Raw genomic sequence first — 144,179 nt, forward strand, 5'->3', positions numbered from 1 at the left:
CCTTCTTTTTTCTGAAATTCAAGGTTAAAGAGGCTCTGAGGTGTTTACAGCATCTTGGAGAAAGCCAAATACAGCCCTTTCGTTTCTCAGGAGCAAACTGAAACTCAGAGTAGTTCACAGGCTTGCCCTAATTCACCTCCAGCTACCTACATCTGGCACACACAGTAGCTGGTAAACTGGGTTGTTGGTAAAGCGGAGACTTAAACTTGAATCAACTGCTCCTTCTCTACATTCCAAATTCCTGGAGGCAAGAACCAGGCCAGAGAGCACCAAGAGCCTACCCCCTCAATTCACAGACATAGCACTGAACCAGAGGTAGAAAAGCAGCAGAGGACTACAGATAAGCAGGGACCCCACTCAGGGATAGAAGCCCCAAGGAAAAAGGCTAAAGAAGGCTGGGCCCGAACCTTGATTCTTCCACTTACAAGATGCCTGACCTTAGGCAAGCCACTCACTCACCAGCTCCGAATTTCAGCTTTTTAATCCCTAAACTGGGAATAAGGCTACCTACATCACTGGGTTATTATGAGGATTAAATGGAAAATATACAAGGTGGCTAATACAATGCCTTGGAACATAGTGGGTGCTTGATTCACAGTGGTGTCCTCCAACTGTTCATCTGATAAGGGGACTAGCCTGAGAGCAGAAGGTTGGCAGAAAAGCTGCACTGGATCTGAGTTCATGGTCACAGTTCCCACATGCTGGCAATGTGTTCTAAAACAACCTGTATACCCAAGAAGACAGGAGGCTACACACTCAGGACCAGTCACCTTAGAATTCATTTTTTATACCACTGACAAGATGATCGCTACAAAACATTAATGCCCACTCTCCAAACACAACCCCCCACCCCAAGCCCTTCCTGTGATGCTGAAGGCTATGTGGATGAGTCACTACTCACCCATTCCTCCTCCCCAGGCCCACCCTAAATCCAAGTTGTGCTCACCTACATGCTGTCCCCTGACCATGCCAGGTTCTGTCCTTTCTGTGCCCCACTTCTCCCCAGACCTTCATCCTTCATTCACCATTCAACATTCACGCAGGCACTGCCTCCCCCAGGCCTCCTTCCCAGGCTCCCCAAATGCCTCAGACCAGAGAGCTCACTTCTATCGCAGCACCTAAGATAGCACCTTGCAATCACACGCTAATTTGTCTGTCTCATCCAGTAAATGTGCCTCCTGGTAGTGCAGACCAGGGCCTTTTATCTCCTTATCGACAGCGCCTAACCCGTAGTGGATATTCAACAAAGGTTAGCTGAATCAATATTAATTTTCAAAAGGCAAGAGAAAAAAGTTCCTATCTATTATGTAGCAGTCACTAAGCCACAAAGCACCGTTCTCAAATGAGTGATTTTAACTGAATAATATGGAAGCCTTTTCATTAAACCAGGTCAATCTAATCTCTGTAGTCTTATCCCAGAAAAAGGGCCAGAGCAACCCATAAACCGGTGCCGGCCACAGGAACACACCACTCAGACCTGCTGCAGAGCACAATGTCCTCAGCTCGGCTGCTGCCCTTGGGAGCCAGTACCTGATTCACACAGAGACTGTGCTCCCCCCTGGGGCTGCTCCCAGCCAACGATGAGCTGCTTTAGCTCGGAACTTCGCTGCCACCAGGGAGCAGCTTTCTCTGAACTGTGCTACAGTCAGGGTCTCCTCCTACCCAGTCTCCTTCCTTCTCCCTCTCTTGCAACATCACTGTCCAAAGACTCCCCACCTCCTTCTGCTCCCTCTCCGCTGAATCTCTCACACTTCTAATCCCACCTTGGTGTCTGCTTCTCGGAGGACCCAAACTAGTACACAGCCATTACAGTGAGGTTCGGTTAGCATCTGAAAGGCACTATGAGAATCCACATCAACTAAAGTTCCAAACTCCCTGGGTGCAACTGATTTACTAGAGGACGCATCATCGGCCTGTCAGCATCTCTGAAAAATTTCCTCACAGAACTCCTGGGTCTGGCAATAATACACAGTGCCAAGTGCTGCCAGACAGAGAGGAGCAGGCTGGAGTCTCTTACCCCCTCATCCCCATGCAAGGAACATCCTATTGCAGCCACTGGCCAGGCAGGCACCCTCCACCTCCCAGAAGCCCTGCAAAGGAGATACCAGCCCAAATGAAAGGAGACCTCTAGAAGGGGCAAGTCTAGCCCCAGGCCACAGGTCCAAAAATCAGTAGAGCCAGGAATTCAATCTGGGTCTTCTTCAAGTAGGTCCCAGTGGTCACTACGGGGTCCTTGGCTCCTCTTCTGCCATAAGATTCCCTATCTTTCGACCTCTGGCTTCTCCCCCATCACTTGCACACATACACACCCGCTCCTGGAACTCACCTCTGGCAAAAGCCAGGGGTCATTCTGAAACAAAAGCTGGCAGAGCTCACTGTAGCTGAGGTGGTCAACACCGTGAGTTCTCAGCACACTCAGGTTGTGATCTGTCGTCAAGCTGTGACTGTTTCTACAGTTCTTCCTGCAAAAAAGCAGAGCTGGTGTCACAGTTCAACTGCGCCTCCCCGAAATTCTTATGCTGAAGTTCTAACCCCCCAGTGACTGTATTCGGAGACAGTTTATAAAAAGGTTGTTGGGCTGGGGGGTGGGGGCCTAGTCCAGTCTAACCGAGGTCTTTCTAAGAAGAGAAAATTAAGACACATATGCACACACATGAGGACACAGGGAGAAGACAGCCATCTGCAAGCCAAGGAGAGAGGGCTCAGAAAGAAATCAACCCTGCCAACACTTTGATCTCAGATTTCCTGCCTTGAGAATTGTAAGAATTTTCCATTTAAGCCCCCGGCCTGTGGCACTTTGTTATGGCAGCCCCAGGAAACAGCTAGTAAAATCAGTCTTGAAGACAACCTTTCAGGGATAGTACTTAACATTGCTTAGGAGCATCAGAGAAAAACCCCCATGTCTATGCCATCAAAAAACCATAATGTTTATTTACAAAGGAAAAGACAGTACCTTGCAAGGTCTAGGGACTAGCACTGCACCTCTCATCAGTATCTGGTAAGAATGACAGTGCCATTCCTCAAAGAAGACTGCCATATGACAGTCAGTAGGCACTTAGCAGACACTTAAACATTGGCTGAATAAATGAATGTGGACACCTATGGTCATAGGTATGTGTACACACACCCACACTCTGAGGCTCTGCCCTCTGTTCTGCCCTCTTCCATTCTTTCCATTAACAACCCCTGCTGAACATTCACCATGAGCCACCTACTGGCACCACGCCCTGATGATCCAAACACTTCAAATGATTACCCTGCTCACCAGACCCGGAAGAGTCAAGCAAATATCAGCTGCTTTACTCAGACACTGCCAAACCTCACAGGTTTATCACAAGCATCTCAAAAGATAACCCAACCCTTGATTGACTCCCCCAAACCTGCACCTTTCACAAGCTCCCCCATCTCAGTAAAAGACAAACTTCCCTCTTTCACTGCACAGACCAATAACCTTGGGGTTATCCGGACTCTTCCCATTCTCTCCTCTATGGAAGGGACAGGAGAGGATTCCAAAACAGCACGGTCAGCTGTGCTCGGAGTAGGTCTGTGCAGACAGGAGGGGCACCTGAGCCTGACAGAAGTGGAGAAGCACTCAAGGGACAGTGCCTAAAAGGCGTAAAGCCTAGGCCAAATATTTAGGTTGGGGAAGCAGGCAAGAAGAGCAGGGGAAAAAACATTCTAGGCAAACTTGGTGCCACCAGAACCAAATAAATCTAATAATTAGGATGGTGAAGGCAGCAATAGCTACTAAAACTTATTGAGCATTTACCACAAACCAGGGACTTCCTGAACGTTTTACAAGAGAAGCTGTTCGGCCCTCAATAAGTCTATGAGGTGGATGATATTATCATTTTGCAGATGAGGGAACTGAGGCACCGTTACAAAGTCACTCGCCCAAGATTACACAGCCAGCAAGGAGAACAGCCAGCTTGAAACAAAGTAGGCTGGTCCTGGGGCTGTGCTGGTAACCACCATGCTCACTGCCCCTAAGCACAGGATCAGAGCCAGGGACCTGGGACCCTTCCCAGCTGTCACCAATGAACAAAAGCAGGAGTCATGATCTATTTCGGAAACAACCAACCCTGTGGTTCAGGGAGACAAGTAGAGTCCCAAAGAAAGCACAGAAAGTACAGCCAACCACACCCACTCTCCCTTATGTGACCCAAAAGCAGTTCGAGAAGGAAGGTTCAATGAACTGACCTGTGTGAACCTCATGGAAAATCGAACAGGTAAGAATTTAAAAGAAAACTCAGAATCACCTAGGCCAGGAGATACCAAACTTCCAGATTTCCAAGACAAGTAAAATGCAACCCCAAATCTTGGGAACTAGCTGCAGATCTTTATTTCACCAAACACGGACCTTAACAAGATCCACCAGTTAGCCCCAACATTAGATCCACCCATCCACCATTTATTATGTCCACCTTCTTCTCCAGCTGCTGCTGCTCCTTCTCCTTTGGGGTGAACCATCTACACCAGTCCCCAAGAGCCCAGTTTGCCAGAAGCTGCACCGTCAGCCTCCACCAAAGATCTGACCTGCTCCTGGGGCTGCAGGCCTGACCTACACCAACCAGTAACTCCCAAACCGGCACCTGGGACCGTGGCCATGCTCTCCCAGACTGCAGACTTGCTCAGCCAATAAGAACGCAAAGGAAGAATCATCCTTCAGTCAACAAGAGAGGGGGAAAAAAAAAGGTAGCAGTCATCCCTGGTCAACAATAAGAAAACAGCCATCACCTCTCTCCCATCCTTTCACCATATTCTCACCAACTCCTCTCTCTCTCTCTCTCACACACACACACACACCTCCCTCTTAAGGTCTTAGATGGGCCTTGGAATATTCTAATCTAGATATTTCTCAACAGCTGTTTCCCAGGGGCCATTTCCCAAAACCCCTCATTCGCATGGAAGCATGATGGAGGTCATGAAACATGACGGTCCAGGGAACCGGTGGAAAGCTGTCCACCACTTCCAGACCCGAGAAAACCTCCCCCCAACCTTCCCCTGTCCATCTTCTCCCCCTACTCCCCGGAATCCGAGACCCAGAATGGACTAAAGAGCCAAGGGCTGAGGAGGCAGAGTCTAAGTGGTCGGCCTGGGTCCCTGAATGACTGCGTGGATCAAGCCGGCTACCTCATGCTGCCCAGCGGACCCGAGGGGAGCAAGAAAGAACTAAGCCAGAAAAGAAAAAAAAGAAAGAAAAGAAAGGAAAGGAAAAAGGAAAGGAAACAAGGAGGAACGAATTCTTCTACAGAAACGGACTAGCTTCTCAACAGGGGCACGCTTTTCTCCCCCAAGGCCACAGAGGCCACTGCCGGCTTGTAAGGCAAGCGGGCGAGAGCCGAGACCTGCTTTCGAAGATCCCTTCGGCCACTGGGCGGAGAAAGCCCTCAGCTGTGTGGCCCCTCAAAAGTCTCCCTGGGGACCGGGCGCCAGGGGGAAGGGAGGGGATGGTGGCTCCGGCAGCCAGACGCAGCTTTTTCTTGGGGAGAACCCTACCCTCACCCTCCAAGTCACTCTCTGAGACTGCAGGAGGCTTGGGGACACCGCTGGACCCTGAGTCCCTCACACGGCACCCGGTATTCAGCAAGTGCTCAATTAATGTTCGCCGAAGAGAATTAAGGGGGAAAGGGAGGGGAGGAGCGCCCAGGGAACGGCCGCCCACTCGTCTCCCCAGACTTAGGGAGGGGGCCGGGGCGGGCTGGGAGAGCAGGGTCCCCGGCCCCGGCCGTCGGACTCTGAGCGCGGCGCTTACCCGGCCCTCATGAACTTGCAGGCCCCGCAGACCAAGAACTTGCAGAGGTGCAGCTGCGCGCACAGCCCCACGCAGCCCGGCTTGGGGCTCTGATACGCGCGGCACAGGCGCAGCGCCGAGACGGCCACCACGACGCGCTGAGCGACGGCCCCCGCGCCGCCAGCCCGCGCCACCACCGCGAAGCGGCCGCGCTCCCGCAGCAGCCGCTCCAGCGCGTCGCCGCCGACGCCCTCCCGCAAGCGGCGCCGCAGCTCCTCCAGCTCCAAGGCGCCCCCGGCCGCGCACAGCACCTGGGTCACCTCGCCGAGGACGACGGCCTGCGCCATGGCCGCGGCGGGGGCGCGCTGGCCGTCGGGACGCGGCTGGCAGGATGCGGGCGGCGGGCGGCTCCCGCGGGGCGAAGACGCCAGCTGGAAGCGAAAGCGAAAGCGAAAGCTCCCGGGTGCCCGGAAAAACGGAACCTGTGCCGCCTCACCACGCCCACCGGCCCGCAGCTGAGGGGGCTCGCCGCCTTCCGGCCTCAGGGCTCCCAGCTGTGCGCGGCCGCCGGGCTCCGCGGCTCGCCGCCCCGCTCCGTCGGCAGCCGCGGGGCCGCGGAGGGCGGCTCTCCGGCGCTCCAGAGAGAAGCAGCCTCGTCCCTCGGGGCAGCGCCTCGCGGCTCTCGAAGCGCCTCCGCCTGGCGGACGGGGACGGAGACGCCCGGGCCGTGCGCAGCCGCTCCTCGAAGCTCCGAGCATTTGGATCTCGCGCGGCCGTCGGCCCAGGGAGCTCTCCGCTCGCGTGTTGGCCGCGCACGCGGGGACGCCGCCCACCTGGCGGCCGAGCCCCGCCGCCTGCAGCCCCCGACGGCGCCGGGCCGCATTCCACACCACGTGACCGCGATCACGCCGAGCCGCCGCGCGCCGCGGGCGCTACTTTCTTCGGCGGCCGGTGCGGATCCCGCCGTTCTAAGCCCCGAAGTGTCTGTCCTGTGAGAAAGCGAAGCCGTTTTCCGTGACCGAGCGCCTGGAGACCCCTCGGAGCCCGGCACACGCCCGGGCTGGGGGGTGAGGGTGAGGGTGGGGGTGGGGGGATGGTGGAAAGGTGAACTGTTGGAGCCCTTTGGCAAAGTAGTCCCCGAGTAGCTAGTCAAGTTGTGAAGATCCATGACCTTTGACCCCGCAGTTTGTCTTCTGGGAATCTTCTAGAACTAAAAGGAACAAGTTCCACATAGGAGTGGAAACGGAGGCTATCGGTGTTTCTCTGACTGATTTACTTCACTTAGCTAACTTGACAACAAATTCTAGTAAAATAAAAATTAAATTAACCCTCTTTTTTAAAAAAAAAAAGTAAAAGCAACATCAAATAAGTTGTGGCGAGAGTGTTTTGTGCGGGGGGAGGTACGGTCCTGGGAGTAACGTGGGGGATCCTTGTCCAGACTATTTGTTACGGGAAATTAACAAGCATGCGTTAAATCTCTCCCGACCTAGAAGGACTGGTTAGGGGGGAAAGCGGTACAGAACGGCCTAAGTCAATAGCGAAAGGAGGACCTACTTGTGTGGAAATGTGGCTGTTTTTGAATGAGCAAGGAGAAGGCTCACGAAGGACACACACTGTGCCGAAGTCGGCGAGTGTGCAGTAAGGGGTACTAGGAAAGCGGGGTGAAGATTGAGAGGGAAGGAAACTTAGGTATGTTGTTAAAATTCTCTATATTACCACAAAACGGTAAAAATATCTGTGAAGCGTGTGGATGACGAGGATAAAGCAACACGGATAAATGAATTAGGGGATGGGGTGAGGGGCAATTATCGCTTGGCTTTTTAATGTGGATTTAGGGGCGCCCGGGTGACTTCGTCCCGTAAGCCTTTAAAGTGTTGGACTTGAGGGGCACCTGGGTGGCTCAGTCGGTTGAGCCTCCGACTTCGGCTCAGGTCATGATCTCACGGTTCGTGGGTTCGAGCCCGGCGTCCGGTTCTGTGCTGACAGCCAGCCCAGAGCCTGGAGCCTGCTTCTGATTCTGTGTCTCCTTCTCTCTCTGACCCTCCCCTGCTCACGTTGTCTCTCTCTCTCTCTCTCTCAGAAATAAAACATTAAAAAAATAAATAAAGTGTTGGACTTGGGCTCCGTTGGTGAGTTCCAGCCCACATTGAGCTCTCTGCTGTCACCACAGAGCCCGCTTCGGATCCTCTGTCCCCCTCTCTGCCCCTCCCCCAGCTCGTGGCCTCTCCTCTCTCGCTCAAAAATAAACGTTAAAAATAATAATGAAATAAAGTTGGACTTGAACACGTCGTGGGAAATTTTTTAAGTTTAATTCTTAATTTAAAATTTTAGTTTATAATTGTGGTTTTAATATTGATTTGCAATAAATTTAAAAAAAAAAAAAAAAGGAAGGGTGACAGTAGTGAAAATGGTGGAGTAAGGACCTCAGAAAGCTTGCCCTTCCTAGTGAAAATGGTGGAGTAAGGACCTCAGAAAGCTTGCCCTTCCAGGTGAAAAATTGGCCAAAATGGCCAGAATCTGTATTTTCAGAGCTCCGGAAATTAAAGTCTTGCAGCAACTCATTTAAGCATTTAGTCAAGAAAAACAGCTGAGGGCCTCCTGGCTGAAGCTTGATCTCAGGGATGGGGAGTTCAAGCCCCACTGTTGGGTGTAGAGATTATTTAAATAAATTAAACTAAAAAACAACAACAACAACAACAAAAAGCAACAGCTGAATCTAAGTTGAAAACAAGTTTTGTAGCATTTTAACTTCCCCCAGTCCCGTCTCCTCCTCAGCTCCTTGGCAGGCTTGAAAGCTAACAGCCCACACTCCTGGTACCAGAGAGGGCAGAACAGGGTGGGAGCTGTTTCCAAAGTCCTTGTTGGACTTGTCCACTTCCCTAGAAGACCCTCCTGAAAAGGCTGGTACTAATTCGTCCTCACTGGAACTAGCCTAGTCCTAATGGCTTCTCAAGGGCGTTTTGTTCCATGTTTTAACATAATCACTGACTGGGGCAATGGGTAACAGTTGAGGCAAGCAATAAACTAATCAAAAGCTGAACAGGAAAAGCTGAAGGTTGGGATGTCCACTGGGGCTTTGAAAAGCTCCAACATATTTCTAGAAACCTAGAAGGCCATACCCATGCCGCGAGGATTCCTTCCCACAGAAGTCACGATAAAGCCTCTTGCCCACATTTTCCTCAGTCCCTCTGCCCCCTTGCCTGTGTTGTCGGCGCCTCCCTGTGTGGCCCTGCAAGGTGTGCCTGCCTCCTGTTTCTAGGGACTTGTGAGTATAAAAACATCTTCCTTCATAACAGGCATTTCCAAGTGTGTATGTCTTACCATACCTGATTGAAACAAATTCCTTTAAAACACAAGTCACGAAGGGTTTTAAGATAGAAGAGTTTAGAAGATTCCTTACTAAACATCCAAGTGGAAAATTCCCACTCTGCATTTGGATCTGTGCGTCTGGCATTTGTAGAAGAGGTCAGAACACAAGAGCTGTGAATGTATAGATGGCTAAACCCACAGGACCAATTAGATCCCCAGATAAGAGTGTAAAGTGAGAAGAGAATTGCAAGGATTTGTCCCTCTAGAGCTAAGAAGTCTGAGAGAGACCTGCCTCTGAGGTAGTAGGAAAACCAGGAGAATTTAGGGAATCATGAAAGCCAAATATTTAAATATTTCAAGAAAGGATGATCACCTACATTGAGTGCCATCAAGAGACTGAGTGAAAGGGGGTAGAGAAATGCTTTATCTGGTGCTGTGCAACAAACCACTCCAAAACGGTGGCTGAAAACAGTGGCTTCGTTTTCATGATTTTCCATGAGTTGATGGAGCTCAGCAGGGGTAGTTCGGCCTCACTCAGTACAACCAGTCATTCCTGGGGCTGCATTCAGCTGGAAGCTCATCTGGGGCTAGAACATCCAAGATGGCCTCTCACCCTCTGGCGCCTCTCTATGTGACTGCTCATCAATCAGAGCTGTCCTGAGCTTCTTTATAGTGTGGTCGGGGGAAGAATGGGAAGAACAAAGTGGGTTGAATGGGCACTGAGGACATGAAAACAGCAAACGAATATAGTGTCTGCAAGAAATTTTGCTGTAAAGGGACACAGGAGGTGGTGGTTAACAACAACCAGCCTTACTTACTAGACGGGGTGTTCATGGGGTCTAGGAAGCTTTTTGTCCATATTTTGTCCTGAGGTAATCATAGCTAACGGGTAGCTTCATTCTGCATAAATTGCCCAGTGGGAGGATTGTTGGTGTCAGGTGAACCATTGATTTGGATGGGGAGAGAGGCGATTTGAAGACAGCATGCAAGAAACTGGCTGGGGCAACTGAATGTTGGTGAGGCCACTCACAGAGAAGCCTATTTGTGACTGAATGTGGGGATTCGGGATCTGATACCCAAGTGTAAGGTGTCCCCCTCCACCAGCTGGAGTTGATCTGGAGGAACCAAGCCTGGAGCTTGTGTTCTGCTGGTCCTGCCCTTGACCAGGCTCCTTACCAGGAGTCATTAGAGCCCAAAGTCTCTGCTGTGTTCAGCATACTTACACGCTCATCTGTGGCTAGGCCAGCTGCGTTACGATTTGTCTTCCAAGGGGAGCCCTGCCGAACTCCCGAGCAATTCCCTTTCCGAACATCACAATGCCCGGGAATTCAAGCAGAGCGATGGCACCCGTGAAGTGTCCTGCTTCAAACCTCTGAAAACAGAGCTCTGTGGAACCAAGTAATCTTTAGCACGCTCTTTTTCCTTTTAGGTAGAAGAAAAATCCTTTCCTAATTAGATACCACCCAATGAATTTGTTTTGTAGTTTTTTTTTTTTTAATTTTTTTAATGTTTTATTTATTTCTAGGAGAGAGAGAGAGAGAGACAGCATGAGCAGGGGAGGGTCAGAGAGAGAGGGAGTCACAGAATCCAAAGCAGGGTCCAGGTTCTGAGCTGGCAGTCAGCACAGAGCCCGACGCAGGGCTCGAACCCACGAACTGCGAGATCATGACCTAAACGAAAGTCGGACGCTTAACCGACTAAGCCACCCAGGCGCCCCTGTTTTGTAGTTTTATATATTAACCATTACTATATAGCCAGTGCCATAGCTTCAAAGCAAGGCACACCTATATAATATTTACAAAGCAACTACAACAAAATTTTAAGTCTTAGGTTCTACGTGAGCGATATAATCAGTTTATTTCATTAAAATCTATTCCATCTTCTTTTCATTGTCAAGAAACTTCAAACATCCATTGTTCTACTATATTGGTGAGTTTCTACAGGTCTTAATAGTTGACAGAGACAGAATTCTATAATTGTATTAGGTTCTTTTCCCATTGTTCTGCTTTTTTTCTTTTACCCTATCTCTTCCTCCCTCTCCCATCTCATCCCACTGCTCGAGAGACACAGGGAGAGAGAGAGAATATTGGTAAAAAGCACTGTGTTTATGTTTATTTGGTGTATTTTAGTGAAATCTGTGCTACACCCTGGAAGAGAACACATTCAGGCAGGTAGTGCCTGAAACAAACAAAGGAAGGAAACAAACAAAACAAGGAACAAAGACGCTGCAGAGAGAGGAGAGCAGCAGTGGAAGCATATGGACAGAGCAGAGAGTAGAAGACGGAGAGAGAGCTCCCTGGTGACCCGCCCTGTGCCCACTCGGCAGCCCTGACCCATGTGCCACGCCCCGCTAGGCGGCCAGTACAGCACCCCAGGAGCGCGGCTGATTTCTGATGGGTGTGAGCAGGTACCACAGTGTAAGCAGTGTGTTCTTAGGTGGCTAACCCATACCCTGTGGGAGAACACATTTGTCTCCTTTAATTTCAAATTTGACAAGCTATTTGAACTAGAAGAACAAAAAACAACCGAAAACAGAACCCGAAGTGTCTGCAAGTTCCCAGGCTCAGAATCTCCTCACTCCCCAGCTCACCAGGCGCCTCTAACATGATGAGCTTTATTCCAGACACACATAGACCTCAAGTTCCTGATGTAGGGCAGCTGCTAGGGTAAATGATTAGGGGAAGGTCAAACGCTATTCTCACTGTCACTGAGAATCTGTCTCAGGTTTTCTCTGCATACGGAATGTACACGTTACTTTTTAAATTTTAGGGCCTTCATTTTTTTTCTTTTTCCAACTCTGGCATAGAAGGCGCGACTTTCCAATACATCAGAATTAGCGCTTTAAAGAGTGAAGAGGGTATTTCTGGGACCGAGGGTGGAAGAGCCCAGGAAGGGGGGACGGAGAACCTTCCTGGAAGTGAACAAAGATGAGGACCTGGGACTCTGGAAGGCAGAGTTTTCTCTCTCCTTCCTTATCTGGGCTGGCCCACCCACAGGGCTGAGAGGCAGAGAATGGCAGGAGAGGCTTCGTGGGAAAGGCGCCCTCTCACGGGGGCCAGCTGCATCTGCAGCATGGGGAAATATAGCACCTACCTCGCTGGGTTACTCCGATGAAGAAATGAAAATATGCCTTGTACACAGAAAGTACTCATGGAAAACAGATGAGGGCTTCTGTTCAAAACTCTGTGTGCGGCACAGCACCTGATTCTTCTCAATCTAAAATGAGGGCTGGGTCACAAGCCACCTGCCACAGTGATGTGCCTCAGTCTCAGTGCTTGGTGCAAACACAAAAATCAGGCTAGAAGTCCTTTCTCACTTGACCGCATATCCTCCCGCACGGGGCTCCTGGATCGGATCCCGCAGAAGTCTGAAAGGGAGCTCTTCCTTCTCCCTGAGCCAGCGCGCCCACCCCACCCTCCCTGGGGCAGCTGGTCACCCAGGCACCTCTCTCTCCCCCACTTTCACAGGACCGTAAGTTCCCTGGGGACTGGGGCTCTGCTTTGTTCACCCCTGTCGCACCGGCACTGGAACAGCACCTGGTACACTGCAGGTGATCAGTAAGGTGACTGGGTTGGGGACACCGAGTGCTCTTAAATGTCCATCAGAAAACACCCACACCCGTGGCCACAACACAGCAGCATCTTGCCAACTGCCCTTTGGGTTCTTTCCCCTCTTTCAGCAACTGCTTCCCCAGCAATATGCCTAATAAAAGAAGAGGACACGTTACTCTTCACATTTAAATCCTCAGAAACAGTAAGAAGCGGAAGTGTGACACAGCTTTTCCCATTCTCAAATCTGCTACAAGTCAATAAACAGAAAAAGGGAGCGGAAAGTCAGATTTGGATATAGAATTCAGGTTTTTTCTTTCAAAGACACATTTTACACAACTTTCAACATTTATACTTTCAAACAAAATGAGCAAAAAATACACCGAGTGCTAAAAAAATCAAAACAGAAGTAATACAATTTTAATTTCAATATTTTAAAATACAGAAATTGGAAAGTAAGAATACTAAATACAACTTTAAACAAGTCACTTGTCCTCCCCTATAATAACCAATGTAAGCTACTTAAAGACTTACAAATTTAAAACAGAAACAAAATAAATACTGTACACTTTCCCTGCCTGCAGGCAAAAGATGGGAAATACTGTTATGAATCAAAAAAAAAAATGCTCTTAAAGCTTCAGCATCCCATTTCCCAGCCACACCCCATTCTGTTGTCACACCGTGTGCTTCTGTATTCAAAGGACACACATGTGCACACATACTGACTGCCTATACAAACAGACAAGACACTACTCCGCAAACACCCGAAACAAGAAAGGGTAACAGTCACCTTGGACCATGGGCATAAAAATCAGTTAAGGAAAGTCAGTCAGGCTAGCAAAACATTACTACAAAACTAGTAAATACCATAGCCAACAACTGTCCCCTTTTCAAATTTCACAGATTTAAAACCCCTAAAACCAATACTACCCCCCGCATCGCCACCCTCTACACCCCCCCCCCCCCCCCCGCAAAAAAAAAAAAAAAAAAAAAAAAAAAACCTGCTGAAGCACTGGCAAAGTTAGACATTTCACAGTAAATGTGAAAATTCATATTATATAATCTCTTAGAATGAACCTTTTCACCCTCTTTCCACAGCATGAAACTGTTATGGCTTAATTTATATTAAAAGTAGAAAAGTCTTTTCGGAAGGAAATACAGTCTGCAAAGATGCATTGTGTGTTTCCTGATCAGTGCTATTTCATACCTAACAACTGCATGACTTGCTTTTGCAGTCAGAAGCTGTTTATGAGAAAATTGAGGTTATTATAGCTTTTGATTCAGTCTAACCATAAATGTAAGGCCCTTAGTTTGGTTTAGGTTTCTTTTGCAAGATAAAATAACCTTGGGGTTCACTTAGCAAGTTACACCTCAGGTCCCTGACTATAATGTGGAAGTTCTATGCATGCTTTGTAAAAATAAAAGGTTACTTATGAATCTTAGAGGGAAGAAATGATTCTAGGCAAGGAATCAGCTCCTCATTATAGATCACAATGCTGGTAACTGTCACCAACCGAAATCCACCGAGGAAACGTTAAGACCAGTATGTCTGGGTTATTTTATTCCTGCAAAATAGTATATATTCCAGCACTTATGATCATTGTTTTGGTGAAAAATCTTGGGGAAAAAGAGCGGACATTTTGAAAAGGAAATGACCAAAATAAAACTGGGTAGAGGCAAGGTTTATCTTTATGATTAGGTTCCATTTAGGACTGCTTTCTGAAATAAAAGTGGATTCAGAATGTCACAGGTCTTGCATAGGTAAACTACTTGGAGGTCAAGGGCTACGTGGTAGCCAGGGTTTATTAGTGAAATAGTGCAGAGCAGATAAACTCGGAAGATTCAGTGAATGCAGTCTCAAAAAGGGTTTAACAAAAAAATTAATTTTGCACTTGGTAAGACAAAGCTTTAGTTAGGACACTAGAAAGGGCACCAAGGGTGAGCGGGAGAGTCTAAGGGGTAGAACGCAGGCAAATGAGTATTATTTTCTCCTACCCATTATAAAGGGAAATAATACTTTAAAAGAGTAAAACTACAGTCATGATAAGTTAATTGCTTTGGAAACAGGTATTTGCTTCTTAGCGACCTTACTTTTAAAATGTTTCTGTAAGCGGATCAAATATTTGACTTATGGCAGGATGTTCACTGAAGAACAAATGAAAATATGAAAAGGGTTTTTAGTAAGGCTACAGTATTAAAATTCCATTACGTTCATCAGCAATGTAGTAAGTATGTTATTTCTTTCCCCTCCTTTCCACCTGGCTGCTAGTAAGCTTATCGTCATCATCTACCACAGGAGGAGCAGAGGCTGTGCAAGGTCACACAACAGGGGCTGTTTCAGGAAGCGAGGGACCTGAGGTCCAGGGTCCACTGTGACCCCAGGCGAATCACTGCCCTCCTGGGTTTCAGTGGTCTCCTTTATTTACTGGCAACACTCTTTTCCTAAGCTAATGATTTGAAGCTCAGCCTTCTCAAGACTGCTCATGAAGGTCTGGGACATCTGAAAATGACTGCTGATTTTAGCTTCTCTTTGGGGAGGGAGCAATTACCTTAACATTTACCGGGTTGGGGGAGAGGGTCAAGCAGGGGATAGATCATGACAGTGATGCCACAGTCAGGAGTTCAGAGTTTGTTCAAAGAACAACAGGAAGTTAGTGGNGGGAGACGGGGAGGAGTTTCTGAAAAATGTTCAGATTTACATTATTAAGCCCTCATTTGTTAACATGAAATTGTAAAATGTTTACATACTGTAGTAGTTACTTCTGGCAGTAGTAAAATGGGCCATACAATTACTCATCCACTCTTTGGGGACTAGCCCTTCACTACAGAGAGCATCTCTTGAAACGAGCAGAAAGAATCTTCTCCTTTGAAGATGTCCAGTCAAGTCTCCTGTCCCACTACAGTGCGTTCTCTCTCTACCCAACAAGCTGTTGTTTGCCAGCCCCGAGCTGGCTTTGTTGCTTCCCATCTTTTGACCAGTTTATATTTTTTTCCCCTAGCTCCTTGGGTAGCTGCTAAACCATTTTCATTCCATGATTTGTTTTACCTTGATCCAGTACCTGAAGAGTCTGTGGAGCAGTACTGACCTAATTCCTCTTTGAACAAAACCTCAAACCATCTTTGAGTTCCTTTAAATCATTAACAACTACTTGTCGTTATCCATGAACTCTTATCCATAAACCCGTCACTTCTTTTTCTTCCATTTCAAGCACTGATTCTGATTTTACCTCAACGCCTTGTTAGAGATGCTTCTGATTTTTTTAGGTACCATGCTCTGGGCACTGGATATGAAACAAATTTTATGAATAATAGTTTTCCCTACAAAATGCATATAGATGTGCACTGTCAGTTGTAACTTAAATAATGATAAATTCTCTGTAAGTATGACGTGTTAACAATTAAGGAATGCTTTTCTATGTTTTTCCTAACCACATTTTTAGCCAAACTTACAAACGAGAAACCCAAGACTCAGAGTTAAGTGACTTATTTCCACTCACACTGCTGATGTGTAAACGGCAGAGCTTGGGACAAAAACCCAGGTTGGTGCTCCCTTCCACTCTGCATCACACCCCTCTACTACCAACATTACTAACTTGTGAAATGTTTCTTAAATTTTACAACTTAAAAACAAAAACAACTTCCACTTCTACAGTTGTACATTTCAATTGAAACTACTAAAGTTATGCTATTTTTAAAAAATCCATGGGCCCTCTTTTGCATAAATTTGCTTAGAAATGAAAATAATACTGCTTATTTCTTGGAGAAGATACCTTCAAGAGCAGAGACAACTTCAACTTTAAATCCCCCCACAGTACTAAGTAGTGTTGGGCACATAGGTGTTTCATAAATACCTGCTGCTAGTATATGAGTCAATACAGTAGAGTTCATTTAAAAGGCAATAATTAAGATTATTAAAAAAAAAAGGATACGTATTCAAGTTAAGTATTTAAGTTGTGATAAAGATGGGCTTGCTTTCTCTGAGTTTACAAGACGATTTCAGTCAGAACTTTTAACTCTGTATGCTTAAAACTTAACTGATGCTTCTCAAGTTCAGTGTATTTCTAGGATGCCAAACTACTATCAACTGCCAGCTCTGAATTATTTACATCGTTAATCGTGGAAAGCATGGTATGTGACATTATGAGTTACAGTACAGGGGATCCCAGGTTAACAGACGTCGCTTATTTGAATCAATACAGAAAAATCACTGTCTACTACTACCATTAAAATCGCATCTGTTAAGTCATAATTGTGTTACCTATTTATTTGCATATAACTAGCTAAATGCCACCACTGGTGTCTCCTTGTCTACACTGCAGTGTCTGTGTGGTGGTATGGTTTATAAAGGAGACAGAGGAAAACACGAAAGGTTGTCTATTATGGCTGAGTCCAGATCCTGGCTGCAGTCATCTCAAAGTTCAGTCATTTCCATGAGATAAAAGGATCCATCACAGCCAGTAGCTTTAGAAGAGCTTTGATTAGGAGACTCACTGGGCCAGTGGGCTCAATTTTCACCAATTCAGAGAAAGACACATGAATTCTGTTTCAGTAGCTATATTATCCTACTGAAAGTTTTTTTTTTTAAACTTGGCCAGTTAATGGGCTAAATGTGCCAAAAATGAATCCATATTACCTTCACTTAATACTTTTACATACTGGCTACTTAAAATTAGTATTTATTGGCCTAAGTACACAGGGCGGACACTGCTCCCCCACTTTAATTCATAAAAATAAACTGATTTTAATTTTTATAGTTAAAGAAAAGAGGTCAGGTAATTAAAAATACTTAGAACTAAGAGAAATGTACAGAAAACAAAAGATCCCAGATCATGATGTAACTGGAAGAAATTATAATTCTTATTTCTTAAACCAAAACAAAGTCATGTGAACTCTAACACTAAAACGGTGTCTACAGAAAACCAGAACGTCACAATAATATATTGGGAGGCAGAAGAATCAGTCAAACCCCAACTTTTGATGACTTGAGATCCAATGACCAGATGAATGACTGATTATACCCATCTCTTAACTAGTTTTGGCAGAGTGTAGACACAGTTTAAGTAGGCCATTTATAGACATTTAGTATTTCCATACAAATTCTTTTTCCTGACACCCAGTTAAGACCCAGACTTTAGTCCAGTCACTTGGACCAGAAAGGCTAATTAATTCATAAGCTATTTTATATTTATTCCATGAAATACTGGAATAGAGACAGACCAAGAAATATTTCTCTTTGAAAATATACATCTGAATACAACCATGAAAGATGATGGTATAGATTTTTTTTCTTAGCTCTTCAAGTGACACTTAATACAGAAGGGAAAGTCCTGCTACCTTGCTGAGTAAAAAAGAGACAAATCCACAATATGGCCATATTTCTTCTCCATAAAAATAGATTTTATCTTATTTGCCTATATTTTCTTTGTAGAAACTTGTAAAATGTTCTACTGTCAGAATTGGGAGTATCTCCACCCCACCCCCAGAAATCACTTACTTTTATGCCATGAGGGAGAAAAAGGAAAATATAAGCTACTAGAGCAACTGAAAACTGGCATTTAGTAAGAACTGTGCATAAAGGAGATAAAGGATTCCTTAAAGCTCGACCAGATACTTAATCTCAATATGCACTGGTGAAGTTAGGACACATGGAAGAAACTGCAAGAAGCACCATTTTACTCCAGATCCGTATCTTAAATAATTCCTTAGAAAGTTAAGAAATAAGAAACTAAACACACATACACCCAAAAGATCTACTCCAACATGCTTGCTTCTATACAACTTAATATAGTATAGTCCTATTATATTACGGCTTATTATGCAGATTTGAATATACTAAGTCAAACCATATCTCATATTTTCCAACAAGTTAGATACACACAGAATAAAAGCGTCATAAAATAGAACCTCTGCGGCAGGTGCTCGTCCTGCCTTCCAACACCAGCAGTATGAAGAAGGCCCTCTGTAGTTACAAATGTATTTGAAAAACTATAAACATGACAATTTAACCAAACCTATAATCCTTTTCCCAAAGGTAGGAAAAAGATATTAAAGCTGTTCTCTTTGGGACCCAGATATCATCAGCAAAAATGAAAACGCAAGAAGCCCATTTTGATATAATTAGAAGAAAACTGCAATGTCAAATGAAATGCGAAATGTGGGATCTTTTATGTCATTCGTACACGTTGGCTACGAAAGTGTTTCCCTGCAAAGAGAAGAGTCTTGTGTCGTCACAAAATGATGGGGGGGGGGTGCAGAGGGAAGGTGGGGTATAAGGTAATCAACCTGGATAACAGTATGCACCTTGGATGTTAGCAAAAGCGAAGCTAATAGCTTATAAAAAACACATGAAATATATAAAATAAAATGATTTTCATATACATCTTAATTTAAAATAATTAATGCATCAAATCCCTGTTTAAGACTTTAACCTGAATATCAAATTTAAGAGTCCAGACTAGTTACCGTTACTGTGGCTCCTCCCCACATGTAACATACACACTATCAAAAATAATTTAAAAACTTTCACATTCTTAAATCTAAATTAGTGAGATATTTCTCCAGAAATCTTCCAAATAAATAGCTTTAAAAAAGAAAGAATTTAAAAGCTGTTAACTTTAAAAAAAATCTGTTAAATAAATTATTGATAATTCTTTACCCTACTACTGAAAATAAATCAAGACACTACCAACAACAAAATGAAATTCAAGCCCTGACAAGAGACCTTTCCCAGTTCAAGGTCTCTTTTTAAGGTTCTACCCTCCTTCTTCCTCTCCCCCACCAGGTCCAAAACGGTTATTGCTGAGTGGGTGTGGCACAGTGAAAATGCAGCATCGGGTTCATTTTGTTCTTCAGGCAGTGCTCTCTACTGTACATGCAAACTGCGTCAGGCGAGGGCCCGGCTGGAGCTCCAGGCTCCCGCGCCCCCGCAACCAGTCTGTCTCCAAAAGAAGAGTGGCCACGGCAGCAGCTCCGTCACACAAAGAAACGGGCGTGGCCATTTCTGTTCAACTTAAGGATCTTCCCGAGACGTTGTTTGGCTGTTGCCATTCCTTTTTTTGGACGTTTACCTATAAAACACCAACAACAGTGTGAATAATAATAATGAAAATCATTCTTGACCGACAGCACCTGGAAGACCTAAAGGGAGAGCTGTACGGAAAGGAGGCCTTTTAGGTGTTCCAAACGGGCCAAGTCACACTCCAGGAATTCTATTGCTTCAAACTTCCCCCTCATCACATGAGAGATAAAGGCCAACCTCCTTCACAAGACATTCCAGGCCGTTCCCCCAGTCTGATCCCTGCCTATCTCTTGAGCGTGAGCTAGAACCCTCCTTGCATCATCCTGTGCTTCAGCAGCAAAACTGACTGCGGCTCCATCAAGTACCACACGTACTGTTTCTCACCTGTGTACCAGGGGCCATACCATCCATACCATCTCCCTTACCTACAATGCGGTCTACCCGGTCACTTCCCCAACCCGGCTTGGCTAACCCCTTACCGCCCTTTTCCCGATCTACCTCCTCTTCCAGAAAGCTACTCCCAATCCTCACGGTTGACCTAGGTATCCTTCTTCTCTGTTCCCACAACAGCCTATGCATACTGTCATCACGCGCCATCCATCATGCCTCAGGCTGTCAGCAGCTGGAAGGCACAGGCTACTAGTCTATCAAAACTGCCACCATCACCGCACACACGGCCAAAATTACACTCAGCCTACAGAGGTGTGAACGTTACCTTTTGTTGCCTGGTTGCTGATAGGTGGTGGATTTGATGCAGGTCTCTTGGTAGGGTGAAGGGGCACTGAAAAGGAAGTTTCACCAACTGGCCTTTCTGGGCTGATACCGCCATTATTTATCTGGCACGCCCCCGAAATCAAGCTTGAATTCTGTGTATACTTCCCATTTTGAGGGCTTGAGCCACTGCTGTCCACAGAATTCCTACTTTGTACCTTCTGAATGATTTCTGATGAACCTTCCTTTTTGATGCATTTCTGGCCTTTACTAAGATCCTAAAAAAGGAAAGAAATAGGGCTGGATTTTTAGAGTTCCTCTGAGATAAGTGAGATATTTACCTCTCTATTCAGTAGCAAGTCAAGAGAGAGAAGCAGCAGACTACTGAACTGTGGTTTTTATAAAACGCAGCAGCCACAGAAGACCACCTCTTCAGGATGGCAATGTCACTCCAAAACCCAACGGCACAAAGGCTTCAGGTATTGAAGTTTGCACAGTAACTTCAGCCCAGAAAAAAAAACTTTTTATTTACATAGTTTTATATATATACCTATATATAGTTTCACTTACATAATTTGTAATTTATATATGAAGCTTATATTTTTTTAACGTTTACTCATTTTTGAGAGAGAGTGCACATGCACACATGAGCACGCATGAGTAGAGGGGCGGCAGGGAGGACTGAGGATCTGAAGCAGGCTCTGTGCTGACAGCAATGAGCCTGAGGGGTTCAAACCTCCCAACTGTGAGATCATGACTTGAGCTGAAGTAGGACACTCAACCGATTGAGCCACCCAAGCGCCCCATGTATAATTTATATATAAAAATAATTCTCTCCATAAATGTATATATTTGTACATAGAAGTACACATAATATATAAAGTATATCCTACTGCAATACGGCACTGTGTATGTGCCGTGATAGGGCATGGAAGGAACACGGAGATGCGGCGTATGGACCTAGCATTTCCTCAGCACGACACAGCTCCCATGTATGGTGTAATGTACTACCGTTTTTAGAAACTATCCTCTGTTAAGTTTCATCTCCACTGTATTTAAGGTGTGTGCTAAGAAGTGCCCCTAGATGCTGAGCCCCAAGCCTGATTTTTCTCTTCCCAATTCTTCCTTCAACCTCTTCAAGATTACTGAATGAACCATTAGGAAAAAAACAGTGCTACTGATTGGTAGGTCTTGAAACCAATGGAAACAGTCATCACCAGAATTAAAAATGGAACGGAAAACATAAATATGAAAAGAGCATACATCTGAGGTGATGCTTCATGAAACCAGTTGTATACGTGTATATGATAGAAAATAAATTCATAATGGTCAAATAAGTTTTAAAAACAGCATTAAACATAGTCTTGCTTCAAATTAGTCTTACAAATTTGCCTGAGCATGAAAAAACAATTGGTATGATTTGATATGCCTCTCTGTAAAACCTCTCTAGATTACAGGCAAAAGAAATCTAGTATTTTCTAAGGTGATCTTGCTAATTATCTGTCCTCTACTTCTTTATTTTCAAAGACAATTATAAAAACAACAGCTAGATTCAGAAGTGCCTGGGTGGCTCAGGTGGTTGAGGGTCTGACTCTTGATTTTGGCTCAGGTCATGATCCCAGGGTCGTGGAATCAAGCCCAGTACTGGGTCTCTGCGTTGAGTGTGAAGCCTGCTAAGATTCTCTTTCTCTCTCTCTCTCCCCCCCTCCCTGACCCTCTCCTCTGCTCACATGCTCTCTCTAAAATGAAAAAACTATAAAAAACAAAAGATTCAAATAATAGCTTACTTTTAATATTGAATCCTATCATACTAATAAATTATAAACTTTATGACCAGTAAGGCACTAGAAAATCATAACCTGAATGAGTGAATTACTAGTAGCTTAGGGATTCCTTCCTTGACCTTTGATTCCGGAGCATATTCTTTTAAAAGAACTTGTACTTACAAAACTTTGCCTTAAAAAATTAACTTGGCTATTTTTATTATTGTAACATCAATAAGTATTTAGAAAATGTGGATAAGCCAAATGAAGAAAATAAAAACCACACATAAAATCCACTACTTGGAGTATGCCTGGCATTAGGGAAGTTAGGGGACTGTTCTCAGCCACATCAGAATTTTGATTCTTTCTTTGACTGTCATTTTCCAAGCTTTGCAGCAAAAGGTCATATCATGTTCCTTGTATGGTGCTACTGGTAAAGCTGTAGCTTTTCAAAAAGCCATTTCGGGTTCATTTTGTTTGGTCTAAGCAATAATACACTGGGGTCCCAAAACATCAAGTGTCTTCTCTTAGAGCAGGGGCTCCTAATCTGGAGTCAGTGGATGGTCGGGGGTAAGGATGGGACACAAACCATGAGAAAATTCTATGCAAAAATCAGTATTTATGATGTACATTTTTCTGGAAAGAAAATCTATAACTGACATCAAATTTCAAAGAAATTTACTATCTACAAATGTTCAAGAAACACTGTCAGAGATTAAAAGGAGATCTTCATGGTATTTTTTTCCCTTTCATTCTACCCAGATATAACCCAAAAGTGTTGGCTGCAGGAGTTTTTAATAAGTGTCCTTGAAGCAACTATTCTTTTCCAGATCACATTATATCTGTGTGTCTTGCATTAGTTGTTACATCAGAAACCCTTAAAATGGAGAGCTGTTAAATATGCATTTAACTGTACATTATTTTTCAGCTTTCCAGATCAAATGGTTGATTACTGGTTGCAGTAAAAAAAAAAAAAAAAAAAGCAAAAAGAGCAAATAACAATCTTAAATCTCCTTTTAATGTTTCAAGACTGGCACATACCTGAAGATGAAATCTGGAAGTGGTATCAAATTGTTTTCTCCAGGAAGAACTCCTCAAGTCTTGATCTTCAGTTTTGACATGGTACCCTAAAGAGATGTTTAAATTAAATGATCTCCACATACTCTTGATCATAATGAACAAAATTCAAATGCCTAACGTTTAAAACTGAAAGTACATTTAGGCTTTCATTTTATTTAAAAAAAAAAAAAACTATATGTTAACGTTTAGGTACTTATTCATATACTTTCACCACACTTGTTTCCCTCCCAAAAACAAAACAGCCACCAGCTCACAATCTAACACATTAAATAAACCTTTCAATTCTCTCAAAGATTTCTATGACAGGTTTTGTGCCAGATGCTGGAAGATCTAGAGTCAAATTCTATGGCCAGCTGTTGTAGACGAGAAACCAAATGCAATATACTCTAAAACTAGTATATTTTTCCATAAAGAATAAAGGCATATGTTTGCCTGAATTCCACAGTATTTTCATGGAAGTCTTCTTTTCAAGAGACCAAGGAAATTACAGGGAGACAGAATGGTGTGGACAGACAGATAAACCGAGACCTGAATTTGAGTTTTTCCATTACCAATGCATCTTCAGGCAAGTTATTTAACCCCTCTAAACCTCAGTTTCCTCTTATACAATAAGCCAAGATTTGGGGATCAGACAGTCCTGGGTTTAAATTCCAATACCAACAAATAATACTAGCTATGTAAGTACAGGCAATTTCACTCAGTTTTATTAAGTCTTCTTGCCTACTCCTATAAAGTGTTGTTATTACCTACACCAAAATGTTGTTTCAAGAATTAAATGAAATGGATGTCAAGTTCCTGGCAGACAATTCACACAATTAGGTGGGAATGAACACAATTTCTACAACAGGCATTTCATTTTAATGTGGTACCATCTTCTCCCCCATCTTCCTCAGACTTTCGGTAAACAAAATCTTCCCCAAAGGCACAGAGAACAAAAATACTACGTGACATCACCGACACGGTCACTGAGTCCTCCTTTTCCCAGTACTTCTTTTTCAAATAGGAGAATGTTCTCAACCGGAAAGAGATCAAGACTTGTTTTCCCTCCCATGAAAGGAAAGAGGGTTGATGGTTCATGCCCAGCAGACCATGTGAGATGCATCAACATTCCTTCCACTCTGAACAGCTTAGGAAGGGAAACAGTACTAGCTACCTTGCAATAGCACGCATAGGATTATGCCAGTGAATGTGATTCTCCAGCCATTAATTTATGTTTCGAGTTCTTAGACTTGCATCTTGTATATGTCAACATTATGGTTTTTTGGCCAATAAGCGTAACACCATTTCCAACTAAAGATGTGCAATCAACAGTTCTTATTCATAATCTTTAACTACAACTAGGATTAGGGAGCTATTAGTTGGGGGAGACACGTTACATTTTAGAGACTAATTTCTATTGCTTACCACATTCCACTGGTTTATCACAGCGATACACCTGTCTGACCTCATGGTTACTGCTGTGGCAGCCGCTGGCATCCTGGAGAGGATCTCTTTCACCACTGCAGTCTGTGCTTTGTATCTGCCTTTGTAAACATGTGGAATAGTGCAACCCTGCCATAGACAGCATGCCCTGAATCGCTTCTTCCTCTGTGCTCGTCGAGGTAGGACATTCCCTAAAGAGAAGGTAAATAAAAGGACAAGAGTTTATTTATTCTTTTGACATTTTTTGGTAAAACTTAAAAAAATTTTTTCCATATAATTTATATCACAATGTAATAAGACTACTACCATCGATAAGCCTAACTTTTTTTTTTCTTTTTTAGAGCACACACATGTGAGCAGGGGAGGGCCAGAGGAAAAGGGAGAGAGGGAATCTCAAGCAGCCTCAATGCCTAGCACGGAACCTGATGCAGGATTCAATCCATGACTGTGAAACCGTGACCTGAGCTGAAATCAAGAGTCAGACACTGAACTGACTGAGTCACCCAGGGGCCCCACGCCTACCTTTTAATTGGAATTTCATTCCTAGATGGCTTCTGGCCCTTTTGAACAAAGTTCCTCATCACAGTAGAGTCCTCCTTGAAGTTTGATGATATTTCTTGTTTCTTTTCATCACCTGAACTTTCAGACTCTTCAGTGGTAAAATTATTTTTCTGAGATAATAAATAATTAAATAAAAGCAAATAATATAAGGAATCTGAGTAAGTCTGTACTAACCAAAAACACTTCATCAGTCTAGGCAAAGTCAGAATCTTAATTATCATGGAATTATTTCTGTATTTCAAATGACAGCTAAGATCTCTAGCAATTACAGTAGTAACTCCTTACTATGAAAACATACAGTACAGGATTTCTTTAAAGTAAAATGAAATATAACCTATGAGAAATATCAGATCAGTACTTCCATGTGACCTTTCAAAAACCAGACAAAAGCCACATTTATCAAATGTAAACAGTCTATGACTGGGGGTATGTGTGCACATGTGCATGTGTGTAGTTACCATTACAGGGAAGGCCGGGTGCCACAAAGGTCATGGAGACCAGGCTTTGGGAAAAGCTGTCATTTACTTTCCTCGTGGAGGAAGGTAAGTAGGTGTTCATCTTTCCATCAAATACCGCACTAGCCCCAGGGGTTCTGGCATACCAGTGCAGTGCAATCAGGTCCAGAGTCTTCTGAATCAGAAATATCAGAATATTCTGATGATCGATTCCTGAGTTCTGATTTCACACTTGTAAAAAACCCTGCGAGGGGAAGGGAAGAGAGAAAAAGAGAAAGTTAGGGGAAGCTTCTGAGCGAAGTGGTACCTGAAGCCAGTCCAGCCTCCAGGTATATCTCGACTGCCCTTGCTCTCTCCTCTTCCACTGCTTTCATTTTGTCCATTTCTTTCTTCCCCCAAAGACTTTCTCCCTAATTGACCAAGTTACAGACTGAATTGTACTCTTAAAACGCTTGTGGCATTTACTGAACATGATGGTATAGTCCTCATTTGTGTGGAAATTTTATATTTCTTTCCAGAAAAAAACCCTCCAACGCTAAAATTAGCTACAAGATGCTTTTTACTTTCCTGTTTGCATTCTCTCTCAACAGAAAACAAAAGATAACTCTCCTAAACCGAAAAAGCATTCACGTGCATAGTGAATTCAAGAAGCATAAAAAAGAGGCTTTACCACTGCTCTTCTCTCCCACGTGGCCTTGCCACGTAACAACTGTCTCCTAATTCCACAGACGAGCGTGGACACACGCTCCCCCCGCGTGTGGACATACGCAGAGCCACCTACTACAGCAGCACCAAATTTACTGGGAATTAGCAGGAACTGACATATTCAATATGGATTAATGTTAATTTTTCGTGTCATTATCAAAACACTTAACTACTTTTTAAAATAGAAGTGTATACAATGGCTCTGAAAAATGCTAAGGAATGAAGACTGCATTCAAACAAGAACAATCTCAAGAAGGACAAGGTGTTACTATTTGTCACGCTGACGATAACCAAGTAGAGGTCTTCCTGTCAACAGGCAATCAAATAAAACAATATATGGATAACTAACAGCTTCAGACCAGCCAATTGTACAGTCTCCTAATTCTGAAAACCATATACATATTAGCTAAAATTATTAATGAAGCTGTATTAAACTGGTCACTATTTTCTTATTTGGAGTAGAGGCCCATAAAACGCACAAGCTTTCATGTAACTCTTGTTAAAAACTGTCACTAGACAGGGTGTCACTGACCAGCACGTAGCGTTGGCACTAAAAATGCCTCCTCTGTGCACTACACACACCTCCCCAGGCATTCGCATCCACATTTCCCCAATGGACAAACTACTCAGAAACACTTCAGATTTCTCAAGAGTACTGGGGACATGAAAATTTTCAATCCTACCACAAATTTAAGAACTTTAAAACTAGCAAGATACTTTTTTTTTTTTTTTTACAGATAGTTTGTCAAGTTGGTTTCCACATAACACCCAGTGCTCATCCCCACGAGTGCCCTCCTCCATGCCCCTCCCCCCCTCCCCCCCACATCCATCAGTCCTCAGTTTTTGTCAGCATTCAAGAGTCTCTCATGGTTTGCCTCTCTCCCTTTCCCCCACCATTTCCGCCCTTCTTCTCCCCCTTGTTCCTCCGTCAAGTTCCTCCTAATCCTCCTATACGTGCAAACATATGGTATTTGTCCTTCTCTGCCTGACTTATTTCGCTCAGCATAACACCCTCAAGGTCCATCCATGTTGCTACACATGGCCAGATTTCATTGTTTCTCATAAAACTAGCAAGATACTTTATGCCTTATCACGTTGGTAATACGCAGACCTTTAAAGCGACCATTAAAACAAACATACTGTTAAGTGGTTTTTGAGATTCTTCATTCTCCACCCCCTCTGTTCCAGAACTCTCCTCCAACTTCGTCTTTGCCTTTTTTGTCCTTCTCTTGTCCTCCTCATTTTCACTGTCTGCTGTATAAAGATTTGCATCTGCGAAGGGTTGTCTCTCATCTCTGTATGTAGAGGGAAAAGTGATCAAGTCACAAAACAGTGTGACAACGCGGCCAAACAATAAACCCTCCCCCCCCTAATTTACAGTCAAAGCGGAAAACTGAGACGCTTCCCCCGTATGTGAGTCAGATGTGCAACAGTATGGGCTAGGGATTAAATGAACACAGGGAGTCCACCAAAAACTCATCTGTATGACACCGTGATCTACTTCACGCACTTAATTATCCTTCCGTTTGTCAGCAGTAATCGTAGATCATTATCTTTTGCTCTCCATTCAGGTACCGTGGAAGATGGCTGGAGATGTTTGTTAAATTTCCCATTCAGTTTAGAACTCAAGATGTCCTTAAAGTACAAAAACAGAACTGAACTTAGCATCTGCCCTCAAATATGCCTGCCTGACAAAGGAAAGACATTTTTCCACCACCTCCCCACCATGGCCCTGCATCCTAAACTATGCTAGGCGGCCGCCCAGGCCGAGGGATACACCACATGTGGGCACTAAAGCTATGTGGCTCCTAACACCAAAGCATAAATATGGTTCATCTTTCTGTAGGGCCATTAACAATAAAACACACTCCACAAAGCAGAATGCCAAATTTACACACAGCGAATTTAAAGACATTTTGCTCTTGGAGAAAGCTGAAAAGCTGGAAAAGCAGTGCCTTAATGTATTTTAATTCTTGTTTCCTTGCTTCTCCCTGTGAAGTGCTAATCCTTCCCAGTCATCCTAACCTTGACCTAATCTCTAGTCTTCCCAAGAGGCACCAGCAGCAATTCACAGACCACTACCCTGCTATCACGAGGAACAAAGGCCACCATGTGACCTAAAAGAACAATAGTAGCTGGTTTTTAATAAAAAGTATTTCCTTCTCATGGTAATTGTTTTCCTTAGTAATAAATAGAACCTTTCGGAATAAGCTAAATCTTCTCCCAGATGGCTATGGGTTAAAAGTTTACAATAACAAAAGCTTAAAATAATATTAATACAACTATATAAAATACAAAATGTTTAAGTTATAATTCCTACAGAACTTTTAAAATATTTTAATTCCAAAATACTTTTATCTTCTTCATTTTATTTTATCCTTTACTTAAGATGTAAATTGATGCATGATCTGCATCTCATCACAAACTCATTACCATGTTTTACAAGGCCCGCCCTCTCCCCTCTGTCCATTAAGCTAGCATTTCTCCCACTGGAATGGATTTATTCTGACAGTCTTCCTGTCCAACAGTTCCCCATGCTGGCGCTGTTGAGTCAGGGATGGGCTTTCTGCAATTGCTCTTCCCTGTTCCTTCAAATCTTTGTATCCACCTGACTTCTTCTAGTGTTTGTCAGCTCAAATGCCACCACCTGAGAGGCCCTCCAATGGCCCTGGGCCCTTTATTCTCTCACTCTACTATTTTGGCTTCCTTCATAATACTTATTATCTGAAATTATAGCATTAATATATGTCTCATCTTCCATCCTTCCAACCTGAGCTAGGACAGAAGGCACACAATGGCAGACTTAAATTTTACTCACTCCAGTATCTTCTCCAGAGCCTAGAAGAGCATAGGACATTTGGTAAACACTCAATAAACATGTCCGAGGATAAATGAGATCTATTCATCCTACTTCTACACTGATGCCTAGAAAGCTGAATGAAGCACGTTCCCTGTCATGAGCATCAGTACTGTTGACCCCTACAATGCTAAGCAAAGATTAGAAAACAACAAAGGCCAAGACTGTTCTTTGTATTACCCTTCTAAAGGACTTTCAGGAATAACCAAGTCTCTACAACCATGACACATAATACTTGCCTCTTCCCATGGACACATCTCTAACCTTCTGAGCACCTCCCTTGTATGGAGCTCTAGGATGTCTAGGTTAGAAGGAGTTCGGACATTATGATCTCGAAGTTTCCTCATCTTTCGTCGGGAATGGTATGGGGAAGTTGCTTCATTTGAGGATCGTGAAACTGGACACACAGTAGGAATTCCCTGAGATTTAACTGGTTTGCCATTTTCCTCCTTTAAGAATTAAATTCAGAGTGTTTTTATAACAAGGCCACCATATATACCTGACTAAATAATCATTCATAAAAATATTTTACAAAACAAAAACCATTCAGTTCAATCATATTTAAAAAAGACCACATCATAACACTCCTAAGACTCAACAGACTCTTTGCTGAGACCATTATTCCCCCCTCTCCCTCACATCATATACTGTGAACTTATTTCTTTGATTTTAAGTATCACTTTAAAAGCTGGGTAGTGTTCCACTGTATAGATATATCACAATTTATTGACCTAATACTTACTGCTAGTTATTACAGGCTGCTTCCAGATCTTTCCTATGACAAACATTCTTTCACACATACATATTTGCATAAATGAGTAACTGCTTTTTAAACTAAAGTCACCCATCTATGTAGTTTTAACAGTTAACTCTATAAACATAAAAGCAGTGATCTACTCTTCCCCATCCCGGATTTCCATTCTCTTGAGGCAACCACTTGCAAGCTTCTTTTTATTGTAATGACATCTACATAATTTTGCACCACATATATGGTATTATATACGTAACTTACATTTTAACATTTTTTTTTTTAATTTCTGAGAGAGAGAGAGATAGCGTGAGCAGGGGAGGGTCAGAGGGAGAGGGAGACACAGAATCGGAAGCGGACTCCAGGCTCTGAGCTGTCAGAACAGAGCCCGATGCAGGGCTCGAACCCACGAACTGTGAGATCATGACATGAGCCGAAGTCGGACGCTCAACCGACTGAGCCAGCCAGGCGCCCCCCATTTTAACATTTTTTTTTTAATGTTTTATTTATTTCTAGGAGAGAGAGAGACAGCGTGAGCAGGGGAGGGTCAGAGAGAGAGGCAGTCACAGACTGAAACAGGCTCCAGGCTCTGAGCTGGCAGTCAGCACAGAGCCCAAAGCAGGGCTCGAACCCACGAACAGAGAGATCATGACATAAGCAAAAGTAGGACGCTAAACCGACTAAGCCAACCAGGCGCCCCCCATTTTAACATTTTTAAGTGTACAGTTCAGTGGTATTAAGTACAGTCACATTTTTATGCAACCATCACCACCATCCACCTCCAGAACTTCTTAATCTTCCCGTACTTAAACTCTGTACCCATCAAATACGATAGCTCCCCATCCCTCCTCACCACCAGTCCCTGGCAATCACCATTCTACTTTCTCTATGAATATGACTACTCTAGGAACTTCATGTAAGTGGAACCACACAACAGTTGTATCTTTGTGACTGGCTTATTTCGCTGAACATGGTATCTTAAAGGTTCATCCACATATGTGAGAATTTTCTTCTTTTTCAAGGCTGAGTAATATTCCACAGTATGTATACTATGTATACACTACCTTTTGTTCACCCATTCATCCATGATGAACAGCTGGACTGCTCCCGCTTTGGGCTGCTGTAAATGGTGCTACTATGAACCTGCATGAAAAGCCTGCTTTCAATCCTTTGGGGCGTATACCCAGCACTTGCAACTCTTGTAGCTATTTTTGTCTTCAGTGTTGTTGTCTGTTCAGTTATTTGCCCACAAATTTCTAATCACATGTTTAAATTGTTACTTCTTGGTTTTTCAGCTTTAGATATTCCTGAATTCCTACTACACAAGATGAAGTTTTAATCCTTGTACACTTTTCATAAATGTACACAGACTTCCTCTTCTTTCAGTAAACTGAACTCTGAAAATTATTTACAACCCAGTGCCATGTAATATATGACTATCACATTTCCTTTCTTTTACATCCTTTGACCTTCCCTTGAGTTTACAATTGTCTCTCTATCTGCTTTGTTTTCTATGTATTTATCACTAATTGATCCCAAAATTCTCCACAGGAAGAAGACATATATTCAAACACATTAGGTAATCTATCAATTTTATATTTTTCTTTGGTGACAATCCTCCTGGATAGGAACACCAGGTAAAATACAAGAGGCTCAGCTAAAGTGCAATTTCAGATAAACAGCAAATATGGAGCCCTTCATTCTCCTGACCCATCCTCAGCTGGCTGCTCATCAAAAACCTTTCCTGACCAGCTCCCACTCCACCACTTAAAACTGCAACCCCCACCACCATCTCTGGCTGTCACTCTTTATCCTTTCCCCTTCTTCATTTTGCTTCACAGCACTTGTTCATTCCTGACACATTAAAGTATTTGCGGCTAACCTCTTCCCCCCCAGCTCCATGAAGGCATGGCCTTTGTTTTCTTCAGTGCTCTAGACCCAACTTATGGACACAGCACATAGTAGGTATTCTGTATTTGTTGGAAGAATTCCAGAGCTTTTGTTGGTTGGTGTTATTTATTGCCTCTCTTTTGGAACAGCTGTCCTCTAAGAGTTTCCGGAGAAGGGGTATGTGGGAGGTAAACTTTTTTTGAAATCTTGCCTCTTTGGCATCTTTATTTTACCATATTAAAGTATAGCTGGCTGAATACGGACTTTTATAGGCTGACATCACTCCCACCACCCTCTTCCCCCAGAATGTTAAAAGACTTTGTTTCACTCTCTTCTAGTTTTGCAGTGTCATTGTTGAGCAATCTGGTATTATTCTGATTCCCAATGCTTTGTATAGGACTCATATTTCCCTAATGCTTTTTAGAACATACTCTGTGACGTGTATTCTAAAATGTGACCGCTATGGGCTTTGGCACAGATCTTTTCTCACCCAGTGTACTGGACATTCTATAGGGGTCTCAATCTGGGAGCATGTGTCCTTGAATTCTAAAACATTTTCTTTGATTATTCCTCTGGTAATCTCCTTTTTTTCTATGGGATCTCTTTCTGGACTTCCTATTATTCTGATGGTGACTATGTAAAATGGCCTTCTAATTGTTCTGTCCTATTTGTCTTTATTTTTTATCTTATCACAGATTTTTCCCAACTTATCTTTCAGCAATTTTACTAAATATTGTTTCTATTATATTTCTAATTTCCAAGAACCCCCTTTCTTTCTTCTGTAAAAATTGTTATAGCCACCTGTTCTTTTCACATGGAAGCAATATTTATTTACTCTTTTCTCTCAAAGATATCAATTATATTTGGGTTTTGGCCTAAAGATATATTTGTTTCTTGGTGGTTGTTTCCTTCAAATGCTTTTTTTTTTTTTTCTTTTTCTCTTTTATTTTTGGTCTTTGCCTTCAAAACTCTTCTTGGTTCTCCATGCATTTTAAAAGAGAAAACATTTGGGTTTTTTTTTTTATGTTTTAATGTTTATTTTTGAAGGAGAAACAGAGCGTGAGTGGGTTAGGGGCAGAGAAAGAGAGGGAGAGGGAGACACAGAATCTGAAGCATGCTCTAGGCTCTGAGCTGTCAGCATAGAGCCCAATGCGGGGCTCAAACTCACAGACTGTGAGATCATGACCTGAGCTGAAGTTGGGTGCCCAACCAACTAAGCCATCCAGGCACTCCAAAAGAGAAATCATTTAAAAAGCTAACTGATTTCAAGAAATTGTGGCAAGAGAACTAAATAAACATATAGAGGGGGAAATAATGCCTTAATTTACCTTATGCTATACATGAAAATTCAAGGTTGTCCATTTACCCAAATGTAAAAGCTTCCAGCAAAAAAAAATGCCTTCAAATCTTGGGGTGGACAAAGATTTCTCAGAGCAGACACAAAAAAATACTATAGGAGAGAATATATAAATTAGACTTCTTGAAAAGTAAAATTTTCTGCTCTTTTATAAAAAGCCACTATTAAGATTATGAAAAGGTAAGACACAGGCTGGGGGTAAATACTCACTATGTTCATCATATATGAATGGATGCATGCCAAATGACAAAGAACTTGTGTCTAAGAGGGGCGCCTGGGTGGCTTAGTCAGGTAAATGTCCGACTCTTGATTTCAGCTCAGGTCACGATCCCAGGACTGTGGGATTAAGCCCCACATCGAGCTCCATGTTGAGCCTGGAGGCTGCTTGGAATTCTCTCTCTCCCTCTCTCTCTGCCCTTCCCGCAAATACCTAAATTTTATTTATTTACAATAAATAAACTTTTTAAAAAAGAACTTGTGTCCTCTCTCTCAAAATAAATATAAACATTAAAAAAAAGAATTTGTGTCCAAGATATATAATAAACGCCTACAAATCAATAATAAAAACTTAATTTCTTAAGTGGGCAAAAACTTCCAACAGGTACTTCATAAGAAAAGATATATAAACAGCCATGCACAAGAAAAGGTGCTCAGCATCATTAGTCTTCAGGAAGATGCAAATTAACACCACAATGAAATAGTATTTCATATCTCCAGGAAAGCAAAAATTAAAGGCAGAAAACCCCACATATAGGAAGAATACAGAACTATAAGTCCTATACATTAGTGGTGACAGTGGCACAATCACTTTGGAAAACGGTCTGACAGATTCTTACAAAGTTGAAATACACTTACCATATGACTTGATGACTCTACTCCCAGGTACTTACCACCCCCTCAAGTGAAAACATATATTTACCACAAAAGACATTCAACGTTGTTTGTAACAGTTTAATTCACACTGGCCACATCTGTATGTAACCCACATATCCATCAACAGAAGAATGGAAAGCAAATCATGGTATATGTTCATTCAATGGAACACCACTCAGCAACCACAAAAGAGCTACTGGCAGATCCAACAACTTGGATGAATCTCAAAAGCATCAAGCTGAAAGAAGCCAGACACAAAAATAGTATAGACTACATGGTCGCCTTTATTTGAAATTCAAGAACAGGCAAACTCATCTACGATGAGAGCCACAGAGGTCTGAGTGGTGGTAGCTTATGACAGTCAGACTAGAATGGGAAGAAAGGACTTTCTGGGGTGACAAAAATGATTTATCTGTCTCAGTTGCAGTCCTGGTTACGTTGTTGTCTGTTTTTGTCAAAACTCAAACTGTACTCTTCTGATCTGTGCATTTCACTGTATGTAAAAAGAAAAAAGCTACTTGGGAGCTCTGTGTGAGTAGGGCTTTGTCAATTGGTAGGTTTCACAGTAGGAAGCTGCCTGGGGTGACAAATGGAAGATTTCAAATGGTCACTATCAACAGATCTTCTCCTTGGCCTGGGAGGTATAGGCCAGGGTGCCAGTGTTGGGAGAGTCAAGTGGAAAAAGAATCACTCACAGTAGACTGTCACTTAATCCTCTTGTGTTCAGTATGTACCCATATCCCTCAGCTGGGTTCAGTGTCCCAAGTCCAGTCTCAAGTGCAACCTCACAAACCACTAAACCTCAAGTTTTCTGCATGTGTTAACACAGGGATTCGGAGATCAATTCGTTTCTTAAACAGACCTGTAACTGATCCTGTTCTCAACCCCACCTCCACTCTTATATTCAGAGGGTCTTACCTCCCCTAATTCCTGAGCTTTATGAAGGTTCTTGCAAGTAAGACCCACTTCTGGCCTTCAACCACTGCCCACTCAGTTAGACTGTGGTTCTCTCTAGCCTACTAAATTGGTGATCACTTGTATACTTTTTTCCAGCTCCCAAAAATTCATGCTGGAGTTCATCTCTATTACTCTCTTTGTCTTCAGGAATATCGTTTTTATTCTTTTACTATCATTTTGGCTCTAAGAGGTGAGAACCGTAAGTTAGGTATGGTCAATACACCAAGTTTAATTAGAATCCTCTACTTGATTAAGTCAAAGTGCTCAGCTAAGGGATATGCCACTTAGAAAGCACAAGCTAATTTACACTTCCTGACCAGCAGGACAAGAATACAGGATTTTATCTTTGCCAATTAGATGAATGAGCATTTGAAATCATAAATTATTTGGCAAAATGAGGCTGAATACTTTTTCATATATTGAGAACATTTTTTCATGTTTTTATTGGCCATTTCTATTTCTTCTTTAGTGAAATACCTGTTTATTTTCTTGCCACATTTTTCTACAGTCATTTTACTGCCTTCTATACTCTCAACCCTCCAATTAAAAAAAAAACAAAAACAACAGGGGCGCCTGGGTGGCTTAGTCAGTTAAGCGTCCGACTTTTGCTTAGGTCATGATCTCGCGGTTCGTGGGTTCGAGCCCCGCGTCGGGCTCTGTGCTGACTGCCAGCTCAGAGCCTGGAGCCAATTTCAGAGTCTGTATCTCCCNAAAAAAAAAAAAAAAAAAAAAAAAAAAAAAAAAAAAAAAAAAAAAAAAAAAAAAAAAAAAAAAAAAAAAAAAAAACACGTTGCTGGCTATTTTTGCCCAGCTATTCTTCCAGATAGATCTCACCATTTTAAATTTGTAATTGACATTTATTCAATTGCTATTTCACTTCCCTTAGTAAAAATTTATAGTTTTTTTTTATATAGACACCCACCCTTCTTTTTTAAAAATTTTTTTAATGTTTATAATGTTTATTTTTAGGAGAGCGAGCGAGCATGCACATGAGTGGGGGAAGGGCAGAGAGGTGGGGGACAGAGGATCTGAAGCAGGCTCTACACTGACAGCAGAGAGTACAATGTGGATCTCGAACTCAGGAACTGTGAGATCATGACCTGAGCCAAAGTCAAATGCTCAACCAACTGACCCACCCAGGTGGCCCTAGACCCATACCTTTCTTATTGAGTGTATTCTTAGTTTTGATGATCACACACAAGATTTATATATTTATTCATCTGCACTATATTTAAGATTACATATGTGACTCTTGATTTAAAAATTTATCTCTATGCATAAATAAAATCTTTTTATATGCAATTACCACTCTTTAAACACAAAAAATATTTTTCTACCATATCTGAACACATTGAGAATTATATGAAATACTTTATCTTAGGATATTAAACACAGCACCTCACTCTTTCTTAGACGTATACCTCTTTCCATTTCCCATACACAGCCTGAATCTAAGGTGTTAAATTACCAGTTAGCCTCCGTTCCTCCACTTAATTCCCTTTCACTTCAAGCGAGACACTAACAGAGCCACCTTGCTGAAGAATTACTTTAATTAAAACCCCCTTTCTTTAATACCAAAAATAGTTTCTAATTAAAAAATTAAAACAACTAATCTCAGATTTTATGGGCTTTTATCAAGGGGCATTTACCTAACCAAGTTGCCGTAATACTTCAGTCACAAGGGTCTCCTTGCCTCCTCCCGCCAGTAGCATCCCTCTTTCCCGACCAGCCTCACCTGGCTCAACTCACCTTACATTTTCTCTCGTCCTCTAATCACTTAACACATATTCAACTCTGCATAGCAGAAAGGAAAGGGATCTGAAATTTTATTTATTTTGGATTTTTTTATTCTTGGAGTAAGCTGAAAAAATTCAGGTAACCTGGTAATCACTTCCTTATATCCTCACTATGATAGAACACTCTAAATTTCTCTGTAAGACTTGGGAAGCCTGAGAACCTGAATCTCCTTCCAAGACGCAGCTCATTCTATTCCATCTAAGAGCACAAGGGATTTCAATGTTTGTATGTGATGGTAGGTGCATTTGCTTCTCAAAGCAGACAGTGACCAAGCATTCACATGATAGTTTCTGCCCTTACCTCTATTGCGCGAATTACTTTCGAAAGTTCTTTAATAAGATGTCCAGGTCTGACATTGTCTGGGATCTCAAAGGCATGTTCAGATACAAGCTGGATTTGGATTAACAAAGATAAGACAACCAAAGTTATTTACACTTTAGCAAGTGTAAACTAATTTACTAAACAAATTTTGGATTCTCTAGGCAAAATACTAATAAGCTAGGTCCCAGGGTTCACATAGTTGGTATAATACTCTTTAAGGAGAGCCTTATTAACATAAAAGCCTCTTAGCTTAAAGATGGACTGTCTTACAGTAAGCTTCGCTTTATACTGAGAAGTAACCTTGTACTCTATCCCTCAAAGCCCACTGTAATTCTAACTACTACTATTAATTAGTAAAGTGACTAATTAAGTCTAGCATTTAATTCATAGTACATAAGGATCTGTAAGTGGGAACATAGGCACTAAAGTAATTCTATTTCCTATGGGAGGGCTAATCTGAATAAATTTTTGTGAACTATTTGTCTAATTTAATAGGAAAAAGATCGCATCAGCAGGACAGAGACATTGCTGAGAAACCGTTATCTATCCCAACTGCAAACTACTGCCATAATTTCTTGCGTCTGTCCCTAAATCTTAACTGTTGTACCTACGAACATTTTGATTCTTTAGATGCATCCGATACACCAGTTTTTACTTTTGCTTTACATCTTCTCCTTGGTTTTAGCGTAACTTGTTAAAACAAACTAGCAACAACAGTAACAATAAGGGCTAACTATATGCCAGGCCAGGTAGAGGCATTGTACTGTTAACCGCTTGAGAGTGTTAACTCCTTAATCCTTTTGCCAACACTGTGACAGAGATAGTACTACTCTCACTTGACATCTGAGGGAAAGAATGCACAGAGGTTCACTAGATGATTAGTAGCATAGCTGAGATTTGTATCCAAACATCTGACTCCAGAGTCCATGCTCCTGACCACCAGATTAAGCTGCCTCTCCTCCTAGAGCAAGGTTAACAGGCAGTTAAATGCAAACATCATGCTTTTAAAAGAGCACTGCGAGTGTGATGAATTAACAGGATTTACTATTGATGAACTTTACTGGGCATCAAAATCACTTACAAGTTTGTTAAAAACAGAGGTTCAGATCCTACCACTGATCTATTAAATCAGATCTCGCAGGGAGGATCCAGGGAGTTTATTTTTACAAAGCTCTAAAGGGATTCTGACAAAAACAGGAGTTTGAGAACAACTTATCTGCAGTCTTCAGCAGGAAACAAATTACACAGTTTTTGCAACATATCCTTAATTTTGTTATGATCCAGTTATACAGTTTTGTAATCTGTTTATGCTTTTATGTGTCATCTAGATGATGACATCTCTGACACGGGAAGACACAACTTTTTCTTTCCTGAAGGCTCCCACAGTGCCTTGCCCTCAACGGTACGTAGCAATGATAACACAGTGAAAAGAAGTAAAAAAAAATTATTGGAAAGGTAACCTATTAATTACTGTCTCTAGTATCTCTTAAGAGTAGGATTTTTATTTCAAGTGGACATTCAAAAAATATGGGAATGTATTTTCATCAGCTCACATACTTATCACTTATTAAAGAGTTGCATGTCAAGTTCCAGAGGGAAATAAAGAGGAGCCAGTCCCTATTCTTCAAGAGCTCATAAACCTGGTGAAGGGGATGTGACTATGTTACTTTACAGATATTACTCTGAAGTCTGCTGGCCTAAGAAACATGCTACTAAGCATAAGGGTAGGACACACAGCTTCCAAATGGGGATCTGGGATGACCTCTAGGAGGCAGTAGGGCTCAAATGCAAACAGACCACATTGTAGTGAAAATGGAAGCTCCTGCTTGAACCTCGACCTTCCCTTTCCTTCATTTTTACAGAAGTCTAGCAGATGGATAAGAATATTTTGCAATTGCAGAGCCCCAGCCATAGTCCCAAATCCACTGGTATTCTTGAGCAAGTTATATACGACTCTTTAAACCTCAGTTTCTCCATATGTAAAACGGGGTAAGGAGGGCACCACAGCCTCACAGAGTTGTTCTGAGAACTAAACAGGATTATGGATACAAAGAAAGACTAAATGCAGTGATTTAGCACACGATATGGGCTCAAAGGTATTTATTATTGATCTGTATCTACATGTTCATTTCTTAGTCAGTAGCTTAAATATATTTGAATTACTTCCTTTTCCGGATTAAAGATGAAGGGAGTGCTTAGGTACTCTATCCCCATCAAGGCAAACATAAGCCAGATGTACACCTAGTACAATACACCCCACGTTGTACTCAAAGCGTCCATTCCTCGGCTGTGCCACTCAAAGAGCTACCATGGCAGCATCAGGACTCTTGCTTTTGATCTTGCCAAAAGAAACAGTAGCCATCATTTCCCCAAAGAAAACGACTTACTTCTTTCTTCATCCATAGTTTTAAAGCAGCATGCAGTGCCTTCACGCCCTGTACCAGGTAAGTTTGAGGCTGGAAGCCATCTTCTCTCAGCTCTGTGGGAATGGAAGTGGAGCAGGGCAGGGAGTTACAACAGAGAAAAGGGCTAACTTCAGATGCTGAGCAGCCACTGGCTATCAGACTGCGTAACTTCAAGTTACCAGAGAGAAAAAAGTGAAATGAAAGGCAAGCAAGAAAAAGAAATGGAATTATATTTAAGCGTAGTTGTACCAGGCGCTCCAGGTAAAAGAAAGCTCACATAAGACTGAGGAAGAGACAAGTCACGAAGCACTGTTGTATGGATTGATTCACGTGAACTCTGCACTATTTTAGCACTTGTGATAGAGGTGACAAAACTGAAGAAAAGGTTTATCACAAAAGTAAGGATAGCAGTTCTCTCTAGAAGGGAAGGTGGGGGGAGTGATGGGAAAAATAACTGGACATTTCGAAGGTCCTGGCAAGGCTGTTTATGTTCACGGGTGACCCAGTGAGCCCTGTGATTACTTATACTGCTAAGATCATGTATATGTATGCAGTGAGTGGTCTACACAGTCAGCTACAGGCCTGACATATTTCATGATTATAAAGGCAAACACACCACATGCACACAAGTGCGCAGGCACACATACCTTTTCCAAGTCTTTAAAGCAAACTAATGATCTAAAACTCACACAAAAGATACCGTATTATATTTATATGTGATATGGTCTAAAATTTGGGTAAGGTAAAACAAAAGCAAAAGGTTTTACTTCTGTCCAGTGGCAAATTTACTTACACAAGTCCAAAATTAGTTCGTTGCTTTATTATTACTGACACTAAACACAATTAAGTTTCATACAATCTATCCTCATTTTACCCATCACATAAGCCTTACAATAGTCTGAGAGCTGGTAAATCACAGGCCACAATGGCAAGTTGAAAGGTCAGGGATGAAAGAACATAACGTAGGGTAACCAGACCACCACTCCTGCTTCCAGGATGAACACCAAGGGTGACGGGCAATTGGAACGCCTGCCACTTGGCCTTAGCCTCAGTGGGATTTGATTGACTCGCTAGTATTGCCAGGTATCCTATCCCATACTGATCCTGTACTGATGAAATAAAAATAGTTAAAAACTTGGCCTACCAATATCCTTTGATGGTAAATCTTTTTAAGTCTTTAATGTGTAGGGTCATGTTTTCAATCAGACCTCAGTATTTCTGAACTCTCAATGGCCTCACACAAAGGCTACATCATTATATTCTAAGCAATTTGCTGTTTGTGGGTACAAGAGGAACAACAAGATTTTGTCTTTCGGATAAATTTTTTCATTTGTTTTAAAAGGCTGGTTGATGAACCTCTCTTGGACATTAGGAAAAAACATCACTTGAGGCGCTTGGGTGACTAAGCTGGTTAAGCATCTGACTCCGGCTCAGGTCATGATCTTACGGTCCGCAGGTTTAAGTCTCGCACTGGGCTCTCCGCTGTCGGCACGGAGCCCGCTTTGGATCCTCTGTCCTCCTCTCTCTCTGCCCCTCTGCTTACGTGCTCTCTCTCTCAAAAGTAAATAAACATTAAAAAAAAGAAAAAAGGAAGGAAACAACCCAGAAAATTAATAGGCAACCAACGGAATGGGAAAAGATAGTTGCAAATGACATATCAGATAAAGGGTTAATATCCAGAATCTATAAGGAACTCACCAAACTACACGCCCGAAAAACAAACAACCCAGTGAAGAAATGGGCAGAAGACATGAACAGACACTTCTCCAAAGAGGACATCCAGATGGCCAACAGACACATGAAACGATGCTCAGCATCCCTCCTCATCAGGGAAATACAAATCAAAACCACACTGAGATACCACCTCACGCCAGTCAGAGTGGCTAAAATGAGCAAATCAGAGAACTCTAGATGCTGGCGAGGATGTGGAGAAACGGGCACCCTCCTACACTGTTGGTGGGAATGTAAACTGGTACAGCCCCTCTGGAAAACAGTGTGGAGGTTCCTCAGGAAACTAACAATAGAACTCCCTTATGACCCAGCAATAGCACTGCTAGGAATTTACCCAAGGGATACAGAAATGCTGAGGCATAGGAGCACATGTACCCCAATGTTCATAGCAGCACTCTCCACAATAGCTAAAACATGGAAAGAGCCTAAGTGTCCATCAACAGATGAATGGATCAAGAAGATGTGGTTTATCTATACCATGGAATACTACATGGCAATGAGAAACAATGAAATCTGGCCATGTGTAGCAACATGGATGGACCTTGAGGGTGTTATGCTGAGCGAAATAAGTCAGGCAGAGAAGGACAAATATCATATGTTTGCACGTATAGGAGGATTAGGAGGAACTTGACGGAGGAACAAGGGGGAGAAGAAGGGCGGAAATGGTGGGGGAAAGGGAGAGAGGCAAACCATGAGAGACTCTTGAATGCTGACAAAAACTGAGGACTGATGGATGTGGGGGGGAGGGGGGATGGGCATGGAGGAGGACAGTTGTGGGGATGAGCACTGAGTGTTATGTGGAAACTAATTTGACAATAAACTATTTGTAAAAAAATAAAAAAAGAAAAAATAAAAAAAAAAGAAAAAAGGAAAAGGATCACTTGAGGGCTGGGTGTATGTTAGTGAGAAAAGAAGGAAAAAGGCTCTGAACTTTGAGTACGGAACTGCCAATCTCTTATCAGGCTTTTATTTTCAAAAAACAAGGACATTTATAAATATTTTTGTAAGTACTTCTAAGTGTTCCTATTTATGTAGGCTTCTACTACTCTATTCTACTGGAAACGACACATGGCAACCCTGTGTATGGTCCACTGGGAGATTCCTGCAGCCCAGACACCAAGGAAGGCATGCTCACTGAAGATGAGATGGGGCTCAGCCTCACCGAAACCTGACAACACTCAATGAGTCAGGGATTCAGGATTAGGATGCATTTCTAGAGAGTGGTCTTGTGGAGAAAGCACCCATTCCTCTTCAGCCATGGGCTCCTTCCTCCATCATATATGTGATGGAGTACCTGAGGCTGTGCCTGCACCACGTTAAAACATCTCCCTCCACTGCTGGAAGTGATGGATGCTGCCCTACTGTTCTTTTCCCTCAAAAGAGAGGGAGGTTGTGTTATGCGCGCGTGTGTCTTGAGGAAAGAAACATAAATAAGTTTTATCATTTGATTCTGTCCATGCTTTCCTGGGAAATTACTGACTGTTTCTTTTCATTTTACCTTTTCTTCTTTTGCAATTTTTAAATGGAAAAAGAAACAAATGTTTAGGACAGACTTTACTGTTTAATATGTTTATATCTGTTCTTCTGAGAGTTAATTTTTTTTTTTTTTTAATGTATATCTATCTTTGAGAGACAGCAAATCAGGGAGGGGCAGAGAGAGGAAGACAGAAGATTCCAAGCAGGCTCTGCACCATCAGTACAGAACCTGACAAGGGGCTTGAACTCACAAACCAAGTAATTATGACCTTAGCTGAAGTCAGACACTTTACAGACTGAGCCACGTAGGCACTCCCTTCTGAGTTAACTTAGTAGTAGCACAATTTACAAATGACTAGAGAAGTCAGACAACACAAAAAACAAATTGTATTCTCATGGACACAAGTGAGAAAATGGAAAAAAGTAGACATGACAGTGTCTAACTTGATTGCTCAAAGATGATTAAACCAAAGGTAAAACACCAAAATCTGAAATTCCACATAAAAAAGTAGCTTCTAAGTTTAAACTTTATTTTTATTTTTAATTTTTAAAAAAATGTTTATTTATTTTTGAGACAGAGAAAGACAGAGCATCAGTGGGGGAGGGCCAGAGAGAAAGGGAGGGAGACATAGAATCTGAAGCAGGCTCTAGGCTCTGAGCTGTCAGCACAGAGCCCGATGCAGGGCTTGAACCCACAAACCATGAGATCATGACCTGAGCTGAAGCTGGACACCGAACCGACTGAGCCACCCAGGTGCCCCGGTAGCTTCTAAGTTTAAATGAAAGAATTTCCCGTTCTCAAAAAAAACATTTTCTTCAACAACAGACTCATAGTTTGACATTCAGTTATTCTGTGCTAACAGGTGCCTTAAACTGGCCAGCCTAATCATCATAAGGGCAATGAAAGAGGCACTACGTGGTTCTCTCAGGACATACAAAATTCACATTACAGTAACAGTCTCTTAGCTTAAACTGTATTTTCGTGAGGGTGGCCTTTTTACATGTCTGACAATATGTGCAGGCTACTAGAGTCCAGGGTGAAATGAACATTTTTCAGTATAACCTGTGCTGTTCTGATACAGCACTTCATATATCTGATTTTTAAGGCCAAGAACTAGAGACTCCGATTTGCTAAAAAGGTTCTTGGCAGGGGGAAAACTGCGCATTTAAAAAGCCAAATAGGGGCAAGTTATACCATAATAAAAAAGGGCCTTTCTATCAGTGGCTTTTAGTGGAATTTACAAACATCATACATCATAATGTGCAGATTATTAATTACCTTTCAAGGTTTCCAGCAAATTTTTGGCTACGAACCAACATATGGCTTCAAAGAAAGGGAATTTGAAAAGATCTGGTGTTTTTAGCCTTTTTTCCATCTCATAACACCTGAATAAAATTTGAAGAAACTTAGTATTAATGTTAGCATTTCAAAGTTAAATGAAGGCAGTCAACTCAAGGGAACTAAAAGAAGCCCCAACAAGTAGTGTGTATTACTAAGCGCTGTCACATTTGAGTAAGAATGAACTGTGATCTTATCCAGTTCTGACCTTAACAAATTTGATAGTACACTGAAGAATTACACTGGTCTTCCAGAAGATCAGAACCTTGGGATTTGTATCCTAGTTTTGGCAGAAGGAATTTTATAAGGGTTCTACCATAATAAATAAAATAGTATGCTTAGAAGAGGGCTTCCTGAGTTGGACAACACTGCAACACCCACTCAGGGAGTTTTCTTTAGGCTCTACTAAGCATTTAGGTTCAAGGACACAACTGGCGCTATCAAGGTGAGAAGGCAGGAACCATAGCTTGTCACAGTGTCAGTCTTCTGTTGGAGTCCTGGCAACAGTCCATACAGCCAGGAGCCATCTTTCCACCAGGGACAGTTCAGGTAAAGAAACAAGATTCACATCTGACAGGTGTGTAAGGTGCCCTGACTTAGAGCTTCCTGCACCGCAAGAGGCACTATTTCTTGTAATAACTCCACAGACACACAGCTTCCAAAGTTCCCCACGGGCAGGCCAAATTACAAGAGTCACCACCTTCAGGAAAGCCCAAAGATATGGTTTCCTGTCAGGTATCTCTCCTCCTCCCAGTCCTGATGCAGTTAATCAGTCAGCAATCATTTCACTCTAAGCAGTGAGTGCAGCCTGGTAACATTCTACTGCCTTCAGGCTACCCAAAGGGAACAGTTACCCAAAGGCCAAATTCTCAGACAGAAGGGGGAACAGCTGTCAATCCTTTACCCACAGCAAAAGTAAAGCAGCTGTTCGGCAACACTAACTTAGAATTACTTTCCCCCAGCACCAGGCCACACCTGAGTCTGCAGGATTCGGTTCATTTCGCTTATTGTAAGAACAGAGGAGAGAGCCCGCATATTTTTACAGTATTTTGAAATTCAGGGATATATTTAGTCTCAAACTGAATAAATGATTCTTTGACTCCTTTTGTTTTTGGAGTTGAAATGCATCAAGGAACCTTCCTGACAAAATTTTAAGATAATACATTTGTTTAAAGGTCCTATTCCGAATAATTGCTCAGGGCTTCTCTGTGAAATCTCAATTGAAATATATTGCTGAATTCATTTTTTTGAAAAAACTTTCAAACAACGTCCTATTTAAGAAATAAAAAAGATCCCTTAAATTACTGAGGACACAAACCTGAGCTGCATGCCAATGTTAAGGTTGTGCAGAAAGTTCCCTCCAAAAGCCATACAGTCCTGAGATGTGAGCACAGCATGAATCCACCCTGAAATAGTTAAAAGAACATAAATCAGTGATCCTTCAATATTTAAACGAAACAAATGTGCTATCTACCTGGGAGACCAGAAACTCAAAATATCAACATCAGTTTACTTCATACTGCATCCGAGCTAGAGAAGTTAATGTCGATTATTATCTACAAATATATTCATTCAAGTATCTATTAAATGCCTATTATATGCCAGACTCTGTGCTGAGTTGGAGGAAACAAACGATCGATCCAATCAAACAAGATCATGGTACAAGATCATGGTTTTTGTGGTTGTTGCCATTTTCGTTTTTCAGTTTAAAAACACAACCCAACACAATTGAAGATTTTACTCCGAGAGTAGTCAAATATGGCTAGAATGAGGTGAGCACGTGTCTATTAAATGAACATGGGACCGGCTGAGCACTTTCCATCCCTAGCGTCATCCTGAATGAGCCGTGGGACTAAGCAGAGGAGCAAAAGTGGAACTCGGCTGGAGGCCGGGCTCTAAGAAGAAAAAGGTAGATCACCCACATTTCATTATAGAGGGTTATGGTCCGATAAATACAAAAGTTGACAATCAAAATGAGGTCTTTTTTTCCCAAAAAAATGTTTTCAAAGAATCATTTCTAAGAGACTATGCCTAACTTTTGAAAGAAATATGCATATGCTGAACATAAAACCTTTATATAAATATATACACATTTGCAAGTAAAAATCAGCTATTAAAATATATATACACATTTGCAAGTAAAAATCAACTATTAAAATAGATCCCATTTTCTTTATATTTTTCATTTTTTGATCCTTCATTGTGCTGTGACACAACACGAAGAAACTTCCTTTAAAGACTTTCAAGGGAGATGCCCTTGAGCATCACCCTGAAATCACAAATTAGAAACTTCTGTCAGCTATGAATCCTATACATCAGTTGTTCTCCACAGAGGCAGCACTGCCTGTAAAGGATGTTCTGGGGAAGTTTGGAGGACTTTTTTTTTTTTATTGTCTCAGGGATCAGGAGGCACTACTGTCATTTCATGAGTGAGAGCCAGGAATGCAAAGAGCAAGGCACTCCACACAGTAAGAAACTGTCGTGCACTAGTCAGGACTCTCTCCTGGGCACTCATAGGTACGAAATTGGCCATTAACTATTTAAGTCTAGAAACTATAAGTCCATTATATATATGTAAACAAAGTATTTTTTGCACAGTTTGGCACAATTTCCCAGGAGTACAACCTACTCTGTAAATTGAAGGAAACTAGAGAGTCTTTGAAAGTGTATCAGTTGCCAACTACCCTGGAAAAAAAAAAGCAACAGTCTCTCTGGTAATGGTTCTCAAAGTGTGGTCCCCAGACCAGCAGCATCAGCATCAACCGGAACCTGTTAGAAATGCAAATTCTCAGCCCCCATCCCAGATCTGCTAAATCAGAACTGCTGGGGGTGAGGCCTAGAAATCTGTGTTTTAACAAGCCCTCCAGGTGATTCTAATGCTCAGTGATATTCGAGAACCATAAATCTACATCGATGCTAAAGAATTTCAGTTGCCAATCACACGCTTGTCTGAACAGGCACATATAAAATAGTATTTTATTATAAATTACTTTTTAATTTCTTATTTCTATTCTAGTTAGATCACTTCATCAAGTTTAGGGGAAATTATTGGTGTAGGAAGTTATATCAATGAATTTGAATTCAGGATTTTGAAGAGAGCATAACAAAGTATTTGTTATAAAAGGGTGCCCTGGGAAGAAGATTTAAGGGAGGAGCTGAACCCACTCACAATAAAAATATTGATACTTACTGAGATTTCTAAATTCTGGCAGTTCTAGGCATTTATTCTGCATTTGTTCAATATCTATTTATTATTATATACATGAGATGCAAGGCAACACAGCAAGACCTGTGATGACAGATCCCTGTGAACTCTGCAGCCGCTAAGGAAGGTCACCCAAGTCAAAAAAATGTAATTCTCAAAACCCCTGGCTTGGGAGAGTCCATACCCTACACTCAGTCACAGCTCAAAGTGACACACCTGATACCAATACTTGAGGCTCTAGCTAAGGCTGGTATTCAATCCCTTCCCAGGGTCCCTCAAAATATACCCTCTGCTTCCAGACTGTCCCAGGACAGCAGCCCAAATTCTTACAGCAGGCTTGGCCTCCAACAGCACTGTAGAGCCAACTAGTTAAAACTGAAAGGGTGTCATCAAAATTTTTAAATTTTATGGAAAGGACGTTATAATGAACATATAAAGAAAGTGAAAAGATAAGCCACACAATAGAAGAGTCACTTGCACATCACATATACCTGGATCATATATCTAATATACAGACTATGTCAAGAACACTTACAACTCAACAATAAAAAGACAAATAACCCAACTTAAAAATGGGCAAAGGAGGGTGCCTGAGTGGCTCAGTCGGTGGAGTGTCCGACTTCAGCTCAGGTCATGATCTCACAGTTCGTGGGTTTGAGCCCCATGTCAGGCTCTGTGCTGACAGCTAGCTCAGAGCCTGGAGCCTGTTTCGGATTCTGTGTTTCCTTCTCTCTCTGACCCTCCCCCACTCACACTCTGTCTTACTCTGTCTCTTTAAAAAATATAAATGTAACATAAATAAATAAATGGGCAAAGGATCTGAATAGACATTTCTCCAAAGAGATACAGATAGCCATATTAAACACAAGAAAAAAGTTCAGCATCATTACTCATTAAGGAAATGCAAATCAAAACCATAATAAGATATCATTACTTCACACCTACTAGAACAGTCAAAATAAAAAAGATAATTACAGTGTTGGTAAAGACATGGAGAAATTAGAACATGTGTACATGGCTGGTGGGAATGTAAAATGGTACAACCATCTGGAAAACAGTTTAGCAGTTCCTCAAAAAGCTAAACGTCATAAACTGTATGATCCCACAATTCCATTACTAGGTCTATATATAACCAAGAGAAATGAAAACATACCTCCACAAAAAACCTCTACACAAATGTTCAAAGCATCACTGTTCATAATAACCAAAAAGTGGAAACAACCTAATGTCCATCAACTGACAAATGGATAAACAAAATGTGGTATATCTATACAGTGGGATATCATCTGTCCCCCATATAAAGTAATGAAGCACTCGTATGTGCTACAACATGGATAAGCCTAGTGAGCATCATGCTAACTAAAAGAAGCTAGATACAAAAGGCCATGTGCCCCACATATCATATATGAAATGTCCAGAGCAGGCAAATCCACAGAGACCGGAAGTTCATTAATGGGTTGCCAGGAGCTCAGAGGAGGGGGGAATGGGGAACGACAACTAATTGGTGCAGGGTTTCTTTCTGAGGTGATGAAATGTTCTGGAAGTGGTATGGGTCACAACTTTGTTAATCTACTAAAAACCACTTTCTCTTATATGTTAAAAGCATAAATATTATGGTTTGTGAATTTTATCTGTATAAAAATTAAAATGAAGGCAAATGACACAAAATACAATTCTGAAACAGGTCCTGACTACAAGAGAAGCCCTCTAAGGGACAAAGCAGTGATGTCTAACATCAGAATTACATCTCAGGTTATGCAAAGCTACTTTCCAAACATGGTAAAGCCAGAGGTTCTAATGAAAAGCCAGCTCCATGTGACTGAGCATCAACCATGGGGTGTGGGAACGGGATTAAAGCCTTACCTGTGGGAACAAATAAGGTATGTCCCTGCTTTACCACACATTTGTAGCATTTATCCACCTTATCTCCAAAGAACACCTCACTCTGGGTCACAGATGAACTCCAAGACTCATAGAGTGCCAAGTTTTCATCTGTTGGCTTTATCAAATAGAAAATCTTCTCACCCTAGAAGGAAGTAATCACACTATTTTTGTAGAAAAAAAACTGCCATTCTTAAGATGGCCTACAATGATGCAATTTTCCAGTACAACCATTTAAGTTAAATTACATAATTATCAGATTTTTTTTAGGCTCAAAAGGACATCTTTCACAAACCTGATCAATAGCTCTTGCCCTTAATAAGTTATCTTCACAAAAGCTAAAGCTACCCCCACCCCCACCCCACAAAATACGACCACAAGTCAGTAAGACAGCATCGGAGAAGCACTTAGAAGAGAGGAGGGTAAAGAATCACAAACATCTTACTGCTCTCATTTTCAAAGTATGCAAGTAAATACGTGTTAACAGGCCCAGGTCACAGTCAGTCATCTCTGCAAACTCTGCCTTTGCCCCTAAGATCTACAGTATGATTATTTTTAAAGGTCTGTAAATATACTTCCTTTCATCAACTAACCCTTTGCCTTCTCATAGAGAAGAGGAAGAGAAGCTCAAGGACGCAGCATCAAATACAGTCCAGGGCAGCACAGATGCACAGGCAGTGAATACAGACGAAGATGTGGTTCTAGACCAGCACTGTCCGACAGAACTTTGTGTGACGATGGAAATGTTCCTTATCTGTGCTATCCAATATACAAGTCATAAGCCGCACATGGCTGGAGAGCACAGGAAATGCGGCTAGTGCGGATAAGGAAGTGAATTTTAAATTGTATTTAATTGTAATTACTTAAATTTAGCCACATGTGGCCAGTGGCTACTGTACCAAATAATGCAATTCTAGCTAAAGCAAGGTGAATATAAGCTGCCAAGAAGAATCAGCAGTTTTGTGGGCATTCCTGATTTATCCAACTAGCTGTCCTGACTTACCCTTAAGATCAGAAGCAATTATTACTGTAATTTTGCTATAATCAGGTATTTGATACAGGGATAACTGATCATTGACTAGGTGAAGGAGGAAACAAAGAGATAAAAGGCTAAAAGACACCAATTTATAAGATGCGGACAAAAAAAGGAATCTAAATATATATTAAAAACTCATGGCGGCCCCTCCGTTACTTGAGATTTAAAAAACAACATAATGCTTGAAGGCAAAATGGTAGATCCTACTTAAAAAGTACAAAAACTTCCCTCTTTACAGATGTCATTTATAGCAAACGAATGCACTCCTGGAAAAGTAGGATTATGTATACCTGTCAATAAGAGGACAAAGAAATATCCCACTCTTACCCAGAGGACATGGTACCAAACTGAAGTTCCACCAAAGTCAATGTGGAAATCTGTGTAGCTGTCTTGAACTCCCATTAAGCAATATTTCTGAACAAATGGCTTGGGAAAAACTGAATCATCTGGCCAATAATTTTCCACCCAGGATAGTTTTCTGGCTATATCAGGGACCTCCACCAATTCAGACATCCTTTAAAAAAACAAACACACATATATACATATACCCACGTCATGCAAATGAGAAGTTCTTAAAATTTCATCCCCCATCTCAACCCAAACCAAGAAATTAATTGGAACTCAAGGTTAACACCAATAAAGTTTAAAATTCATCATATTTCTAAATATTCTCTGTGTGCGCCAAAGCAAAATGGACAACACTGCTATCACTGGATCACTTTAGAAGTCATAATTATAGTTCTTACTAAAATAAATGTATCATTTAACTACATTCGGCTAACACTGAGAAGACTAAACCAAAATGTCCAGAACTACTCACTTTGTATCTGAAAATTCAAGGCTGATCACATTTAACACTTTTGGTCTGTTAGGATTCATGAAGTATTTAACATAATTGTGAAGTGTCATTTTGCTGTCTGCCTGCCTTGCCACATCAATGACATCTATCACTTTGTCACCACCTGCAGAGAAAAATTATAGTCTTATTATCGGGCTTAAGAGTTACATCAATAGATGCCCTAAACAAAAATATTTAAAAGACCATCATTTACTTCAGCCAGCTATACAACTACATAGCCTAGACAAAGGTTCTGCCTGCATTCTTACTTTTTAAGTCCAACTGGAACTTTTGAAAAAGGGGGCACCTTTTGAGGGAAAGAATAAAGCAAAGAAGACAGAGTTACTAATTAACACTGAGTGTGAAAACTTAAATGTTTACAAAGTTTTCCATACACTAATGGTTTCTCATATGCAGCTCATACTGACAAAAATGCTGTAGACTGGTATGAGCAAAGTGTGCCCACACTCTGGTTCTCCATTTCCTCGCGCATAAAATGAGCAGACTGACTTCTTCCTTTCGCTTTTATAACTTCTATGAGAGGTATCTTCTGTAAGATTCTATCATTTAGAAAACCACTCAGTCTGTGGAATCAGTGAGCAAGGTAACCACAACAGACAACTTCTGCTTGCCAGGTAGTGTCTCCTAACATTCTGCTTCAAGAAAAAAACCAGTGGTTAGGAAGCGAAAGTCAGTTCCTATTAGTGCGTGTAAGAGGAGTTCTGAATTGGGATGAACTTATAACTTTCCTATAAAACCATGAGGTGTCGCTCGCACACCACTGCACTGTCCCCCTGGGAAGCATCATCAGTTCTGCCAGTGTCCTGCAGGACAGGTGCAATTCAAAACATGGCAACAGTCAATCTGAAAAAGAATTCAAACATATGCCGTTTTCTTACTTTAACATGACTTTATATTAAAGTATTGCCTAGTAGACTTTATTGTATACTCCAGAGGCGCTACGATTCTGTTAACCGAAGCATCCTGCAGTGCTAAAAAGGAAGCTAGTTAGTGGTGTGAATATTTTTTCCTATACTTACAGGACACTAGCCACTAACTTTACATGCTATTTAAAATGCAAACAGGTTCAGGTTAAACCTCTGCCTCATCCCGATGCAGCAAATAACTCAAAATTAGCTGAATGTGAAGTCATGACATTTATCCGGGTCTCCTTAGTGAAACAGTTATCAATGAAAACTGTCAACCAGCGGCTCACTAAAAGGACACGTCCTCAGACGTTTCAGATGCAGGAGATAATGCATCACAGCAAATGTACAGCTCTGAGTCGGGGGAGATTTGAGATCTAACCCTCAGAAACTATCTACAGCTGACAAGGAATGAGATCTACATAGAGTCAGTTTATCTATAAATAGCGTGAGGAGAAGGAACAAAAGGACTGAAAATGTCAAGAAGATGGCAAGACATAAATGGTTTTCCCTCCTGTTTCTTATGCCTTTCTGGGCCTCGACATCAAAAATAGAGTCCAGACATCATGAAGCGGCAATATCATCAAGTCATTAATATAAAAAAAGGCTTGAAAATGGTCTCCTCTTTCTTCCAGTCTTTCTCTACGCACAGGTCACTACACCAGGATCCAGAGATCCCTCTCTGAATGGACCCGTCCAGTTTCCCAGGGTCTTCTTAGTATTTATAGTTACACCTCAGTTACAGTTTTTCCTAAGCAAGTACCAGCAAATTTGATGACCAAAAAGGCAGCCTGAGTAAATAAGAATAGATACATTGTTTCATTCTGTTTTCCAACTGTAGGTCGGCTGAGAAGAAATGGTTTTCAACACAGGTGATACTGAATTTCACTTTTCCTGACCCAGAAAGCTGAACTAAATTAACATCTCCTCACCCAACTTCTCACGTTGTTAGGACAATATCACTACTACATTTACTGCATTTTCCCCAGTACTTAAAGGAATCAAGTGCGTACCTACATAGCGTTCCACATCCATGACAGAAAAAGCAGGTGGAGGGAGCCTGAGTCCCAGGTCATCTAATTTGGGGACCATAATGGGAACTTCAAATCCATGTTTCTCCAAGTATCTTTGTGTCAGCTGGCTGCCATGCATCTTCACAATGATTTCATCGGCACTAAGGAAGACATAAGAGTAAAATGTCATCTTAAGTTCAGTTTTAAAAAAACAGTCTGGAAATGGGTTAATTCATATACTACATTATTGTCCATATCAGCAGTTCTCAACCTGTCATACTCAATATCTTTCTGTAAATATGTTTTATAAAGTCCCTTTTACAATATCCTAAAGTAAAATGCATTATTAGTTCAATACATGTAATTGGAAAAATATAGATGTTATTATATGAAATGCCTTCACTAAAACAAGAGAAAAAATTGCAGCAAAATATAGATTTCAAGATATAAATGTTTAGGAAAACTAAACTAGAAGAGAAATATAATCATAGGATGATTACAATTTATTGTAACGAGTGGCTGAATTTAAAAAAGTAACTAGATCAGAAGCCACTCAACACAAGTTGTGTAGGAAATCAGAAGAGCAAAAGGAGGGGGCGCATCAGAATAAAACTTAGTGTCAGGATAAGTTAAACAGATCAGATTCTATCTGACTATAAAATTCTACACAAATATCTGTTAGACATCTCAAAGTCTCATGGCCACAGGATAATTCCCTGCTGTCCTGCACAACAGAGGATGAGTGGCTCCCATGGTCACTACCCACTGAGACAAATGTCCAAAATGAACTCCTGATTTAAATTATCTGTTACAACAAATATTTCCTAAGTGTCAGTAAGCAGTCACCTTAAGCCACTAAAAAAGGATAACCCCCCTGCTCTCTCTGATGATTAACACGCTACAGGCATTACACATAAGTGTGCTTTGCCCCCTTTTCACTGTCCTCTATCTAACCATAAATTAAAGACCCTTTAAGGGGATGTTCCAGATCTTATCTCCCAATTGCTCCCAGAATGCAGCTGCTATCCCATTCAAATAAGCGCAACACTTGCATTATAGGTTAAAACACAAGAGTTTTCCATTTACACGGCCAGACTGTAACTGTCCTGATGTCATCTGCGGCCCAGCCATCAAAGGGAAGACAGGGGGTGCCAGTTCTCAGAATTCTTGGGCTCTGCTCTGTCCACCCTCTCAATAAGAAAAGGTCAGTTTGAGGCTTCCCAAAATGAGACAGACTGTTCCTGGATAGTCTTACATTTGGAGGGTATGGATCTCCTTCATCAGACTGAGTTCTGTACTACCTTTTGCTTTCCCCACAGTTTCCCTCCTTCCCCAACCTCTGACAATCAAACATTTCCTTAAACTCCAATCTAAGGGAGAATTTCGAATCACCTGTACTCCCTGATCTTTAATGTTTGGTGTTTCACTTCCCCTGCCGATCAAAAATAAATAAATACAAGTGCTTAAAAATATAGGTTTTTTAAAAAACCTATTAAAATCTACTATTTGCAAGAGAAAAAAACTGGTGACAAACTAAACATACATCATAGAGGGACAGTTAAGTAAATTATGGCAAATATACACAACTGTATACTACACAGCAGCTAAGGAGGGAGGTAAATTTTTGTATCCATAGGGAAAAACACCAATGAAACAGAATTTAAAAAGTAAGCTGCACATCATTTGCATAACATAACCCCATTTTTAAAAAACCAGATGCATATATATTTATATATTCATACATCTATATACATAAATGTTTTATTTTATTTCTAAGTTTATTTAGTTTGGGGGAGAGAGCACACGTGCGCGTGAGCTGGGGAGGGGCAGAGAGAGACGGAGAGGCAGAGAGAGAATTCCAAGCAGGCTCCATGCCATTAGCACAGAGTCCAACACAGGGCTCGAACCCACAAGCCAGGAAATCAGGACCTGGGCCGAGATCAAGGGTCAGATGCCTAACCAACTGAGCCACCCAGGCACTCCTATACGTAAGTATCTTAAATGTAATTATGTAGACAAGTACCCCAAAAGGCTTACAGTAAGTCTTAAAATGTGGCAGGAGAAAGATAACCCATTGACTTTATCTTATACACTTCTGTGTTCATCACATCAAGTATCTATAATTTAACTAATTATTGTCACTCTCTGGTTTTAAATGATGTTAAGTTTTATGGAGTTAAACAAAAGAAAACCAAAGACCTTTAATTAATGGCAATTACAGTTTAGACATCTGTGGCCATCTCTATAACCTGCCCTCATTTGTGATTACTTTGGCAGAGAAGCTACAAGCAGTGCTAGGCCAGGATTTTTAATACTATTCTTTTGGGTCACAAACCTTTAAAAAAAAAAAAAGCTAAGGCTCCTCTTCCTGAAAAATGCACATTCACATATTGACAGTGAACTGTTTATACAGTTTTAAGAAACTCACATGCCTCTCTGAAGCCAGTCCGTAGACCCAGACTGGAAACTGGCCCTAGACTCTGAACCAATTAAGGAAAACAAACATTCCTCTAACCCCTTTGAAACTGAGAAAAGAGAAATGTTGAGACTGGGACCTTTAATATCACAAAAGTCATGTGGAAACCACCGCGGAAACCTCAGTAGACCTGAGGGAGCCAACACGAGGCGCATATCAATTCTAGTTTTCTGTTTAAGGGTTAAGGGGAAGGGGGACAGACAGGAATGTAAAGGCTGTAAAGAAATGTCAAGGGTTTTATAGTCACAGGATCTGAAATAATTCCATAATAGGCTGCACGTGATGTTGTGATTTAAATTTAAATTGTGCTTCCCCTCTTTAACAAGCTTGGATATGATCTTGTGTAAAAAGCTATTAAGCATTATCACTTTAAATAGATGTCAGGCAGTGAGCAGGAAATGATCTAAATTAGCATGATTCAAAGCTGGATCATACTTTTGACTCTCTTTGAGCCACAGATAATTCATACACTTTCCATTATCTTTAAAAAATCAAGAAGCCCAGTCCTGGTGCCCCCAGAGAGGCTGGGCAATGGTTATGGGTCCCTCTGGTAGACCTAGGGTAGAGAAAGAAAGAGAGAGATGAAAACAACCTAAGAAAAACACCCAAGTTTGAAAATCAGAAGAGATGAGGTAAAAGGGAAAGAGAAGCAGTGGCTGTACAGCAGAAGGAACCCAGTACCAGGCTCAACGTGTCTCAGGTTTTCTGGACAGAGATCAACAGTGAATACACTTTTACAAGGTGACCCAGTACACATATAGAACACCATAGTTCATGAAAACTGTGCTTATTTATTCCTGCTACTTGCCATGTGCCGATATTTTCTATTTCATTTATAAAGGGGAAAAAAAGGTAAAAATTTGAGAATAATGGGATTGCAACCTGAAGATTGAAAACATTGCTTTAGATAACGTCACTTTACTAGGTAACACTCTCCAATTGTCTTTGGTCACAACAAATTTCCGTACCTTGGGAAGACTCGAGAACGCAGCTCCTGAACAAAAGTCCTAGTCCCAGCCTGCACTGGTTTGGAGCCATCGTCAATTTCGGTGTAGTCATGCCTGTGCCAGTTCCTCCTCTTTTTCACTGGTTGTTCAGAAGATTAAAAGAAGAAAACAGTTTTGATATTTGGTGATACCATGTACTTTCTAAGAGCTATATTTTATATACTCAGAAATAACTATTTAGGTACAAAAGCACTCACTTTTTAACGCATTTCCAGGCTGAAGAGGTAAATTTTACTTCGTGCAATGCTGCAATTACCAGCAATTAACTGTGGATTTTTAAAAATCTACTTTTTATTTCAAAAATGTTTTAAATTAAATCAACAAAATCAAATTAGCAGGTGGAGCCCATTATAATAGCCACATTTACACATACTATAAAATATCACAATTATTTTAAATCATGATTTTCACCAGACCATTAAGTCATAATATGGTTTTTATGGATCATCCAAGTCATCCTCTCAGGATAGGGCCTTTGATCCCACGTCAGAAATTTATTCCAACAGCACGGCTGTCTTCTCTTTTATGTCAAGCTGTAGTCCCAAAATGAGCACGCTTACACCGCCACAAAGGAAGAGCGGGCGGCTGCATCATAATTAAAGGAAAACAAGAGGAAGGACGAACAAATAACTTTATGATTAGTTCTAATGCTAAGATCCTGTGATGCTACAGCACTAGACGGCTTCAATCTTCAAGAGCCATGGCAATCAATCAAAATCAGTACACTTGCATTTGACTCCTAGATCAGCCATAACTTACTCCACAACCTTGGGCAAGTCCCGAAACACAACTGGGTCCAGTTTTCTCAAATGGAAATGAAGGAAGGAGTGCTGTGTTTCAAACTGTGTCGAGAAACCCTTGATAAAACGGAAGATGGAGAAGAGGCCAAAAAGGAAACTCTGGACCTCATTCTGCTTTCCACTAAGGCAGCACCACAGACATCCCTTTTGCTGCTATCAGTGTAAGATGTCAATTTTCTATTTTTTTTTTTTTAAGTTTGAAAATCACTCTTAAGCCTAAAACCTTCATGATTCTGGGAAAGATACTAAGTCTGCAACTAGCCTAGAATGCATCAAAAAAAAAAAAAAGGACAGATACACGAATAGATAGTGGGATAATTACACAGACTGTGGTAGAGCAAATAATGTAAAACGTTAATAGTAGAGTCCTAGATAGTGAGTTTGGAGGTACTTCCTGCAAAATTCTTTCAACTTTCTCTGTATGTTAGAACAATGTCATAATAAAACATGGGGTGGGAGCAACTCTATGAATCTAAGTTATTTTAAATCTGTATCTTACAAAGATCATAATAATAAAATAAAACTGATCCTCCTATGGATAAGGAGAAGTCATACTAAATTACCAATAGGGAAGGAAATCGGGATTATTCATATCTGAGGGTTTAAAACAAGATTCTCAAGAAATTCACGGCAGTCAGACCCTCAACATGGAGAAGACTAAGTCCCATTTTTTTTTTAAAAACTCTCATGAGAAAAACTGAGAATCTAAAAACAACCTTCCTAGAAAATACCATTCAGATACCCTTCAGATGACATTTTTTCTCACTGAAATCGCTTGTAAAATAGAAGGGTGTTTCATATCAGGCTTCTGTTCTACATATACATAGATTCATAATCCCATTTTATTTTCAACTGGGATCATGATATTCATCCTGCTTACCTTTCTTATTCTATCAGGAGCATTTTCTCATTAAATATTCAAAAGCAATTTAAAGGCAGCCTAGAATTTTAAGACGTAGATGTAGATGCATCATTTTATAATCCTTTTTCTGATTGTTAAGCACTTAGCTCATTCTGAATCTTTCTTCAAAGTTAAGATTAATATTCATATACATAAATCTGTTTCCCTCATTAATTCCTCAGGATAAATTCCTATAAATGCTAGAAGAAAGATTCAGTATTATGAAGATACTTGCTACCTACTGCAAAACTACCTCCAGAAAAGCGGCACGTGGCCCATATTTTTACCAGTGTCCATAAGCAGCCATTTCAAAACCCTGGGTCAACAGTGAGCATCATCATTAAACAAAAAAAGAAAGAAAGAAAGAAAGAAAACGTTGCCCATTTGATAAGTAAACTATGGTATTACATTGTTTTAATTTTCATTTCAGCACAACAGATTAGAATTAGAACAGAGTAGGGATTGGACAGCTATGGGCTCAAACCCCAGCTCTGTCAAATAGCTACATGAAAGAGCTAGTTAAGATAATTTTTTCTCACATCAAGGTGTTACAAATATCAAAAGAAATAAGAGAGGTCAAGTTCTTCTTAGCACAGTGTCCTGGGCATCCCATAAGCTGCCAATTACTTCTCCTTCCACTTAAATAAGCAGACTTGCATGACATTAACAGAAGGCTATAAATGTTGTTAGGCTAACATGCTTAACACATAAAATCAATCACTGTAAGATGCTGACTGAATATCTGAGGGGAAGGAATATTCTAGTAGTTAGTGGTCCTAAGGAGAGAAAATTTTGAGTTTGGCTTCCATGTACCAAAGGAACACTGAGATATGTGTTTAAGTATTGGGCTTTTTTGATACTTGCCCTTGAATAGAATTCTTGATTCCCATTAAAATGGTCAAGTCTAAATTCGCTATGGGTATTATACTAATAGTATCTATTAGTATAGAATTTATTCTATACTACTATTTGTATAGAATTTATTCCCTACTATTTGTAGGGAATTCTGAGAAGACAGAAGCCCTAGGTAGCCAGCAAGAGAGGCTTAACAGCAGAGGGAAAGGGGCCAAAAAGGGCTGACCCAAATTGAGGGTGGGGGGTGAAGGGGTAGGAAAAGTGAGCCTTAGATCAAGATAAAACAAAATACTGGATCTTGGGCATTTTCCCTGTGGGTATTCAGAGTTGGACTCTTGCCCAGAAGAAAACCAATGCCTGATCTTATGTTATTCAAGGATAAGAAGCATACAGGCCAGGGCCAGGCAGTAGTCAAGCTTCTCTCTGAAGCATCGTTATTCAAAGTGCAGGTCGTGATCCATTATGGATTGTGAAATCAATTTAGTGAGCATGACAAGCTTTTTAAAAAATTAAATCATATAGGGAAAATATATCACATATCATAGTAACCCACTTGGTATTTCATAGAAATTAAATTCAAATTATTTCATTTTGGGATTACATACTTAAATTCTAAACTAAAACGGTTATAAATTTTAGTTCTGTATCCTTTCTTGAAAGAACAACCCAGTATTATTTATTTACTCTAAGAATTACACTTGGTCAAAAATTATCCCAAGTTATATGCCACATACTTCTCTGCCACAGAAAATAAGAACCTTTAAAAACATTTATGACAATAAATTGGCCAATTACACTAAAAATTACACAAATCTGCTAACCTCAAATTTTATACTGTGTAACTAATAAAATGGATAACCTGTAGATTACAAGGAAATACTTTAATGTATTCTTACAGCTTAAAATTCTAAATCTCTTATGAAGAAAGTAGATCTATTACTAATATTTCTAACAGATAAGCAGTCAGTTGCTAATAAGTCTCTCAAATAATTACTTGCCCACAACTTCAAAAAATTTGCCATTAAAAAAATACTGGGAAGAAAGCTGCATTTAAAATAAAGAGGTTGGATAGGTTACCTGCATCGAACTCAAGTGTGTATCAAAGTATGTTCAGGAAAAGGTTTCTTTCCATTACAAATTGATTAAGCCTGGTTTTTCCCTTTAGTCTCAGGAACACAAAAATTCTAGTTTATAATCTAAATTTTTTAAAAGAGAAAGTTATAACACCCTTCAAAAGCTTTTAAACACTATCCCTACTTTCCATCTGCACAATGACAATTAACATTCCCATCTATTCTTCTGACGCATCTGTGAAATAGCGTTTGGTGTGTGACGTCGGAACACCCCATAGGATGTGTGACCTCCCCTGCCTGTGTCCTGCCCCTCGGGCGGAAGAATGCAGGCAGACACTTGGTCTGGCCTTGGGCTTCCTCAGAATGGGACTGGGCAAGGCTGTGGTTTCAAGTTGGGCAGGACTCTGGGCCACACTCAAACTGATGACCAAATTCAGAAAACAGTAATATTTTAGCACACTGATGCCCTAATTTTCTCCTAAAAATAAATGCATGTGTGTGCATTAAAGTCGTAACCCTGTACACTGTCCCAAATATTACTGAAAGTTTTTTTAAATTTATTTATAAAGAGATAAAAACAGTTGAAATCAGTTTCCAAAACTAGCAAACTTTTTCACATTTCTCAAATTGAAAACTTTGAATATATGTCCTTGAGTTTGGGGACTTTGCATGGGCAGTTAAAAATAAGAATATTTTTTCATTTACTCTTTTGACTTATGAAATAAGTTTTCAATAATTCAGACAGAAAGTGCATTTTCAGTATCTTCAGAAAAATATTCCCTATAGTTCTTGGTGGATGTAATATAACTACTGAAAGTATTATTATTGTCATGTACACATTAAAATTTTTTTTTAATGTTTATTTATTTATTTTCAGAGAGAAAGAGAACATGCAAACACGAGTGGAGGAGGGGCAGAGAGAGAGAGAGAGAGAGAGAGAGAGAATCTCGAAATCCCAAACAGGCTCTATGCTGTCAGTGCAGAGCCCAACACAAGGCTCGATCCCATGAACTAAGAGATCATGACCTGGCCGAAATCAAGAGTTGGACACTCAACTGCCTGAGCTATCCAGGCACCCTCTACACATTAAATTCTAAACTTCAGTTTTTATTTAAGCGTCTAGTACTTACTCAAAGAGGAACCATGTAGAACTGCACAGTTGGGACAGTGATAAAGGTCAATGTCAACAGCATGATGCTCTTCTACACCAACACAGCTAAGATAAAGGAAAACAGAGTCAATATGTAAATAAGTTGAAAATATTTGCTTAACTAAAATAGATGGTTAGAATTTAGCTGCAAAGTGCACAACAATCTCACCAACAAATTTTGTAGATTACAGAAACATATGCACAGGTAAATTTTATTCTTTTCCCTATGCACTTGCTAAATAATTATGGGGCAAAAATATGCCCAAATACATGGGAAATGATTCACTATTAACAGTAGAGACTACAGAAGTAATATAATTATAAGCCATAAGACCTCAACCAGTAAATGTCACCTGGTGTGGATTCAAGATTTGTGTCTCCCCCCAAAGTTCACATGCTAAAAGCTTTCGCCCCTCAATGTGGCTGTATTTGGAGACAGGGCCTCTAAGGAAGTAATGAAGATTGAATGAGGTCATAAGGGTGGGGCCTTGATGCAACAGTATTAGTGTCCTTCTAAGAGAGCTCTCATACTCTCTCTCTTCTCATGCTCTTCCCTCCTTCCTACATCCTAGCATTCTAGTAACCTCGCATTTAGTATTCAGTTAAAATATGTTTCAAGAAGGAGGGGGAAGAAGGATTTAGAGTGAACCAAAATCTGAGAGTTCACCTCCAGCTAAACCACAACACAGGAAATGCAAAGGACATATTTCTGGTAGATGGGAGATGATCACAGAGAGGTCTGAATGGAAGAAAAAAGTGAAAAGCTACAAAAAAAAGTAATAAATATATAGGTAAATTTACATGGCTACTCACTACAGAAAATAATGTCATGTGAGATTTAAAAATATATAAAGAACGAAACCACATGACAACAACAGCATTTGAGTAAGAAGACCACAAATGGAGGTATAGGGTCTTAAGACACTTATCCTGAAAGGACAGGAAAGGTGATGATTAACATTGGACCTCATTAATAGGTTGAGAATGCCTATTAGAATTTCCTGAGAAATAACGGAAATAGAAAGTGTAACTTTCACACTAGTACTGGGGGCAGAAAGAGAATTTATAAGAACTTATTTTTAGGGGGCGCCTGGGTGGATCAGTCGGTTAAGTGTCTGACTTCAGCTCAGGCCATCATCTCACGGTTCGTGGGTTCGAGCCCTGTGTCGGACTCTGTGCTGACAGCTAGCTCAGAGCCTGGAGCCAGCTTTAGATCCTGTGTTTCCCTCTCTCTCTGACCCTCCCCTGCTCACAGTCTCTCTCTTTCTCTCTCTCTCTCTCTTTCTCTCTCAGAAATGAAACATTTAAAAAATAAATAAATAAATAATTTTTAAAAAGAATTTATTTTTGGGATGTCTAAGTGGCTCAATTGGTTAAGCCTCTGACTTCAACTCGAGTCATGATCTCATGGCTGTGAGTTTGAGCCCCATGTTGGGCTCTGTGCTGACAGCTCAGAGCCTGGAGCCTGCTTCAGATTCTGAGTCTCCTCTCTCTGCCTGTCCCCTGCTCACGTTCTGTCTCTCTCTCCTTCAGAAATAAATAAACACTTTTAAAAAATATATTTTTAAAGAAAAAATAATTTAGTTTTTAAAAATAAATTCAAAAAAAAGGAGGGGGAAAAAGAGGAAAAGAAATAGAGACACCAAAATAAGATGGAGGTATAAATTAAAATATAGGACTTCTAACATTGTATTATATGCAAATGGATTAACCTACTGCAGTTAAAAGACACAGATTACCTGGCTGGACTTAAACACTACAATTCCCTAGTTATAAGAGACATACATAAAAGAGGGATGCAGAAAGATTGAAAGTAATAGGATGGGCAAATAAGTACCATGAAAATAGTAATCAAAAGGAAGTAGAGCTATATTAAAACGAAGCAAGACAAAATTTAAGTAAAAACTATGAGATAAAGCCTAAAACTTTCAATTCCCCAGGATGACAATAACAGGAACTAACTGTACTGAGAGATTCTGAGACCTCTCTATCTGATGAAATAAGCAGGTAAAACAAAAATCTACTAAGTATACAAGATTCGAACTATAGGATTAAGAAAAAAAAACAAGAGCTAATAAACATTTATGGAATACTCTACCCAGCCTTTACAGAACACACATTCCTTCAAGCATACAGGGACCATTTGCAACAAGCTATACCATACACTGGACCACAGTTAAATTCTGAAGGTCTGAAACTAGGAACTCTCTAGCTACAGTTCAATGAAGCTAGAAATCAATGACAAAAAGCTCAATGGAAAATCGATGTGTGTTTAGAAATAAAGAAATGAACTGCTAACTAACCTATGAGTCAACAGATAACTCATATGAAACACTGAAATCATCTTCAAGTGAGCAGTAATGAAAACGCTACAGAACAAAACTTGTGGGATGCAGAACTTATAAACAGAAATATACAGTTTGAAATGCATGCATTAGAAAAGGCTGAAATCAATACACTAGTAAGCATCCACCTGAAGAAGTTACAAAAAGAATAGCAAAATAAGCCTTAAAAACATTAACAGAAGGAACAAAAAAGCAGAATTGATGACACAGAAAACAAACCATGCCAATAGCATCGGAGGCAAAAATTCTTTGAAAAGACAAACTGGGAAAACCTCTAGCAAGTTTAAGAAAAAGAGATGACGTGAATAACCAATACTGGGAATGAAAAGAAGTACAGAACTGGATTCTATAGACACTAAAGGTAAGAGAGAGTATTATAAACAACTTTATACTAAGAAACTATAAAATATAGGTAAGGTAGACAAACCTGAATCACAAGGAAATAGAATATCTGAATAGTCTTGTAACTATTACTTAGTAATTTTATTATTTTTACTAATTTTAAGTAATTAAAATTACTTACTAATTTTTAAAATGCCCCCCCCCCCCCGCACACACACACAAGTCCCAGTCCCAGATGGCCTCACCTGCAAGTTCTATCAAATACTCAAGGAGTAAATAACTCCAATACTATTTAAAACTTGCACTAGAGGGGTGCCTGGGCGGCTCAGTCAGTGAAGCATCAGACTCCTGATTTCGGCTCAGGACATGATCTCATGGCTGGGGAGATCAAACCCCGCGTAGGACTCTGCACTGACAGTGCGAGTGTGCTTGCGATTCCCTCTTTCCCTCTCTCTCTCTCTCTGCTCCTACTGCACATGTGCTTGTGCATACTCTCACTCTCAAACTTTTAAAAAAATTTTAATGTTTATTTATTTTTGAGAGAGAGAGAGAGAGAAACAGCACGTGAGTGAGTGGGGGAGGTCAGAGAGAGAGGGAGACAAAGAATCCAAAGCAGGCTCCAAGCTCTGAGCTGTCAGCACAGAGCCCAACATGGGGCTAGAACTCACGAACCACAAAATCATGACCTGAGCCAAAGTCAGATGCTTAACCAACTGAGTTACCCAAGCGCCCCAAACAAACTTTTGTTTTTAAGTTTTATTTTATTTGTTTTAAAATAAATAAATGAGAGCAAGTGTGTGAGAGCAGGAGAAGGGCAGAGAGAGTGGGAGAAAGAGAGAGACAGACAGAGAGGGAGGGAATCCCAACCAGGCTCCACACTGCCAGTGCAGAGCCCTAACCTCACCAACCATGAGATCATGCCCTGAGCCAAAATCAAGAATCTGATGCTTCACTGATTGAGCCATCAGGCACCTCCCAAAATAAATAAACTTAAAAAAAAAAAAAAATCTTGCACCAGAGAGTAGGACAAAAAGCCTTACTCCCTAACTCATTTTAGGACAGCATAACTTGATACAGAAAGTTAGGACAATATAAGAAAGGAAAATTACAAGCCACTCTCATTTATTTATGAGCAAAGATACAAACAGCAAGTCTGGCCTATCTCAGGAACACAAGGTGGTTTTAACACTAAATATTTTAATCAGTGAAATGTTTCATATTAACAGATTAAAAGAAAAAATCTTACGACCATTTAAAAAGATGCAGGACAAGTTCTCAACAAAATTCAACATTTACTTATGATTAAAAAGCAAACAAAACCTCTAAGAAAATCAAGACGAGAAGGATACTTCCATTATCTGTTAAAGGATACTTCTAAAAAGTCCTACACAAATAACATGAAATCGGTCTGAGATTAAGAACAAAGAATGTCTCAAGTTACCAGTTCTAGTGAATATTAGCTGGTGTAATAAAATAAAAAGATTAAAAGGTTTAGGAATTCGAAAAGAAAAAACAAAGCTGTTGTTTGCAAATGCTATGGTTATATACGCAGAAAGCTCAAAAGAACTTATACATAAATGATAAGAATCAATAAAAAAAAGGTTGCTAGATATAATATCAGCACATAAAAACTAATCACATTTCCATATACAAACAACATAAGCTAAACATCACATACAACTGAATAAAAATGTCAAGTACGCTGGACCTGAACAAAAACTATGTAAGAACTCTTTAAGGAAAATTATAAAACATTACAAGAAGACTTTAAAGAAGATGTAAATGAGGGGCACCCGGATGGCTCAGTCAATTAAGCATCTGCCATCGGATTTTTGCTCAGGTCATGATATGACAGTTGTAGGATTGTCAGGCTCTGTGCTTGGGATATTTTCTCCCTCTCTCCCTCTCTCCCTCTCTCTCTCTCTCTCTCTCTCTCCCCCTCTCCCTCTCCCTCTCTCTCTCTCAAACTCTGCTCCTCCCCCACCCTCTTCTCATGCTCTCTCTAAAAAAAAAAAAGAAAAAAGTTTAATCCTAATCAAAACCTATGGAACCTGAGAAGCTGATTCTAAAATTAATATGGAAATGTAAAAGTCCAAATATGTAAGGCATTCTTACATACACTCTATCAGGTATCAAGATTTATTTCAAAGTTATAGAAATTAAGGCAATATGGAAAAGATGCAAGAGCTCAAAACCAGACTCATGCACCTGTGGACACTTCTGTATAGCACAGGAGGCACTGCAGGGCACGCAGCAACAACAGACTTTTCAATACTAGCGACTGAGACTTTTATAGATCTGTATGAAAATGAAATTAGGCACCTAATTCACAACATTAAAATTTATTCCACAGTAGATTAAAAAACTAAACACACCTGAAAGGAAAACTATAAAGGCTGTAATAAGATAATATGAAAGTATCTTTGACTTTGTAGTAGGAAGGATTGTCTTAATCAAAACATAAAATGCCCTGTCCTTAAGGGAGTGGGGGGGAGAACTTGTAACTTCAATCATACTAAAATAACTTCTGCTCATTAAACTATAAAGGATGAAGGGATAAGCTAGAATGGAAGAAGACATTACAGTACAGACCAAAGGAATGATACCTAGAATATAATAAATCGCTACAAATTGTAAGAAAAAAATAGAAAAATGGCCACAAGACTTGAAGAGGCACATCATAAAAGGAAATCCAAGTGGCTGATACACACAGTAAGGTAAGATAGGCAATCTCATTAACAACAGTAAAATACCACAATATACCCATTAGATTGGCTAATACTAAAAAAGTCTGATGAGACCCAGTGTTGGTGATGATATGAAGCAGTAGAAACTTTCAAGTACTGCTGGTTGGAGTAAATCTAGTACAGCCTTCTTGGAAAACAATTTTGCAACAAAACTAAAACTGTATTCTCTGACCAAGCAGTTTCTTTAGACAAATATATCTCAGAGAAACCCATGCACTGTGCACCAGGATATCTACCTATACAGGAATGGTTATAGAATCATTATTTGTAATAGTCAACAGTAACAAGAATGAATTACAGCATACACTCAGAGGTACAGTATACACAGAAATAAAAATGAAAGAACAACAGCCCCATGCAATCTATGAACGAATTCTATAAATGAGTCATCACTGTGTTAAATAAAAAGAGAGAGAGAAAAAGAGAGAGAAAATATATCCAGGTGTATTCTATTCATAAAGCTCATAATCAGGCAAAGCTGAATGAAATACGATGCTTAGGGATTAAACTATAAAGAAAAGCAGAGAAGAGCTGGCTCATAATAGGACCATGATTTCCTCTAGGGACGTGCAATCTACAGAGGTGTGTCTCAGGGTCCTGGATGGTTATTATGTTTTGTAATTATTCATTAAACTAAAGATTTGTATTTTAGACACTTTTCTGTCCTATTTCATAATTAAAATGTTTTAAGGATAAAATGCTATCTTATTTTTACAACCATGTAAAAAAATAAAGCAAACAAAAACTCTGAAATGTAGTAATCTAATGACCATAGCAAAATATAAAAAAAAAATCTTAGACATCTCTGAATATTCTCAAACAAGCCTACTTTCATGGGTGAACTCCATCCAGTACATCTCCTACCATAAGGTCTTTGAGACTGAGTAGAGCTCACTGCAATCAAGACAAAAAGTTAAAACCAGTTGTTAAAAATAACATGACATTGCCATTCAAATATTCAATCCATGTAATTTAATTTAATCAAGTAAGTGCAATTTACTTTTGAGTAGAACTGAAACTTGCTTTATTTTTTTTGTCCAATTTAGATTTATTTCATTGATTTCTATAGAAAGCAAAAGGTGAATATGTTAACTGTTTAAAACACCTTTTTTTTTTTTTGAGAGAGAGAGAGTGAGAGTGTGAATAGGGGAGAGGGAGAGAGGGATGGAGACACAATCTTAAGCAGGCTCCAGGCTTAGCACAGAACCCGGCACAGGGCTCAATTCCACGGCACTGGGATCATGACCCAAGCCAAAATCAAGAGTTGGACCCTCAAACGACTGAGCTACCCAGGTGCCCCTAAAAAGCTTTTTTTTAAACTAATACACTATAAATTTCCACTTCAATAAAATAAACTCTATGTAAAATTTCTTACACATTTAGGTATCATGTCCTGGGCCTATGGTTTCTTATATCCAAAAATTGGTTTCTAAAACCCAACGAAAAACTTAAAAATCATTGGACAGAGGATCCAAATTTCAAATTTCAAAACTTACATATGAAACTACAGCAATCAAGACTGTGTAGTACTAGCTTAAGGACAGACATACAAATCAATGCAATAGACTTGAGAACCCAAAAATAAGCCCTCACTTTTAGGATCACTAATTTTCGATGACAATGACAAAACCATTCAATGGGGAAAGAATAGTCTTTTCGACAAATGCTCCCGAAATGAACAAATATGCAAAAGAATGCACTGAGACCTCACCATATACATATACAAAAATTAACTCCAATGGATCATATACCTAAATGTAAAAGTTAAAACTATAACACTCTTCAAATAAAGCAGAGGAGTAAATCTTCATGCCTTGAATCCAACCCCAAATGCACAAGGAACAAAGGAAAAAAATTGATAAATTGAACATCACACTATAGCCTAAAGGTTTCCATTTTCTCAGCTTGGTCTGGTGTAAGATAATCAGCTGAGTGTGGAAACGGTGAGGAAAGAAAGGTGTGAGGCGTGAGCAACTAGGGAAGGAGCGAGGGAAGAAAGTATAAAATCACTGATCTGAAGAACCAAAGACCAGGAAGCACAGTAACACTGCCTGGCAGTGTTGAGAGTCCACCTGAGGTCTGTGATTATCAATCCCAAGTGAAACCATCTCTGCCCCGTTGTGGGATGTTTCTTCAGCAGTGTTCAACACTGGCCCAAAGGAGGAGAGTGGATCTGTCCACAGCTGGGGCTTTGTGGACAAAGCCCAGAATGAGAGGTGAGGTTATTTACAAGGAAGTTAATAAAATGGTGGGCGCTGCAGTCTGAGCTGGACAAGAGGGACATGAAGAGGAAGAAGGCTGTGAAAGTGAAAAAACCGTAAGATGGTTTGAGGCATCTCAATGTAGTCCTGTCACTGATTCAGCAGAGGCCTTGGGCAAGCGATACATGAGGGGCAGAGACTGTGCTCAAGTAGCAGGATGTTTAGAACTTGAAATATCCAAGACAGAAGATTCTCTAACAGTGCTCAGGGCGGTAATGGCACTCTAAGATAGAGCAAAGAAAAGATGGCGAGAAACATCTCTGGATGAGAGCTATCTCTGGATTCAGTCAGAGTTCCAAACCAAACCTCGCCTCGAAAGTGAGGTTCATTAAGTGTCAGTGTAGAGGCTGTACTGTAAGCAGAACAGAAATTCAAACCCACAGAAGCCAACTTGACACTTCCAGAAACTCAGATTTGTCTTGTCATACCTGGACTAGGGCCACATTCCTCACTCTTAAATAGTGATGGTTACACCAAATTAAGTAAGAAAATAATGTCAGATGTGTCCTGGAAAATCTAAACCAACATATCACACACACACACATACACCATGTGTACATGTCATATGTATATGTCACATATGAGGTATATGTCATATATGAGTGTCATATATATATACATACGTAACAACTGTCATATAAGAGTGACTCCCACAAGGCTTAGGGAAGAAGGAGAAAACAGGGACATCTGAATTGAGGACACTTTCGGAAAAACTTAGCTAATAATCCTCAAAGATCCCTGGTTCCTCTCTCCAGCTTCTACTCTTCACTCCCCTCCCCAATATAATCTCTTACACTAAAATGTCAGTGATGTTTTCATGTTTTGACAATTCTCATCAACTAGCAAAACATTTTCACCAACATTCGTTTTAAAATTTCAGAACTTGGGGCACCTGGGTGGCTCAGTCAGTTAAGCATCTGACTTCAGCTCAGGTCATGGTCTTGCAGTTCCTGAGTTTGAGCCCTACATCGGGCTCGGTGGTGACAGCTCAGAGCCTGGAGCCTGCTTCCGATTATACATCTCCCTCTCTCTGTGCCCCTCCCCTATTCACACTCTGTCTCTCTCAAAAATAAACACTTAAAATTTTTTTAATTTCATAACTTAATAGTAAATTTGGTACATTTACTATTTTTTTGCTAAAACAGTAAATTGATAAATTATTTAAAACTCTTTAATCATACAAAATATTATTTATTTTTAAATGTTTTATTTCTTTCTGAGAGAAGAGAGACAGTGTGAACAGGGAAGGGTCAGAGAGAGAGGGAGACAAAGAATCTGAAACAGGCTCCAGTCTCTGAGCTGGCTGTTCGCACAGAGCCCAACGCAGGGCTCAAACCCACGAACCGTGAGATCATGACCTGAGCCAAAGTTGGACGCTTACCCAACTGAGCCACCCAGGCGCCCCTATAAAATATTATTTAAAAACATCAAATTAAAACAAAAATTAAATGTTCCTGGGGCATCTGTTTGAAAAAAAAAGCAAGATTATTTGAGATCTATGAAGGGCAGTAAAAGGAACTACACATACATTTCAGTCTCTTTCCCAGAGGAGAGGTAACTTTTCCCACTCCTTATCTTACCTTAAAAGAATTCTAGAATCACTATAGCTTTACCAGGTGGGTTAAAAGCAAACACATTAGGACACACAAAATGCAGAATTCTGAAAGCAAATTTTCTAAGAAATCACTGTCAACCCTTTAGTCTCTCTCCATTCATTTATCTTATAAAACTTTCCTTCATATACAAATCACTCTTTTTCCTAACAGCAAAATGTTTAATGTTTATTAGACTAGTGTGTGTGTGTGTGTGTGTGTGTGTGTGTCTGTGTGTGTGTGTGTGTTGGGGGTGGTTTTCCATAGGGGTGACAATCTGACCTTTGTTGAATAGCTTCCATCTATAGAAGAACAGCACTATTGCCATTTGGTGAGTGGGACAGTGACAACTTTAGCACTTTCTATTGTCTTAATCTTCTGAAATTGTTGCTTAGCTGGCCTTTTTTTTTTTTTTTTTTTGGACCCTTGACAAGAACAGAATTGAATTAATGACTAACCAGAATTCCGTAGGATCTGCCAAGCATTCTCTTTTTTCCTCCTGGATAAGGCTCCCATTTATATTCTCTACTCCTGTGGTTGGAAGGGTGGGTGGCCAAATTTTTTAAGATCTTACTGTCCCATGGACTTCATTAGATATTCCTCTTGCTTCAAATTCTCTCTCCATTCTTCACCAAGCAATCCACACTACCTAGTCTTCAAAGCCCAACTCAAATTCCAACTCCTTGGTGAAACTTCACTGGATCACCCCACAGAAAGTCCTTCAACATTTTATTGCTACACATTTTCACACATTGATATTGAGCTATTTTATATACTCTATTTCCTGAATTCACTCAGAACTTCTCCTGGTACCAAGTACAGTGTCCCAGCACCACCATGATCCCAGCAAATTTCTATTGATTATTAACTATGCAGAATACGTTTCTGAAAACTAATACACTGGGGCACCTGAGTGGTTCAGTCAGGTAAGCATCCGACTTCGGCTCAGGTCATGATCTCATCGTTTGTGAGTTGGAGCCTCGGGTCGGGCTCTGTGCTGACAGTTAATTCAGAGCCTGGAGCCTGTTTCGGATTCTGTATCTCCCTCTCTCTCTGACCCTCCCCTGCTCATGCTGTCTCTCTCTCTCAAAAATAAACAAACACTAAAATTTTTTTTTTTAAAAAGAAAACTAATGCATTATATTAAAGTCATTAGCAACTTTTAAAAAAAAAAGTTTATTCAGCTTGGGGTGCCTGCCTGGGTGGCTTGGTCGGTTAAGTGCCTGATTCTTGATCTCAGCTTCAGGTCTTGATCTCAGGGTCCTGAGTTCAAGCATCGCTTTGGGCCCCACGCTGGGCACGGAAGCTACTCAAGAAAAAAAAAAGGTCCATCCACCTTAAATCTTTTTAAGAATTTAGTACAAGAACTAAAGGTATCAAACAGTTGGTAAAAAGGGAAAGATCTTTCAACATAGGAATTAGTAGATTTTTCAGCCTTCCTTGGATGATAGAAGGCTAGTCATGGAATTCATTCATTTCAAATTTTCCTTCCTTACAAAAGTTTTTACCTGTGTCTCAAAACTCCACCTTCTTACCCAAAGCACCATACTCCTCAACTGCAACCTCCAAAGCACCACATTATCATCAAAGAGGCTGGGAAGTAGCCTTTGAAGTGAATGACCTCCAGGAACATAGAAGATAGTTTATAACCTGCTCTTCATATTTCCTTTTAGGTCCTAACTCTGAGGTCAGTTGGGCTCATGGGACAGCGATAAGCCAGGCAAGACCTACCCAGCCTCAGTCCTTGCCACAGATAAACAAGCACGGGCTAGCTTCAGTGAGATGCACGGATTCTGGAATTAGAAAGGCTCGGTTTCATTTTAGCTCCAGGAGTTTTGACTCTGAGCAAGTTTCATCTCTCTGAGCAGGAGTTCCCCTAGGATCAAATAGAACAATGTGTGCAAATACGTAAGGCATGGGGCTTGGCAAATAGTAAGCAATGGGACTGTAAATATTACAAGTATTAAATGGTAGCCATTAATATTATTACATTTCTATCAGAGACCAGTCATAGTTAGTATAGCTCTGGGTTTATTTATGATGTTTGAGCCTAAGCAGGAAACTTGTCTTAATATTTTTTCTTCATGATATCTCTTCAGAGCACTTAGATACTCAAATGGCCATTCTTTAAAGGGTGGAGGGAGATAATTTGTTTTCAATTTTTGATTAACTTTGATGGTTGCATTGTCTGGAGTCGGTCTGTCTGCCTATGTTGGAATCCCCACAACTCCACTTAGTTGTGCGACTTTCAGCAATCGGCTCTGCCTGTTTTTGTTTTATTTGTAAAGATGGAGATAATGAAATTTGTCTTCCTCAAAGAGTTCATAATAAAATTAATACACATAAAATGCTTAGAATGAAACCATAGAACAATAGTTTATTGTTCCAAAACTTTATTTTGCTAACTAATATTGGCTTAATAGGCTGACATTCTTACTAAAAGTATAAGGATGCCAATAGGCTTTTTTTTTTTTTTTTTTTTTGAGAGAAAGAAAGAGAGCGAGCGAGCAGGGGAGGCACAGAGGGAGCAGAGAGAATCTTACAGACTCCATACTCAGCATGGAGCCCAACCGGGGACTCAGTCCCACAACTCTAGGATCATGACCTGAGCTGAAATCGAGTCCAATGCTCAACCGACTGAGCCACCCAGGTGCCCCAGGCATTTTCATTTTTAAATTACGTTTTGTGCAGTGTGATAACCCTGAGATACTTTATTACCAGACATCCGCTAAAGTAAAAATTTATAATCTCCACATATGAAAATCAAAATGATAAGTTATGATTAAATCTGCAATTCAGAAAAAAGCCCAACTTCTATTATTTTCTTGCTGACATGTAAAACTATTTTCATAAAATTAAGTGCTTTTCTTTGTAAGTCAAGTACGGCATATTTCAACTTCTGGGAAGACTTTATTTTTGACATATTAAAGCTATTTATTGGCATATTATGTGCTTAACTATATTTAACAAGGGTTTTGAATGAAGTGCATACTCTGAACAAAATTCCTTCAGTTCCTAATAGTCTCAGAAAATTAGACACTTTTTCTACCTCAAACAGCTGGCTTATGCTTCCAACTGTCCCAGGGCTTCCCGACTTATTTCCAACCAGCTGATTCAGAACATCTATGTTACTAAAGAACTGAACAAAGAACATGAGAGAAAAATAAGGGGAGGTTGAAGAACCAACAGGTGTGCTCACTGGTACAAAATGCATCCCTTACAATCTGAACATTCTCTTAACAAGCTTCTAAGAAAATTTGTTTCAAGGTAAATTTGTAAAATGTATACATCAAACACATTTTAAATGCTGACACACTGTACTGTTTGCTTCTTGAGTGCCAAAAACATGTTCCTTCTGCCTGTCACTGCCTGACATCTAAGTCCCGAGGAGGCAATGTAAATGGTAAATGGATCTTTACAAATAAGCACAAATACACTGTTCTCTCACGAAGATAATAATTTCTATTAAAATGATCTAAAGAAAGAAAAGGCGTTTAAATTTTTGAAATACCCAATGAGCTAAACATATTTGCCTTTCACCATCCCGTCATAATTCCACTAGCCATTCAACCTCTTAGGCTAATAGTCTTACTTCTCTTTGGTGATCTGCTTTCCGCCTGCCTGGCTCTGCATGGGGTACGTCTGCAGAGACTAAGGGAAGCTGTAATGCAAACAATGTCCAGTGGATCCGCTATTTCATGGAGCTACATACACTATTCGGTACTTCTATTTGTAACCAGTAAAACAGTAAATAAATGCCATCCCAAAGTGAATATGATGTGAACATTTAAGAACTCTGTAAATTATTTTGGGGGAGAAAAAACCCTGCTGTGTCCGTAAAGGACAAGCATTAGTAATTTCATAAGGTTTGCTTGGCAATTTTCTAAAGTTAACAGCGGAAGGCATTTAGAAGTAGGTTATTAGTATACATATCAGTATGTACACTACTGCCTTAATGTAATTTTGACTGACAAATTTTACCTAGTAACTATAACAAGTAAACGTAATGTAAAAATCTGTTCTAAAGCAACCTAAATCTAGTAGTGCACAAAATGTTTGCTGAGTCTCTGGTTCCTTGCTGTGGAATGCAAGACTTAAAAGTATTAGCATTTCAAGAAAACTTTTCCTAACCTCCTTTAACATTCAGACTATTTGTGGCTCCCAAACCTGGTACAATAGAATCCCCTGTAGAGCTTTTATGAGCTGCTAGGAGGTAGCCTTTCAAAAGAATGAGGCAGCTCTGTAGAAGAAACAGAGAAAGATCTTTAAGATATGCTGGAAAGCAACAAAAGCCAGGTGCAGAACAGTTTGTATAACATGCCCCAACCCTGCCAACCACCCCCACATGCATGTTTGCAAATGCATGCAGAGTATAAGTTTGTAACAATATGCAAAAAGTTGGTGCAAGTGACTGCCTCTGGGAAAGAAACCAGAATGGATGCAGAATGGAAAGGGAGAATTCCTTTTTACCATACCACTTTCTTTATCTTTTGTGTTGTGCATTGTTTTCAATTTTTTTTAACGTTTTTATTCATTTTTGAGAGACAGAGAGAGATAGAGAGGGAGACACAGAATCTGAAGCCTAACCCTAACTCTAAGCTGTCAGCACATTGTCCGACGCGGGGCTGGAACTGTGAGATCATGACCTGAGTCGGTGTTTCCCCCACTGAGCGATCCAGGACCCAGGCGCCTGGTGCATTGCTTCTTTCTAAAGAGAAAAACATATTCTTGAGCCCCACCCTAGGTCTACAGGGAGAAGAGATTGGGTGGGGCCCAATAACACATTCCCCAGGCGGTTCGCAGCCAGCTCTGAGCCATCCTCAGCAATGGTTTTTGATGAGTTGAGGATGTGAAGTCCTGGCAGGGAGGCTAGCACAATACCTTATTCACAGTTGCTTGTCAATGCGACAGAAAGATGGAGAGGTAGGTATGGTAGAGCACTTTAAGGACAGGATTTACTCCCTTATTTATAAAAGAGAAGGCCACATGACAGAAAGATTGCTTTTGACCCCTTCCTTCCCTCCTGCTTTGCATGCTCTTAAGAAGTCTAAAGCTTCCCCAGCTATCTTGCAACCATGTGGTGACAAGCCTGAAGACATATGTCAACATACTGAGAAGGTGAAATAACAGTTTTCCTTTACATGGTAACTGAAATCTGTGCGTTATCAGCACCTTGCTAAGTGAGGACTGCATATATAACATTCTCCAAAAGAGCATCTCTTAACTGTCCCACAGGAGTTAAGGTTACTCACAGAACAATTCCATAGTCAAGTAAGACTGCACAAGGGGGAAGATACATCATATCACCACCAGACACCTGCGTGTCCTCTGAGTAAAACTACCTGCGGGCCTCACTCACTACCTTCACTCACTAGGCAGGGATTCTGAATTCAAAGCTACTACCCAGCATCACAAGCACTCGGACTTTAAAAACTCTAACCTTTCCTGCCAGACCTATTGAAATGGTAACTGCCAAATCCCATCTGCATGGCTTGACTCCATGCCCGGACAGGCTCGCCCTGTCGCCAATGTGTCACAATGACAGAGTAGGCAGTTTAGGAAGACCTGTTGTCTATTCCCGCTTGAAATCTTATGTTTCTCTCCGGTTAAGAAAACACAGAAAAAGAGAAGCAGGAAAATATACCAAGGAAGGAGATGAAACACTACCAAAAAGCACCACTTGTCTGAGGCGATTCAGTGCGCAAGCGGTCCAACACAGGCCAGCAGCCCACACAGCACAGCAAACCAAGGTCCATGATGCTCAGTCATCAAAATAAAAGAGTACAGTGTTCTCTAGGAGAGCATAACATATCTACCAAATCCTTCTAAAAATAACTGACATATGAGGAATTTTCTCTCCAGAGCAACTTTTCTGAGGACACTCAACTACATCTCACAAGAAGAATCTTCAGTTCGTTATAAGAAAGTTTTATCCCAGTAGACCATATCATTCCTCAAAGACAGCAAAATGGTTGCTAGTTTTATATGGTAATTAATTTGTGAAATGTTAACACTGCAATTGTACCCATGCTAAAGGTTACTTACCACTACAGAATATTTCTAGCATTTTGAAAAAGAAAGGATTTGAAAAGGATAAAGGGAGAAATAAATTAAACAGCAGCAACCAGCTTCTAAGTAAAATCTTATCACACAAGACATCTTTCCAAAGTAGCAGGACGAGAAAACTATTCAGTGAGGTAAGTGGCTTTCGTGTTCTACTTTGCAGGTAACACTCCCTGTGCATCTGCACATAGATAGAAGTAAATAAAGAACACTTTTCATACAGGCATTAATACACAAATATGACCATCATGTAAAAAATCTGTTATTTACTATTAGTTTTTTTATAAATTCCTTTCAATGTTTATTTATTTTTGAGACAGAGAGACACAGAGTATGAGCAGGGGAGGGGCAGAAAGAGAGGGAGACACAGAATCCGAAGCACGCTCCAGGCTCTGAGCTGTCAGCACAGAGTCTGATGCGGGGCACCAACTCACAAATTGTGAGATCATGACTTGAGCCGAGGTCGGATGCTTACGCGACTGAGCCACCCAGGTGCCCCTGTTATTCACTACTTAATAAAGGGAATCAAAACTCTTTTTTTTTTAATTTTTTAATGTTTATTTATCCTTGAGAGAGTGAGAGAGACAGAGAATGAGCAGGGAAGGAGCAGAGCGAGAGAGGGACACAGAATCTGAAACAGGCTCCAGGCTGTCAGCACAGAGCCCGACACGGGGCTCGAACCCAGGAACCGTGAGATCATGACCTGAGCTGAAGTCGGACGCTTAACCGACTGAGCCACCTAGGTGCCCCAAGGGAATCCAAATTCTACTTTCAAACTCAGTATCTGTCATTTATGACCTTTCTTCCCATCAATAATTTTCTACAGCTTTGGGTGGGAGTCTCCCAAAAACAGATCCTGATACACAAACCTGAGAACAGATGTTCACATGGCACGTGATCCCTGGAGGCACTAGCAGAGGGGTGTAAAAGTGAGCCCGGAAGGGAAGAAGCCGCAGTGCAAACCCTAATGAGCATTTACCCCTTTCAGGACATCTGGAAGACTAGGTAGTAGGGGCGTGGTCAAGAGAAAGCAAAGTTATTTATCCATTCTCCCAACAGACAATGGTTGATGGCTATCCTCAGGGCATTAACTTCCCAGCATTTCCAGCCTGCTTCAAATGCAAGGTGCTGAGTTCCTACAGCTGGAGAAAGTCCTCAGGCCAAGTCTCAAGTGTTTGGGCAAGAAGTCTTCAAGAGATAAAGACAGAGGCACCTGGGTAGCTCAGTCAGGTAAGCATCTGACTCTTGATTTCAGCCAGGTCATGACCCCTCACAGTAAGGACTTTGAACCCTGTGTTGGGCTCCGCCAGTGTGGAGCCTGCTTGGGATTCGCTCTCTCTGCCCCTCCCCAGCGCTGGCGCTCTCTCGCTTGCTCTCTCTGTCTCAAAATAAACTTAAAAAATTAAAAAAGAGAGATAAAGACAGAGGTAGAAATAGACTGAAACACAGAGAGCCAGGGGAAACTAGGGTAGTGCTCCTACAGAGCCCGCTACGTATGCAAATTTCCAGTCTAGCCAAACTCGTATGTGCACCCACTTGTTCGTTCTTGGTACACGTATCTCATCTCAATACTCATTGTGTTCTTCACCCTTCTCCATACTACCCCTCCATTGTCTGGGGGACAAACATTTAACAAGTATATACATAAAATACATATGATAAAGTTATCATAGGTAAATAAGGTATAAATTAAAATACTAATGTGTAATATTAATAAGTAATATTAATTATGTAAGAAATAATATGCAATTTACTAATATGTGATATTAATTAATATAAATAATATTTCTGAACAAAAATTGTCCAACTTGATGAAGAAATCCACAGTTGATTTGTGTAGGAACCATCACTGGATCACGGCAGTTCTCAGAGGAGAAAATAATCATTCCTGGCCGCATATTATATATCAGTTCCAGAGACATACATAAAATTGATGAATTTTCAAAACAAATTTTGTTTCCCCACTCAGAACAGTCTCTGCTCTGGGCTCAGCTACCAGGCCTCTCTTATGAGACTGGACCATTGTGTAGAACGAAACATGGAGCAGATGGAAAGAGGGGAGTCTTTTGGACAAAAGGGATTGAAATATCTTAGGTATCCTAAGAGAAGTTCCACAGAAAAAGGCACCACTTCAGGAACTATTTTTATTTTTTTTCAATGTTTATTTATTTTTGAGAGAGAGAGAGAGAGAACGTAGCAGGGGAGGGGCAGAGAGAGAGGGAGACACAGACTCTAAAGCAAGGTCCAGGCTCAGAGCTGTCAGCACAGAGCCTGACGCTGGGCTCGAAACCACAAACCATGAGATCACGACCTGAGCCACAAGTTGGATGTTTAACTGACTGAGCCACCCAGGCGCCCCACCCCAGGAACTATTTTTAAATTAAAGAAGAGATCATGGTGATGACTAGGGAATTTCCAGACTTCTGTTGAAGAGGAAAGTGCTACACTAAAGTACATTTATGTATGGGTGGGGGTGAGTGGGGGTGTGGGTGTGACGAGGGGGATGAAAAGGGACCATACAGAAGGGTTTATTGGGGAGGAGGTCTGAGAGTGAAAAAAGAAAACAAGAAGTTGGGATTAGGTAGCCGAGATTAGGCCACAAAGAGACCCCTAGAGGTCAATGTACCCCATGGGAGGTGAGAGCAGGAAAAAGAAATCGGAGCAGCTGGAGGTGCAGGCCCTTAACTGGGTTATTAGTTTAGCAACCATAACACTGTACGTGGGGAAAAGACACACATGACACCATCTTCTTTCCTTCATCAAGGGATAAAGGTCATACTGTAAAAGGAACCCAAAATGCCTTCTATGACTCAGCCATTCACTCATTCAAAGCACTATCAGAATAGCACCTGAAAAGCTACCTTGAAAAAGATATCTTGAAAAGCACCTGATGGGGCGCCTGGGTGGCTTAGTTGGTTAAGCGTCCAACTTTCGCTTAGGTCGTGATCTCGCGGTTCGTGGGTTCGAGCCCCGCGTCGGGCTCTGTGCTGACTGCCAGCTCAGAGCCTGGAGCCTGTTTCAGTCTGTGACTCCCTCTCTCTCTGACCCTCCCCTGCTCACGCTGTCTCTCTCTCTCTCTCTCTCTCTCCTAGAAATTAAAAAAAAAAAAAAATTGAAAAGCACCTGAAATATAACAATGATAAAATTTTTTAAAATCAGATGTCTACACTCTTGAAGCTTACATTTTATGTGGGGGAGACAGAAAAACAAGCAGCCATACAGTCTATGTCTGATGGCAACAAGTGCGGGTGGAGGAAAAAGTGTGCCAGAGGGTAAGGGATTTCCTATTTTATACTACAGCAGTTAGGGAAGGCCTCGCTGAAAAGACGACAAGGAGAAAACACCTAGAGGAAGCGTGGAACAGGCCGAGGGGTTTGTGAGGAAAGAATGCTCTGAGCTGAAGTAACAGCAAATGCAAGGGCCCTGAGGCAAGTCTGGCCTGTAAGAAAGAGGGAGCAGGCTGGTGTAGCGGAAGCACAGTGGGCCCGGAGCTGCTGCAGAGGAGACTCTGGTCTTAGCAGCCACAGACGGCTTTTACTCTGGCGGAGATGGGACTCTCTGGAGGCTTTCAAGCGGCAGAGTCACAAGACCTGACTTAAAAGTGTCACTGTGGTTCTGCGCTAGAAGGAAGGGGACCAGTTAGAAAGCTACTGCAATAACCTGAGTTTATGGAAGGGGAGTGATGTGAAGGGATGAGGTCATGAAGGTAAGGCCACCAGCATTCTGCTGAAAAATTTAATGCAGATTCGAAGAGACGAAATAAGGATGACTCCAAAGATTCTGGCCTGATCCCCCTGGAGCTGCCACTGACAGAAAGGGGAGACTGCAGGAAGGGGAGAGGGCCGACGGGGAAGGGAGCTCCGGGTTCGACTGTGGACACACTAGAGGGTGGGATGGCTACAACTCAGACTCAGTCAAGTAGAGACATAAAGTTGGCAATTACATATTCAAGACTAGAGCTCAGGGGAGAGGTCTCTGAAGGAGAGAAAAACTTAGGAATCATCCGCATATAGATGAAAGCTGAAGTCATGGGATGAGACACATGCTAGAAAAAGAGAGCTACTGAGGACTAAGCCCTGGGGTCCTCCAGTGTTAAAAGAGAAAAGGGAGATAAGGGACTGCAATGAGGGCGCAGGAGGAGGAGAAGCGGCGCTGGAGAAAACCCAGCACAGGGCCTCCCCGGAAGCCGAGTAAGGGGAAGCTCACCAGGAACTGAGGAGACCCGCTGGCACAGGGTAGTAAAGACGGAAGTCCAACTGGATTCAGAGAGAGTGGGACCTTAATTAGCAAAGAAGAGATAGAAAAAAAAAAAGAACAAAACTGGAAATCGTAAACATGGACACTTCTTTCGATGAGTTTGCTATAAACAGAGTTAAGAAATGAGGGCTGCAGATGAAGGGGGAGGGTCAGGTTAAGGATGTTTTCTTCTTTTTTTTTTAAAATGAAAGTTATATACTACTTGCTAATGAGAAAAAATTATATGGGGGAAGGGGTGCAATTATTGAAGTCATGTCCTTGAACAGATGACAAGGGACGGGATCTAATATACCTAAAGATAATTCCCAATAACTTGGCAGTTTCCTTTTCTTTTTGGAAAGTTACATTTCCAGAAATTTCCTAAATCTGAAAGTAGATCTCTCCATGCTACAGCAAACTTTGGCAACTGTGGCTCACATACAAATGGCTGGATACAAGATGTGCAGCAATGACACTTCAAAAACAATGACTAGAATAAAAAGCACTAAAGAGGAAAAAATGTCATTTATTTCAAGAATACACATTATTCTGGCAAAACAGATACGCTACGTGTCCTCATTTAAGGGTCCCTTCTTTCCAATGGGTATGTAGACACTTTCGAGTGACTTTTTACTGACCCAGCTCAAGGTCTACTAAAGTGTATAGTTATGCATACCTGCGTCAAGCAGGCTTACGGCCTCCTAGGAAGACAGGACATCTGAGAAGCTGATCCTCAAGTCACTCCATCTTGCTCTCAATACTAAGGAATATGCTGCGGTTCAGAACACTTACTCTTATTTGCTGGGAAGGCAAGGCCACCACTAAAATAGGGAGGAATCCAGGGAACCCCAGCACCGTCATCGCCGTAAGAAAAGCTGGAGGACCTGATGGGATCCAGTTCCCAGATGGCATTATCCTGGCAACAGGACACACTCACGGGAACTGAGGGCCAGGACGGCTTGTCTTGCCCCTGGGCCTCCTGTTGTAGGAAGCCATTCTCATTTGGTTAAGTTCTTCTATCCTTTACTGTCTCTTAAAGAAATGTGTATTCTTGGAGCACCTGGGTGGCTTGTCAGTTAAATGTCCGACTTCGGCTCAGGCCACAATCTCAGAGTCCATGGATGTGAGCCCCGTGTCAGGCTCTGTGCTGACAGCTTGGAGCCCGGAGCCGCTTTGGATTCTGTGTCTCCCTCTCTCTCTGCCCCTGTCCCACTCGTGCTCTCTCTCACACACAAATAAACATTTTTTTTAAATTAGGAAATGTATATTCTTTCCCTGTGTCTGTAATTATCCTTTCCTCAATCAGCACCGCCCTTCTGCCAATCTTACACACACACATTTTCTGTGATAAAGACTCTTTATCTCAATACATATACCTTTTCTCACAAATATTCAAATATGTAGTGAGTACTGCAAACATGTGATTTAACAGATACCTTTGCTCAGGACGAAATTAAATTTAAAAACCCAAAATCCATTTACAGCTGTTCTAAAGAAAACTGTTAAATGAATATTGTGTTACACAGATACAGGAGAAACCGTGACAGTGATCAAAGAAAACTCACGGAGGAGGTGGAGAGGAAGACACAGAAAGGGAAGAAAAGTCACCCGTATCCTAACATCACTCGATCTTAAAGTCCTAAGAAGCTCGAGCCACCTTCTTCCTCTGTTCTATCCAGAGAAACAAAAGAACTTCTCAGAGCCTGGAGCTGGTGAAAGAACCATGAGGCAGGCCTGGGGCCAGGGCTGAGGCTGAAAACAAGCACTCCGCAACTGGGCAACTAGCAGGAAGGAAGAGGAGAAGCTGCTCGGGTCGGTAACAACCCTGAAGAGTAGAGCAGCCCCAACAAGGTGATTCTGAGAGAAAGATGTGTGTGAGAGACTGTGGACGAACAATTCAAACAAGGGGTTCAAGGAATGAGGATACCAGAAAGAATGTCATATCAGGGGATCCCATCTCGCCCACCACAGGCTGGATGCCCACAAAGGGAAAGCAAGAACAAGAAAATTCAGGAGCGGACGCCAACACTGGCTACCCGGCATTTGGATGGTTGGAAAAGCAGGTTTGGGGGAAGAATTCCCTGAATCAAACAGAAGGGACTCTGCTTCCCTGGTAACCATGGGATCTGATCCTTTGATATACAGAAAATAAGGACAGGCTAGCAAAAAAAAGAAAGTGACTCAAAGAACCAGGCACACAAAAAATTAGCCTTAAAAAAGTACTGAAATAGGGAAGACTCTAAGAGAGAAATATGACTCAGATCTGTGACAAGTTAAATTAAGTAAAAAGACTCAAATCCTCTAATCTGCAGATAAAACTATTTATGCCCCACGACTGCTTCAGAAAGCAATGAAGTGAAAAGGACTGACCACACGTCTACAGTACAGCGTGTGTGATGTGACAGGTGAGGCACTGTGGGAGCTCACAGAGAAGAGGAAACCATGGACCCACAACGCAGTCTCTGGGGGAGAAGGCTCCGATGTAGCTTCCCCAGAAGGCCACAGAAAGTTTCTGACGTCACTGATGGGAACTGGCCAGAAAGCTTCTGCCTCCAGGGTGCTTTGCATCCAATACTCTGCTACTTACTAAATTAGGATGCTATCCAAACTCACTCGTTCTGATTTTTGTTCATGTGGAGGTGTTTGTTTGTTTGTTTGTTTGTTTGTTTGTTTTTAAACGATCTATGGAGTTTCTGAGCACTGAGTATATCTCCAGGACCTCCAAGCAGATCCCGGGACCATTTAATTTTCTTGTTTATATTTATTAATACTAAAGTATTCATAAAATACTATATAAATCAAATGGGCCACGGTGGACATTATCCAAATTTCTTTGTCAAAGAGTGACTGCTAATCTGACAACAGCTTTTGCACATAAAAGAACACCAAATGAGGGCACCTGTGTGGCTCAACTGGTTAAGTCTTTGACTCTTGATTTCATCTCAGGTCACAGTGTCACAGTTCATGGGATGAAGCCCCGTGATGGGTTAAGCACAGACAGCATGGAGACCACTTAGGATCCTCTCTGTCTCCCCCATCCCTGCTTGTGCTCTGTTTCTTTCTCTTTCTCAAACATGAAAAAAATTTTTTTAAAAAACAACACACCAAATTATCTATAATGGTATAGGTTCTCCCAGCTTGAACAAGGTCATAATTTCCCACACATGATGTCAGGCTGTTATGATTGCTAACTGATAAATGGAGTCAATATTAGATGTTTGAAATACCTGTGTTCTGAGCTCAGGGAAAACTATACTTCTAAATTACAAACAAAGAGAAGTTCTGCACTTCTTCACAATATATTTTGAAAATGTTTTATTCCCCCTCCCCATAATATAATACAAATTGGATATGTCGTATATTCTCTAATATTGATCTTGACGTATTAGAATTAGCTGATGAATGCAACTTACTGCCTTGGTAAATTAGTATCTTAAATTTGCATAGTTAGTAGGGTTTTAAGCTCACCAAACTTATATTTCAGTATCAATGTTCCTTCTGCTTCCTGGTTCTGCTCAACATTCCCCTAAGAACATAAGTTTAAAACATGACTAACAGGGACGCCTGGCTGGCTCAGGTAGTTAAGTATCTGACTTCAGCTCAGGTCATGGTGCCGGCATATTGTGGGTTCAAGCCCCACATCAGGCTCTCTGCTGCCAGTGCAGAGTCTGCTTTGAATCCTCTGTGCCCCTCTTTCTCTGCCCTTCCCCAGTTCATTCTCTCTCTCTCAAAATAAATAAATAAACTTTAAGTTTTTTTAAATAAATAAAATATGACTACAGATTTTAAAAATTTCAAAATGCGTAACACTAGGAACATACCTTAAGGATACCCAAATGCTTTTCAAGAATAAAGATAAACAGGGGCGCCTGAGTAGCTCAGTCGGTTAAGTGTCCAACTTCAGCTCAGGTCATGATCTCACAGTTCGTGGGTTTGAGCCCCGCATCGGGCTCTGAACTGACAGCTAGCTCAGAGACTGGAGCCTGCTTCGGATTCTGTATCTCCCCCTCTCTCTGACCCTCCCCTGCTCATGCTGCCTCTCTCTCAGAAATAAATAAAAAACATTAAAAAAAAATTTTAATACAAAAGAATAAAGATAAACATACAAAAGTAACATATACTACAACACTGTTAAGTACTAAGAAAAAAGAAAGAAGAGAAAGGGAGAAACAGATGAAGAATCCATCAGAGAACCAGGTTAATCATGGTAAATCCAAAGAATGGAATTCTATGCAGTCATTTCAAAAGAATGAGGTATCTGTTATGCTGCTACAAAAAGCTCTCCTCAACATCCAGGGTATTTTAATAAATGAAAAAGAGCACCACTTGGGTGGCTCAGTAGATTAACCATCTGAATTTGGCTCAGGTCATGATCTTACAGTTCGGGAGTTCAAGCCCCACGTCAGGCTCTGTACTGACAGCTCCGAGCCTGGAGCCTGCTTCCGATTCTGTGTCTCCCTCTTCCTCTGCCCCTCACCCCTCCCCCTGCATGCGTGTCTGTGCTCTCTCTCTCTCAAAAAATGTAAAAAAACAATTTTTAAAGGAAAAAAAAGAAAATGAGCACCGTAGAGAATCATCTACACTGTATATGACATCTGCCTTCTGGGATGCAAACTCAAAACTGTTAATGTTGTTTACTGCTGGAGAAGAGGACTGTAGGAAGGAGACAAGAGATTTTTTCATCTTTCTCTATTTCTTGAATTTCTCACTAGACTTTTCTGGTTTTGTTTTGTTTTTTTTAACTACAGGGTGTGTGGTCAAAGGAGGTATGAACCCTTTCTTGTATTCATCTTTTTACTTCCCTATATTGCTTAAAGCTAATAAATGTTATACATTAAGATAATTCTTTAACGAATAATCAACAGATAATGCTAATGAGCCAATTAATTCCAAAATTTGTGATAAAGGGAAAGAAACATTTAATTCTACCTCTCCTATACAATCTGTACCACTAGGTAACCAAAGGAGTAAAGAAAAATCTTCCCTTTAAAGAAGTATTCTAAATAGTAAAAAAGAATTACATAAGTAAATTATCATTTTGGAACCACTCATAAATAAAATGGATATTGGCATTGGTCAATGGCAGTAAACATGACAAAAAGAGAAAACAGCCAAACATTTTATGCTTCCTGACAGAAGACTATACCTGCCACTTATAAAGTCTTTTAAGTTTATTTACTTCTTTTGAGGAGGGGGGCAGGGGGAGAGACAGAGAGAGAATCCCAAGCAGGCTCCACATTGTCAGATCAGAGCCCAACACAGGGCTTGAACTCTTGAACCACGAAATCATGACCTGAGCTGAACCCAAGAGTTGGACAATTAACGGACTGAGCCAACCAGGAGCCCCTATAAAATATTCTTGGAAGGAAAAAAACCTGAATCTGATGAAGTTTCCCTAGATCCAACTACCAATTTACAAGAAAGAGAAGAATGTGTTAAAAGATGCAGCAGGGATGTAATAAGCAAAATCCAGAAAGTAGAAAACTTTGCAGGAAAAATGAGCACTGTCTACCAAAAATAAATTGCCAGAGGAAAACAAGAGACACGAGGAAAACCTACAGATGAGGGTTTTCCAAAAGCAGCACTAGGGACACTGAGGGATGGATAATTCTTTCTTGTGGGGGCTGTGCTGTGCACAGATGCTTAATAGCATCCCTGCCCTCTACCTACTAGATTCCAGTAGCAATTCCACCCGCCTCCACCCCCTCCCCACCCCAGTGCCACCAAAAAGTGTTTCTAGACATTGCCAAGTATCTTCTGGTGGCGGACAAAGCACATACAGCTGAGAACTACTGCTACAGATTAAAAGACTTGTGGACTGTATTTGGATCCTGATTTCAAGAAACAGTAAAAAAAAGGCTAATGACATTTTTGAGACAAGTGGAAGTTTGAATAATGACTATTCCATGAAATTAAGGAATTGTCAATTATTTTTAGTTGTGATAATGGTATTTTTCTCTAAGAGGCCTTATCTTATAGATACACTTGCTGAAATATTCACAAATGATCTGTCATAAATTTGCTTCAGAACAACTAAATGCAGGGCGCCTAGCTGGTTAAGTGGAGCATGCAACTCTTGATCTCAGGATTGTTAAGTTTGAGCCCCACGTTTTAGGTGTAGAGATCCAAAGCAGGCTCCAGGCTCTGAGCTGTCTGTATAGAGCCCAACACGGGGCTCAAACTCACAAACTGTGAGATCATGACCTGAACCAAAGTCGGACACTTAACCGACTGAGTCACCCAAGCATACCAAAAATTTAAAAATCTTAAAAGAAATTTTTTTTAATGCAAGGGAAGAGAGAGAGTTAAATGAAACAAGACTAGTCATGAACTGATAATCACTGAACTGGACAGATGGTTACCTGGGAGTACATTATATTATTCTGTCTACTTTTGCATATGTTTGAAATTTTCTCTAAAAAATAAAACCAAACAAACCCAAAAATTAAAGTCAAGACCATCATGGTAGCTAGCAGCACTCAGCTGAATGGCAAACCAACCCAGTAACTCAATCGTGATGACATTCAACTGATTTCCACTAACCATCCCATGAATGCCACTCAGAGGCACTCAAACTAATGCATTTAAAAAAGCAACAACAACAATATTCATCTTTTTCCAAGACAAATTAAAAGAAATGAACTCCCAGGATACCTTAAACCCCTGGAGTTCACAAAACACAGATTAGGAAATGCTGCTTTAGAGAAATTCCTGAATCATTAATAATGCTTTAGAGATGCCTATTATATTCATTTACTTGCTCAGTGTATATCTGTTCCTCTATGACACTTCGATTCATCAATTTTGTTTTATACTAAAAATAACCAAAAGCAGTCGTATTTTACAATATAGATAAGAATAATATTTTTATCTTTATTTTTTAATATAATTTGTCAAATGGGCTTACATACAACACCCAGTGCTCATCCCAACAAGTGCCCTCCTCAATGCCCATTCCCCATCCCCCATCCCCCCAGTTTGTTCTCTGCATTTAAGAGTCTCCTGTGGTTTGCCTCCCTCCCTCTCTGTAACTTTTTCCCCCTTCCATTCCCCCATGGTCTTCAGTCAAATTTCTCAAGATCCACAAATGAATAATCTGTTTAAAGTTAGGGACACAACTTAAATATCCACTAGTGAACACTGTAGTGAAGAATATTCTCCCGCAAGGTTATTCTTCCCAGCCAGCAAATGATAAGGTACACTTAAAAATATATTATGGGGCACCTAGGTGGCTCAGTTGATTAAGTTTCTGACTTCAACTCAGGTCATGATCTCGCAGTCTCTGAGTTTGAGCCCTGGGTCGGGCTCTGTGCTAACAGCTCGGAGCATGGAGCCTGCTTTGGATTCTATGCCTCCCTCTCTTTCTGCCCCCCTCCCCTGCTTGTTCATTCTCTCTCTCTCTCTCTCTCTCAAAAACAAAAAAAACATTAAATATATATATTATATGTATATTAGCAGATATAAGGGGGAAAGCATACGGTTCTCTTCATAGATACTGAAGAAGCCTTTTAACAAATTCAGCATTCATTCATGATAAAAACACTAAAAAAACTTTCTTAATATGATAAATTATGCCTAAAGCTAGTATCTAATTTAATGAGGAAACAGAAGCATTTCCACTAAAATCCAGAACAAAGAAAGGATATCCACTGTCTCCACTACTATTTAATATCTTAAGTGGGATAAGCCTGTACAATTAGATAAGAGAGTTCATTTAGAGGCAGAATAGGCCTGCTAGGAACCTCTAGTGAACTGATGATCCACAAACTCAATTCTTTCAGTAAAACAGCAGGAAATAAAAGTAGCTTCAAAAGTCAAATCTTTATTTATACAACCAAATAGCAAGCAAATGGTAGAGAAAAGCCCATTTAGAACAGTAACAAAGAAAACAATATATAAGAATAAACTTATTAACACATTTGCAAAATCTTCAGAAAAAAACATGTAAAAAATTTTTTTAATGTTTTTATTTATTTCTGAGAGAAAGAGAGAGACAGCATGAACAGGGGACAGTCAGAGAGAAGGGGAGACAGAATCTGACTCAGGCTCCAGGCCCTGAGCTAGGTGTCAGCACAGAGCCCGACGTGGGGCTCGAACCCATGAACCCTGAGATCATGACCTGAGCCAAAGTGGGACGCTTAACCGACTGAGCCACTCAGGCACCCCTATCAGATACATTTAAAATGTTTGTTTTTCCCCTGGGGCACCAAGGCACCCCTATCAGATACGTTTAAAATGGTTTCTTTTTTTTTTTTTCTTTCTTTCTTTCTTTCTTTCCGGGGAGCCTGGGTGGCTCAGTTGGTTAAGCATCCGACTTTGGCTCAGGTCATGATCTCACGGTTCATGGGTTCGAGCTGCGCATCGGGCTCTGTGCTGACACCTAGCTCAGGGCCTGGAGCCTGATTCAGATTCTGTATCTCCCTCTCTCTCTGACCGTCCCCTGTTCATGCTGTCTCTCTCTTTCTCTCAGAAATAAATAAAAACATTTAAAAAAAATTAAACGTACCTGACAGTCACAATAAGTAGACCTAACCAGACATCACTGTTCTTGGTATTACATGTCCATTCTCCCCAAGTTAATTTGGAAATTCAATGTAATGCCAGTAAAATATTAACAAGTTTTATTTTTTAAGTTTTAATTTTAATTCCAATTAGTTAACATACAATGTTACAGTAGTTTTGGGTGTACAATGCAGTGATCAACAATTCCATACATCACCAAGTGCTTATCACAAGTGCCCTCCTTAATCCCCAGCACCTATTTAACCTACCCTCCACCCTCCTCCAGTAACCATCAGTTTGTTCTCTATAATTAAGAGTCCATTTCTTGCTTTCAAATAATCAACAAGCTTTTAATGAAATTAGGCAAGTTGCTACTAAAGTTCATATGGAAAAATAAACCTGTAAGAATAGCCAGAAAAACACTGAAAACAACTAACTACAAGGATGGGACTGGTCTTACCAGTCTTAAAACCACACACTAAAAGCCATACTTAAAAGTTATGGTAGTGGTACAAGAGTAGATAAACAGGTCAGTGGAAAAGAAGAGAAAGAGTAGAAACTGATCCAAGTATATAGCATATTTCAATATATGACAATGGTGGCATGTCAAATTACTGGAGCAAATAAGAATTTTTCAATAAACAGTGCTGCGACAGTTATGAAAATTTATTTAGAAAAAATAAAATTATATCCCTATTTCATACTAAATACAAGAATAACTTCCAAATGTATTAGGGATCTAAATGGAAAAGAAAACAGAACCATACAAATTATCAAAGAAAACACAGTTAAAATCCTTTTTAACCTTGGGGTAGAGAAAGCTTGCTAATTATGACTCAAAATCCAGAACCAGTAAAAGACTGATAAAGAGGACTACATATATTTTTTAATTTGCATGGCATAAAAAAATCACCACAGGCAAAATGATAAAAACAACTACAACCTTGGAGAGAAGATTTATATATGCCACAAAGCGCTAATATACCTAACATATAAAGAGCTCCAAAAAACTGACAGTCAGAAAAAGTTATAAAATTTTTTCAAAAAAAGAAAATGCCAGAGGCGCCTGGGTGGCTCAGTTGGTTGGGCATCCAACTTCAGCTCAGGTCATGATCTCACAGCTCATGGGTTCAAGCCCCACGTCGGGCTCTGTGCTGACAGCATGCTTCAGATTCTGTGTCTCCCTCTCTCTCTGCCCCTCTCCTGCTTACTCTCTCTCTCTCTCTCAAAGGTGAATAAATATTAAAACAATATTTTAAAAAAGATTAAAAAAAAAAGAAAAAAGAAAATGCCCTCAAACATATGAAATGTTGTTTAAGCTCATTTACAATTAGAGAAATGGAGGATAAAAAGAAATACCATTTTCCACCTATCAGATTGGTGAAGATTAAAAAACGTAACAACAGGGGCGCCTGGGTGGCTTAGTCGGTTAAGCATCCGACTTTCGCTTAGGTCATGATTTCACGGTTCGTGGGTTCGAGCCCCGCGTCCGGCTCTGTGCTGCCAACTCAGAGCCTGGAGCCTGTTTCAGTCTGTGACTCCCTCTCTCTCTGACCCTCCCCTGCTCACGCTGTCTCTCTCGCTCGCTCTCTCTCTCCTAGAAATAAATAAAAATATTAAAAAAAAAAAAAAGGAACAACTTTCTGACGGCAAGAACGTGGGGGAAGATGCACTCTCCTATCCTGCTGGTGGAACTGCAAAATGGTCCAGTCATTCTGGAGGGAACTCCGATAATCACAAACAACATATGCACTTATCTTCTGACCAAGTAATCCCACTTCTGCTCATCTAACCTGAAAATACCTCTAACAATGTGAAAATACATAAGCACAAGGTTATACTCTTTTTGGTAACCATTTGTAACACAAAATATTATAAACAATCTAACTGCCCATATACAAGAATGGATGAATAAAGCAGGGAGCATCCACACAATGGAGTACTATACAGCTGTTAAAAAGAATAAGGAAGAGCTCTATGAACTGACATGGAATGATTTCCAGTATGTATTATTAAGTGGGAAAAAAAAAAAGTATTCATCATAAGCCACCCTTTGTGTAAAGGAAATAGATGTAAGAAAGTACACATTAATCATTCCACATTTTGTGGGAAAACAAAAACTCCACACCGGATAAATCAGAAACTAAAGAGAGGTGCTGGAAAAGAGATGGAAAGGTGCTGGAGAGATAAAGAGGGTGTGACACTTTTTCTTAACGTTTATTCATTTTTGAGAGAGACAGTGAGAGAGAGCACACAGGCATGAGCAGGGGAGGGGACAGAGAGAGGGAAACACAGAATCTGAAGCAGGCTCCAGGCTCTGAGCTGTCAGCACAGAGCCCTACACAGGGATGGAACCCACAAGCTGTGAGATCATGACATGAGCAGAAGTCGGGCGCTCAACCGACTGAGCCACCCAGGCTCCCCAAGGGTGTGACACTTCTGAGCACACATTTTCATGTAACTCTACTCTTAGAACTGTGGTAATGCTTTACATACTCAAAATATAAACCAACAATTAAAGCCAACCAGGATGTGGGAGGAATCCAAAATGCAACATAAACAGTAACAAATAAACCCAACAAATAAATGACATGACACACTAACCTGGGGGAGAAAAGAACAGAACCTAAGTGTGGAAAAGTGTTTGACTAGATGTTATAGATATCTAGAAAGTATAGGCTAGATACTATAGATATATATTTGATATTATAAAGCTAAGGTTATTGTAGGTATAAAACTAAAAACAAAAAGAACCACAAATATACTATAATTTATTTAGTAAATTTATTACTAGGATATGGTTTAGCAAGTCTAGAACTACTTTATGTATCTATTAGGATGGAAGAAAACATAACTATATTGTAGATAATAGAGCTAGACTGTCCAACTCACTGCCGAACAAACAAAAGTTACAAGTAAGGAAAGGGGGAAGGCTAAAATGAACTCTGTGATACTGGATTAGCATCAAAGTTATGATTATGAAAACTCATAGGTTTTACAACTACAGATAGATGGAAGAGAAACAAATACAGTTGTGTCTGCATAGTAAAGTTCCTACCTTTGTCATGGAAAAGGCCTACGGGCAATAAGTCCACATAATGCCAGACCTTGGTTTCTAAAAACCATTCTCCAATAAAGTGGACCAGAACTCAGAGAAACCACACAAAAATCATCCAAGTTACCATTAATTCACACTACAATTGATGGGGAAAGTATAACACTAATATTAATGGAAAAGTAAACAACCACTATAGTAATAACACATCACTTCCAAAGAAAATCAGAAACTTGGTAGCAGCTGCAAGGTAACACTGGTCAACTGTTTGAAAGCTGCACAAATTATTGTGGAATTGAATTGCTCAAACCAAGTAAAGCTTGCTTTATAATCAAATTCCTCTACACCTGTTCCATTATTCTTAAATCCCCATTTCTAAGACATTCTTCCCCTTGTATATGCAGTAAAATCAATTTCATACCTAAGAACACAGGATATGAGAGCATACCACGGAGAAATCTGCCCCAAACTAATAGTTTAAAAAAAAAAAAACTTGATGAGAGAACTATCTCACCGCCTCCAAGCAGCGTCAGATAAGAGTCCTGCGTCAGAATAGATTTTGTTCCAATAGCAAAATCAAGTATACATACACTTTTATAAGGGAAACACATGAAAAGAATGCTCATGTATTTTCTTATGATAAATCGTCACATCAAAAAGAAAGTGGAGGGGTGCCCGGGTGGCTCAGTTGGTTAAGCATCCAACTCTTGGTACAGCTCAGGTCATGATCTCACAGCTCGTAATTTCAAGCCCCAAGTCAGACTTTGCACTGACAGCTTGGTGCCCACTTGGGATTCTCTCTCTCTCCCTCAACCCCTCCTCCCACTCATACACATGCTCACTCTCAAATAAATAAACTGAAGAAGAAAAAGGTATTGAGAAGTTCCACAAACGGGCTTTTGTTTTCTGACAGGGAGATGTATGTTCACTTAGTACGTTTATGTCATAACACTGAAAGTAACTTCATCTTTAAAGAGAAATGTATATAAAATAAATTTTAAAAATAATTTTTATCCCTAATTTAAAAAGTAAAAATATACTCCAATTAGAAATCCATTATAACAAGCATGAAAACAGTTAAATTATAAAACTTCTCAAATATTTTGTAAGTATTATTCTCAAAGCAGTTATGATCATTTTTAATATATTCATGCCAAAGATAGTAATTTAATAAAGAACAAAAACAAAAGTACAATGGTTATCGCTGTACCTCTCTAGAACCTGTTGCATCTATCCCACCTATCCACCACGACCCCCAACATCCCCGGATAAAGACAGATAAGGGGGAAGAAACTCAGTACCACCTACTACTGGTCAAGAGAGTGAGCTCAGGAGTCAGCTCACTTGAATTCAGATGCTAGCTCTATAACCTTCTAGCTTTGTGACCCTGGGAGAGTTAGTGACCTCTCTAACCCTCAGATCCTATCTGTAATAAAGATAATAGTAACACTTATCCAGCAAAGGGACTATGAGAAACAGATGAGCTAATTAATATGTCTAAGACAATCAGAGCAGAGCCTTGCACTTGGCATAAAGCATTCAATAGTGTCTGAGTGAATTCCAGGATTCTGGTGACTTCAGGTGAGTACCTGAGAAACTACTACCAAATAGCTCAATTCTAGATAAAAATTTTTCTTTTCTCATAAATGAAGCTCTTCATTCATTCTTTTATAACATTTGAAAGTTACCAAAATTGATTCCAACTTTTTTTTTTAATTTTTTAATGTTTTATTTACTTCTTTTTTGTTTGTTTGTTTTGTTTTATTTATTTCTAGGAGAGAGAGAGAGACAGCGTGAGCAGGGGAGGGTCAGAGAGAGAGGGAGTCACAGACAGAAACAGGATCCAGGCTCAGAACTGGCAGTCAGCACAGAGCCCGACGCGGGGCACGAACCCACGAACCGCAAGATCATGACCTAAGCGAAAGTCGGACACTTAACCGACTAAGCCACCCAGGCGCCCCATGTTTTATTTACTTCTAGGAGAGAGAGAGAGACAGCGTGAGCAGGGGAGGGTCAGAGAGAGAGGGAGTCACAGACTCTGAAACAGGCTCCAGGCTCCGAGCTGGCAGTCAGCACAGAGCCCGACCCGGGGCTCGAACCCACGAACCGCGAGATCATGACCTAAGCGAAAGTCGGACGCTTAACCGACTGAGCCACCCAGGCGCCCCTGATTCCAACTTTTGAAATCAACTCTTACCTGGACAATTACAACAGCCTTCTTCCTGGTCTGCTTGTCACCTTTGTCTCCCTCTTAGTCTATTCTCCACAGAACAGCTGGAGTGAACCTTTTAAAGGTTAAGTCAAATCGTTTACTCCTCTATTCAAAATACACCTGAGTAAGCAACTTGACAATAAACTATAAGAGAAAAAAATAATCTATGACTTTACAGTTACTGATTCATTATATTGTATACCTGAAACTAATGTAACATCACGTGTCAACTCTACTTTAATAAAAAAGAAAATACAAAAAAATTTAAAAAAATTTTTTAATTAAAAAAATACACCTGAGTAAAATCAAAAATATTCTTGTGTTCAAAGGTCTCCTTCTCAAGGTCTTCCATAATCACACCATATAAAAGTGGCCTTTTATACTATGTACAAGTCTTTCTTTTCTCCTAGGTCAATTCCCTTTTCTTTTGTAGTATATATTTATCTATCTTCCCTCCACCAGAATATAAGTTACAAGAGAGCAAGGAATGTCTTCTTCATTGTTATACTCCTAGCACCAAGAACAGCGCCACACATACTGCAAACTCTGGCCCAAAGCCAACATCATACTTAACAATAAAACACAAGAAGCAATCCCATTAATGACAGGGACAATAAACAAAATCGCAAAATACCATACATCAGCTACCAAATTGGTAAATTATTAATTTTTTAAACTTTGAAGTACACTGCAACCATTAAAATGGTTTTTAAAAAATCTCCAGTGCAGGGGGCAACTGGGTGGCTCAGCTGACTGAGCAGCAGACTCTTGATTTCATCTAAGGTCATGATCTCAAGGTCATGGGATAAAGCCCCGAGTTGGGCTCCACGCTGAGCTTACAGCCTGGCTAAGCTCTGTCTCTCTCTCCATCTGCCCCTCACTCATGTGTGTTCTCGCTCTCAAGTTTTAAAAAAAAAAAAAGATAATTATTTTGGGGCACCTGGGTGGCTCAGTCAGTTACGCATCCAACTTGAGCTCAGGTCATGATCTCAGAGTTCATGGATTCGAGCCCTGCACTGGGTGAGCTCTACACTTGACAGCGTGGAGCCTGCCCAGGATATATTCTCTCTCTCTCAAAATAAATGGAAGGGAGGGAGGGAGGGAGGGAGGGAGGGAGGGAGGGAGGGAGGGAGGAAGGAAGGAAGGAAGGAAGGAAGGAAGGAAGGAAGGAGGGAGAAAAGAAAAAAGAAAAAAAAGGAAGGAAGGAAGGAAGAAAACTCTCCAGTGCACTGACATCTCAGTGAATTTTTACAACTGCATACATTTATGTAACCACCACCCAAGATCAAGATATACAACATTTCCTGAACTTCAGAAGCTCTCCTGGTTGGGCCTCCTCTCAGTAAATACCCCTAGAGAGGTGGGCACCAGTCTGACTTCTCTCACCCGATTACCCCTGTACTTGAACTTCATATAAGCAGACTCAAACAGTATTCGCTTTTGTGCCTGGCTTCTTTTATTCAACTTTATATCTGTGACATTTGCACATGTTATTGCATGCATCAGTAGTGCATTCCTCTTTTAATCATTTGGTAGCACTCTATCTTATGAATATACCACAATTTATCCAATCCACTGTTGATGACATTCAGGCTGTTCCGGTTTGGAGATAATAGGAATAGTACTGCTATGAACAATCTTGGGTATGTCTTTTGGTGGAAATATCTGCAGACTGGCAAAATGTTTAACTGATTCTGGGGGGAGGGTTTTAATAATACTTTAAACTGTAGATGATACAGGAAAATATAAGCAGGCACTGCTGGTGAGAGTGTAAACAGGAATAACCTTTCTGGAGGACAATCTGGCAAGAAGAACCAGAAGCTTGAAAATATCTGTGTCTTGAGACTAATAATTCTACTTCAAGGAAATTTCTTGTTGAATATTTACAAGTGCCAGATCTTCTAAGTGTTTTACATGTATTAATGCATGTGATTTATTCTATGGAAATATTAGAGATGCTCACAATGGTTTAGAAGGATGTCAACCATCCATCATGAGGAATCACAAGTAGTAGTAGTAAACAAGGTAAAAAAACAAAAGGGGAATGATTTTAAAACATCCTTATAATAAATTAAACATTACGCAGTCACTGAAACTGCTTTTAAAGAACACAGTTCTTTAATTACAGACACAGGAAAAAGTATATGTTAATAAAGTTAGGTTAACAGTGGAATGAATAAAATGACTTCCAGTTTTTTAAATATATGCATATACCTTAAATGTTAAAACAGTGGTAATCCCTGGAAGACATGGGTACTTTCATATTCTCGGTACTTTTCTGCACTTCCTATTTTTTCTGTATTAATTTTGTCATCACTAAAAAGACTAGTAAACAAAGATGTTTACATTCTTATGGGGAGACAGAAGATATTATAATCCAATTTAATTAGGGCAGTGATGCAGTTTTGTATAGGATGATATTAAGAGTACTATGTAAAAGACCTCTAGCCTAGAGATTAGGGGGTGAGACATTATCAGGAAAGATCTCCATTGTCTTACTTCCACCAAGGGCACAGAGAGGAAGAACTCCCTCTCTAGGCTGGAAGGAACCTTCATAGGAAAATCCTGTTAATTCTTCAGCTCACCATCCTTAGGATATCAATTACGCATTGTACCCTGGCAAGTGTCCCTTTCCCCGCCCACTTAGCAAAAAGGCTTAGGCAGAGGAGGAGCGATAGGAATTCCTGAACACCAAGGATACAGGAGTTCAACAGCCTCCAACCTGGAGGCAGCTGGTTCCACCCACTGTGCTGCCCGCTGAAATGCATAAAGGAAGGGCCTCTCCTTCCCTGTCAGGCTAAATGAGGGCAAAAACTTCAGATTTCCAGATGTCAGAAACTCCAGGCAGAGTAAACTCAAATTTATACCAAAACACTGATTCCTTGAGTTCAAAAACTTCTTCTACTTAAAGAAACAAAATCATCAAGAAATCATCCCGGTAAAGATCATTCTCTGTATCAGCCCTCCCACCCCCTCCTCCTCTGCAGACAGACCACCCCTGGAAACCAAAGGAAAGCGGACCCTGCAGATTAAAACTATACCTTAGTAGTTGAGGGGCCAATTCTCACTTTAGTAAATGGTATTTGCGTAATCATTAATACCTAAGGAATATTTTGAGGTGTTCAAGAAAACACTCACTCATTGTATGGTACAATAAACATTATTTTCTCTAATGTTCCCCAAATTACCCATACTTCATTCAGAAACTTGCTGAGAAGATGTTACTTTTGCATGGCAGGGTGTTATTACTAAATTTTCTGTTGACATCTGAACCACATTAAAATTCTCAAGGACTGCTGGCCAAAAAATATATATATATTTCAGAGTCACTTCCACATATATGAAGTCACACAAATTTATGTAATAAATTTGTTTTGGTCTCACTCTCCTTCAATATATGCCCCTCTTTATTTTCCCTTCACACTTGTTTTCAAATTTATACTTAAATGTGTCACAGAACTCTCCATAAACTACTGCAGCTTTTCATGGGTATAGTGTTAAATTGCCTAAATTAAGATAAAAAAAATTTCCAGTCTAAAATTTATTAATGTATCACATCTCTACATCACACAATAGAGCAAATTTCTTATGCAGCTAAAATAGTTCTTTGAAAAAAGTAACTATTTACATAATCACCAGGGATCCTGGTTTTATTCTATAAGTAACCTAGATTTTTTGGATAATCTACTCTGGTTGCTTAGAATATGTTATGGAAACAGAGGATATAGAAATAGAACTGGCAAAATTTGGTATGTTCAAATTTGGGCTTTACATATCATCAAAATACAGGAGAAAATCGCTTTGGAGTAATAAAAAAGAACGTTGGATAATCTATTCTTAATGACATGTGCCAAAATTGTAATAATATTCCCTAAGCACAGATCAGACTGTGAAAGATAATCTGATATACACAATTCCGACGCTGTCCTTTTACACTGGCAGTTTGGTAGGGGATGGGGGGGGCGGTTTGCTGTTGTTGCTGTCAGAATTGCGCAACCTGATTAAATAAAACTACTTGAAGATTAAGTAAAACTAACTGTACCTAGCACTAAACACTGAAAAGAACGCTGTAACAGAAGTGGTTTTCTCTCCCAGGGCCAGTAGAGGGAGACTAAGACATCTGGCCTGGTCGTGCAGTGTTTCTGTAAAATTGGGGAGGGGGGAGCGGAGGCTGTATTTAAATGTCCTGCTGTCAATCAAAGGACACTTCCTACAATCACAGTCACCATATCTGCTATTAGCCGCGAGCCTACTCTCGTCAAGATACAACACCAAACGGTGCTCGCGTAACCTGCTTCACCTAAAGGTGACCGCAGGCTTCGCCACAACACCCAAATAAGGACTTTGGGAGCCCAACCCCAACTAGTTTCTTTGTTTAAATGCCTGCGAATCCCTCCCACGCCGGAGTCAAGAGGCTGTGGCGCCGCCCTTTATTAGCCTCACACTTTGATTACAAAACACACGAGTCGACGGCTTGGCGGCGGAGGCGGCCCGAGCTCTCACAAACGTCAAACCCGAAACGCAGGCGGCTGCGGAGGCAGAGAGCGACGCTCGCCGCCCCCGCCACCCGGCCCAAAGTGCCCACCGGCCGGCCAAAGTTCGCCCGCACCAGGCCCCCGGATGCGAGCCCCCGGCCGTCCGGGTGTCGCCGGCCCCTTGGGCGACGGGAAATTTCACTCTTTGTAAAGTTTGAGCTGCGGCGCGGGGGCGACGCAGGGGGTTGGGGACCAGAGGCTGTCCCTTCGGGCCCCGCTGCCCACTCCACCCCCGCCAGGACCGGGTGTGCTGGGGCGGCGGGCGGGGGGGGCACGGTCCGAGCCGACCTGCCGCCCCGCCCCGGACCCCCGGACCCAAACTTCCGACTAGCATCTTTTAAGTCCCCGAGAGTGCCTCATCTGTTGCTCTGTTTACTCCTCGGAGCCCCGCAGGGCTGACGCTGCCGACGCCCCCGTCCCAGTGCCCAGCGGCGGAGGAAGTTTGATAAAGACCGGGCAAGGGGGCGCGACGGGGACCGCAGGGGGGAGGGGAGGAGGGCAATTTCTGGAGACCCTGAGCCGGGGCGAGCCGGTCGCCGCCCGGAAGGAAGGCGCTGCGGCCAGCCGAGCAGGGCGGACGGCCGGGCGGCGACTCCGGGCCGGAGCCCCGGGCGGGCGGGGCGGCGGCCGGGCTGCGGGCGCCGCGAGGGGCGGCGGGCCCGGCCGGCGCTCCGCCCGCCGCCTCCGCCGGCGCCTGCCCCGGCCGCGTCCCCTCGCCCCGGTCTCCCCCTGCCAACTTCTCGGCCGGCCCCCTTTGTTCCCGTTTGTTGTGGCGACTCTTCTCCCGGCCGGGCGATCCCACCAGCCCCCCTCAGCCCGCCCGGCGCCCGGCGAGCCCGGGGCCCCGCGCGCCCTGCTGCCCGGGCCGGGGGCTCGGCGCCGGGGCCCCTCGGCGCGCGGCGCGGCGGCCGGGCGGAGGGGGGCGCGGGCTGCCGGCGCGGTGGCGGCGGCGGTTGGCCCGTGGCCGGCCGCGGCGGCGGCGGCGGGGCTGGAGGAGGTTTATTTACCTGCCGTGGAACCAGTCCTTGCAGATATCGCACTCGATCATGAAGCGGTTCACGTCGTACGGCTGCCGGCACACACAGTACACCGGCGGAGGCGGCGGGGGTGCCGAGGCCCGGCCCGGAGCCGCCACCGACACGGCTGCCGCGGCGGCTCCAGCTGCTGCTCCCGCGGCCACCGCCGCCGCCGCTCCGGCCATCTTTAAAAAACACACACACGCTCGCTCGCTGCTCCGCTCGCCGACTGGAGCGAGCGCAGCCGCCAGCCAGCGCCGCCTCCTGCAGCAGCCGGAGCAGCAGCCGCGGCGGCTGCGGCGGCGGCGGCGGCGGCGGCGCCTCAGTGCGCGCGCGCGAGGTCGCTGCCGGGGCCTGGGGGCGGGTGGCGGCGCGCGCACGACGCGCGAGGCTCCGGCCCGGCTCCTTCCGGCGCTCCGCGCGGGGCCGTGCGTCTCGCGCACGTCGTCCCGCCGCCGGCGCGCGCGCCCCGCTCCCTTCGCGTCGGCCGGGCGGGGGCTGGGGGCTGGGGGCTGGGGGCTGGGGGGTGGGGGGACCCGCTGAAGGGCACGCGGGGCGGGGGAGGCGGGGGGAGCCAGAGGCTCCCTGAGGACACGCGCGGCGGCGCAGGGAGCGCGGCCGCGGGAGGAGGACGGCGGGAGCGTGCGAAAAGCCGGCTTCGGCGTTCGAGTGAGAGCTGAGGCCGGGGAAGTTCCTGCGCAGGGGAGAGCGGCACGCGCTGCGTCTGTGCGCTCGGAAGGGAAACCGAGGAAGTTAGAGCCCCGCCGGCACCTCCCGACGAGGGGAGACCCCTTAGGCCAGCAGCCGCCGCCCCGCGACCTTTGCGGGCCGGAGCCCTGCCCAGGGGCCCGACGTGCTGGGGAGTTCCTCCGACTTCCGAAAACGTCCCACTTGGACTCCCACCGACTAGCTAGGGAATTAGTGTTGATGGAGCCGCCGGTAGGTGAAGGAGGTGGTTCCCAAGAGGAATTCATTAATGTCTGCGAGCCGAGATGGACCTGCGTGAAGTGTGGTGGGTGGAGAAGGGACTGGAAAGGACCCTGGAGCGTTATGAATAACACGACGTAGATGCGAATGCTTTCGAGTCCCAAGTTCGGAAGACAGGGATAACCTTCTAAATGACAGGGACACCTCGGGAAAGGAATACTACAAAAACCAGATAATACGGTACTTGGCACATAATAGGCCATTAATAAATATTTTTGAAAGAGAGCACGCGTAGGGGATAATGAATATTTTTGAATGTAAGGCGAGATTGGTAAGAATAAAAACAGCTAACAAATACTGAATAGAGAAGAATGCCTTGGAATCGTACTACGCGAATTGGAAGGCACGTTAAGGATTATTGAATCAGATATTTGTAGCTGGGTTTCGTAGTAATTTCTATGAAAGGGAAAGCCCTATGACTCCCATCTCACCCAGCCCGAGACAGGGAGAATCGCTGATCTAACCTCCTTTTTATAACTGAGGAAAGGGAGTAATTTGCCTGAAGTCTCACCGATCGGAGCTAGAGCTAAACTTTCAGTTTCTTGACTATGCACCCAATTCTCTTCCTTCCACATCACTACCTGGCACGTATTTTGATGGAAAAGAAACGCCTGGAAATCAGGGTTGACCACAAAGTGAATGCGTTCGAAACATTTATACTGGAGGAAAAGGAAAAAATTAACTGTAGTTTTTGGCATATATTTAGAGCATCATAGAGTGGAAAGAATCCCACATTCAGACCCTACACATATATAAGCTGTGCCTCCTTGGGCGAGTCACTCCATTTCCCTTCAACTAGATCCTTGGAGATCTGTCCAAAGAAAAATTATGCATAATACTACTACCTCACATAGATTTTATAACAAGCAAAAGAGATCATGTATTTTAAAATTTTTTTAATGTTTAGTTTGGAGAGAGGGACACAGAGTGCAAGCAGGGGAAGGGCAGAGAGAGGGAAATACAGAATCCGAAACAGGCTCCAGGCTCTGGGCTGTCAGCACAGAGCCCCCACGAAGTGGGAGATCACCACCTGAGCCAAGGTTGGAGGCTTAAGGACTGAGCCACCCAGGTGCCCCCAGGTAATGTATTTTTAAGAGTACGTTGTAGAGGATGTGTGTTTTTAGGGGACAGCACAGCAGAGTGTAAGGGAAGGAGAGGCAGCCAAAGCTGTCATGTTGGATTTAGGGTGAGAAGGGCACCCACACAGGGAACTGGCCTGGTGCAGGGTGCTCTCCTCTCCCTGCTGAGGGGCTCTCTGACCTTGGGAAACCAGCATCGGTAGGGTGAAAAGGGCAGCCAAGCAGAGGAGGGGGCAGTATTGGTGGTGGGAGATTGGTTATGTACAAGAGTATTGACCCAATAAGTATATAAGAGAAATGGGAATCGAATGTCTCACTATTAAGGAAGAGAGTTACAAATATATGGAAAGAAAACTAGAATGAACCTTTTGATAGTGGGCTGATAATGGAGGTGTCAATATTTATATAGGTGTGTAAGTACTATATACTCTGTCCACTGAGAGAGTCTGGGAGTAGTGACAAAAAACGAGTACATCTAGCCCAGATATTACCTTTTTTAAAAAAAATATTTATTTATTTTTGAGAGAGAGAGAGGATGCACAAGTGGAGGAGGGGCAGAGAGATGAGGCACTGAATCCCAAGCAGGCTCCAGGCTCTGAGCTGTCTGCACACAGCCCCACATGAGGCTCCAACCCATGAACTGCAATATGATGCCCTGAGCCTGACCCGAAGTCAGATGCTTAACCGACACCCAGGTGCCCCCAGATCTTGGCTTCTAAACCATTCTCCTTATTTTTCTTTCTTTCTTTCTTTTCTTTTTTTTTTTTTTTTTTTGGCAAATTGGCTGATTTCAGGACTGGAGAAGAGAAGTACAGGATGAGCCTGAAACCTCTAGCTGTGCCAGAAAATAAGGACATGCTCAAAGACTAATGGGGCATGTCAAAAGGACACAGGCCAACTTGTGTCCCACTGGCCAAATCCAGCTTCAAAATACAAAATGACAATACTGTACCATAACCTATTGAATAGCATAGGAAACCACACAGCTGTAAATAACATAAATTGAAAATTTGAAAAAGATTAGAAGATTTACATACTTTCAGATTATCTCCCCACTAAGTTACTTGTTCATTATGAAGGGAATTAGAGTAATTTTACAGTGGAGAGAGTCTGGCAGACACCATCTTAATCAAGTGATCAAGTGCCATTGGTAATGGGACAATAAAAGCTGTGCCCCAGGTGATGGGATCCAATGAGAAGCAGACTAGCATCATTTCTGTGTATTCCTTCCTGGCCTGCTTAGAGGAGTCTCTAGTTTAGAAATACAACGTTTTAAAAGGTACATCGAGAAATCAAGAATAAAAACATTATAAGGCATACAAATCTGCAAGGAAAGGTTAAATATATTGTTAACAGAATATCTGACCTTGAAAAGAAAGGGATGAAGGCTAGACGTCTGAATAATGCCAAATTTTAGTGACAAGCTCCAAGCATAGTAATCAAGAGCATATGCTTGGATTCTACAGTCTATTATCTCTGTGACAACTTACTATTGGGTTTTAGTTTTCTCATTTTAATGGGGGTGATAAGAATAACTACTTCACAGGGTTGGGTTCATTAAAAGAGATAGCAAAATGCTGGCCACAATTCTTAGTACCTAATAACCCATATAGCTGTTAGCTGTAACTATGAATAATTATTTGTTTATTGACAGAGCGTCTAGAGAGTTAGAAGGGAAGCCTAGGAGAGTATTATCCCCAAAACAAGGGGGAGAGAAATTCAGGAAGAAAATATCTTGAAGACAGGCACCTGGGTGGCTCAGTTGGTTAAGCATCGGCTCAGGTCATGATCTCACGGTTCGTGGGTTCGAGCCCCGCATCAGGCTATGTGCTGACAGCTCAGAGCCTGGAGCCTGTTTCAGATTCTGTGTCTCCCTCACTCTCTGACCCTCCCCTGTTCATGCTCTCTCTCTCTCAGAAGTAAATAAAACATTAAAAAAAATTTTTAATGTCTTGAAGAAAGACACCCAGCTCCATGCCAGCATTGGTTGGCAATGACTGTGGGGCTCCCTCTGCCCTTTTCTCCTTTGCAGATACCCTAGTACCTGCAGTAGATCTTGAATTTTTGTATCAAATCTAAGCTTCTCAGTTGGGTGTTTTTAACACTACACTTATCCTTAAACCCTCATTTCTGTGAAAAGAAATGTATTTTCCAACCTAACAACTCTGCTTCCTACTACTACCAATCCTTGTCTAGATCCATGAGTATGTCTGTTCCTCTCTCCCTTTTTCTTCAAAATGTTGTTCAAAACCCACCCCCAATCCTGACTATACTGTGTACCTTTATATACATAAAATTTAATTTGCATATTACAAATTATTTATGCGTTACCCAGATTTTCAGCTAGTGCCTATACTTTTTTTTTCTAGGGGATAATTTCCTTCTTACAAATTCAGGAACTGAAAAAGCCTGTTTCCCAAAATCTTTACATACTTACAGGAAAAACATGAACAATGAGGAAAAAAAAATTAACAAAAGAAGGGTTATTAGTAGCATATTTAGCAGTAGCTCTGGATGCTTCTATGGTGATGAAGGTTATAGGCCATTTGTCCTATGCAATTTATTTGGGATCCTGAAAGAAATTACCTATCCCATGTGGCTTTCTTCATCAACCCACCAAGGTGCATAAAAGTCCCACTTACAGAGTCATCCCTCAAAAATAGGGGTAGGTAGGGTCTTCTCTCCTCAACGCTCCTCAGCGAATACAGATGTGTCAAGTATGAAAGGTATCCCATTGATGGTGATTTCTGTGGAACTAAGTAAAGTAAGAAATATTCTGAGGACTGCAGGATTCCCACAGGCAAGGAAATTTGTAAGACGGAGCCCTACTTCGGGCTCCGTGCTGAGCATGGAGCCTGCTTAAGATTCTCTCTCTCGTGCTTGCTTCGGCAGCATATATACTGAAAAAAAAAAAAAAAGAGTCTCTCTGTCTCTCTCCCTCTGCCCCTCTCCCCTGCTCACTCTCTCTCACTCGCTCGCTCACTTGCTCTAATAAAAAAAGTTTTAATTAAAAAAAGAAAACAACAAATGCAATTCATGCACCTTTATCCTGAATCAAAAAAAAAAAAAAAAGCTATAAAAGACAGTCTGGGGGATAATTGGGGACAATGCTCAATGTACTAGTCTTTCAACTTTTCTGTAATTTCTCATAGGTTTAATAATACAGCCTCTTTCTTGTGTCTGTTCAGAAGTCAAATGTTATTCATGTAGTCAGTGATTTCCTATTCTGAATATCTCTGTAGTTTATTTTCTTGGTAGAATGCCTTCTAGAGTTACACCTGTCTTCCAGAGGGCAAAGTACTAGGGGACCATTATTTCATTAAGCTAGAAAACCCAAATATGACCCTTCTAAACAGGAACAGGGAGGGGCACATTTTTAGACTATCTATATGCACATCCAGAAAGTTTTTGAAGTGCTCCTAACGCTGGGCCTCCTCTACCCCTCCATCTGTCATCTAACGGGAGATGTTACTCATGGGTGTGTGCCAGGCATGTGGACAACGTGGGAGCAGAAAAAAGTTGATAACCACCATGTTAGATTGTGTGTCCTTATAAAAAAAACTCCACTTGCGCCCCAGTCTAACCATGAGAAAAACATCAAATAAATTTCTACAGAGGGGCATTCTACAAAGTACCTGACCAGCGTATCCAAAATGGCCAAGATCATAAAAACAAGCAAAACCTGAGAAACTGTCACAGCCCAGAGGTCCTAAGGAGATATGACAATTAAATGTAATGTGGTATCCTAGTTGGGATCCTCGGGGAAAAGAACCACATTAGATTAAAACTAAAGAAATCTGTATAAACCATGGGCTTTAAAGATAATGTATCAATATCAGTTCATTAATTATAACAAGCATATCAGACAAATGTAGGATGTTAACAATAGGGGAAATTCGGTACTTGCATTTGGAAACTCTATACTACTCAATTTTTCTGTAAATTTAAAACTGTTCTAAAAAATAAAGTTTATTCCAAAACACTGTTGTGTACATTACCTACAAGGTCTCCATGTTTCTTTTTTTTTTTAATTTTTTTTAATGTTTTATTTATTTCTAGGAGAGAGAGAGAGACAGCGTGAGCAGGGGAGGGTCAGAGAGAGAGGGAGTCACAGACTGAAACAGGCTCCAGGCTCTGAGCTGGCAGCACAGAGCCCGACGCGGGGCTCAAACCCACGAACTGCCAAGATCATAAGGTCTCCATGTTTCAACTACCAACCCAGGTGCTAAAGTATAGCTACGCAGGGCACTAGATCATGCTTTCCCATTCTGAGCTCTGTGGTACTTTGATGCAGTTTAAGAAGGTATGTCTGGTGGGGTGAGCAACGTATTATTAATGATTAAGTCTGGGAAATTATGCAGGTGTGTGTCTGTATGTGCAGCATTATTAGCCTGAGGGATTGGCTAAATTTAAAAGTAAAGTACCATCCATTCATTCATCCTTATTGAGCGGCTACTACATACATCTGTAATTTCTAAGAATACCAGGGATAAAACACACATCCTCTATCCCCAATGGGCTCTCACTGTAAAAAAAAGAAAACAAAACAAGTAAATATAAAACCATAACAGGGAACACCTGGGTGGCTCAGTTGGTTAAGCGTCCAACTCTTGATTTCAGCTCAGGTCATGATCTCATGATTTGTGAGGTAGAGCCCCATGTCAGGTTCTATGCTGATGGCATGGAGCTTCCTTGGGATTCTCTCTCTCTCTCTCTCTCTCTCTCTCTCAATCTCTCTCTGTCTCTCTCTCTGCCCTTCCCTTGCTCACTTGCATGCTCTCTCTCTCTTAAATAAATAAGCTTTAAAAAAAAAAAACCCATAACACATTATGACTAAGTGTTGTGGTGGAGAAAAACACTAAGAGTTGTGGCAACACATAAGAGGGTCAGCTAATCCAGACTGGGATAGGTCAGGGCATGTTTAGTTCTAAAGGGCACACAAACATTGAAGGAAGCTCTATGTCCTTCACCATCCCTATTTCTGAAATATTAAAAATTTTACTCTCCAAGCAACATAAGAAGTTTTACTCTCACCGCAAGTAGATCTATCAAGTAGATATATATGTATGTGTATATATATATACACGTATATATCAAGTACATATATATCAAGTAAATATATACTTACATATATATGTATTGTGTGTGTGTGTGTATGTGTGTGTCTCAAGTAGATATATATATTTATAAATACAGATGTAGATATTGGTTTTAGAGTTTTCAGGCTATTAGAAGCAAATGAAATAATCAAGATAGTGATTACTAGTAAACAAGTCAGGTCATATATTTTTAAAAGAGGACTGAATAAGAGACAGTGGCAAATCACTAGTGTATCAACAACCACAAACACTTTTTAAGCACCTGAGACAGTATGTTTAACAAAACTGCAGATATAAAGAAAAATTGGATAAATACCATAATAGAAAATTATGGACAATTTCTTAATAAATTTTGTTTCCATTCTTAGTGCAGGGGTGATTCATCCTTATTTCTGATTGATAACAATCAGTAGTCACTCCTAAAGGCCTATAAATAAATATTTCTAAAATGCAAAGAATCTCTTTCAGCCTGACCCCAAATGGCAAGTAATTCTTTTATGTCCTGAAAACTGTAGCATTAAATATATATGTAATAAGTACAGATATTGTTAATTGTCTTTAAATTCCTCATATATGACCTATGGCCTATTCGTAACTATATTTACAGCTTAGTAAGTCTATAAATTTAGTTCAATTGTGAGTCCTGCCTCTTGAGTTTATTATCTCGAAGATTTATTATTCTCTAAACCCTAATTGAGAAATTAGCAATAAAACCAAAGTTGAAGTTATAGTTTTGTTTTCTTTCTTTGTTTGGGGGGGTTTTGTTTGTTTGTTTAGAGAGAGTGCAAAAGCAGAGGAGCAGGGTAGAGAGAGGGGGAGGGAATGAATCCCAAGCAGGCTCCACACTCAGAGCAGAGCCCAAAGTGGAGCTCAGTCCCACCACCCTGGGATCATGACCTGAGCAGAAATCAAGAGTTAGACAATCAACCGACTGAGCCACCCAAGCACCTTTTCGTTTTGTTTTCTAATTGCTCAAAACTGTTATATGCCACTAAACATCCTCATACTATAGGAGATAGAGTTTAGAATTCCCAGCTGTCTTTTGCTTAAGTACTTAAAAATGGTAATTAATGTACAGTCAGCTTTAATATTTAGGGCCAGTTATGGGAAAGAAGTTTGCATTTCCACATGTTTTGAGAAAGAATAGCTTTAAAGATGCTTTTCACAAATGCACTAAGAAGTACCAGAGCATATGATAACAAAAATAAAGTGGGTTAATAAGATTTTACTGAGGTCTGGTTCATGTCAGGCACTATGCTAGATGTCATGGAGAAAAATGAAAGAAATCTACAAATGGCTCCTGCTTTTAAGTAACTTATAATTCACAGGTAGTAAAAATAGTGAGCAAATGGCTAATCGTGTGGTACACAAGGAGCCCTGGAAAGCCAAGGTTTTCAGAGAAGCTAGACAAAGGGACATTCAATCAAGAACAAATACAGAATTGCAGCACAGACTTGTATAAAAGGTATGAGGAAGATTAAAGCATGGGATGGGATGGGCATTGCCAAGATAAATTAAAGACAACCGAAAGGACTCTGAGATAAAGAGTGAGAAAAAGAACAAGGAAGATCTAGGCAGGATGCTTAGGGCTGATGGTGTAATACAGACAGATGACAAAGCAAACTTGCCCAATATCTATTTCGTTTTCATCATTCTTACCAGAAGACATCTTTGAGCTAGAAAATACTCTCTGCTAAAAAAAAAAAAAAAAAGGCACGTGGCACTAAATACTGATTGAACCCGCTTATTTGTAGCAGGACTGGAAGACTAGAAATGTTCCTTGTTTAGAACTAGACTTAGGGGCACCTGGGTGGCTCAGTTGGTTAGGCGTCCAACTTCGGCTCAGGTCACGATCTCACGGTTCATGGATTCGAGCCCCGCGTCAGGCTCTGTGCTGACAGCTAGCTCAGAGCCTGAAGCCTGCTTCAGATTCTGTATCTCCCTCTCTCTGACCCTCCCCTGCTCACAGTCTCTCTCTCCCTCTCTCTCTCTCAGAAATCAAAAAAAAATAAAACTAGACTTAGCAGGGCACCTGGGTGGCTCAGTCGGTTGAGCATCCGACTTCAGCTCAGGTCATGATCTCACAGTCATGGGTTCGGGCCCTGCCTCGGGCTCTGTGCTGATAGCTCAGAGCCTGGAGCCTGCTTTGGATTCTGTGTCTCCCTCTCTCTCTGCCCCTCCCCTGCTCACACTCTGTATCTCTCAAAAATAAATAAACGTTAAAAGGTTTTTTAAATAAATAAATAAAACTAGACTTAGCTTGTTGAGTGGGCCAAAGGGAAGTAGTATCAAAGTATAAGGGAGGCAGGGGTTAAGTGGTGCCGGAGACAGATGCAGGTACAAATGCGTGAAGAGGTCAATTTGTCCAAAGGAAACAGTAAATCCAGGAGGCAATGGAAAGAGAGCTGTTTATTATGGGATCAGAGACAAGGTAATAGGGCATGGAGAAAAGAGCTAGTATTTCTGTGCAGGATCTATCCTAGATGCTTAGTGTACATTCTCTCATTTAATATCTTCAACAATCTTAATGAGAGTAGTATGATCCTCAGACTTTACTAATGTGGAAAATAAGGCTTAACTTGCAGGCTAAGGTTAGGCAGCAAGCGAGAGGAGCCGGTGAACTTTTCACCCAGGTCCGTAGGACTCCACAGTGTCTTCTTCTATATGCTGAAGACAGCCCAATAATGTGGACTCTGAGGAATAATAAACTCCAGAATCAGAGGTGCCTATTGGCATCAAAGTAAGTCCGTGAACACCTATGAGAGTCCCCCTGCCCCACTTCTTGAGACTGGAGTTTAGGGTTAGGGTGACCTTCCCTAGTCAAGGAGACTGACTAGAGCAAAGTTAGGTACTAGGCCTGTGTAGTCTGAGATCCAGCAAAAGAATGACCTAATCATAGGGACTGGGCCAGAAGGCCAGGAATTTGACATACAATTCAAGGAATTGTACTTGATGCTGACCTGCTTAAGTACTTCCTGCTAAGAGTCGTGCAGCAAGGGAGAACGGGTAAGGGAGGCCCCAGGCTGCCACCGAGCAGAAGCCTGGAGAGCAACCTGTCAGATGGGAGAGGTGGACAGAAAGCCGCAGGAGGAAGGTCTCCAGGGGTCAATAACAATACAACAAAAAACAATGACACTGACAAATTGCCTGCAATGGTATTTTAAACAAACAAAATACCACTGATGAGTGTGACAAATATATTGGAGCATTTGGGGGAAAATTAATAAATAAGCACTTAGAAAAATAAACAAATTCAGGGGCTCAGTCAGTTAAGCATCTGACTTTTAGTTTCAGCTCAGGTCAAGATCTCACGGTTCCTGGGTTCAAGCCCTATGCTGGGCCCTGCGCTGATGGTGGGGAGCCTGCTTGGGATTCTCTCTCTCTACTTCTCTCTCTCTCCCCTTCTCCTCTCCTGCACACACACACACACACACACACACACACTCTCTCTCTCTCTCTCTCTCTCTCTCTCTTTCTCTCTCTCTAAATAAATAAATAAACTTTTAAAAACGAAAAAAAGAAAGGAAGAAAAAGAAGCAAATTCAAAAATATGTTGATTTTAACTTTAGGACAAACTCAAATTGTAAGAGAAAAACAGAGTACACTATGGGGTTCTATAGTAAATCCTAATTAAAGTCTGGCTATTGATTTAAAAAAAAAAAACTAATACATATGGGGTACCTGGGTGGCTCAGTCAGTTAAGCATCAGACTCTTAATCTAAGCTCAGGTCATAATACTGGTAATGTCCAAAGTTGATAAATTGAGAAATAGCCATATAAGTATGTTATTTAGAAACAGAGTTATAGAGCGGCTCAGTCAGTTAAGTGTCTGACTTCAGCTCAGGTCATGATCTTGCGGTTTGTGAGTTCGAGCCCCGCGTTGGGCTCTCTGTTGTCAGTGCAGAGCCCACTTTGGATCTGCTGTCTCCCTCTCTCAGCCCCTTCTCCGCCTCACACATGCTCTCTCTCTCTCTCAAAAATAAAGAAACATTTAAAAAAATTAGAAATACAGAGTTAAATAACAGAACAAGCGGCTGAAAGAATTCAAAACAATTGCCAGCAAAGAACAGGCCTGGGCGGCATGGGTGCGGGCGGCGAGGTGTAGTGATGTTAGCAGAAGACTGCTTTTTTCATTGTAAGTCGTTTTTGTATTACTTGATTTGTTACTTATATTATGACAAATTCCTAAGTTTTTATTTATATTAAATATTTATTTATTTTTATGGGGGGAGAATACCAACAGGGGAGTGGCGGAGAGAGAGGGAGACAGACGGTCTGAAGTGGGTTCTGTGCGGTCAGCGCCCAGGGCAGAGTTCGGTCAGCACAGAGCCCGACATGGGGCTCAAACTCATGAAAGGTAAGATCATTACCTGAGCCACAGTGGGACACTTAACCGACTGCACCACCCAGGTGCCCCTAAATGGCTAATTTATTTTTAAGTTTATTTATTTATTTTGAGAGAGACAGTACGAATTGGGGAGGGGCAGAGAGGGGGGAGAAAGAGAGACAGAGAGACACAGAGAGAATCCCAAGCAGGCTCCGCGCTGCCAGTGCAGAGCCAGATTTGGGGCTTGAACCCATGAAGCCGTGAGATCATGACCTGAGCAGACACCAAGGGTCGGACACTTAACTGACTGAGTCACCCGGGCGCCCCTAAATTGCTAACTTTTTTGAAAAGCGGATGGGATTTGATTGAAAAAGAGAAGAGAAACCACACCCCTACAAGTAACCATGAGTCAACAGTCGATACATTTAAAGAGGAGTGAGCCATCACCAGTCGGCCCAGGGCTCGTTAAGGATGGTGGGAACCAGCTGGAGCAGGTGTACCCCCCCCACCTCCCACACCCCCCACACCCCCCCCACACCCCACGCTGGCAGCCGTGGCTTTGCCCTAGGCCAACAGATGTCAAACTACTGGGCATGTTTTGAGGTTTATCAAAACCTAGATGGCTGAGCCCCACCCCCCAAGTGTCAGTAGGTCTAGGGTGGGGTAAAGAATTTGCATTTCCAACAGCTTCCAGATAAAGCTGCTGCTGCTTCGGCTACAGGGGGTCTGGGACCGTGGTGAGAACCACGGAGCCAGGACGAAGCTGGAACTGCTCTCTCTAAAGCCAACAGGCAAACCCATAACACTTAAGGACAGAGAACAACTGAGGTTTGCTAGAGGGAGGTGGGCTGGATGGGGGCAGGGGACTAGGTGTTGTGTGGAAGTGATGAGTCACTCAGTTCTACTCCTGAAAGCAAGACTGCACTGTAAGGTAACTAACTAGACTCTACAAATTTGAAAAGAAAAGAAAAAACAAAAAAAGTAAAAGAAAACCAGCGACGCGCCTCAGGAGGGCTCTTCCTAAGGGGCCTGAGGGCCAGACGAGATGCGGCAGAGCTAAAACTAACTGCAGGCCTCCACAGCAGATGCTGGGAACAAGACGGAAGAGAAGACGCAGGAGTACAAGCCAAGGATAGCAACACGCTAACTTGCTGTTTTCCCAGAATAAAGCCCTTCTTACTTTGGTAATTGAGGAGGTCCCCAACCTGCTTGCCACCGCCCACCTCCTGACAATGAGAATGCCTGCAAATACGCCTCACCCACTGATGGAAAACCCACACTCAGGGCTCCCATGTGGGAAGGAACCACGTCAATCAACTGCAGAAAAAGCCCAGAGCAGCTATACACTAACATCCAGGAAGGTGTATTATGTATTTTTTTTCAATATTTATTTATTTTTGAGAGAGAGCACAAGTTGGGGAGGGGCAGAGAGAGAGGAAGACACAGGATCCAAAGAGGGCTCTGCGCTGACAGCAGTGAGCCCCAGTGCGGGGCTTGAACTCACAAAACCTGAGACTCTCCAGCCGCAAGATCATGACCTGAGCGCATGTCGGACGCTCAGCCAACTGAGCCACCCAGGAGCCCCACAGGGACGTGTATTAAAAATGCGAAGGGACAAAAAGGCATGTGAGGAATAACCACATCATAGAAGAGAAGGACTAACATGAAACACACACACACACACATACACACACACACACACAACTCACCCTAAAAGAAGTATAATTCAGGAACAGAAGAGAAATATATTTTTGTCTTAATTCTGGTGAGTAGGCTCCGAGAAACTTGAGAGAAAATTTCAAGCAACGAGAGCAAACTGCTATGAAAAAGGAGCCTAGCTTCTCCCAGAGTTTGAGGAACCTAAAATATATGACTACCAAAACTAAAAAAAAGAAAAAGAAAAAGGGGGAATGAGCAGAATAATAAATGAACAAATTAATGGCCAAATCCGTGATCTGGAAGATAAACCTAAAGATATGTCCCAGGACATGATACAAAAGACAAGGAAATACAAGATAAGTGAAGGAAAATGAGACAGAAGATGAAGGAAGTCCTCTATTCGTCAAATGGAAGTTCTTCAAGGAAAGAAAACAGAGAAGGGGGGAAAATCAGAGAAACATCTAGGCCAAAAAAAATCCCTAAGTTTAAGAATGAATACTTTCAGAGTGAAGGGGCCCACAGAATGCCAGGCCAGCAAGAGTATAACAAGACCCAGAACTAGGTGCATCTTGGTGAAAATCCCAAATAAAATTCAGATTAAAATATCTATGTGTATGTATGTGGAAAGTTTCCAGAAAGAGAAAGTATGTTACTTACTGAGGAATAAGAATCAGTCTGGCTTCAGACTTAGCAAGATTGCTAGATGCTTGAATGTCTTCTAAGCAAGGCCAGCTCCATAACTTAAGGGTTCAGTGGCAATGAAAATGTGGGACTCCATGATAAAAAATTATTAAGAATATCGAGGCAGTGGGGCGCCTGGGTGGCTCAGTCGGTGAAGCGTCTGACTTCAGCTCAGGTCATGATCTCACGGTTCGTGGGTTCGAGCCCCGCGTCGGGCTCTGTGCTGACAGCTCAGAGCCTAGAGCCTGTTTCAGATTCTGTGTCTCCCTCTCTCTCTGACCCTCCCCTGCTCATGCTGTCTCTCTCTCAGACAAATAAAACATTAAAAATTAAAAAAAAAACAAAAACAAAAAAACAGAATATTGAGGCAGTGACAAGAGAGTTTTACACCAAAGAGGGGTTGGAGACTTCCAAGCACGGGGCCCTTCTAAGTATGGGGGCCTGTTATTTTGTGCTTCCTCTATTTCCAAGTCCTTCCCAGCTACCAAGGTTCGTAGTACTTCATACTATTTTCTTTCTTGGAGAGCACAGATCTCATGCCAATCTCCTGTTTCCAGGTTCTGAGAAGCAAAGATTCTGAACCTAACATTCTACTCAGCCAAACCGTTGACTAAGTAGAAGGGCAAATAGAGATGTTTTTGGACTTGTAAGAATTTAGAAAATGTCTTTGACACGGATCCTACACGAAAAAGGTATTTGAGTAGCTTTCACAAAAACAGATCCAGAAATAAAGGTTTCAGTATTTTATCTGAAATTGTAAAATACCTAAAGGAAAATTAAAGAACTAAAATAATATATCAATAAAAACTGGTAAAGTAGGTGGCACTGTACGATGTATTTGATTCTTCATTATCATAGCAAGGAATTAGTTGACCCTTTCTGATAAATCAAAAAAACAAAGGTAAAGCAAATTATTTCAGGTTCTATGATAACCACCATAAAATTTTTAAACTGGAATTCTTGACAATTCTGAAGAATGAGACTGAGGGAGCAATTTGGCAAGGAAGTATAATGTCTATTTTTCAATTTATACTTTCATTTTCTACTTTCTGTATCATTCTAATTTTGCTACGTGTGTGCATTATTTCTATAATTAAAAATCAGTTCAGCAAGAAAGGAAATGAGAGCGCTCGGAATCAGCAGGAGCCAAGACGGCTCAATGAACTTGATTTTCTTCCTGGTTACTAGCCTGGTAGATCAAGATAACTCTTTAAGACCATGTCCCAGACCCTCTTCTAGGAGCTGGGGATGTAGTAGTGAACCTTAAAAAGAAAAAGAAACAAAAAATTGAACTTACACGCAAGTACAGGAGCAAGTCAGAAAGTTGACATCCTAGGTGATAAGGTCTAAAGCAACTTCAATTAGGGAAAGGTCAAGGGAGGGGTGCCTGGGTGTGTAGCAGTTTTGGATTGGGTGACCGGGAAAGGCCTCACTGAGAAAGCGGCTAAATGACCAAAGACATGAAAGTGATTAGGAAGTGATCATGTGGATACCTGAGAGCAAGTATTCCAGATAGAATAGCCAGCACAAAGGTCCTGGGGCAGGAATATACTGAGTAAGCTCCAGGTACCCAGTGGCTGGAGTGGAGAAAGCAAAAGGGAAGGTTGTAAGAGATGATATGAGAAAAATAAGAGTAGGGGCAGATGACACAAGCCTTACCTGCTCTTTGAAAGATGTCAGTTTTTCTAATGAACAAGATGGCAAGAAAGAGCCCTGTGATACAGTAGAGCAGAGAACTTCTCAAACTTCAGCACTCGCATGACCTGAGGGCCAGACAGATTCTGAGTCAGCAGACCTGAGGTGGGCGCTGAGATTCTACAGTTCTTACACGCTCCCTGGTTATACAACGTGGCTGGTCTGAGAATCACACTGTGAGTAGTAAGAGTAGCTCACCCACGCAGAAGTGAGCCTCAGCGGACAGCTTTCAACGGGAAGACATGCTACTTTTAAAATCTCTGGGGACGCCCGGGTGGCTCAGTTGGTTAAGCGGCCGACTTCAGCTCGGGTCATGATCTCATGGTTCTTGGGCTCCAGCCCCTCATGGAGATCTATGCTGACAGTGCGGAGTCTGCCTGGGATTCCGTGTGTCTCCCCCTCTCTCTGCCCCTTCCCCACTTGAGCTCTCTCTAAAAAAATAAATTAGTAAACTTGAAAAATAAATAAAATAAAAGAAAACAAAATAAAATCCCTGGGCACTAGAGACTATTTCAAGTAAACTTGAAAAATAAATAAAATAAAACAAAACAAAATAAAATCCCTGGGCACTAGAGACTATTCACATGGCTGGAAAGAGTTATTTGCTTCAGGTAAATAACACCTAAAGAATGAGCAAGTTCTTTCATTTGAAGGGCTCCAATCAAAATCCAGTGGGGAGATGAGGTCCTCCGTCCAACAGACTATGTTGAACAGTATCCTGCTAACTATCACTTGAGTGAACTTGAAACAGAATCAAACCCCCTATCAAGCCAACCACAGCCTATCAAATACCTCGATTGCAGCCTGTGACAGACCCTGAGCCAGAAGACCCAGCTAAGCCACCCCCCAGATCCCGGACCCACAGACATTGTGAAATAACAGATGTTTGTGTTTTAAACCACTGAATTTCAGAGTAATTTGTTACACGGCAATAGATAACTCATACACCATCAAAGTTTTCTTTTAAATATATGGGCCATTTATAACGCTACAGCCTGCATTATCAAGCATATTCCTGAGAGGCAAGTTCTTAGGCAGGAACTTTTTTTTTTTTTTTTAATATTTTTATTTATTTCTAGGAGAGAGAGAGAGAGAGACAGCGTGAGCAGGGGAGGGTCAGAGAGAGAGGGAGTCACAGACTGAAACAGGCTCCAGGCTCTGAGCTGGCAGTCAGCACAGAGCCCGACGCGGGGCTCGAACCCACGAACCGCGAGATCATGACCTAAGCGAAAGTCGGACGCTTAACCGACTGAGCCACCCAGGCGCCCCAGGAACTTTTAACAAGGCATTGATGAGAACCAAATCATTTGTGTGAAACTTACATATCTGATGATTGAAAGAATTTACCCTTGACTGGCCTCCAGCTCCATACATTAAAAAAAAAAAAAAAAAAAAAACGCTGGTTTCTTCTCCTTTATTCACATGTTTCATATCAAATTACCAACTCGTGCCCTGACCCTTCATGTCATAAAACGGGGTGAATTGACATAGTGCACAGGAAGAGCACTGTGATGGGGCTGGCACATTCTAGCTCACAAGAGTCCACTGTTGGCTTTTCAGGAATTTTGGGAGGTCGTCTTTGATCATAGCCATTTCTTCAAAATTAAATAACATAAACTTACAATTAAATAAGTAATACTAAAAACAAAGATAATAAATACCCAAAAACACATCCTTTCCTAATTATTTCGCTACATTTTACCATTACGATGCTCTTGAAGTTGTTTATTTACATCTAATGTATTCATGTGGTGCCAATACTGGATAATGGTGGACACGCTTTCCTGCCCCGCATACAGTGATGACGGCAACTGCGTGAAATAGGCGGGAGTATTTATACCCCAGAAATCGGCCAGCAGTGCCAATCTGGTTCTAAGCATTTCCTAGCACTGCCTGGTAGGCTTTCCTTCTCCCGGTCAGCTTTGCCATCGCATAACCACACACAGATCCGACTGCAACCTATCGAAATCTGTCCCACAAACCCAAGCAAAAGGAAACCCCAGTTCAAATTTCCTTATTTGGGCACCACCCCTCCACAACCCAGGAGGATACATGTGATGGAGAGGGAAACCGGAGTGGAAAGAGATGTCAACGTTAACCAATTGCAGTTAAAATATCTTTTTGCAAATGTGTTAAAAACAAGGTAACATGAAGGGGCGCCTGGGTGGCTCAGTCGGTTAAGCATCCGGCTCATGATATCGTCTCAGGTCATGATCTCGCCGATCATGGGTTCAAGCCCCGCATCAGGCTCCAAGCTGGCAGCGTGGAGCCTGCTTGGGATTCTCTCTCTCTTTCTCTCTCTCTCTCTCTCTGCCCCTCCCCAGTTTGTGTGAACTCTCTCTCTCTCTAGCTCAAAAATAAATAAACTTAAAAAAAAAAAAAAACAGATATGTGAATACCTTGCTACAACCCCTCCTAAGGCATTGGAAGAAACTCCAGCAAGTAGGAGTCCCTGAAGCTAAAGCTTTATTGGCTTCACAGTAAATCCACCTCTGCTCCAGAACTTTCTGGATGCTTCCATCACCCTTCAGGGGCTCCCACCAGGGTTGACTCAGGGCTCGGGAACATGGGGTGAGGGATATTGAGAGCACTAGCACTGACGTGTTTCTGCACGCTCTGTGCTAATGCTCCCTCGGTGGCGGGGGGTGGGGGGGGTAGGGCTCTCAACACTCTCAACACACACACACACACACACACACACACACACACACACACACACACACGCTGGAAGGACTGTGCCCCTCCTCCTCGAATATTCCTATCTGAAAGAAACTGCCCTGGGGCATGTCTTTCTCATTCTTCATTGCCAGAGACCCAGTAGCTTGCCTGGGCTGCCACCACGAAATACTTGAGACTGGAAGTCTTAAACTTTAGAAATGAATTTTCTTACACTTATGGAGGCTATAAGTCCAAGAGCAGGATGTTGGTAGGTATGTTTTCTTCTGAGGCCTCTTTTGTCGGCTTGAAGATGGCCGTCCTCTTGCGGACCTTCCCATGGCCGCCCCTCTGTGCTCCTGGGCCCTAGTGTTCCTCTGGGTCCAAATCTCTTCTTAGAAGGACACCAGTCAGGGGCGCCTGGGTGGCTCAGTCGGTTAAGTGTCCGACTTCGGCTCAGGTCACGATCTCACGGTTAGTGGGTTCAAGCCCCGCGTCGGGCTCTGTGCTTACAGCTCAGAGCCTGGAGTCTGTCTTCGGATTCTGTGTCTCTGTCTCTCTCTGACCCTCCCCTGCTCACGCTGTCTCTCTCTTTAAGAAAAAGAAATTAAAAAAAAAAAAAAAAAGAAGAAGGACACCAGTCAGATTAGATCAGGACCCATTCTAAAGACCTCGTTTTAACTTAATCATCTCTGTAAAGACCTTATCTGCAAATACAGTCACATTCTGAGGTTCTAGGGTTGGGATCTCAACATATGAATTTGGGGGGGGGACACAATTCACCCCATATTGGAGACACTAAGCTCAGTCTCTTGTCCCACCATTAATAGAAATAAGACTACTGGGAAAAGACCTCATTTATCAAATAGGAAAATATAGCAGTATTTCAAAAACGATCATTCCATTACAGAATTAAAGAAATTCATAGAGACTAGGGATCAGAAGGAGAACCTCATGTCTAGAAGCTACAAGGAGGCAGGTTGTGACGGTGTGAAAAGTGCCATGCAAAAGTGGCACTGCCCGGCACCCAATGAGCTCTCCATCACCTGATGCCTTCACACAACTCAACTGTCAGGGACAGGTGGCCAAGTAGAAGCTGGAAAACTAGTCTGAGGCTATTCAAGCACTAGACAAGGTTTTAAATTAAACAATCTTCGGGGCGCCTGGGTGGCTCAATCGGTTACGCATCTGACTTCGGCTCAGGTCATGATCTCACAGTCCGTGGGTTTGAGCCCCGTGTCAGAATCTGCGCTGACAACTCAGAGCCTGGAGTCTGCTTCAGGTTCTGTGTCTCCCTCTCTCTCTGCCCCTTATGGGCTCATGCTCTGTCTCTCCCTCCTTCAAAAATAAATAGACATTAAAAAAAATTTTAAACAACCTTCAAGACACCACTACCCCACATTCTCCAATTTTTTTCACAAACAACACGGCAACCACGTCACCAGATTTAGCAGATCTTTTATTTAAGAAACATCGAATATTATAATTCAAGGTATTTTATCACTTAGAGCTATTGCTAAGTAGTTTCCCCTTAAAGTTCCGTCTGGGAAAGATCTGAAACGATGGAAAGGCAAAATAAAAACAAAAAGTCCCCAAGCTTCAAGATTTGAAAGTCAAGAAAAATGTTCCAGATCTCAGCATGAAATGATCCAAAATAGGCAATATAATTTTCACATCTCTTGGAAAAATACTGAGTCATATTGCCCACCCACATCTTACAAAAATAACAGAAATCCAATGATTCAAGCAAGATACTCTGCCATTGTCTGAGGCAAACATTTGAGTCATTCAGGAAAACGAGGAGCAGGGTCCCCTCTGTGAAAGCATTGAAATTCCATGTCCCAAGGGAAGTTTTGTAAATGAGGAGTTCTTTCCAGCCCCGCACATACCTTTTTCCCACATCCTGGGATACGTCAGGGCCAGAGAGCGTCCCCTTCGCCAGATCAACAAACGGCACTTGGGGAACAGGCAGAGGACAGCCCCGTGTTCAGTGAGCCGTGATTAGGAGTCAGTCCACAGTCGCCTGGGACAAAGGTGGGGACAGCTTCCCAGAGACCCCCACGACCCACAGGGCAGACGGAGGCCACGCCTCGTCCACCGCCTGGGTTCCCGTCACCTCCCAGACCACCTGTGTGTCTCTGCGGTCAGCAGCGACAGCAGGCCGGCCCTCCACCCATGATCACCCCCCTGGCTCCCCCCCTTCTGGCCAGCCCTGTCCCCTGCCTCCTTCCCCTGCCTCCCTCCTTTCCTGCTCCCCATCAGCTCCCCGTTCTCTCTCTCTTCCTGCAAAGCCCAGCTCTCCCTGTCCCTGCCTGGCGGGGTGTCTGCCGGCAGTAACTGCTCAAGAAAGGTCTGACCCGGGACAGTGACAACAAAAACAGAAGGAATTCTGCAGAAGCTGCTTCTGGGCTGGTCACTCCTGAAGGACCTGACCCACTGCCCTTCCCCCCACGAGGAACGGGCGGGGCCTCTGTTTCCTCATTTCCCATCGTCCCTCAGTCCCTGGGGCTGTGCCTGGCGCCTCTGGGAAACTATTGAAAGGGCTCCCGGAAGGGCACCAAGGACCCACCGATGCCAAACGAGGGCCCTTTGCTCACCCCCTAAGAGAAGCATCCTTTCTGGGGGCCGCAGGCTCCGTAATTCAGGCAGCCACCGTCTGCACGGCCGGCTCCCCGCAGCGCCTTCTCTGGGGCCTGGGCCGGGCCGGCTCCTCCTGCTTTGCACCCTCTGCACACCTCAACCTCCTCTCCCGTCGGAGGGCTCCCCTCCGTAGGCTTCGCGTCACCCTCAGTCTCCATCCCTGTGCAGACGTGGCGGCTTCCCTTCCTCGTTTCGCGCTCCTCACCCGCCTTGCAGTCACACCGCCGGCCGCCCGCCTTCTGCACGCGCATCCCAGCCTCGTGAACGAGGAAGAGACTTACAGGCCCCAGGAGTTCTTTTTTTAGGTTTTTTTTTTTTTTTAATGTTTATTTACTTTTGTGAGGGAGAGAGACAGACAGACAGACTGAGACAGAGCACGAGCAGGGGAGGGGCAGAGAGAGAGGGAGACACAGAATCGGAAGCAGGTTCCAGGCCCTGAGCTGTCAGCACAGAGCCCGACGCGGGGCTTGAACTCACCGGGCGTGAGATCGTGACCTGAGCCGACGTTGGAGGCTTCACCGACCGAGCCGCCCAGGAGCCCCGTCTTTCTTTAAAATTGTTTTCTCAGGGAGCCCGGGTGGCTCAGTTTGTTGAGCATCTGACTCTTGATATCCGCTCAGGTCATGGGCTCAGGGTTTGCGGTATCAAGCCCTGTGTGGGACTCTGCACAGGGCATGAAGTCTGCTTAAGATTCTCTCTCTCTCTCTCTCTCTCTCTCTCTCTGTTTCTCTCTCTCCACCTGAGTGGCTCAGTCAGTTAAGCATCTGACTTTGGCTCAGGTCATGATCCTGCAGTTTGTGAGTTCAAGATTCATGTCGGGCTCTGTGCTGACAGCTCAGAGGCTGGAGCCTGTTTCAGATTCTGTGTCTCCCTCTCTCTCTGCCCCTCCCCTGCTTGTGCTCTGTCTCTGTCTGTCTGTCTCTCTCTCCCTCTCAAAAGTAAACATTAAATTTTTTTAAAAAAATAGATTCTCTCTCTCTCCCCCTCTGCCCTGCTCTCACTCTCTCTAAAATAAAAAAACTTAATAAAAAGAAATTAAAATTGTTTTTTTTCCCTGCCTCCTTCCCATGCTTTTCCTTCCTTCCTACCGCACACCTGGATGCCTGGAGTTTTAGCCCCTCATTCCTGCAGCTAGGCTTGAAGCATCTTCCTAAAGCACCTCACTGATCCACACTGCCCAGCTGTTGAACGGCAGTGGGCCCCCATCACCCCTTGAATATGTAAATGTATATTATATACAGAGAGGGGGGGTGGAGATGGTGGGGTGGGAGATTTAGTCTAAGGAATTGGCTCATATGATTGTAGATCATGGAGGCTGACAAATAAAAAATCTGGGCCGGCTGGCAGGCTGGAGACCCAGGGAAGAGTTGATGTTGCAACTCGAGTTCGAAGGCAATCTGTTAGTAGAATTCCCTCTTCCTCTGGAGCGGTAAGTCTTTCTATTAAGGCCTTCAACTGATTGGGCCAGGCCCACCCACATTATGGAGGTGATGTCCACTGATTTCAATGTTAATCCCATTAAAAAAATTTCTGGGTTAGTCAACTTGTGCTGCTATGACAAACACCATGCCTAGGTGATTTCAGCGACAAACAGTTCTCACAGTTCTGGATGCTGGGAAGTCCAAGATCAAGGTTCCTGCCAATTCAGTTCCTGGCGAGAGCCCACTCTCTGGTTTTAAGATGGCTGCCTTATTGCTGTGTCCTCACGTGGCAGAGAGAGAGAAATTCTCTCTCATGCTCATGCAGTAATCCCATCATGAGAGCTCGTTCTTCCGAAGGCACCTACAGATACCATCACACCGGGATTAGGGTTTCAACGTATGACTTTTTAGGAGAACACAAATCTTCACTCCATACCAAATACCTTCACAGAAATATCTAGAACAGTGTTTGACCAAATAACTATGTACTGTGGCTTACCCACATGGACACATAAAATTAACCATCGCACTCTCTCCAAACTCTGACAACCGGCTTCCTCAATTCCAGACACCACTAGGCTCTGTTTAGATTCCTCTTCCTTACACGGCAGGTAGAAACTCTCTCCAGGTCGTAATCTGGGGGAATTTAATGGTGCCCCTCACTGGTTCCAATTCTTTCAGGGATCACTGTTCTGCATCGCATGTTGTACAAAGTCCTAAAACTGTTCTCTTGTACATCTTGTCTGGTTGGTAAATTGCTTCAGGTGGGAGGTTGCATCTAGTCCCTGTGGCTCCATTAGAGCTCGGGGTGGAAGTTTATCTCTACATTATGCCACGAAGAGCACTTTGTTCATCTAAGCTCATGTTCATCACCTAGCATTTCTAGTTCCCAATTTTAAAGTGAAGCTGTTTGGGGCACCTGGGTGGCTCAGTCAGTTAAGCGTCCGACTTCGGCTCAGGTCATAATCTCATGGTTCGTGGGTTCGAGCCCCGCATCGGGGTCTGTGCTGACTGCCAGCTCAGAGCCTGGAGCCTGCTTCAGATTCTGTACCTCCCTCTCTCTCTGACCCTCCCCTGCTCATGCTGTCTCTCTCTGTCTCTCTCTCAGAAATAAATAAGACATTTAAAATTTTTTTAAATAAAAAATAAGATGAACCTGTTTATCACAGAAAACGTTTTTAACGACAGAAAACACAAAGGCAAAAAGAAGTCACACCTTTGGCTGTGAAATCTTCCTCTCTTTGTGAACATATTGCTCTCTTCATGAATCCATTTCTGACTGTTTTGTTATCATCATTATTATTAATCATCTCAGTAAACACTTTTGAACGAAGACCTGTGAATTGGTGCTAAAATCATCCTGGGGCCTCTCACACACCAACTCTCTTGACTTCTAAGCTGGCGGCAAACTGCAGCTCCGTAGCGGCTGAACTAGGAAGCTCCTGGTGGGGAGGTTACTTAGGTAGTGTGGACACCAGAGTCAGAACACAGAGCCCAAACCTGATCTGCTTTTGAGGTGGGAGTTGCTCTCAGTCGGGAGGCCCCAAAGCGTCTCCTTCCAGAACAAAAACTGCTCTCCATCCAGAAAAGGAAAACAGGGCGAGTGGTTGCGTGCTAAGGAGTGTGGTCTGAAGCGGCTAACGGAAGGAGGGGAGAGTCGATCTGAGAGGTCAGAGGTGCTCGGTCCTGCCAAGACAATGCCCCGCTACACCCCAGGCGGAAAGGGACTGACATCATGGATAGAAGCCGCTTTACGCCCTCCTCCTTGTGCCTCGCTCATCAAAGGCCCAACACGAATACTGGTAAGAATGGTGAACGGCAGGTAGAACTTAGGGGCGCACCTGGGTGGCTCAGTGGGTTCAGCACCCGGCTCTTGATTTCGGCTCAGGTCATGATCTCATGGTTTGAGCCCTGCGTTGGGCTCCATGCCCGTAGGTGCGTGGCCTGCTTGGGATTCTTTCTCTCTCTCTTCCTTTCTCTCTCTTTCTTTCAAAAAAAAAAAAAGATATAAATAAGGCAATAGATGGTTTCTGAGAAGTCAATTTTTTTCTGGAAAGCTTTGTTCCTCCCTGATGGTTTCACCTTTAGCCCAGTATTTTGGTAGCTCTGCCAACACCGGATCTGGGGTGTCTTCCACTCACTCCACAGGGACAGAGGACCGATGATTAATTGGTTCACAGACGCATACGTTTTTATCATACTTTCAGTCTTCGATTGTCTGACCTTCAATCATTTAAGGGACCAGTCCAGTGACCTTTGACCCCTGCTGTTGACCTATGACCTCTCAATCACTTCTGGGAGTAGTGGGGGAGGATAAGGCGTAGAAGAAAGTTCAAGTGTCTACCAAGCAGAAGTAGAAGAAATTCTTTTGATAAGAATCTACCAAAACGCCTTACAATAGATAGCAACAAAATACAACGGGGGGTGGGGGGGCAGTGAAAGAGAAAGAGAAGAAACCAGATCCCTTTTTGCTGCATCGAACACTGGTCACCCTGAGGCTGGAGACAGCCAAGCAGCCTCAGATCTGATAAGCTCAGCTAACCACAGGAGAGCACCTAACTCGGTAATAATATCTCAGTTTTTGTTGACAGGGCCTGAGAAAGAGCCCCCATTTTCCCTCTTTCTCATCTCAGTCAGAGAATCTGCTGGACAGGGCATTATGGTAGCTGAGCGCACAGGCTCAGAAAGTTAGACACCAGAGTTTGCCGGCTTGTCCCAGCACCTAATGCCATTGTGACCTTGGCCAAGACCCTCACGTGCGGGGGGGGGGGGGTGCTGAGTTTAGCAGCACCTCCCTCATGAGTTTGCTGTGAAGATCCAACACAAGTAAGGCATTTAGAATGTCTCTGTCCTCAGTACATCTCAGTAAATCTGAACTGCTACTATTTTATTTTTCAGAACTTTCTCGTATGTTCCTTTAACTACCTGGTTTCATTTAAAGAAATTTTGAAGGTAGAGTTGTAGATTGTTAAAAGATTGAAGACATGACAAAACAAAACATTTCGCGGGGGTGGGGGGAGGTAGGGGACGGGGTAACTTGGAAGAAAGAGAAATATATTAAATGGAGAAGATACAAAACTGCCCTTCAGAAAATTAAAATCACTTTGATGTTTGGGAACATGAAAATGGACTGTGTATAGGTTGCTCTTAGAATGCTTTGTATAACAACTATAAAAGCAGAGCTTCTCTGAGATTTAACTATAAAACTATTAGTTGACCCGATTATCATAGGTCTTGGATTCTCGTCGCGAGTGGGGCTACAAGACGTTAGGAATCTAAGTTGTCTGTTTGTGCCTATTTGCGAGAATCAGACAAAATCTAAGAAATGGGGGAGAAAGTCAGCCTTCCAGTAAAACAAAGAAAGTCATTATGTTCTCTGCACTCGGTGTCCTCCACTGTTTCAAAAAAGATACAGAAAGCCCTGGTTTCCAGTAAAGGAGCTGAGAATAAAACGAACCCAGATTCACAGAGAACATCTTTTTTTTTTCCCACAGCTCTAATTAGTCTTGTTTCGGTGCTGCCACAAACATAAATTTCTGCCTTTTTTGTTTCTTTTTTATCACCTTCAAGGATTTCAGAAGAATGAAGTTTTGTCCCAACGAAAATGGACTGCCCTATCTTTCCCATGCTAGATTATTTCTAGAACAAATACATGTAATTTGTTTGCTCACTAAATAAATATCGATTAAGTACCTCTGGTGTGGCAGGTGCTTGGGGGGCGGGTGCGTAAGGACACATAGCCCCTCTTCCCCGCCCCCTATCCCCCCCCCCAGGAGCTCACAGGCTGTGTGGGACAGCAGTGAAGAAGTGTGCGAACTGGAGAGTTACAGGGGCAGCAGGGCCTGGCATTTAGAGGAGGGACACACAGGGACAGTGACTACCCAGAGGGACAGGAGCCTACGTCTGCCCGTCAGTGAAAGGGTTAGGAATGTTTTCCAGGGGACGGATTTGATGACTCCTTTTCAGATATGCTTTCCAAGCTGACCTCCTTCTTTCCTTTTCTGTAGGATTGGGGGCTCTAAGACATCAAGGGCCACGACGTGCAAAGGCCTTGTAGAAATGTGGGAATGTTTTTACAGTCCCCAAATTCATTCGTTAAGCAACGAGTGAGATGCTGAGCCCTCCCCACCCCATGTTTGCTGACTGCGTGCTGCGGCCCCTGTGACTATTATCCTAATTTCCTTCAGGGAGTTCCCCAAGGTGAGCCCAGAAGTCCTTCTTCTCGAGGTCAAGGTTTCTTACATCTAGTAGAAGTCCTCTGGGTATCTTGCCCTTAACTTTAAAGCACTCCTGCTTTTCAAAGACACTCACGGCACCTTATAGGGAACCCTTACCGAGATTCGCCACAAAGTTTCAGTGTCTTTTTTTTCCCAGACGTTCTTTTCTTTTCATTTCTTTCTTAAAATATTTTTTATTAAAAAATTTTTTTAACGTTTATTTATTTTTGAGAGAGATAGAGAGCAAGTGGGGGAGGGGCAAAGAGAGGCGGGGACAGAGGATCCAAAGCAGGCTCCATGCTAGCAGCAGAGAACCCAGTGCGGGGCTCAAACTCATGAACCCGTGAGATCATGACCTGAGCCAAAGTCGGACACTTAACTGACTGAGCCACCCAGGTGCCCCTCCTTTCATTTCTTCTTGAAGATGGCGTCTGAGTGGCTTTTATGGGAATGACCAAAGGTCACGGCTGAGAAAGGGTGTGAAGGGAACAGAAGTCCAAGTGGAAGAGGGTGAGCAGACAGATCAGGTTGAAGGCCTGGAGAGAGCAAGCCAGGGACCTCCGAGCGGGCTGCCAAGGTTTCAGGAGCAGGTGGGGGAGGCAGTCAGACTCCGCCACGGCCGTCCACTTCACCAGGTGAACACCAGGTGCTGATGACAGCACCCTCCTCTAACTTCTAGAAGCTTTTATCATCTGTTCTAGCTTCCCCAGATTTAGGGACAAACAGGTTTAGGTCTCAGGTTCCCAGGCAAGCAGGCTCTGAGACAGACAAGAAGGTTATTGGGAACTCCTGAAGGTTCATCGCTGACGGGGCGTGAGGGAGGCAGGACTGGGCTCCGGTGGCTTTGAGCTGTGATTGGTCACAACAAAGGCCTCAGCTCCCCCACGGGGAGCTCTGGAGCTGGGATGGCACATCAGTGTCTAGCACTGGGGCAGGGGGCCACACCCCAGCAGTCGCTGGTCAATGGATGTGGGAAGTCCTGGGAGAAGGAAGGTGACCTCGAGCAAGAAATGCAATTTCTGGAAAGGGACTCAACTCGGAAGCATCAGCCACCTCCTCCCGGAAGCTGGGGGGACAAACGTGCACAGAACCCGCTCCTGAGGGGGGCGGTCACATAACGATTAGTTGTTACCTGCACTTCTCATTTTGTTTACACATTGGATGATGAGCATCTTGTGGGGAAGACGCCCTTCCGGCGCTAAGTGTCACTCACAATGCCCTGCCTCTTGAAGGGCTCTCTGGATGAGATTGCCAACTGGGCCTGCAAATACCGAAGTCCTTTACGCTACAGGGATGCCAGCCACGATAAAGGGGGCCTTTGGAGGACCGTCATGCCTTCAGGGGACCATCATGCTGGCTTGGGATGCCTCATCTTCCCAGAACACTGAAAATCAGGAGCCGAGGGTCCAGAGTGGCTCTCAGAACCTCAGCTCCCGCGCACCTAGAACCCTGCAGATGGTGGCTCTCACAGTGTGGCCCAGGGCCCGCCGCATCCGCGTCCCCCAGGAACCTGGCAGAAATGCAAATTCCCGGGCCCCAGCCCAGACCTGCTGAATCAGGAACTCCAGGGGCGGGGTCCTGTGATGTGTGTTCTAACAAGCCCTCCCCGTGACTCAGGCCCCCTCGTTTGAGAAGCACGGCGTTAGTAACGCAGCGTGGTAAGTGTGGGAGGCAAGGGAGCCTGTGAATCAAGGGAGCCTGTGAATCATGCCTCTGCGAGGGCCCGCACCTGGCCAGGGAAGAAGAAAAAGACAAGAGTGGGAATGACAGAGCATCAAGGGTCAGCGTGTCCATCCAAGAGCACGGCGTCTCCGCTCCGGCCTAAGGGCCAGGGGAAGAAGCCAGGCAGGTCCGGACACTCAGCACACACCTGATGCCACCTGAGAGGCCCTGTGACAAAGCTGTAAGAGTGTCTTCGTTGGCATCCTGCTTCTTGCCGTGTCCAAGGGTCCCGGGTTGGTTGTGGCTTCCTTACTGCAGTTGAAGGGAGGTACACCGGGTGCCACGTCGGCGGCTGAGAAAAAGCAAGCTTCTGCCCAAGCCTCTCCCCTCTGTGGGAAGGAGAAGTGAAATGGGCTGCGGGCTGGGGAGGAAGGAGGGCTGACTGGGGTTTCTGGAGATGCCGAGACTTTCTGGTTTGATGTGACGGTACACGTGCTAGGAAAACAGAAGCGGCTCCCTCTGTACTCTGTTCCGTTTAGGTAACGGCTCCCATAGCCAGGACTTGCTGGAACCTGTCCTCGTTCCGGTCTCGGAAGACAGAGCCCTTTGTGACCAGTGCATGGAGCCTCATTAGAGAGAGCAGGGTCGCTCACCTGAAAGACCAACAAACGGACCTGGCCCGTATACCTAGGAGCTAAGTGGCCTGATGGGGACCTCAGAGGGATCTGTCAGGGAGGAACATGCCGTGAAGACTGCAGGAGACCCCAGGGAGGGAGCTGGGAGGGAAGGACAGGCCTGGGAGGCCAGGAGAAGGGGAGGAGAGATCGTGGGGGCAGTGGGCGCAGGCCCAGAAGCAGAGAGGCGGGGAGAGCAGCGAGGGAACAAGTCCCACTGGAGCCAAGGGTCTTGCAAAACAAGGCAGGCGATGGGTCAAGGCCAGCCTAGGGGGCCTCCCCGACAGGGTAGCCAGATAAACACAGGGTGCCTAGTTCAGTGTGAACTTCAGATAAACAAAGAATAATTTTTAGTCTAAGTGTGTCCCAATTATCGCAAGACTTTTTGTTCTGAAACATTATCCACTGTTTTTTTTTTTTTTAAAATTTAATGCTTATTTCTTCTTGAGAGATAGAAACAGAGTGCACGTGGGGGAGGGGCAGAGAGAGGGGGAGACACAGAATCCGAAGCAGGCTCCAGGCTCTGAGCTGGCAGCACAGAGCCCCGTGCACAGCTCGAACTCACAGACTGCGAGATCATGACCTGAGCCGAAGCCAGACACTTAGCCGACTGAGCCACCCAGGTGCCCTGAGTACCCTATATTTTTATCTGCTACATTGGACAACCCTATTCCTCAAGTAGTTATATTCTATAGTTCCCCACTTACTCCATGAGGTAGTTCTATTATCACCATCATCCCCATTTTACAGGTGAAAAAACTAAGTTGCCCGTGGCCGCACAACTAGTGAGTCTGTGTCCACAGCTTGGAGTCCTAACCTCTAGGCTACCATACAGAGTTGGGAATCCATCAGACCTTAATTCCAAATCTGGCTCTGCCGCTTACGAGGTAATGACGGAATAACAGTGACCTTCAGCATGTCATTTAACCTGAGCCTCAGTTTCCTCATTTCCAGTTCCTCCCTGATGGCGTTTTATGAGAACTGAGGCCACTCAATACACGGGAAGCGCTCCATCAGTGGTACTTTGATGATAATGATGATCGTGGTGATGATGATGGTGGTAGGGAGCTGAGGAGCCTTGAAACTCATCTGGGAAGGTAGCAGAAACTGACGTGTCTTCTCGTGCCTGCCTCCCACCCAGTACCCGGTGTGCTCAGTTCTCTGACTTGTCTCCCTGCCTCTCCCCTTACGCACTGAACCAGCTCATCCCACGTGTATCAGAGGCTTTCTGCCCCACGCCCACCTCCGACTCCAGAGTCCCGTGTTGCTGGAGGTGGGGGGTTCCCTGCCTGCGCTTCTAGTTCACGTTCCTGACTGTCACCAGCCCAGGCCTTTCCAGGATTTTCCACCGGTCTGTCAGGTCCTCAGAGCACTGCCCAGATGTGTCTACATCCCCGTTCTTGCTGACATTGGGGAAAAAGTCCAACAGATGGAGTATTCTGCACCCCTACCCAGCCACATATCACAGGACGGGTGTCCCTCCCTGTCACAGGACTCAGCCTGACCCAGACTGCCAGCACGCATGCTCAGGATGCCTTTAGTCGACATACATGCTGAGTAAAATCAAGACAGAAAATATCTGGTGATTAGGTTAAGTTTTAGTCATTTCCTGCCTTCTCAGGACAAGTCAGGTAGACGTTCGTTCCTGGCTCCTCAACTTCGCACTGAAGCCCCTCACCGCCCCAGGTCCTCCTAGCAATGGGCCATCCCAGACCACCTTCCCCACCTGGATTAGGTGTCCAGGGTGCCAGGGACCCAGCGACAACGTCTAGAACCATCACTGTTTACTTGTTTACTCCTTATGACTTGTTTTTACCATTGGTACTTCATGTAGCCATTAATCCTAGTAAATAAACTAAAAACTGTATGGCCAGTTCTCTCATTAGAACTCTCTCCTCCAGGGCTCAACGAGTCATGATTACCTTGACCTTCAAGTCGCCCCCCTGACTCTGGCTCTCAGTCTGATGTGTGTGACTCTTTTGTTCCAGGTCATGACAAGATTCTTGCTCTTGGGGGGGCAAATAATATTTTTGATCCAGATTCTAACCATGTGGTCACTCACTCTCAGTCCCTACTTAACTCACTTTCTTGACTTTTAGAACCAGCGGCCCCTGGCTCCAGCCTGCTCACCAGCCTCTGGCTCTGTGCTCTCCTGCCAACACCGATACATATCTCTGGTCTCCTCTGTTCCCATGCCCCTCGCCTGTGCTGTTGATGTGAGTTTCCAGTCCTCAGACTCTCCCAGCCCCAGGGCTGCATCCTACCCCTAGGACCCTCAGCCACCTACCCCGCAGTACTGCTGGTGCCCGGAGTCCAGCCATCTGGCCCTCATCAAGTGTCCCTGGCTCCATGCCGAGCTGCACTACAGATTGGCCCTTGGTTCCCTAGGAGACTGTAGGCGGAACTGGCTGCCAAGTCAATGGAGGGTTTCAGCCATGTGGCTGGCCACCTGGGCAGAAACCTTGCCGATTGCTTTCTTACCTATCATTTCCCCTTTGGAGCTCTGAAGCCCAACCCTATCTGAGTCACCTGGGCCTTGGAAACCTGTTCCTGTGGAGTCACTTGCAACTTGGAAACCCAGTCCTCCTGGGTCACGGGCACCTTGGATATCTGATGAATGTCCGGAGTTAATTAAGTCTTTTGTACTCTGAAATATTTCATCTTGTTCCTGGTGTTCCTCCTGGATGTCTTAGGCCTGTGAGAGCTGGGCTCCGAGAACTGGCCACCGCGTCTCCAGAACCTAAGCATCTGAGTCACCAGGGCCTTGGTTACATTCGCTAGATCAACATAATCCTGCAGCATGTCAGAGTCCCGCCTTCATGCACCCTCCCCCACACTCATTCACCCAACTTATCTATTCACTAATGTTTATAAAGCTTGCGTCTTAGAGCCAGATAATATGTTAGTTCAGGCTTCCCAGCAAAGAATAGGCAAGACATGGTTTCCGGATGAGAGGAGCTCATAGCACAGTAGAAAGCATCCAAGTAGAGATAATTCATTTCAACAGGGTAGACAGTGTCACTGTAGGGTTGGGGCCAGTTCAAGGTAATGGGGAGCACCTGGCAAGGGCACATCTCCTGCCCGGGAGTACAGGGAATGTCTTCCACAGTGAATCTACACTGAATCCCGAATGGCAGCGAGAGCTGGTGAATGAGTCCAGGTAGGAGGTGGGACTCCAGATCTCATGTGTGAAAGGTCAAGAAGAGAGAGCAACTCAAAATGGGAAATGAAAACTGTCAACATGACCAGGGCAGGTGGAGAGGTAGTCAGGCCTGACCATCAAGGAGTTGGTTGGGGGTGCCAAGCTGACTTAGTCAGTAGAGCATGTGACTCTTGATCTTGGGCTTGTGAGTTCAAGCCCCACGTTGGGCATGGAGACTACTTAAAGTAACAACAACAACAACGATAATAATAATAATAATAAGGAGTAGATTGGTATCCTGAGGGTGATGGGAAGGCACTGAGGGATTCTAAGGAACACCCACCTCACCTGCTCTGATCTGTGTGCTCAGATCCACACTTTGGGAAGCTCGCCCTGCTTCCCATAATGGAGGTGGAGAATGATGGAGAATGAATCAGAGGCAAGGCAAGGTTCTGGGCAGGAAGAGTCTATGGTGGCAGGATTCTGAGGCTGTGATGATAATGGCCCAAACCAAGGAAGTAGTAAAAGGTATGAGGAACATAAGATCAATGGGACTTAAGATTAAACACTACAAATGAGGGAAGGGGAAGAGTCCAGGATGGGAGGTCAGTGGTACCCCAGGCTGTCTTCAGTGCACAGAAGAGGAAGAACTCAGGGAAGGAGAGCCATGGAGGGCAGTGCTGAGGGCATCTGCTAAGGGAGCTGCATCTCCAGGAGCCATGTCGGCCAGAGACAGAGGTCTGAGACTCAGCAGCATGAGAGGAGGAATGAGAGCCAGGAATAGGATCCAATGGGAAGAGCAGAGGCTGAGGATGGAGCCCAGGAAAGATGAGCATTTAGAGACAGACAGAACTTCACACAGTCCAAAGTGTCTCCCACACCTGACACTGATTAATTGTGATGGAAAAAAGTAATATTATGATGGAGAAACCTGGTAGACACCATTTTAACCAAGTCATCCAGAGGCTCCTGGGTGGCTCAGACGGTTAAGCATCCAACTCTTGATTTTGGTTCAGGTCATGACCTCAAGGTTCGTGAGGTTGAGCCCCTTTGTCAGGCACTGCACTGACAATGTAGAGCCTGCTTGGGATTCTCTCCTCTCTCTTCCTCACCCCCACTCTCTCTCTCTCTCTAAAAATAAATAAATAAACTTTTTAAAAAAGTGATCAACATAACCATCGCCAGTAATGGGACAAATAGCCATCATGTTCCTCCTGATACCATGCACTAAGAAGGACACAACATTACTTCTGTAACATTCCTACCCAAATGCACGATCTGAGTCTAATCACGAGAAACATTAGACAAACCCTCACTGAAGGACATTCTACAGAATAACTGGCTCATGCTCTTCAAAGATGCCAAGAGTATGAAAGACAAAGAGGGGCACCTGGCTGGCTCAGTTGGTGAAGCATGTGACTCTTGATCTTGGGGTCGTGACTTTGAGCCCCATGTTGGGTGTAGAGATTGCTAAAGAAAAAGAAAAAGAAAAGAAAAAAGAAAGGCTGAGATACTGTTTTGGATTAAAGGATACCATGGAAAAACCACAATAACTAAAGAATTCAGTGGATAATCCTGGATTAAATCCTGCACCAGCAGGGAAAAAACAGTTTAAAAAAAGATTTTATTACTAACGTTCCTTTGTGACAATTAGCAAAATTTGAAATAAAGTTTACAGATTAAACAACAGTACTATTGTACTAAAAACACTATTGTATGGTGTTTTTCTGAGTTTGAACATGGTACTGTGTAAGCGAATGCCCTTGAAAGGAAAAACAGTATCTATGGGTAAAGCAGAATTTTGTCTGCAATTCACTGTCTACAATTCAGGAAAAAAGTAATACAGATGGATAGATGGATAATGATAAAACAAAGGTGATAAAATGTTAACACTTGGGGAAGTAGAGTACAAGTGTACTGAATTCTCTGTGGCATTTTTTTACATCTTTCTGTAACCCTGAAATTATTTTGAGGTTGTGTTAAATGATACTTATTAAATGGAGTTGAAAACTGACTTGTTAGTTGTTTCTCTAAGAACTTCAACTTCCATCTCTACCCCTTCCGTCCCTTTGCAATGTAACTATGCCTTCAACAGCATTCTTTTTTTTAAATGTTTATTTTTAAGAGAGCATGAGTGGGGGAGGGGCAGTGAGAGGGGGCAGAGGATCCCAAGAGGGCTTGCCGCTGACAGTAGTGAGCCCAATGCGGGGCTTGAACTCATGGACTGCAAGATCATGACCTGAGCCAAAGTGGGACAGTCAACCGAGTCACCCAGGCATCCTTCAAACAGCATTCTTTTTAAAAACTGTGGTTAAGAAAGCATATACCTTTAAACTTGTCATCCTAACCATTTTTAAATGTTTATTTATTTATTTTGAGACAGATCACACGTACACAAGCTGGAGAGGGGCAGAGAGAGATGGAAAGAGAGAATCCCAAGCAGGTTCTGCACTGTTAGCGCAGAGCCCGATTCAGGGCTCGATCCCACAAACTATGAGATCATGACCTGAACTGAAATCAAGCATCAGATGCTTAACTGACTAAACCACCCAGGCACCCCCAATCTTAACCATTTTTAAGGGTACAGCTCAGCAGTGTTAGGTATATTTACACAGTTGTGCAACATCTCTCTCTACGTCTGAATTTTTTTTAAGATTTTACTTTTAAGTAATCTCTATACCCAATGTGGAACTCGAACTTACAACCCTGAGATGGAGAGTCGCATGCTCTACTGACTGAGCCAGCCAGGCACCCCATTCTGAAATTACTTGGGAAGGGAAGGGAAGGGAAGGGAAGGGAAGGGAAGGGAAGGGAAGGGAGAACAAGGTAGGAGAGGCACCGGAGGAGGAGACAGAAAGAACAGGCATGGAGGTAGAGGAGCCACAGCAGACCATGAGGGGGTAACAAACAGCCCAGGGAGGAGACCGTCAGTCAAGCAGAAGTCTGTGGTCTGCGGTGTCAATGCTGCAGAAATGCCGCATAAATGCAAGGGGGAAACAAAACAAATAAACCTCAATCCCAGAAGTTTGCCCTAGAAAAGCTCTCCACTCTCTATCCACGGGCGCTACTGTTGGGCAGAGAAGCCTAGAATATTCTTGGAAACCACTGACTCCATGAAAGAAAAGATGGCTTCAGAATTTCCACCAGTGTTCTGTGTGGCTGAGGGTGGAGACCCAAGGGTAGCTTGCATTTTGGCAGGGAAGATGCCTCATGGGCCCATGGTATCGAAGCAGGGGGGGCTCACCCCCCAGCACCCACCCTCACCACCCTCACCTCAAAACTGTGTCAAAAGGAAACTGAAATTACCCAGTGTGAAAGGTTAAGGGTTATTTTCATGGGCCCCTGGTCCCCTCAGAGACAGGACTCTGGGATGGACCTTGGCACTAAAGGAAGCTAATGAATGTGAGAGGAAATTCTACGTAGGCAGCAAGAAGGCTCTGTCAACAGAGCAGGAGACTGGTCAAGGAGAAGGGCTGTGGAAGGAGTTTCCACGGGCTCACTGGATGGCGGACATCAGGAATGAGGTTCAGACACTCTGTGTTCTCCACGCTCTCCAGGCTGTAATTCCCAGGGTGCATCTACAGACTTTAATAACAGTCCCTTCCACGCAATGCCGCTGGGTGAGTGTTGTCCTTGGGTGTGAAGGCAAGGAGTGAGTTCATATTTGGGATGACGCGCATCAGAAAGCAAGGCTGAGACAGCCGCAGGAATTGGGACGGGAACACTTTAGAGAGAAAACTTTAAGAATTTAAAGACGTACACATACCACATCCCCTCAGAATTATTGGGGACCACACCCCACTTATACATGCTACTTACACTTACGTGCTGAACCTAGTGACCTCAGAAAGTCAAAGGAACTAGGGACATTCAGGCTGCAGATCTGAAGCCAGTCATTGGGGATGTTCATGACCTTGGCAAGAGCAGATTCGATGTAGAGATCAGGCACAAACCCTTCCTCAGAGCCGGCAGAGTAGAGGTAGGGAGAAGGGAGAGGCAGTCCACACAGACAACACCATGGCTGCAAAAGGAAGAAGGACAGAGGTAGCGACAGGCAGCTGCCTAGAAATAGAAGGAATTTTCTCTCAAGATGAGAAAGACTTCAAGCATGTAATGGATGCAAGGGGGGAAAGCCAGTAAAGAGGGAAAGACTAATGACTTAGGGGAGAGAATAACCACAGCAAGGGACACTTGTTTGGTTTTAGGGTATTGCATATTGGATAGAACACCAAACGCTCACAGGACAGGAGCTCAGTCCAGGCACTGTCAGGGTGATGCTCCAGGGTCCAGTGTCATTTTTTTTTAATGTTAATTTATTGTTGAGAGAGAGACAGACAGAGTGTGAACAGAGAAGGAGCAGAGAGAGACGGAGCCAGAATCTTGAAGCAAGTTCCAGGCTCCGAGCTGTCAGTACTAAGCCCTACACAGGACCTGATCTCACGAACAGTGAGATCATGACCTGAGCCATGGGATTGTCTGTCTCCATCTCTCTCTCTGCCCCTCCCCCACTCACCCTCTCTCAAAAATAAAAAAAAATAAACATTTAAAAAAAAGAAAAGAAACTTATGTCTCACTACCTATGAAGTCATAAAAGTATTACCAAGCTTTTTATCTGATCCTGGGTTTTCTGAATTACAAAAATGTGTGTGTCTATCTCTAGAACCACCGAAACCTGAGCCCGCATAACCTGTTCAATTTGCTTCTCTTAAAACCCAGAAACGTTCCACCATTGCTCCTGAAGTTTCTCCCCGAGGCCATGGAACTTTACAACTGCTGAGATCCCTGGTAACACAACAAAGCAAATAAAAGAGCAGGTCCTGGCTTGGGCTCCTCTCCTGTCTCAGTTCAAGGTGCTTCCGGTAGCCTCGGAGGTGCCTCTGAGAAACCCTGGGACTTCATGGAACATAGTTTAAACAGCCACAGCTATTGGTCAGGAAGTCCAACTTTTTTCTTTTTTCAGCGAAGATGCCGAAGCTCAAAGAAGTAAAGTGATCTGCCTCTGGTTGGTCACACGCAGAGTTAAGGGAATTACAAATCCCAATAATCTGTTTATTTCACAGCTACTAAATACAGCTTCCTCTGCTAGAGATTGCTAGATGTCTGCCCAACCCACCAGCAATGCTAGTTCTCCCCCTTGGTAACAGAACCCCAAATTTAGGCTGCTGAGTAGAAAATTAGTCCCTGCTAATGGACTAATTTTCCCGCCTCCCTTCGGCTGGGTTTGGCCATTAAGTTCTAGCCAGTGAGGTATAAGCAAATAATATGGTTCTTCCAGGAAAGTCTCTTTAAAAGAAGGTATAGGGCATTCTCTCTTTCCTCTCTCCTAATTTTTAGAAGTCAGGTGTGATGGCTGGAACCCCAGCAATCATTTTGGACCACGAAGGATGAGACACACAGTCTAGGAAGAGCAGACAGAGTGCCGGAAAGAGCCCGGGTCCCTCATCATGCTGAAGCTGACACAGTAGAACTAGACTGCATACATGAGAAGCAGTTTACTATATCTGGTTTAAGCTGCTATTGTTGTAGCAGAATCTAAACTAATGGATATAAATCAGGAACAGGTCCGACTGTTTTCTCTAAGCCATAAGGATGATTCCCAAGTCTACGGCCCGGCACACATATCTGGGCCTGAGAAGGTTTGACCAGCAACTTTCCATCCACTCGCGAAGCCTCTGTGTGCTGTTTCCAGAGGCAGGAGACCAATCTAGCAGCATTACTCATCCTTGGAAGATCAGGCCAACCGAGCTGCCAATGCAGGCTCATCAAGGATCCGCAAATCTATGTCCAGGCTCTATTTCCAGAACGCCCAAAGTCCAATCACCTCCTGAGCCTTCAAGCTGATTTTTTCCGTTAACCTCAGAAAACCCCTGAGGTTGTACGATTATAACCCCCAAACGGGGGTCACTGAAAAATCACAAGACGTCTGGAAACAAAACTTCTTAACCTGTTCACAGAAATTCAATAAAAGTACACTTAGTAGTGTGAGTGAGGCAAAACAAATCTGTAAATATAAAGAGCTTAGAATCCAATAGTGATAGAAATAGCTGGGATGGAATGTTCAAGGCTTCACTACAGAGTTTCCCATTAAAGCAATAAATTCAGTCTTGCCTGAAGAGACCAGAATATAGGAAATTCCCAACCATTTCCCACTGATGAGAAGCACCTTGGGAAACTCAGCCCGTCGCAGGTCAGCGGCCCTTCAGTCCCTCCAGCGCCTGCCCCCCCCATCCCCCCAGGGCTGGGGGTGAAGAAGGTGTGGGGAGATTGTACCTGTCCGCAAGGAGGCGCCCAGCAGCTTCTTGGAGCATTATCCTAGCTGTCAGGGGGACCAAGGGGCTGTAGAGAGAAGGTTTCGGTCCTGGAATTTAGGAAACTGAACCAAAAGGAAGTTTACTTCCTGACAAGGCTGAGCTAATCATTACATTTGCAGCCATTCGATTGTAAAGGCTGCGGCAGAGGGGTACTTGCCCGTGGAGATCAGTCACAGGGGAGGTGGTCCAGAGGCAGGTGCCAGGGGCCCAGGCCCCTGGCACTGAGCATGTGGTGGTGCATACAGAAGTGCATTTTCGCAAAGAAAATCTAGAGAGAACTCTGCTTCCGGGTACTGTTAGCACGGCTGCGGGAGGTCCCCCAGTGATGCTGAAAACGGGGGTGGGACGTGGTGCCTTACATTCTCTTTCTGCTCCAGCTGCTGCTACAGCAACCAGCCACACAGGTGTCACCTCCAGCACCTTGCCTCAACTGGGCCCTGGCTTTTCTCTACGGTCGCCTGTGGAATTGGTAGCCTGCAGTGACCCAGTCACCGTGGATGGCTCTCACTACCAGGAACCAGGAACCAGTGGGTATTCTCCTCGCCCCTTCCTTGGGCAAACAAGTCACAGGCATGGTTTCCATGGCTTCTCGGAAGACCCTCAGCAGGACTGAGCCCTGGTTACCCAAGGCCAATTGGATTGACCTTCCCCTTTCCTGCTTCCCTTGCCGGGTCCTCTCTCCTCTAGCCCGTTGGGATCATTTCCCATAAGAAGTGACCTGCATGCAAGTCCCTCTTCTCGGGCTCCCCTTACAGGGGACATCAGGCTAGGAGGACAGGAAACAGACCGATGCCCCACTGTGGGAAGACACCAGCTTTGGGAGGTCACAGCGGAGCACCTGTGGCATTTCAGAAGCACCCAACGGGAAGCTCATAACTCCCGAGGCTGGGGGTGTGTCCAAAGGCCTAAAGCCGGGACTCTGGTTTTTGTGCGTGTTCTGCAGGCTCCATACTCTGTCTCCAGTTCCTCGTCTCAGAGCCCCTCTGCCCACACAGTTTCATGCCTCCAGTCTACACTGATGGGTTCCAAACACCACATCAGTTCACGTCCCATCTCTCACCCTGGCCCCGGGCTCGTTGCAAGGCCCCTCTCCGTCGGTGTCTCACTGACAACCTGTCTACATGAGAGACGTGTCTCCTTCCCAGTTTCTGCTGTGAAGGCACAACTACCAGGCTTGAAAGTTCAGAATTCCTCCCCCCTCCCCCGCCCCAGCATTAAATCAGCCAGCAAGTCCCGTGGTCCCTTCAGAGACATTCTTCACGTCTTCACTCCTTTCCCCCGCAACCTGGCCCTGGGCTCACTTTCAACGCAATTCCTGACACAGCCAGTGACCAGTGGCACCCCCTCGGGCACCTCTCTCCAGGAATCCGCCCAGGGCCCCGGCGTGGGGGCTCGCAGATCCTCGGCTGGTCCTGGGGGCAGACAGAAGTTTCCGGTGAAGACCACCACAGCCCGGTTTCACAGAGCGAGTGGGGAGATGGGCCCCTGGGACGCTCCGGCACCAGCTGCCCGCACCGCAAGCGGCACAGCGAGACCTCCTTCCCAAAGCAGAGCCTTTGATGGTCGCTCCTCACATTCCATTTTCACTTTTGACAGCGTTGAGTGTTGCAAGTTGTTTGTCATTCTGAGCCAACACTGGCGTCACTCTTAGCTTTTGCCCACTGGCTCTTGTCCTGCCCCCCAGGGCTGTCCCGCTCCGCTCTGGACTTACACGTATTAATCTGATCCCTCTTGTGTGCCGTGGCTTTTCATACTCGAAGACACTTCTCCTGTGCTTTCCTCCTCTACCTCAGCGCTTTCAGCACCTCCAGCAACTTCTTCAATGACTTGGCTTCTAGGTCTTTTGTCATCCCCAGGATTCATTCATTTGTCCAATAAATAATTATTGTGCACTCATGTGCCCCATTTTGTTGGGCAAGAGGAGATAACATTGAAAAGGACAGGCTTGATCTGCTTTCGTGAAGCTTATTTAAGTCTGGGGAGTTCTCGAGTTTACTCTTGTTCCTTTTAAAATGCGATGCCCATACCGAATGTAATAAATGCCTCGGACCAGTAAATTTACAATGGGGCTGTTATGTCCCCTCATACCTTCCTGCAATATGAATTGTGTGTTCAATGAAAATAGAAAAGCACTGGGGGCTAAGTCCATCTCTGTTGCTTAAAGACAAGTTTCTTTGAGGGGCGCCTGGGTGGCTCAGTCAGTTGAGCGTCCCACTTCAACTCAGGTCATGATCTCACGGTTCATGGGTTTGAGCCCGGCGTCGGGCTCTGTGCTGACAGCTAAGAGCCTGGAGCCTGCTTCAGATTCTATGTGTGTATGTCTCTTTCTGCCCCTCCCCTGTTCAAAAATAAATAATCTGTTTCTCTCTCTCTCTCAAAAATAAACAAACATTAAAAAAAATTTAAGACAAGCTTCTTTGAGACTTTGATTCCCCATCAATTAAAAAGGGGTAAGAATACCCCACCCATGTCCCTGAACCATTCCGAAGAAAACCAGCCCGTGCACCCAGTTTTCAGCAGCCTGGGGTGAAATCAGATCCCTTTTATTTTTTATTTTTATTTTTTAAAATTTTTTAATGTTTTATTTATTTCTAGGAGAGAGAGAGACACAGCGTGAGCAGGGGAGGGTCAGAGAGAGAGGGAGTCACAGACCGAAACAGGGTCCAGGCTCTGAGCTGGCAGTCAGCACAGAGCCCGATGTGGGGCTCGAACCCACGAACTGGGAGATCATGACCTAAGCGAAAGTCGGACGCTTAACCGACTAAGCCACCCAGGTGCCCCAAATCAGATCCCTTTTAGATTGCTACTTCAAGTCACAGTGATTCTGAGATGCTGGACGAATGTCAGTGCTCAGCCCCATCCCTGAAAGTTTCCCCTGGGTCTTTCAGGGAGTCCTCAAAAGGGTCCCTCAGTGATTCCCAGTCATGACTGTGGCCTTCTGCCCTGACTCCTGTGGCTGAGATCCATGGCCCCCAAACCACCACTAGGAGCCCCAGGGCCACACTGCTAATGGCACAGTGCCCATGGTGAGACTGTAAGTCTCGAGGTCAGAGGGCCACTTCCATGCCCTGGAGCCCTCACACCCCACATGACCCACCAGGGCCGATTCTGTGCCTGGATGGAGAAAATGTACCTTGTCCCCGTGCACACGCCCTATCTCCTGCAAGCAACTTTCAGCAAATTTCCACCCCTTCTCTACCCACCTCCTTCCACCCAAAGGAAAAACAACAACAACAAAACAACAACAAAAATACCAATTTCCGTAAGAGTGAGTTTAGGACTCGCTGACTCTCCAGTCATTTGCACCCTTGTGGATTCGGACCTGGCTTATCGTAACTGATGATTAACCGCTCAAACCAGAACGATGAACCTCTACGCTCAGGTGAGATGAGCAGTGGCTTGCCAGAAGCTTCCTCTAGGACAACAAGAATGCACCTGCCTGTCCTGGTGGCCGTCAGGAAACAAAGAGAGACTTTGCCCCAAAGGTGAGTTGACATATCCACCTCAAACAAACCCAGAAAGCCACTAGCCATTTTTAAAAGACAACTCCTCCTCCTCCCCCCCCCCCCCCCCCCCGCCCCCCGGCACCTGGACAGCCCTGCCTGGGGAGAAGTGAGGGACATGGAGTCTGGGGAGAGTGACATGGCAGAGATGACAGAGCACACAGGGAACATAGAGGGTCAAAGAAAATCGGGCAGATGAAAAAAAACAAAGCCGATGATAACTCCAGAGTAAGAAGAGGGTTGTAGGAGGAGGGGGTGTGGTCAGAGGCCGACAATATGTGTCTAGTCCTAACACTGGGAACATGGGCCACTTCATCTAACGCTGCGATAGAGGGACACGGTAGGGGGCTGTCTCCTCAGCCACCATGGCTGGAAGGCAACAGGTAATGTCTCAAACTGAAAAAGCAAGAAATAGTAATAGAAGCAGATTGTTTAGGAAAATGGAGGTAAATGCCAGGAAAAAGGCTATCTGGCTGACAGTCATTTCGTCGAAGGAGAGAACCCAGAGGGCAAAGGACAAGGGTGGTCGTGCCTTTTCATTACAATAAATATTTATTCCATTTCAGTTTCTTTTTATACTTTATTTATTTTGAGAGAGAGAGAGAGTGCAAGTGGGGGAGGGGCAGAGAGAGAAGAGAGAGAGAGAATCCCAAGCAGGCTCCATACAGTGTGGAGCCCAACAGGGGGCTTGAAATCACACACCACAAGATCATGACCTGAGCAGAAGTCAGACACTTAACCAGCTGAGCCACCCAGGGGCCCCTCCATTTTACTTTTAAACTATGTGCATGTTATCATTCTGTTAGAGAGAGAGGAGAGAACTTTTTTTAAAACAGGCCCTCTCCGGGGCGCCTGGGTGGCTCAGTCGTTTAAGCATCTGACTTCAGCTCAGGTTAAGACCTCACAGTTCATGGGTTCGGGCCTCGCATCGGGCTCTCTGCCGATAGCTCAGAGCCTGGAGCCTGCTTCAGATTCTGTGTCTCCTTCTCTCTGCCCCTCATCAGCTCACACATACACTCTCTCTCTCTTTCTCAAAAATAAACAAACATTAAAAAACATTTTTTTTAAACAGGCCCTCTCAGCTTCTACAAAGCAAGGTTTCAAAAATCAAAGGGCTCTATGGCACGCAGAGCCATCTGACGTGCGGCCACGTGTATTACTTTGCAACAAAATACCGCAAACGGAGTGGCTTCGCCAGCAGAAAGGCCCTGTCTCACAGTTCTGGAGGCCGGGAGCCTGAGCCCAAGGCATCGGCAGGGGTGGTTTCTTCTGAGGGCTGGGAAGGAGAGTCTGTTCTGGGCCCCTCTCCCAGCTTCCGGTGGTTTGCCAGCAATCTTTGGCCTTCCCTGGCTGGGAGAGACACCACCCTGATCCCTGCCTTCGTGCCCACACGGCGTTCTGTCTGTGTGTCGTGTCTGTGTCCAAATCTCCCCTTTTCATAAAGACACCAGTCATATGGGACCCACCCTGCTCTGGGATGCCCACATTCTAACTGAGCTGATCATACCTGCAATGGACCTATTTCCAAATAAGGCCACACCCTGAGGTGTTGCAAGTTAGCAGCTCAACATAGGAATCGGGCGGGAGGACACGACCGAACCCCTAACGCTGTGTGACTGCAGTACCTGGAAGCACACTGGCCGCCCTGCGGGCCCCCTCCGTGCACCCCTTCCTATGATACTTGCCTTCCCCTGCTCCCGACGGGCTGACCAACGGCCCCCGTGTCTCCTAGATTTTCCCTGGACACATACCCCTGAAAGGCACCCCTGTTCCCCCAACAACCATGCCAGTCGTGCCGCTGTCCCCCCGCGTCACCTGTCCTGACTCCTCTCGTCCATCCCCTTCCCTCTGATTCAGCCAACTCCTTTTCAAAAGTTTTATTCTCAGGGGGATTCGGACCAGGAAGTCCCTAACTTCCCCCACAACAGGGGCTTGTGAACGGAGTCTCGGCCAAAAAGAGCCAAGCGCTTCCATCCCCATGTGTCTGGGCGACACGGCCACGGGCCCTGGGGACCACGTCCCAGCTGCGTAACACTGCGTGACCCCTCCTAGAGCTGCTTTCCTGGCTGCACGTGGGAGGGCGGACAGTCACCAGTTCCTCCCTCCCTCACTGGGTCCGGTGAGGTGAGGCCCGTGAAGCCCCCAGCACGGTGCCTAGAACACGGTGGGGACCCAGTAACTACCATGTGTTGTTACTTTTATTTTTTCCACGTGTTACTCCATCACGCCTCCCTCCGTCTTTTCATGTTAAGAGCAAAAGCCTGGCTGTACGGGACCTCCCAGCAGCCTGTGACTAAAGAGAG

General features: G+C 43.0%; 2 protein-coding genes across 3 annotated transcripts in view; both read right to left on the reverse strand.

Moving 5' to 3' along the window:
• Nucleotides 1-6,208, reverse strand: part of PARP12 (poly(ADP-ribose) polymerase family member 12) — a 38,232-nt gene extending 32,024 nt beyond the window's left edge. Inside the window, exons 1-2 of the mRNA XM_039234064.1 lie at nucleotides 5,756-6,208; nucleotides 2,327-2,462 (exon numbers count right to left, since the gene is read on the reverse strand). Of these exons, the coding sequence (XP_039089995.1) occupies nucleotides 2,327-2,462; nucleotides 5,756-6,081 (462 nt within the window). The 5' untranslated portion in view covers nucleotides 6,082-6,208. The remainder of the gene's footprint in view (nucleotides 1-2,326; nucleotides 2,463-5,755) is intronic.
• Nucleotides 6,209-17,175: 10,967 nt separating this feature from the next.
• Nucleotides 17,176-100,366, reverse strand: KDM7A (lysine demethylase 7A). 2 transcript variants are annotated; one of them, XM_039234001.1, is made up of 20 exons: nucleotides 100,116-100,366; nucleotides 61,199-61,284; nucleotides 56,401-56,518; nucleotides 52,957-53,117; nucleotides 51,000-51,141; nucleotides 50,507-50,693; nucleotides 49,126-49,288; nucleotides 45,376-45,463; nucleotides 43,998-44,104; nucleotides 39,494-39,585; nucleotides 37,086-37,175; nucleotides 29,403-29,612; nucleotides 27,817-27,941; nucleotides 27,447-27,601; nucleotides 25,748-25,845; nucleotides 25,108-25,256; nucleotides 24,568-24,776; nucleotides 23,125-23,210; nucleotides 20,325-20,598; nucleotides 17,176-19,658 (listed from the first exon to the last, which is right to left on the reverse strand). In XM_039234001.1, exons 1-20 carry the CDS (start codon nucleotides 100,307-100,309, stop codon nucleotides 19,564-19,566), a joined length of 2,829 nt encoding a protein of 942 aa, XP_039089932.1. In that variant the 5' UTR covers nucleotides 100,310-100,366; the 3' UTR covers nucleotides 17,176-19,563. The 2 variants fall into 2 exon arrangements, with proteins under 2 accessions (XP_039089932.1, XP_039089933.1); XM_039234002.1 differs by lacking the exons at nucleotides 49,126-49,288; nucleotides 50,507-50,693; nucleotides 51,000-51,141 and having other exon boundaries at nucleotides 100,116-100,365.
• Between the last annotated feature and the right edge of the window lie 43,813 nt (nucleotides 100,367-144,179).

This window comes from Hyaena hyaena, unplaced genomic scaffold, assembly GCF_003009895.1.
Source record: "Hyaena hyaena isolate Hyena2069 unplaced genomic scaffold, ASM300989v1 scaffold_82, whole genome shotgun sequence".
Lineage (NCBI taxonomy): Eukaryota > Metazoa > Chordata > Mammalia > Carnivora > Hyaenidae > Hyaena > Hyaena hyaena.

Bases quoted from the DNA above. Each gene is read 5' to 3' on its own strand.
- KDM7A (XM_039234001.1), bottom strand. From the start codon at position 100,309: ATGGCCGGAGCGGCGGCGGCGGTGGCCGCGGGAGCAGCAGCTGGAGCC. The intron at 49,289-50,506 runs GTAAGAGTGGGA...ACTTCCTTCTAG, and splicing joins TTTGGTACCATGTCCTCTGG to GGTGAGAAGATTTTCTATTT. The intron at 27,942-29,402 runs GCAAGTATTATG...TTGTACTTTAAG, and splicing joins AGATGTGTCCATGGGAAGAG to GACATCTTGAGTTCTAAACT.